Consider the following 144,179-nt stretch of genomic DNA (forward strand, 5'->3'; position numbering starts at 1 on the left):
TTTTTCTATTCTGTTTTCTGCTTCCCTTTCTTTCTTTTAAAATTCCCAGCTAACCTTCTGCCTTTCAAGAGTCGTGCATTGCCTTCCTTTCTTTCCTGAAATATTTTTCCCTTTCTGTCTCTCCCGATTATTTGTCTTTTCAGATTTTTGTGTCCCCTTCTGTGTTTTTCTGATTTCATTGTCCCCCTTCTGTCTTTACTGATTACTGCATCCCCTTATGTCTTTCCTGAATTTTGAGTCCCATTCAGTCTTTCAAGCTTCCTGTGTTCCCTTGTGTTTTTTCTGATTCCTGTGAACTCTTGTACCCCCTTCTGTCCTTCTTTATTTCTGCCTTTTCTTCTGTCCTTCTACATTACTAGGTAGCCTTTCTGTCTTTCCTAATTGCTGTATTCCCTTCCATCCTTCCAGCTTTCTGAACCCTACTTCTTTCCAGAATCCTTCTTCTTTTCCTTCCATCCTTCTTTTCCGATTCCTGCTTCCCCTTCTAATTTTCCCAATGCCTGTATCCCTTTCTGTATTACTCTATTCCTGCAACACCTTCTGTCCTTCCAGATTCCTGCATGACCCTTCAGTCTTTCTTGATTATGTTTTTCAAGATTCCTGAATTCTCTTCCTACTTTTTCTTAGGTCCTGCTTCACCTACTGTCTTTCCAGATACCTGGAACTTCGTCTGTCTTTTCTGATTTATTTGACCCCTCTTTCTTTTTTTATTTCTGCTTCCCTTTCTTTCATTCCCAATTCCTGCCTTAACTTCTGCCTTTCTGTCTTCCATGATTTATTTTTCCCTTTTGTCTTTTTCGATTTCTGTGTCCCCTTGTGTCTTTTCTGATTCCTGCAACCCCTTTTGTTCTTCTAGATTCCTGCATGGCCCATCAGTCTTTCCTGATTCCTGTGTCCCCTTCTTTTCATCCAAATTCCTGCGTCCCCTTCTTTTCTTCCAGATTCCTGAATTCTCTACATTTTCCTTCCCGGTTCCGGCATCCCCTAATGTCAATCTCGATTCCTGCATTCCCTACTGTCTTTCCAGATACCTGGAGCTTAATCTGTCTTTCCTGATTTATTTGACCCCTTTTTCTATTCTGTTTTCTGCTTCCATTTCTTTCTTTTAAAATTCCCAGCTAACCTTCTGCCTTTCAAGAGTCGTACATTGCCTTCCTTTCTTTCCTGATATATTTTTCCCTTTCTGTCTTTCCCGATTATTTGTCTTTTCAGATTTTTGCATCCCCTTCTGTGTTTTTCTGATTTCATTGTCCCCCTTCTGTCTTTCCCGATTACTGCATCCCCCTATGTCTTTCCTGAATTTTGAGTCCCATTCAGTCTTTCAAGTTTCGTGTGTTCCCTTGTGTTTTTTCTGATTCCTGTAAACTCTTGCACCACCTTCTGTCTTTCTTTATTTCTGCCCTTTTCTTCTGTCCTTCTACATTCCTAGGTAGCCTTTCTGTCTTTCCTAATTGCTGTATTCCCTTCCATCCTTCCAGCTTTCTGAACCCTACTTCTTTTCAGAATCCTTCTTCTTTTCCTTCCACCCTTCTTTCCCGATTCCTGCTTCCCCTTCTAATTTTCCCAATGCCTGTATCCCTTTCTGTATTACTCTATTCCTGCAACACCTTCTGTCCTTCCAGATTCCTGTATGACCCTTCAGTCTTTCTTGATTCATGTGTCCCCTTCTGTTCTTCCAGATTCCTGAATTCTCTTCCTACTTTTCCCCAGGTCCTGCTTCACCTACTGTCATTCCAGATACCTGGAACTTCGTCTATCTTTTCTGATTTATTTGACCCCTTTTTCTTTTTTTATTTCTGCTTCCATTTCTTTCATTCCCAATTCCTGCCTTAACTTCTGCCTTTCTGTCTTTCATGATTTATTTTTCCCTTTTGTCTTTTACGATTTCTGTGTCCCCTTGTGTCTTTCCCGATTCCTGCAACCCCTTCTGTTCTTCCAGATTCCTGAATTCTCTTCCTACTTTTCCCCAGGTCCTGCTTCACCTACTGTCATTCCAGATACCTGGAACTTCGTCTATCTTTTCTGATTTATTTGACCCCTTTTTCTTTTTTTATTTCTGCTTCCATTTCTTTCATTCCCAATTCCTGCCTTAACTTCTGCCTTTCTGTCTTTCATGATTTATTTTTCCCTTTTGTCTTTTTCGATTTCTGTGTACCCTTGTGTCTTTCCCGATTCCTGCAACCCTTTTTGTTCTTCTAGATTCCTGCATGGCCCTTCAGTATTTCCTGATTCCTGTGTCCCCTTCTGTTCTTCCAAATTCATGAATTCTCTTCCTACTTTTTCCCGGTTCCTGCTTTCCTTACTGTCATTCTCGATTCCTGCTTCCCCTACTGTCATTCTCGATTCCTGCTTCCTATACTGTCTTTCCAGATTCCTGGAACTTCATCTGTCTATCCTGATTTACTTGATCTTTTTTTTTTAATTCTTATTACTGCTCCCCCTTCTATCTTTCCTGATATCTAGCCATAGCAAATATAAATTTTGAGTATATATATATATATACATGCATATACAGTATACCAGGAAGCTATTACCACACCTCTGCAGGTCTAGAAACAGAGTTTAGCCTGAAAGTTACCAGTAATTAATATTCATATTAATTACCTGCTCCTGTGGTTGATCATCTGCTCCAAGCTTCGCTCCTCTCCTGCTGTCAGAGGCAGATGACCGAACTTGTACCATGGAAATATCTATGAAATGGGATCCAGTTAACATGTGTTTCTGCGGGTGGAGATTGCGGTGCAGGTAAACTCACTCTCTTTTGATTGTATGTGTTATGGTACAGATGTTCTCACAGTTGTCCTGAGTTGACATTTAGGGTGATGGTAACCTCACAATAGTTCAGAGATAAGGTTTAGTTGGCTGTTGATCTCGTTTTTTGCTTCATGAGGATTTCTCACCTGGAAAAAGACAGAGGTGTGATAATAGGTTCCTGATATATGATATAGATGTATATATATCACTTTGGGCCTGATATAGGGATGAACGCAAAATGGGCATAACTGACGTGATAAAAGTTGCATAGAAAATGACAAATATACTCCTACATGGTGAGCTAATTGGATACTTGAGATGAATGCCAATTAACATATAACAGTAAATAAGTATGTATGAGTAAAGCATGATGATAATCTATTAGGTACTGCGTCCCTTTCTTTATTTCAAATTTACTGTGTCCTTTTATCTCTTTCCTGATTCATGTGTACCCTTATGTCTTTCCTGTTTTCTATGTTCTCTTATGTCTTTTCAGATTCCTGCTTACCCTTCTGTCTTTCTCAATGTCTGCATCCCTTTCCACTCCTGCTTCACTTTCTGTCATTCCCAATTCCTGCATTTTCTTCTGTCTTTCCAAAATCCTGTTTTCCATTCCATCTTTCCTGATTTCCGCATCAGCTGATGTATTTCCAGATTTCTGTATAGCCTTCTGTCTTTTACATTTTTTGCATTGTCTTCAGTCTTTTCTAATTTATTTGTCCACGTTTGTGTATTCTGTTTTCTGTGTCCCATCCTGTCTTACCTGACTTCTGTGTCCCCTTAAGTTTTTCCCGAGTCCTGCTTCCTATTCTGTCTTTCCTGATTCCTGCATTGTCTTGTGTCTATCCTGAATTCTGTGTCCCTTTCTGTTTTTCAAATTTACTGTGTCCTTCAGTCTCTTTCCCAACCCCTCTGTCGTCTTATGTCTTTCCTGATTTCTATGTCCTCTTATGTCTTTTCAGATTCCTGCTTCCTCTTCTATCTTTTTCAAAGTCTGCATCCCTTTCTGTTGTGCTCAGTTCGTGCATCCCCTCTTGTGCTTCCCGGTTCCTGCATTCTTTCCTTTCTTTCCTGATCCCTGCTTCCATTCTGTCTTTACCGATTCTCACATTGTCCTCTGTCATTCCTCATTTAATTGTCCCCTTTATTCTATTCTGATTTCTGTGTCTCCTTCTGTCGTTCCTAATTTCTGTGTACCCTTCTGTCTTTCCCGATTCCTGCTTCCCCTTCTGTCTCTCCTGATACCTGTATTGTCTTCTGTCTCTCCTGGTTTATTTGTCCCTTTTGCCTAATAAGATTTCTGTGTCCCCTTCTGTCTTTCTAGATTTCTATGTCCCTTGCTGTTTTTCCCAATTCCTGCATCCCCTTATGTCATTTCTGAATATTGAGTCCCATTCAGTCTTTCAAGTTTTATGTGTCCCCGTGTGTTTTTTCTGATTTCTGTGAACTCTTGCACCCCTTTTGTCTTTTTTTATTTCTGCCTTTTCTTTTGTCCTTCTACATTCCTAGGTGGGCTTTCTGTCTTTCCTAATTGCTGTATCCCATTCCATCATTCCAGCTTTCTGAACCCTTCTTCTTTCCAGAATCCTTCTTCTTTTCCTTCCATCCTTCTTTCCCGATTCCTGCTTCCCCTTCTTATTTTCCCAATTCCTGTATCCCTTTCTGTATTACTCTATTCCTGCAACCCCTTCTGTCCTTCCAGATTCCTGCATGACCCTTCAGTCTTTCTTGATTCTGTTCTTCCAGATTCCTGAATTCTCTTCCTACTTTTTCCTAGGTCCTACTTCACCTACTGTCATTCCAGATACCTGGAACTTCGTCTGTCTTTTCTGATTTATTTGACCCATTTTTCTTTTTTTATTTCTGCTTCCCTTTCTTTCATTCCCAATTCCTCCTTTAACTTCTGCCTTTCTGTCTTTCATGATTTATTTTTCCCTTTTGTCTTTTTTGATTTCTGTGTCCCCTGGTGTCTTTTCTGATTCCTGCAACCCCTTTTGTTCTTCTAGATTCCTGCATGGCCCTTCAGTCTTTCCTGATTCCTGTGTCCCCTTCTTTTCTTCCAAATTCCTGCGTCACCTTCTTTTCTTCCAGATTCCTTAATTCTCTACATTTTCCTTCCCGGTTCCTGCATCCCCTAATGTCAATCTCGATTCCTGCATTCCCTACTGTCTTTCCAGATACCTGGAGCTTAATCTGTCTTTCGTGATTTATTTGACCCCCTTTTTCTATTCTGTTTTCTGCTTCCCTTTCTTTCTTTTAAAATTCCCAGCTAACCTTCTGCCTTTCAAGAGTCGTGCATTGCCTTCCTTTCTTTCCTGAAATATTTTTCCCTTTCTGTCTCTCCCGATTATTTGTCTTTTCAGATTTTTGTGTCCCCTTCTGTGTTTTTCTGATTTCATTGTCCCCCTTCTGTCTTTACTGATTACTGCATCCCCTTATGTCTTTCCTGAATTTTGAGTCCCATTCAGTCTTTCAAGCTTCCTGTGCTCCCTTGTGTTTTTTCTGATTCCTGTGAACTCTTGTACCCCCTTCTGTCCTTCTTTATTTCTGCCTTTTCTTCTGTCCTTCTACATTACTAGGTAGCCTTTCTGTCTTTCCTAATTGCTGTATTCCCTTCCATCCTTCCAGCTTTCTGAACCCTACTTCTTTCCAGAATCCTTCTTCTTTTCCTTCCATCCTTCTTTTCCGATTCCTGCTTCCCCTTCTAATTTTCCCAATGCCTGTATCCCTTTCTGTATTACTCTATTCCTGCAACCCCTTCTGTCCTTCCAGATTCCTGCATGACCCTTCAGTCTTTCTTGATTCCTGTGTCCCCTTCTTTTTCTTCCAGATTCCTGAATTCTCTACATTTTCCTTCCCTGTTCCTGCAACCCCTAATGTCAATCTCTATTCCTGCATTCCCTACTGTCTTTCCAGATACCTGGAGCTTAATCTGTCTTTCCTGATTTATTTGACCCCTTTTTCTATTCTGTTTTCTGCTTCCCTTTCTTTCTTTTAAAATTCCCAGCTAACCTTCTGCCTTTCAAGAGTCGTGCATTGCCTTCCTTTCATTCCTGAAATATTTTTCCCTTTCTGTCTTTCCCGATTATTTGTCTTTTCAGATTCTTGTGTCCCCTTCTGTGTTTTTCTGATTTCATTGTCCCCCTTCTGTCTTTCCCAATTACTGCATCCCCCTATGTCTTTCCTGAATTTTGAGTCCCATTCAGTCTTTCAAGTTTCGTGTGTTCCCTTGTGTTTTTTCTGATTCCTTTGAACTCTTGCACCCCCTTTTGACTGTTTTTATTCCTGCCTTTTCTTCTGTCCGTCTACATTCCTAGGTGGCCTTTCTGTCTTTTCTAATTGCTGTATCCCCTTCCATCATTCCAGCTTTCTGAACCCTACTTCTTTTCAGAATCCTTCTTCTTTTCCTTCCATCCGTCCTTCCCGATTCCTGCTTCCCCTTCTTATTTTCCCAATGCCTGTATCCCTTTCTGTATTACTCTATTCCTGCAATCCCTTCTGTCCTTCCAGATTCCTGCATGACCCTTCAGTCTTTCTTGATTCCTGTGTCTCCTTCTGTTCTTCCAGATTCCTGAATTCTCTTCCTACTTTTCCCCAGGTCCTGCTTCACCTACTGTCATTCCAGATACCTGGAACTTCGTCTATCTTTTCTGATTTATTTGTCCCCTTTTTCTTTTTTTATTTCTGCTTCCATTTCTTTCATTCCCAATTCCTGCCTTAACTTCTGCCTTTCTGTCTTTCATGATTTATTTTTCCCTTTTGTCTTTTTCGATTTCTGTGTACCCTTGTGTCTTTCCCGATTCCTGCAACCCCTTTTGTTCTTCTAGATTCCAGCATGACCCTTCAGTCTTTCCTGATTCCTGTGTCCCCTTCTGTTCTTCCAAATTCATGAATTCTCTTCCTTCTTTTTCCCGGTTCCTGCTTTCCTTACTGTCATTCTCGATTCCTGCTTCCCCTACTGTCATTCTCGATTCCTGCTTCCTATACTGTCTTTCCAGATGCCTGGAACTTCATCTCTCTATCCTGATTTACTTGACCCTTTTTTTTTTAATTCTTATTCCTGCTCCCCTTCTATCTTTCCTGATATCTAGCCATAGCAAATATAAATTTTGAGTATATATATACATCCATATACAGTATACCAGGAAGCTATTACCACACCTCTGCAGGTCTAGAAACAGAGTTTAGCCTGAAAGTTACCAGTAATTAATATTCATATTAATTACCTGCTCCTGTGGTTGATCATCTGCTCCAAGCTTCGCTCCTCTCCTGCTGTCAGAGGCAGATGACCGAACTTGTACCATTGAAATATCTATGACATGGGATCCAGTTAACATGTGTCTCTGCGGGTGGAGATTGCGGTGCAGGTAAACTCACTCTCTTTTGATTGTATGTGTTATGGTACAGATGTTCTAACAGTTGTCCTGAGTTGACATTTATAGTGAAGGTAACCTCACAATGGTTCAGAGATTTATTTTACTTCGCTGTTGATATCACGTTTTGTTTCATGAAGATGTATTACCTGGAAAAAGACAGAGATGTGATAATAGGTTCCTGATAGATGCTATAGATGCATATATAGAACATTGAGTGCCTGATTCATTAAAGAATGCAAAACGAACATATTGTGCGTTTAAAAAAAAAAATGCACATATATTGGGCATATTCACATCTGTATTCAACACGAGCGGATCTGAAGACACTTCAGTTGATGAATACGGGTCTAGGTCTGCTCTGTTCTAACAGACAAAACACTGCAGGATACGTCTGATACATATGTGGAATATAAAGTCACAAAAGATCCCACAGGAAGAAAACCCATTCATTTAATGTCACCAGTTAATTATCTAGCCATTAATAACTTAACATTTAAAAATGAAAAGTTGTTTTTTTACATTTTATTTTCTTTAATATACATGTATGATCATGTTATATATGTCTACTGTACATAAAATGCATTTTTATAGTTGCTCCTGAATGTATACACATGTTCTAGCATGCACACATGGCCGTCATCACTAGTAATCGTCATTTACACCAGACCTGTAGTTGGTGCAAGTGATACAACTGAAAAACACGTACCTTTAAGATCCCAAAAGCTTGAATCGGTTGTTGTTGTGTGCGCTCGAGCTTGACACACACTTACTGTACATTGACTACGTTCATACACCCAGTCCCCTCACTATTCCGTAACTGAAGTTGAATTGGACATTGCTGCATTCTTTGGCATATACTTAGTTTCTGGGTATGTGCAGTGTTATTTTACTGAAAATACAGCCCAATCCAGCATTTATGCTCCTTAATGAATCAGGCCCTGAGAGTCTAGCCTGACAGTAACCAGTAATTCATATTTATATTAATATATATTATTCACCTGTCCAAGGGTCATCTGCTCATGTGGTCCAGCTGCTGCTCTTTACACAGCTCATGTGCTGAACTAGAGGCAAGTGACTGAGCCTATGTCTCCAACTATGACATCGGAGCTAGCCTTGTCATGTTATGATGTCATGGGTGTTGCTAGGAGGAGCCTTGCATGATGTCTCGGGGGCCCAGGGGGAAAGAGGGCCCAAGGCAATGAAAAAAAAAATTTCTGTAGAAAAAAAAATGAAAAAAAAAATTACCTTTTGTAGTCACGATCCGGCTCCCTCCCTGGTCCCCTCTTCCATGAAGGGGGTCAGACTAAAGCGATTGAAAGGTAAGTTAAGGGGGGGCCCTAATATACATATATATATATATATATATATATATATATATATATAATCTTTTTACACACACACACACACACACATATATATATATATATATATATATGTGTATGTATGTGTAAAAAGGGATTATATATATGTACACATATAATCACTTTTTTTTACATAATATATATATATATATATATATATATATATATATATATATATATATATATATATATTATAATATTATGAGGGAGGGAAGGAGAGAGGGAGAGAGGGAGAGAGGGACTTCAGGCCATAACTTCTGCAGTGGAAGTTTGCATTCCAAAAGCCGAACTTCCTGTTGGTGGAATGTAGGTGCTGAGGTACAGTTACGGCTCTGCCCGCTGTCCTCCAGTCCCGTCTTCGCTGCTGTCTTCAACCTGGCTGTCACAGTGACAGCCAGGCTGAAGACAGCGGGCCCCCTGGTATGTGTGTGCTTCTGGGCCCCCTGGTGAGCCTGGGCCCGGTACAAGGGTACCCCCTGTACCCCTCTGATGGCAGCCCTGGAGACAGGTCATAGTTGCTGGTATTATTGTGTGATCCCAAGGGTGGAGATGGCTAGAAACTGATGGGAGAATCATTGTGTGATTCCACAGACCAGGGGCTAATGTAAAATTTCCCATATAATTACAGTTGTGATTAATGCCCTCACACATCTTCCTGCAGCTGAAGTGTGGGGTATAGATGACCTCACACTAGTCTGAAATAAAGTTTGACCTACAATTGTCCCCACACATTCTAAATTGAAGCTTAACATGCAGGTGACACCACAGATGTCCTGAATTAAAGTTTGGTGTGTATGTCTCTGATAGTAGCCTGAAAGAGTTCCCCCAGAATTTGTGGTAGGGAAGGGTGAGTGCAGGTATATATTTTTTGGGTACTTGAGCCTAGGTTTACAACGGTGACACCAGCAAAACAATCTATTTGCTTCTGATTAACTATGTGTGTATTGATAGTCCTACATTAATTAGTGTTGTAGCTATATTATGTTAAATTGCGTCTATCTATTTAGATTTCTTATTTGTCATTTCTATTTGGACTTATGCCAGGAAAGATGAATTCCATTAGATTTATAAAGCAGTAAACGACAGATGGGGGGTGTTTGCATTTAATTATAATTATTATAATTATTATTATTACCATTTATTTATAAAGCACCACAAGGGGTCTGCATCACCATACAGAGATTATACAATAAGCAATTAAAAATAAGAAAAACAGGACAAAACAATAAAAGCAAAAAAAAAAAAATAGCAATGTAGCCAAAGCTCTACAATATAGATAGAACAATGTCTTCCATATAACATAATTAAATTTTATATGGAAAATGTAACTTTCACATAGATCAATAGCGCTGTTAAAAGACTATTCTCTTTTGTGCGTATGACACTTCATTACATTATATTGTGTACAAATAGAGTAATGGAACTTTCTTACTTAGTACCAATCAGTTAAGCCACATGTCCACACTATAGTTGAGCGCAAGTTTACACATTTGTATTACTGTGTTTTGAATGTACCTTGAGATAGGTAGGACTCAAAATACATAAACGAGGCCGCACTTTTGCAACCAAATTTTTATACGTACGGTCAACCTCTAAATCAGGCCGTAGCTATGTAATTCTCCTCATACATCATGAAGACATTGCCACGCTTATCAGGGGAAAATGCACGATTTCTAGAAGCGGTTCCATACCAAAGCCTCTTATATGTGTCTTTTTCACCCTTTGGATGCTGCATGGAATCCCTTACAAGAATCCTGTAATAGGGTCTGAAAATGTCTAGTTACACCCCTGATCTACCCTGCTAGTTATCCAGTAATTAATAATCAGATTAATTACCAGTCCTCGGTCACATGCTCCTGTGGTTTTGTCTTTTACTCCTGATTCTGCTCCTGCACTGACACCAGATGGAGATGGCTGAACTTGGGCCAGTGGAGACATCTATGACATAGATACCAGCTGTGTCTTTTATGATGTCTTAATAAGGACAGGCCATGAACATATGGGAGCTACATTAAATTATTCTGTGTGTGGGGCTGGACAGGATCCGCTTTGACCTGCTATGTATTGTACTGGTGCATGCGGACGGCAGTTAGAGATGGCTGCACTGTAGATCAGCTCTGTGTCCTACCTGCCACATATTCATTTTCTCACAAATATAAAACAGTGAAACATTTGTGTGTGTATATATATATTTTTTTTTTCAAGGGGTACAACACAGTTATCATGATAGTTATAAAACTTCCTTACTGAAAACCTTTAATTCTCCCATTATTACTCAATGAAGCGTATATGTACATATTGTTAATATATACCATTTAAGGAGAATATATATTGGGTTCTCCTCTTAAGTAGAGATGTTCACTGACCCCAGTATTTTGGTTTTGGTTTTGGTTTTGGATCTCAATTAACTTCGCGTTTTGTTTTTTTGGTTTTGGCAAAACCACCCTTGCGTGTTTTGGTTTTGGTTTTGGATGCCGATTTTTTTCTAAAATCCCTATTTTTGCTAAAATCACATAATTTGGCATTTTTTTTTATCCCTACATTATTATTAACCTCAATAACATTAATTTCCAATCATTTCCAGTCAATTTTTTAAAGTGTCAAGAACACTGCTACCCCTCCTGTTTCTGTGTGAGCAATGGCACTGGAGACTGGAGAGTGACAAGAACACTGCTACCCCTGTTTCTGTGTGAGCAATGGCGCTGGATCTCCTGGGGAGGTACTTTTGGAATCCAAAACCTGCGAAGAAAATCGAGCCTGAGCATCTCTACATTTAAAGGACCACCCCCTGAGTTATTAATAAAATATTCCTTTCATTGTGTTAATCACACATATAGACAACAACAACAACAACAACAACCATAAATGGTCTATTAAACCATTCATAATTCCTATTGATAAGTGGTTATAATATTTTATATAAACATTTCATTGTAGCCATACTCTTATAGGTTCTACAAAGCACACATCTTCTACATCTGTGGAATCCTACTGTTTTGATATGATAACTATTTTTAGGAGTGGTAATTAACTTTCACCAATTCATCCTTAAGATCCATAGCTTTTTTTATATACAAATTTGAGTGGAGGGGAATGAATTGTGCTACAACAGGGAACTTTTTTTAATAACGACCAATGCTTTCTTTCTTTTTATCTATTTTTTCCAGTTGTCCTTGTTTGTGGTTGTATCTGGTTATAAATGGTATCAATTTATCAAACCGATTGTTACTTTTATCTTTGGGAAGTATGAGCTGCTCCCTAACACTCTGCTCTGCCACTATTTTAGCCTTTTCTATAATTGCTGAATTGTATCCTTTTCCGGGCAAACGTTTCTCCATATTTTCTGCTTGGATTTGAATAATGTCATCTTTTGGACTATTGCAGTAAATTGTTGACTGTAACTTGTATATCAGCTTTAACATTCACCACCACAGTATGTGGTTAAATAGCTTTCCTAAAGTCAGGTTATAAGAATAATTTTGATATAGATACTTGAACAGGAGCTGGGCACTTAGGGGTTAATATTTTACAGACATCTGAAGCTCCTCCCCTCTATAGTCCCTCACCCATGGAACTACTCCAGCTCCTCATATAATTTTCAGAACTGCTAGAGGAGGAGGAATCCTAATCAGATTAAGTATTTTAATTCCACAGAGATTGCAATAATGTATCCTTTGTCATCTGATTTGCAAAATGGGAATTGCCGCCTAAGGTGTATACAACACTGATCCGTCTATCCAAATCAAATACAATACCCAGTCCAGGTGCTGCTTCTCTTAAGGTTGGCATAGACAGGAAGTGTGAGGGTATTTTAAAGTCCATTTATGTAACAACAGTCTGTGAATTAAGGCCCATTTTATCTTCTACGTGAGTCAACAAGGCCATTGATAAATGGTCAGAACAAGTCATTGATGGGTTGTAACCTGATAGACTGAAGAAAGAGATGTTGCCCTTGAGTGAACATTTCAAAGATGCTGGTCTGATTGAGTCTAGACTTTCGAGTTCCTGGCCCTTGAGGGCTGGGTGCTTCTCAGACCTGAGCTTGACAAGATCATCTGTTATGCCACAGGGGAAAAAAGCTCTTTCCTTCGAGGAAACATACCCAGAAGTTTGTTCCTTTTGTTTCCCGCTTAAGTCTAAAAGCTCCACCCTTGGTGGTAAGTGTTTTACTCCACATGGAGGACAGCAAAAGGGAAAAGAAGGCATGTGCAGCCAAGCGCCCAGGGCCTAAGTCCTCTGATAAACAAAGCGCATGATGGGTTTTTCCCCTCCCAGCCCCATCTGTAGTGAGGTTATTGAAATAGCAATGTTTGTATATGGCCAGATAACTTTATGCATTCAGATGATAATATGAGGTTACAGGTTTTTGTGGATGGAACTACTCCCCATATGAATTACCTCGACACCCTTATTGACAAAACATAGGAATGATTGCATGGACCTTAGTGTATGGGGTATATTTACTAAACTGCAGCTTTGAAAAAGTGGAGATATTGCTTATAGCAACCTATCAGATTCTAGCTGTCATTTTGTAGACTTCACTAAAAATGTCTTGCCGGCTGGATAAAATGACGTCATCAGCAAACGCGACTTGGCTTATATTACATAAATGACAGGGGGGTCCGTCCGTCGCCGCTTTAAGCCAAGTCGCTTTTGCTGATGATGTCATTTTATCCAGCCGGCAAGACAGGCAGCCGTGATGTGAAGTAATCTGCATTCCGTTAAGTAGGCTTTTTGACAGGTCAGTGTACTCAGAATCCTCATGTTGTTGTGTTGTGTGTTGGGGTAGTCAGTATCGTGAAACTGACTACCACCGGGAAAAATCTGAATATAACACATTCATGAAATCTTTCTTACATGTGAGAAACTAATAATTGGACCATTGTAGAATTGAACATTAGAATGTAACAGCCAAATAACAAAGTACAAATATATACAAAAGTAATTGTAATCATTTAATGCAAACAACAAACATTTGGTAGAAAAAGCTTAACACATTTTGCCCAGTTGAGTTTTAAGTATTTCGTTGTACATGGTACTTAGGTTAGAGATTGATTTTCACCATTACTAATAAAGCTTATGACATAAATAGAAGTGGTACTGAGCAGTGTATATATGGATAACATGAAACTGACATAACAAGAAGAATTACTGTGCAGTGTATATGTGTACAGCATGGTCATGACATAAATAGAAGTGGTACTGTGCAGTGTTTATATGTATAGCATGAAAATTACATAAATAGAAGTAGTACTAAGCAGTGTATATATGTATTGCATGAATATTACATAAAGAGAAGTGGTACTGTGCAGTGTCTATATGTACAGCATGGAAATTACATAAAGAGAAGTGGTACTGTGCAGTGTATATATATACAGCATGGAAATTACATAAAGAGAAGTGGTACTGTGCAGTGTCTATATGTACAGCATGGAAATTACATAAAGAGAAGTGGTACTGTGCAGTGTATATATATATACAGCATGGAAATTACATAAAGAGAAGTGGTACACATGTGCAGTGTCCACACATTCAGGTTAGTAAAACAATTCAGAATTGCATACAAAACAGAAATTAGGCAGTAGTGCTGTATTCAGCTATGAAAACTAGAATTAGAAGAGTAAAGTCTACCTAGATATAATAAAATGTTACATAAAAAAGAATGAGGCATAAAGTAAGTTGTGTATTAATGTGAACACTGCTATAAATAAATATGACCATCCAACCAAATTAATAATACTCTACAAAACTAATCTCCTCTCACACTCAATAAAAATAAAAATTATTGAAATGAGTGTTATAGTTGCTTACCCAGTGCTACACATCAGAATGCAGATTATAACAGGTCATTTGCTTTCTGTATTTTCTATGTCAGAAAACACTAGCGTACAAGTGTTTGTAAAAAAAATACATTAGAGACAAAAGTGATGGCAGCCATTTTGTTGAGGCCAATGTTCAAGAAAACATAGTCAGATGCTCGTGGAAATGTTTCCTATGCTGTAGACAATGTGTTATAATACATTTAATATGCCCAGTAAATGGGAGGTTCCAGTATTAGAGAAAAAGGGGGTTCTGGGTAACTGGAACCCCCCCCCCCTAAGTGTGTTTTTGACATTTTGCATTAGTAGATTTAAGTCCAAAGTCTAGTGAGGACTTGTCATTTTTGCTGCTTTGTCCTTCTAAATCGCTGTCAAAAAGACTAATCTCTCTGAGGAATGGTTGGGTCTCACTGCAGCTGCAGGTAGACTGGTATTAATCTTTAATATGTTAGATTATTAACAATTTTGTGAACTGACATGATTGACAGCACAGTCAAGGCAATTGTCACTTATCAAGATTGCATCATCTGCAGGCCTATCTTCCTTGCTTCAAACTTGATCTATATGAGACCAACCTTCAATGACTACCTTTAAAACACGAATAGCAATGTGATTATATATGCAATTCATCTATATATATATATATATATATGTAGATATATACAGTGGTTGAAGTGGACCGGTATGCGGTTGTAAGCCACACAGCCACTTCTACTGCCTGCATTGTGAAACTGTCAAATTCCATTCTCTTATATTTTACACACTGCCACTACTAAATGTCCACTTTGACCAGAATTTATATATAGATAGATAGATAGATAGATAGATAGATAGATAGCTAGACATGCAGGTATAGATATATATACATATTAATATATCTATCTATATATATCTATCTATATAGATATATATATATATATATATATATATATATGTAGCTAGATATATATATACCTACACTGAAGGGGATTTAGCCGCTACCAAGGTCAAGTCGCAGCTGAAATATCAACTCTGGTTGTACTATTGATATCACATCTATGGTCCCTTGTGTGCCCTATTTTCTGAGGCTGACAGTTATGTATCCAGTCGTGTGACCTGTCCGATCAGCTGCAGGATATCTACATAAACAAGCTGAAAAGTGTTGTTATCTGGTACGCATATATCTGCACTAATGTGCCCTGGGTGTTTCACATATATTATATGGAAATACTGCGAGTTCAGCCACTGTGATTTTTGTTTGAGAATAAGCTGCAACTTATATTTTACACCTTTATATTGGGTGTTATATTACAGTATTTGTTTCCTGGTTTCTTCTCCACTGGTGTTTCCGGTCCTATTGTGGATTCTTGTGTGATCCCAATATTATACCAACATACTACACTATTGTGCGCCTCCTCCTCCATTTTTCTTTTATAGGATATTTTCATGCTACACCGCTTGGTAAGGAGGATTGGCAGCCACCTGCACATGGGGAGTGTTTATTGAGAAGAACATAGACTTTATACTGGACTATTGGTGATTTGTTACAAGCGCCATTTGTTGTATCTTGTATTTTGCAATATATATATATATATATATATATATATATATATATATATATATATATATATATATATATATAATTTTATTGCACAGGGGTCGGTTTCAAAATGTCATCGTAGGGATTTGAAAAACAATAATCAAACAGAATTCGAGATTTTACTATAAGTTCAGTAATATATCATGAAATCCTGGTAAAGGTATGGGAAATGGGAGGAAGAGAGGAGAAGGGGGTTGGGGAGGGGGCTTGGTTGAGGTGGTTGCCATCAAAATGCTAAATAATATGTAGATGATGGGAGATATAGAGAAGGGGTGCACGTATCCAAGGCCCGATGTAAATCCAAGTTAAGATAAAGATCGCTAGCTAAGCGTCAGATATAGGATGGGAAAGAGGTAGCCCTTTTTAGATAGACATGCAAGTGAGAGAATTAAGTGTAGCTCTATTAGAGCAGTGCTGGCTCTTCAAAATGCAGAGTGAATGCGGGGTCTAAATCCCTAAATTTACAGATGTGTCAATCTCAATTAATTTTTCACAGTGTAGTCCTTTCATTGGACTTAGTGCTGCTGTCTTGACAAGAAAGGAATCACTTGCAGCTGATATAATTAGTGCTATTCGTCTCGTGAGGTGAGAACCTTGTGTCAGGTGGCACCATCCTAGGGGTGGCAGAAATGAGGTTCTCATGGTATGCATAGAATGGCAAAAATTATATAGTACTTATTGTGCAGCCAAAAGAGATATTTTTGCTTTTCTAGAACTGAAATAAATATATTACTTGATGGACATTATATAGATGCTTTATTTTCTCATTTCTATGTTGGGGACATCTAAGCTCAAGAGAGAAGAGAAAGGTCAACCCAGCAGTTGGCAGGGGAATTTTAATCTTAATATGCCGGACCTATGTTTAAGTCTACAACTAATAAATGCATTTCACTCAGAAATTCATTGCATGACTACAGATTTCTCCAGTTAAAAGTTTAATAGGGTTAGTCGAGCCTTCACGGTTGTACAATTTTTACCCCCCCAATACACTTTGATTGCTATGTATTACCGACATGGTTTAGTGGCTAGGTATGTACTGTTATGTCTGCTTCCCACTAAGTACCCTCCCCCAACACACACACACTGTTCCCTTTTTTGTCTCTCCTCCCCCTATATTTCTAAACTTCTAATAAAAACTATTGATGTTAAAAGTAAAAAATAAAAAAAGTTTTATAAGCTTGTAGATTGCGTAAATGAATTCCAATTCATTTTTATCCATCTTAATGATATCAAGATTTTTGGTCTAAAGTTAATGTTTTGCAAAGGAACCTTTACATCGTTTATTTGCTCACTTATTACATTGTTCGTGATTTGTAGGATAGATATATGATATTGACTTAAATCTGCCACTTGCCTTAGATCAAAACTTTTGTCTATCGATTCTATAAACCTTCATGTAGCATAATTGTGACAGGATGGACCTCCTATGCCACCCTGTCTGTGTGTTGCAGAGGAATGGCTTGGCTTGCCTTGCCACCGTCCCCTTTTCTTTATCCAAAATGCGCCTTCTAACCACAGTAGGCTTTGCTGCTGCCACCACATGGCTCCTTCACCAGCACCTAGAAATGCGCCCTTCTGGGTAACTCTCGCTGCTAGTGTACCCCCTGGCTGGGCACCTGGTTGGTACACCTGACCTTTTGTCTTCAGATCAGGGTTGCTGTGGATGGTTCCCTCTGGCCTATGACACTGGCCAGAGCTGCAGGTAGTGGGCAGAGCGTTGGAACTGGATGCAGGGTTCCAACCTCAGAACAGCTGGATAATGGATTAGATTGGTCTAATCCAGTCTTGGCTAACCTGTGACACTCCAGGTGTTGTGAAACTACAATCCCCAGCATGCTTATTGCTGGAAGGGTATGCTAAAACTTGTAGTTTCACAACACCTGGAGTGTCATAGACTAGCCAACACTGGTCTAATCTGTAGGTCATAGGAATTACACAAGGTAAGTAGGTGTCAAAGCTGGATTTTGAAGCAGTCATGTTTATTAGCTCAAATGTCCTAATAAGAACAGTTACATACACTAGTTTAAAGTACTAGTGATCTCCAGAAGTACAGATGGAATAATGATACATTACATGGTAAGACAGTGCTCCTTTTATACACATACTGAGACACATGTTAACAGGGGGTAACACTGCCCCCTGATCCTAGACGTCTCCGCAAAGACTGAGATTTTACATCAAATATTTAGTCTCAGGATGCAATATATTCTCCAAACTTGGATTTAAATGCAATGCAAAGTTAACAAAATTTACACCAATCTGTTATATCCTAAAACTTGCTGGTTGGATTATTCAGACAGGTTCTAAGATGCAGGATGAAAACTACACAGGAAGGTAACAACAAAACACATACCAATATAACAGTTAAGTACATTTGCAATTATATAGAGAGGTGCACTGCACTCCTAATTAAAATAAATATCTACAATAAGTTATTTCTACATGGTCCGGCCACAAATAAGTATATATTTTTTTTAAATTCTTTATTTTGGTTGGTCATATAGGCAAATACAGGGAATGACATTGTGTTATTGTTGTACAGACGTATAGAAACAGAGTCAGAACAGTCGAATCAACATGTCGTACATAGAAGCTTATAATGAAAGGCAACCATTTTTACAATTTTATATGCAGTATCAAAATGAATATAACTGTAGTGAAAGTGTGAAATATGGAAATGGGGTGGGCGGAAGGGAGTCGGAGGAGAAGGGGGGAGGAGACCACAGAGCAGGGATATGAAAAAGCTCAGGAGGTGGAGAGTGTGTAGATGACTCAAGACGATAAGGGAGCAAAGCATGTGAGGGAGACAAATAAGTATTTTTAAGTAGAGATGCTCACTGACCCCCGTGTTTTGGTTTTGGATCTGGAATCCCTTCGGATTTTGGTTTTGCCAAAACCACCCTTGTGTGTTTTGGTTTTGGTTTGCTTTTTTTGAAAAGAAATTCAACTTTTGGGGCGAAAATGACATAATTTAGCTATTATTTTGTACCTACATTATTATTAACCTCAATAACACTAATTTCCAGCCTAAATTTATTCTCTCTTTTCCTCCCATTCTGTCCTTCAAGTTTTCTGTGTCACCTTGTATTTGTCCACATTTCGGTGACCTCTTGCACCCCTTTCTGTCTTTCATTATTTCTGTTTTTTCTTCTCTTCTTCCACATTCCTTACGTGGTCTATCTGTCTTTTCTGATTGCTGCATTCCTTTCCATCCTTCCAGATTTCTGAATTTATTCTCTCTTTTCCGATTCCTGCTCTCCTTCTATTTTTTACAATGCCTGTATCCTTTTCTATCCTACTCGATTCCTGCAACCTCTTCTGTCCTTCCAGATTCCTGCATGGCCATTCAGTCTTTCTTGATTCCTGTGTCCCCTACTGTTCTTCCAGATTCCTGAATTCACTTCCTACTTTTTCCCGGTTCCTGCTTCCCCTACTGTCATTCTCAATTCCTGCATCCCCTACTATCTTTCCAAATACCTGGAACTTTGTCTGTCTTTTCTGATGTATTTGACCCCTTTTTCTTTTCTTATTTCTGCTTCCCTTTCTTTCTTTCCCAATTACTGCCTTACCTTCTGTCCTTCCAGATTCCTGCATGGCCCTTCAGTCTTTCCTGATTCCTGTGTCCCCTTCTGTTCTTCCAAATTCCTGAATTCTCTTCCTACTTTTGCCCGGTTCCTGCTTTCCCTACTGTCTTTCTCGATTCCTGCTTCCTATACTGTCTTTCCACATGCCTGGAACTTCATTTGTCTATCCTGATTTACTTGACCCTTTTTTTTTTATTCTTATTCCTGCTCCCCCTTCTATCTTCCCTAATATCTAGCCATAGCAAATATAAATTTTGAGTATATATGTATATATCCACATACAGTATACCAGGAAGCTATTACCACACCTCTGCAGGTCTAGAAACAGAGTCTAGCCTGAAAGATACCAGTAATTAATATTCATATTAATTACCTGCTCCTGTGGTTGATCATCTGCTCCAAGCTTCGCTCCTCTCCTGCTGTCAGAGGCAGATGACCGAACTCGTACCATGGAAATATCTATGACATGGGATCCAGTTTACAGGTGTCTCTGCGGGTGGAGATTGTGGCGCAGGTAAACTCACTCTCTTTTGAGTGTATGTGTTATGGTACAGATGTTCTCACAGTTGTTCTGTGTTGACATTTAGGGTGAAGGTAACCTCACAATAGTTCAAAAATGTAGTTTAGTTGGCTGTTGATCTTGTTTTTTGCTTCATGAGGATGTCTCACCTGGAAAAAGACAGAGGTGTGATAATAGGTTCCTGATATATGATATAGATGTATATATAGCACTTTGGGCCTGATATAGGGATGAACGCAAAATGGGCATAATTGACGTGATAAAAGTTGTACACAAAAATCACATATACTAGATGGTGAGCTGATTGGATACTTGAGATGAATGCCAATTAACATAAACCAGTAAATGAGTATGTATGAGTAAAGCATGATGATAATCTATTAGGTACTGCGTCCCTTTCTTTATTTCAAATTTACTGTGTCCTTTTATCCCTTTCCTGATTCATGTGTCCCCTAATGTCTTTCCTGTTTTCTATGTTCTCTTACATCTTTTCAGATTCCTGCTTACCCTTATCTCTTTCTCAATTCCTGCATTTTCTTCTGTCTTTCCAAATTCCTGTTTTCCATTCCATCTTTCCTGATTTCCGCGTCACCTGATGTATTTCCCGATTTCTGTGTAGCCTTCTGTCTTTCACATTTTTTGCATTGTCTTCAGTCTTTTCTAATTTATTTGTCCACGTTTGTGTATTCTGTTTTCTGTGTCCCATCCTGTCTTACCTGATTTCTGTGTCCCCTTAAGTCTTTCCCGAGTCCTGCTTCCTATTCTGTCTTTCCTGATTCCTGGATTGTCTTCTGTCTTTCCTGAATTCTGTGTCCCTTTCTGTCTTTCAAATTAACTGTGTCCTTCAGTCTCTTTCCCGCCCCTTGTGTCCTCTTATGTCTTTCCTGATTTCTATGTCCTCTTATGTCTTTTCAGATTCCTGCTTCCTCTTCTATCTTTTCCAAAGTCTGCATCCCTTTCTTTCATGCTCAATTCGTGCATCCCCTTCTGTCCTTCCCGATCCCTGCTTCCCATTCTGTCTTTACCGATTCTCGCATTGTCTTCTATCATTCCTAGTTTAATTTTCCCTGTTAGTCTATTCAGATTTCTCTGTTTCCTTCTGTCGTTCCTGATTTCTGTGTACCCTTCTGTCTTTCCCGATTCCTGCTTCCCCTTCTGTCTCTCCTGATACCTGTATTGTCTTCTGTGTCTCCTGGTTTATTTGTCCCTTTTGTCTATTACGATTTCTGTGTCCCCTTCTGTATTTCCAGATTTCTATGTCCCTTGCTGTTTTTCCCGATTCCTTCATCATCTTATGTCTTGCCTGAATTCTGTGTCCCATTCAGTCTTTCAAATTTTCTGTGGCCCCTTGTGCTTTTCCTAATTCTAATTTATTCTCTCTTTACCGATTCCTACTTCCCCTTCTATTTTTCCCAATGCCTGTATCCCTTTTTGCTGCAACCCTTTCTGTCTTTCCAGCTTCCTGCATTAACCTTCAGTCTTTCCTCATTCCTGCGTCCCCTTCTGTTCTTCCAGATTCCTGAATTCTCTCCTATTTTGTTCCTGGTTCCTGCTTCCCCTAATGTCAATCTCGATTCCTGCATTCCTTACTGTCTTTCAGATACCTGGAACTTCATCTGTCTTTCCTGATTTATTTGACCCCTTTTTCTATTCTGTTCTCTGCTTCTCTTTCTTTCTTTTAAAATTCCCAGCTAACCTTCTGCCTTTCAAGAGTCCTGCATTGCCTTCCTGTCTTTCTTGAATTATTTTTCCCTTTCTGTCTTTCCCGATTATTTACTCTTTTCAGATATCTGTGTCCCCTTCTGTGTTTCCTGATTTCTGTGTCCCCCGTCTGTCTTTCCCGATTACTGCAGCCTGAGCTGGCATACATTAACGTGAATAGGTTCCGAAAATTAGGCATTTTTGAAATGTAGTAAATTGCATTAGAGAGCAGTCCCCATGCACTGTTATGAGGACTGCACGGCAAAACGAAGATGAATGCAAAGCAGCAGATATCGTAGATATATGCTGCGATGCAATGTTCATAAATTTTAAACCTACTTAGTTTTGTGGTAAATTCCCGAAAACGTCCATTTTCTGGGATTTTAGATGTAAAACTTTATTGGTAAATAGTCCTCACAGTTCTTTACTCGTCCTTTGTATGGTTGTTAACCTGCAATATGTTCTAGCTTTGAAATTCACTTAATTCCATGTGCCTTAATTTACATATACTTCCCATATCATTCCTTGGTGACATGTGTGACAGAGGAAATAAAGGCAACAGAGTGTAAAACCGTTTTGAAATTTAATTGCAAAATAAAAGATTAAAAACACTTACAATTATGTAATAGAAATCGTTCATTGAAAGGTTTCTTTAGGAGAGTATCACTCTCCTCTGGTGTAGTACCCTCCTCTTTTAAACACGCTCTTATCTCTCCTATCCTCAAAAAACCCAATCTTGACCCCGCCTCTCTTGCTATTTATCGCCCTATCTCTCTTCTCCTCTATGCCTCCAAATCACTTGAGCAGATTGTCTGCAGCCGCCTAACCAGGCACCTCGCGGACAATTCCCTCCTTGACCCTCTCCAATTTGGCTACCGCCCCCTCCATTCTACCGAAACTGCCCTGGCCAAGGTTACTAATGATCTCCTATTAGCCAAATCCAAGGGTCACTTCTCCGTACTCATCCTCATTGACCTCTCTGCAGCCTTTGACACCGTGGACCACCCCCTCCTGCTGCAAACTCTTCTCTCTCTCTGCCTTTCTGGTTTTGTCCATGCCTAGTTTGCCTCATACCTCACTATTCGCTCTTTCTCTGTATCCACATCTGGTTCTTCCTCCACCCCTACCCTCTCCCCATAGGAGTCCTGCATGGCTCTGTTCTTGGCCCTCTTCTCTTTTTCGCTCTACACTTCCTCCCTTGGTGCTCTTATCTCCTCCTTTGGTCTTCAGTATCACCTTTATGCTGACGACATTCAACTCTATATCTCCTCTCCTGATCTTTCCTCCACCCTCCTCGCTCGGGTATCCGACTGCCTCTCCGCCATCTCCTCCTGGATGTCCGAGCGCTTTCTCAAAATCAATATCTATAAAACTGAACTCATTGTCTTTCCTCCGCCCAGACTCCCATCCCACGATGACCTCTCTATTGTCGTCAACAACACCACTATCTCCTCTGTCACCCAACTTCGCTGCCTGGGTGTCACCCTCAACTCCTCTCTCTCTTTTGCCCCCCCATTCATTCCCTTGCCCAAGCCTGTCGCTTCCAACTACGCAACATCGTCCGCATCCGTCCTTTTCTCTCTCAGGATGCCACCAAAACTATCATCCACGCACTCATCATCTCCCGCCTTGATTATTGTAACCTCCTCCTCATTGGCCTCCCCCACTCCTGTCTCTCTCCCCTCCACTCTATACTAAAATGCGGCCGCAAGACTCATCTTCCTCTCACGCCGCTCCTCCTCTGCCTCCCCTCTCTGCCTTGCCTTACACTGGCTCCCCTTCCCCTACAGAATCCTTTTCAAACTCACCACCACTTACAAGGCTCTCTCCAACTCTACTGCCCCTTATATTTCTAACCTCCTCTCCATTCACACTCCTGCCCGCTCCCTGCGCTCGGCCATCGACCGCCGCCTCTCCTCCACTCTTATCACCTCTTCCCACTCCAGAATCCAAGACTTTTCCCGTGCAGCCCCCCTTCTCTGGAACGACCTCCCTTGTTCCATCCGTCTCTCTCCTACTCTGTGCTCCTTCAAACGTGCACTCAAAACTCACCTCTTTCTCAAAGCCTACCAACCATCTACTTAACCCCCATCTCCTCCCTTTGCTCGTCCTCCCTTCTCTCCTCTTGCCTCAACTGGCTCCTCTTGTGCCTGGTCTGTTTACCCTCCCTTATGATGTAAGCTCGTATGAGCAGGGCCCCCTCCCCTCCTGTCTCCATACCTGTTCTTCCGCTCCGTCTTTACTGCATATGACTAGCCGGAGTTTCTGAAGTATTGGTACTTTTTGTTCATTGTTCTGTATATTTTCACCATGTATAGTCTACTGTTAGTACTGTGTGCGGCGCTGCGGATACCTTGTGGCGCCTAACAAATAAATGATAATAATAATAATAATAATAATAATAATAATAATAGTATGAACAGCGGGGTCCCATTTGATGTTCACATACGCACAATGCAGGCAGCTTGCACCGAATGGCTGTGAGTTCGAGTTGCTGACAGGGAGTCCCAACTGTTTCTGTTTACCTTTCTTTGAAGTCAAGTGTTATCTGATATGGCTGACTTCACAACCTACGCATTTCATCGTTGGATGACTTCGTCAGGGATTCCTCCTTGTTCACAATGTATATTTAAATTCTCTCAGGAGCCAATCAGAATTCTTAAAGTTCGTTCAAATAAACATATGGATCAGAATCAACAATGATGCATATAGTAAAATAATTAAATGTTGCCTTGCTACTTAATTCCCATTTACATTAGTATGAATGCAAACATTGTATATAGTGACAGCCTTTTCCAAAAATTCCTTTCCTTATTACTCGTGAACCAAATCATTGGACAGTTTTCGTGGACAATGTTCTAAATAAGTGTTCTGCTATTCTTAAATGTTTACATTTTTTAGTGATCATATGTTGTCTACAAGCATTTACATACCAGGTATAATTAAAAATATTAACATAAACCTTCCTTTCTGCTTATAAATTTTTATAACAACAATCATAATTTATACCATTTGTTTTGAGTCTGTTATGAGCCGCTGCGGCTCTGGGCACCGCCGCTACTCACTTCCTGGGTTGTCTCAGCGTCCCGGCCATCGTCAGGACGACCGGGACGTCATTTCCTCCAGGTCCCGGCCGTTGCCTAGTCAACAGTCGGGACGCTCTCCGCTGCTAGCGCCGCGTCCCGGCATCTGATAGCCGGGCGCATGCGCACTATTGGAATGTAGCACCAGCTGGGCAAATCATTCCTCCTTGTAGGCCACTTCTGATTGGCCATTGTTTGCTTAAAAGACAGGAAGGGACAAGCCCTCCCTGCCGGTTATAGTTCCAGCTTGCTGTTGCTTGCCTGCTTCAGTTCTTTGCTCTTGCTACTATTTGGATTTGATTAATTGTTGCCAACCCTTGCCTGTTACCTTACTTTGTTTGATTGCCTGTGTCCCTTGACCCTTTTGCCTGGACTCCTACACTGCTGATTTGCCTGTGACCTCTGACCTCGGTTCTGTATACTGGATATTCTGTTTGCTGCTGGCCCTCGACCCTTGCCCGGATTTCACTCTGCAATTACTCCTTTATGCTATCACTGGGTCCTCCGCAGTCAGCGCACAACTCACGACCCTCAGCTGTCAAGCCTGTCCCCACCACTAGGGGCTCCAGCGAAAACCAGACTACTGAGTAGACTCCGGGTTTTGTGTTGCTGGCTTTTGGGGTTCCTAACATTATAACCGGCCCAAAAAATGTAATCATTAGGAGTGAGTGAATTATATCGCATCCGGTCCCATGGAACCAAGCCCAGCTCAAGTGCTGGCAGGACAAATCCAGACCTTGTCCCAAGTGGTCCAGGAGCTGTCCCAGCGGCAGGCCGCCCAAGAACAAGCATCCAGATCCTCACAAACTGCTAAGTCCGCAGTGGTGGAACCCAAGATGCATTTACCTGACCGCTTTTCGGGAGATCGCAGGCTCTTCCGTAACTTCCGTGAAAGCTGCAAGCTCTAATTCAAATTGAGACCAATCTCGTCTGGTTCTCCACAGCAGAGAGTGGGGATAATCATTTCTCTCCTACAAGGGGATCCGCAATCTTGGGCATTCAGCCTGGATTCCAACAGCCCTTACTTGCAGTCCGTGGACGCCTTCTTTGAAGCACTTGGTTTGATTTACGATGACCCGGACCGAGTGGCTTCTGCCAAAGCACAGCTTCGATCTTTATCGCAAGGGCAACATTCTGCTGAAGAATACTGTTCCAACTTCAGGCGTTGGTCTTCAGACTGTGCATGGAATGACCCAGCTCTTCGTAGTCAATTCCGTCTGGGTCTCTCAGACCTAATTAAGGACTCCCTGGTCCAGTACCCTACTGCGGGGTCCCTCGAAGAGCTTTTGCAGTTAGCAATCCGAATCAACAGGAGATATCGTGAAAGGAAGGCTGAGAAGGAAAGTTCTTCATCTTTTTCTCCTATGTTTCCGCAAACTGCTCCTATTGAACCAGACGAGCCTATGCAACTGGGAGCGTATCGATTGTCATCTGAGGAACGGACCCGGAGGCGTACTTTAGGTCTCTGCTTATACTGTGGAGAGAAGGGCCATCTGCTCCGTTCCTGCCCCATTAAACCGGGAAAAGGCCAGGCCAAGTGAACATGGAGAGTGTTCATTTAGGCCTACAAGTCATCTCTCCAAAAGATTCTTTGCTTGTACCTGCTCAGCTCACCTTTAACGGACGAGATATTTCTGTTCCAGCCTTCCTGGACAGTGGAGCTGCCGGAAACTTTTTAGACTTGGCCCTCGCCCGGTCCTTGGGTTTCGCAGCCGTTCCTCTGGAATCCGTCATCTCTGTTTTTGGTTTGGATGGAAATCGTCTTGATAAGGGTGAGATACATCATCGTTCACCTCCTCTACAGTTAAAGTTGGGTGCTCTTCATTCCGAGACCATCTCTCTGTATCTAATTAATTGCCCTTCGGTTCCTTTAATCCTGGGCCAAGGGTGAGATCATCAAGTGGGGGCCCCGATGTCCTTCTTCATGCCTGTCTCTACCACTCAGAATGGCTCTGACCTTCCCTGAACGATTGCCTTTTCCTTACCGTGAGTTCTCTGACGTTTTCTCCATGAAAGAAGCAGATGTTCTTCCTCTGCACCGGGAATAAGATTGTGCTATTGACCTTGTCCCTGGTTCCAGATTGCCTAAGGGAAGATTATATGCCTTGTCTATCCCGGAGAATCAAGCCATGGAATCGTATATCAAGCAGAAACCTACAAAAAGGCTTTATTCGGCCCTCTAAATCTCCAGCCGGTGCAGTCTTCTTCTTTGTGGCTAAAAAAGATGGTGGGCTTAGGCCTTGTATCGACTACAGAGGGTTAAATAAAATAACCATTAAAAATACTTATCCTTTGCCACTTATCTCAGCCATCTTCGATCAACTAAAAGGAGCCAAGATCTACTCCAAAATTGATCTGCGAGGGGCCTACAATCTGATACGTATCCGATGTGGTGACGAATGGAAGACCGCTTTTAATACTCAAACGGGCCATTATGAATACCTCGTTATGCCCTTCGGTCTCAGCAACGCCCCAGCTGTTTTCCAAGACTTGATTAATGATGACCTACCCGAATTATTGGGTTCCTTTGTAGTGGTCTATTTAGATGACATATTGATTTATTCCCGCTCATTAGAACAACACCGGGAACATGTTCGACAAGTGCTTCTGAAGCTCCGTCACCATCATCTCTATGCGAAACTAGAAAAATGTGACTTTGAAGTCTCCCAGGTCACTTTTCTAGGATATGCCATTTCCCCTGAGGGCTTTGCCATGGATCCCACTAAGGTACAGGCCATTCTCGACTGGGTACAACCCTCCAATTTAAAGGCAATCCAAAGGTTCTTGGGATTCGCTAATTATTACAGGAAATTTAGTGCTTTTTCCGTCCTTGTCGCTCCTATCACAACTCTGACCCGTAAGGGTGCTGATCCTAAAGTCTGGCCGTCTGCTGCAGTTTCTGCCTTTGAAGCCTTGAAATGTGCTTTCGTATCTGCCCCAGTTCTAAAGCATCCTAATCCAGACCTTCCCTTTATTGTCGAAGTTGATGCTTCTGATGTAGGAGTCTGAGCTGTATTGTCTCAAAAAGATCATAAAGACCACCGTCTTCCTCCCTGTGCCTATTTTTCTCGAAAATTCTCTTCCGCAGAAGAACATTATGACGTGGGCAACCGTGAGTTACTGGCCATCAAATGGGCACTAGAGGAATGGCGCCACTGGCTTGAGGGAGCAAAATATACTATTACGATATATACGGATAATAAGAACCTGTCCTATATCGAGTCAGCTAAAAGGTTGAATTCCCGGCAAGCACGGTGGTCCCTCTTCTTCTCTCGCTTTCACTTCGTTATTACTTTTTGACCTGGTTCAAAGAACCGTAGAGCAGATGCTCTGTCCCGCAGTTTTAGCTCAGCTCAAACCCTAGTCTCTGAGCCCTGTTCCATTATTCCCGCTTCTTCCATTCTTATTGCCTTCACGCAGAAGTTGGGTGAAAACCTTCAACAATATCAACCACAGGCACCTTCTGAAACTCCGGTAGGCAAACTTTTCGTACCTGTTCATCTCAGAAAATCTGTTCTCTCAGAATGTCATGACAACAAAGCCTCTGGACATCCCGGTGTTGCCAAAACCATCAAAATTGTCTCTTGTTCTGCCTGGTGGCCGACATTGTCGGCGGACATAAAATAATATGTTTCTTCCTGTGACCTGTGTTCCAAGAACAAGGTGTCTCGAAGTTCCCCTGCTTGGTTATTACTGCCGTTACCTATTCCGGTCAGACCGTGGACCCACGTATCCATGGACTTCATCATCGAATTACCTCCATCTTCCAGGTGCAACACCATCTGGGTAACGGTGGATCGGTTTAGTAAAATGGCCCATTTTATTCCTTTCCCCAAGCTATCTTCGGCTCGTTCTTTGGCCACTTTGTTTGTCAAACATATATTTCGTTACCATGGTCTACCAGAGGATATTGTATCAGACCGGGGTTCACAGTTCATCGCAGTGTTCTGGAAGGCCTTCTGCTCTCTCTTAGGTATCAGTCTCAGTTTGTCATTTGCCTACCACCCACAATCAAACGGACAGACCGAAAGGGTGAATCAATCCTTGGAGCAATACCTTTGATTGTATATATCCAAGCATCATGACGACTGGGCTGATCTCCTCCCATGGGCCGAATTTGCATACAACAAGGCATGCCACACTTCTTCCCAGTACTCTCCCTTTAATTATAACCTAGGGTACCATCCTAGAGTCAATTCATTATCCTCTCTATCCTCTAATAGACCAGCTGAAACCAGAGCCACGGCCACCCGGCTTAAGAAGATCTGGAAATCAGTGCATCAGTCCTTACTCCGAGCCTCCTTTAAGTCTAAGGTCTTTGCCATTCTTCATCGGTCCACTTGTTCATTCAAAGTTGGAGATTCAGTATGGCTCTCGACTCGCAATATAAGACTCCGTCAAACCTTGCAAGAAACTGGGGCCTAAATTTATTGGTCCATTTACCATTTTAAGACAAGTTAACGCAGTAGTCTTCAAACTGAAGCTTCCGGAATCTCTAAAAATTCCCAGCACCTTCCACTGCTCCTTGTTGAAACCTGCCCGGCCTTCCAGACAATTCAAATCTCGACAGCCCTCTAGACCTCAGCCAGTTTCGGTGGATGGACATCAAGAATTCGTAGTTGAGAGGATTCTCGATTCAAAAAAAAGTCCAGGGTCAGGTCCACTACTTGTTCCATTGGAAAGGATACGGCCCGGAAGAAAGACCCTAGGTACCACAAAGAAATCTTCACTCAGACGAATTGCTTGCCAATTTCTTTAAAAAGTTTCCCGGAAAACCTGGGTGTCGGGGTTCCTTGACCCCTCCTCAAGGGGGGGTACTGTTACGAGCCGCGGCGGCTCTGGGCACCGCCACGACTCACTTCCTGGGTTGTCTCAGCGTCCCGGCCGTCGTCAGGACGACCGGGACATCATTTCCTCCAGGTCCCGGCCGTTACCTAGGCAACGGTCGGGACGCTATCCGCTGCTAGCGCCGCGTCCCGGCATCTGATAGCCGGGCACATGCGCACTATTGGAATGTAGCACCAGCTGGGCAAATCATTCCTCCTTGCAGGCCACTTCTGATTGGCCATTGTTTGCTTAAAAGGCAGGAAGGGACAAGCCCTCCCTGCCAGTTATAGTTCCAGCTTGCTGTTGCTTGCCTGCTTCAGTTCTTTGCTCTTGCTACTATTTGGATTCGATTCATTGTTGCCGACCCTTGCCTGTTACCTGACTTCGTTTGATTGCCTGTGCCCCTTGACCCTTTTGCCTGGACTCCTACGCTGCTGATTTGCCTGTGACCTCTGACCTCGGTTCTGTATACTGGATATTCTGTTTGCTGCCGGCCCTCGACCCTTGCCCGGATTTCACTCTGCAATTACTCCTTTACGCTATCGCTGGGTCCTCCCCAGTCAGCGCACAACTCACGACCCTTAGCTGTCTGCGGCCAAGCCTGTCCCCACCACTAGGGGCTCCAGTGAAAACCAGACTACTGAGTAGACTCCGGGTTTTGTGTTGCTGGCTGTTGGGTTTCCTAACAGAGTCAACATAAAACAGTCCTATGTAATTAAGTCATTTTATACCATCCTGTTGTTTCACAGCACTCTTATCTGCGCTGTTTGTTACTAGATACCATATAACTTTAATTAGATAGCTGCCTATGTTGACAGGTGGTTACATTACCACAACTTGAACCTCCCGTATCTATATACGTGAATAAGTTGAATAAGTTGACTCATATAGTTAAATCCCAAAAAATGAAACAGTTTTTACTTCTTTATGCAAATCAATTAATTAATGTTTCAGTTCATTCATTTTGCAGTTCTTAAATTAAATATTCTATCCAGCTTTTTTTCAAGTTCATAGTATATTTGTCAAGTTTGAGATTGTTCTACCTCTGCCTAAAGGTGCGTGTGTTCAGAGCCTAGCGCGATCATTACGGCTCTTTCTATCTCAAATGGGCCCTTTTTATGGATCCTTACCATATTATAATTCTGTCACAGCTAGACATAAAAATTGCTTTATGTAAGATAAATAATACATTTTTTCTTGAGTCATTATAATACAATCTTTCTTTGAAAACTAGATATTTCCATATTTTCCATAGCATCCTATTTCCCTATAAAAAAGAGGCCAACTCAAAATCTAAACTTAGACCAGCAGCGGCAAGGATGCCCAGTGTATATATCCTTTTGGACTCATTTTGATTCAATCTCTTAATAAGATCCCCTCCCTTCCAGTGCTTCTTCACCACCTGAATGGCCATAAATCTTATTTTTGACGCATCTTGTTCATGTTTAAGTTTGTGCATTTCTAAGCCTATTTTGATATTTCTTACATGCTCCACAATCCTAGTTATTAACTTCCTACATGTTCAGCCTACATATTGTAAGCCACATTGGGCATTTTATTAAATATATCACTCCTGTAGAGTCGCATGCAAGTCTGTCTTTTATCTTGAAAATTTGTGAGGTGACTTTTGATGTGAATTCACCTATGGGTTTTATTGTGGATAATCCAGTTGTCCTGCATGCTAAACAATCACTGCAGTGGTAAAATTATTTTCTGTTACTTTCATGTGTTGACCAGTTAGTTGCCTCTTTCTTCTTCCGTGGTAGATGAATGGAAACTAATTTTTATTTCAAATTTGTTTCCCTTCTGAAAATTATTTTAGGATTTCTTGGAAGGATTCCTGATAGTGTATCGTCCTTCCACAGAAGATGACAATTCTTTTTAACGATCTTCCTAATCTCTGTGGCTGATTCAGAAAACTGGGTGAGAAGTGGCACACATAATTGGCTGTTTGATTTCTCTTCTTTCTCGCTTTTGTACTTCAGAATGTCAAATGACTGGTTAAAGACTATGGGTCTGATTCATTAAGGAAAGTTAAGCAAAAAATGGAGTAAGTTTTCTTACTCAAGTTTTCTGGACAAAACCATGTTGCAAAAGCACCCACATCTTATTATTAGGACAACCTACCTGCAATCAGCCCAAAGATTACATTAATAGTATTAAAATTTAACAAATAAACCCATAAATAAATTATCCACTTCAATCAGCTCCGACATTTAAAAAATGGTTCTTCATCTTCCCCAACTCAACCACACATTCAATTATTAGTGCCTCAAACCAACCCCAGCATTAAATAGTCCCATAACTCCACCTTAAATTATTAGGTGCTATCATGACCCCCCTTCTAGTTTATTTTTACGTGGCAGTTGGACATATCAACAACAAATAACTGTAATATCTAGAACCTCTCTACAACACCAGCACAACTTTTAGTTTCTGTACAATATTACATATTCAAAAACTATATTGTACTAACTTCTCTAGACACCAATACCTTCAAATATAAATATATTTGAAACATATTGCTGAAGGGAAATCTAATGCTGCTATAACACACTGATATGACACAAAAATTCATCTAGTTAAGGGATTTGAGAAATAATCATGGCCATTAAGACAGCCCACAACTTCCTCACCACCACTTCCTCGCTCTCTACAAACTATACCCCTTATCACTTCCCCAGCCCTCACTCTCACCCCCCCTTCCCCAGTGCCCTGTTTATCTCTACTACATCTGTTCCAAAAGAGCATGCCAAGACGTAAGGTACCTTGTGTGGGCGCTATGGACAGGTTAGATACTGATTTTCCATCTTCTCAGCAACAATATCAAATGTAGAAGCACATTGTCTCCTTCAATCTCCCTCACTCTCCTCATTACATGGAGCCAATGCCACCACTACAAACACCAAAAAGTTGGATAAAAAATAATAGAAAGATTGTGTATCTATAAAGAAGAAACATCTTCACTGAAGCATAAGTTACTTTTCATTGCTTGATAAATTGTGTGTTTTCTCCAGCCCCATTAAACTCTATTGGGCCCGCAATACACACAGAAAACTGGTTAAATGCCGGCGATAGCAGTGTTATTGTTGTTCTTAGGGCATTAATAGCTTAAGAGAAACAAAAAAAAACCATTATCTCTGGCAAAAACAGGTGTTTTCACCAAATATAGTTTTTTTGCCATTTGATAAATAGTCCCGTAAATCACAGTAACACATTTCCATGCCTTACATTTACCAGGAGCAACAGTTGTTTCCTCACTTTTATTACTCACTAGTGTTTAGTAATATTTTCTTTAATTTAGTTGTTGGATGTAGTTCATGATTAATTCTTATCCTTTATACTATTATATTTAGAATGCATTAAACATACATATTTAAAATACATAACATTGTATTATGATTATGTCTAGTAGTCATGTCAAGCTGAATAATTGTAGTGTCGGGCATAGTAAACTGACACTGAAAAAATTGTCCTCAAAAGTCATCAATAATTGAAAATTATGATGCAAATAACATCCTTCACTTGCTGTACCGGCTCCCAGCAATTTCCATAGTTGAATTTAATAATTCTGATCACGAATAATGAAATAACAGACAAGCTTCAGGTCACAAAGGAAACACTTTTCCACTGAGAAAAAAATTCTTAAAACACATTCCCATTCCCAGTAGAGTAACTGGAATACAATACAGGAAATGAATTAAAAACTATGTGAGATAATTGCAGAAATATTTTAAATATTGAAATAAGCCAGAAGTCATATTGAAGTATTAATGGAAAATAGCCAACAGGATATTCTAGGATAGCAAATTATGCATCATGTTTTATGTAAAATGCTGTCAAAGCGCTAGATTTACAGGTTAAAAACAGACTGTTCTTTTGAACATACAGTAATGAGAATAATATTTGTACTGCACAAGTATATATGGGAATTCTGGAAGACAATTGTTGTATATTGAGACCCGTTTGCTTTTTATGCTAAACCATATTTCAGCTCAGGTAAAGTTAATATTGCATTAAAGTAGGATGTTTAATCCTCCCATGAAAGAACATGTCTAATTGCAAATTTGATGTAGGGCACAGATGCTGCCTCCTGGGGTAGAGGGGGCACTTTTTCACACAGTAGTCATAAGAAGTCACAGCACTCCAATGTCCTGCTACAACTATCCTCTAGCTTTATTAAAATATTTTTTTATTAATTAAAAACAAAATAAAGCATCAAAGTAAACCCTAGCCTGTCAGAGTTTAACTGATACATTAGAGAATCCTTCTTTAATAAGAAGATTCAATTGGCCATGATGTGTTGGATATCATCGAGATGTCTGAGTGGGCACATTGCCAGCCGTACGGTAAGGAATCTCTGCTGATTTTTGCTTACATCTCTATCGGATGCATGGAAAAATGAGCAGAGATTCCATCTTCACCATTCGCACGATGTGTCTCTGTGGACTGTTCTGAAGGCACATCTCGCTGAATTGAATCTCCCTCTAGGTGTGGGAGGACTTAATGTCCAGCTCACAAACAACAGATGTCCAGTTTAGTACACGTACGAACAAACAGCAGTTTGCCCATCCTATGGAGGATTCTAGCTTTTTTCCCCAGGTAATGAGAGAGACTGACTGAGCAAACTGCACCTGCAATGTGTTTTTGCAGGTGCAGTTTGCTCAGTCAGTCTATCTCATTACCTATTAACTATTAATTAGTCTGCTGTCTGAAGACCCGAAATGGACCTAATACATGGAGACTCTTCCTCTCTCTGCATTCATTAAAGGAAGCCCTAAGCTTTTGGAAAATTGACTTTCAAATATTTTATTTTATTTAAATATGACTTTTTCAGAATGAAGTCCTAACTTTTAAAATAATGTCTTCCTGTCTTCAAAATGTGATGGCAGACTTATATTAGGGTAGGGCATGTCCTAGATCAACTTTAAATTTTAGTGTACAAATAAGCTATCAAGTATTCGTGTGCTACATGAAAAAACTGTCAGTGTTTAACTTATGCGCAAAAATAATAAAGTAATATGCACCCCTTGCAATGTAACAAGATTTGTCCCAGAGAAAACTTACTTATTTTTTTGCCTTACTTTCCTTATATATAATCAGGCCAATTATATATGTTATATATTCTATATAATGTTATTTATGTATGTTTGGGTGTGTGTTTGTTGGGGTTTTATAATACTTTTTTGCTTTAACAAATGGAACTGAAAGCCCAAATCTTTGGACATACGTGAGCCTGCAAACCGGCTGACACATACACATAACTACAATGACTAAGTTCAGCTGTCTTGGTGACAATTTTTGATAAATGGAGGTAATTCGATGGCTATGGGGCCAAGAGGTGAGTGGGGGCCTGGCAATGCCCATTCATCCACATCAAGTAGGTCCAAATCTTCTCTTCTGTGAATGCGTTAGAGCCAACACATATGCAGCAAAGCCCCATTTAATCTTCCCAGCACATGTATCGCACCCCTAAAGATGCTCAGAAAAGCAGTGTTGGCCTACTTAGGGGGATGGAACACATCTCTAGGCACACAAATTTTGATATGAGGCCCAGAGATGTTACACACATGGTAACATATGTTTCATTATGGTTATTCACCATAATCTGTGTGGATAAATCCGTTGGTCCAATGGTCTCACTGAGCAACCTGATGATATGGGTCTATTTAGTGTAGTCAGTCAATGACGCCACATACACACAGATGTAGTCATTAGTGTTTTCTTTTGTTTTTATCAAACCTAAGGATAAAAACTCAATCAGACTTTTATCATTATAGCCCATCAATGGTTGTAGATGGAAACCCACACATGATAATGTTGTGCTGATTTAGTCATCCACATTAGATAGAATGGCCATATAGAAAATAGTGTTGCACAATCCTATAGACTTAGGTGTAAATTTTTTAATTGCTGGTTATAACAGTGTGCTGGGGGATTTTTTCTCTGTATTTGTTGCTTACTGGATAAACCCCACCCTTTCAAGCACCTGCTAAGAAACTATAAATTGATTGAGTAACTACTACTGTTTTATTTGTTTGAGAAGCATGCTATGGTATCAGTAGCTGATAGGGAGTGCTAGTGCTGCTATTGGAGGCTTTTTGGGGTACCTCTTGGTAAGTTAGCTCTCAATATAAAAACACATATATGTATATCCCAAAAATAGGGACTCTTTGTTTAGAGTTAGGACCACCCTGTTAGCAGAAGCGCCATGAAGTGGCGGGTGGCTTGCCATGCATTTGCAAATGTGTACAACTGAGATTTCTGCATTTTTATGTACAAATAGAAATAATAACTCTTTTGCTGGTTATAAATAATGTGCTGGGGATGTTTTCTCTGTATTTGTTCCTTGCTTGATCAACCCCACCCTTTGAAGCATCTGCTATGAACCTATAAATTGATTGAGCAAGTTCCATTTCTGTTTTAGGTGTAAATTTTCTAAACCTTCTGTATTTCGTAGTATATATATATATATATATATATATATATATATACAAGTTAACCCGTGCATGATACTCATGCATTCTAGTCAAATCAAGCTACTTAAGGTCTTAAAAAGGTTCTTGTCATGCATTTTGACCTAGCCCAGGCCTCCTCAGGGGAAGAGCGTTAGTTCCCGACACAAGCGGCCTTTTTAATGTGTGTTCATGAGGTAAAATTACCTCATGAAAATGAGTTTGACCCCTCAACTCGTAAATTTAGCCTTTACTACCCCTCCCACGGGGGGAAGGGGGGATGATGGAAGTTAACTGACTTGACTATTCTAATTTTTTTGTCAAATAATGTCAGTATACCAAATTTCAGGTCAATTGGATGAGTCCTTTCTGAGAAAATAGTTTTTTCCACACACACACACACACACACACACACACACACACTAACGCACGCCTCTACACATGTGTGTTCATGAGGTAAAATTACCTCACGAAAATGAGTTTGAGCCCTACCAAATTTCAGCCCTTTTTGAATTTTTTTTCCCACACACACTAAGAATTTAGTAGGTCAGTGTATAACTCTGCCCAGCAGGTGGCGCTGCAACTTTTTTTTTTTTTTTCACAGACGCCACTAAGCATTTATATATTAGATGTAACATGTAACCTATGTTTACCTTGTTATTGATCTATTTGAACTGAGTTTTTTTGTTACTAGTCAGGTACGGAATAGGTGGGGAGACCTTAAGAATATTTTATAATACTCTTTTGCGGGACTGTGATATAATAACATGGGTGAGGTGTATGGAAAGATAGTTAGGGGATAGAGACTGAGTCTAAAACTGAGTAAAATTGCACCAAGCTCTTTGGAATTATTTGATATCTGTGGGATAGGCCTATAACTGTGTGTTGAGGAGCCAGCTTTTACTAAAGTGACTGTAAGAGGAAGAGAGGGAACAGCAGGGGTGTAAATTGTATTGTGCATTTGTGTTGAATTGGAGGAAAGACAGACAAGGGAGCATGTTTTATCTAATCAACTGGAGCAAGTAACTTTATTGGAGGAGAGTAAGATTGCACAGTGCCACTGTGTAGAATTATCGGTGTTAAGACAATATTGAGGAATACAGTGAACTGTGACATTGCTCTGTACTATTTGCAATCATAATGCCTGTTTGATCTGTGAAGGAGAAGAAATGATCTGTATTTGTACTGTCCTTTAACAATGACTGCATTTTTGTATACATTTGTCTAATATTTGAATGCATTTGTATGATATATGTTAGCCAAGTTAAAGCAACTGTGATAAAGCTTAATATATCTTGCTATTGATAGTTATCAATGGTTAGAGAGATATTGCATGACAGTCATTAGAAGGGATAGAGGTACCTCTTAGCGGTACAGAACTAGTGAGGCCTGTATAAATAGGCCCCTACAGAATCCTTTCCAAACTCCTCACTCTCACCTACAAGGCCCTCTCCTACTCCACCGTCTCATACATCTCCAACCTCCTCTCCATTCACACTCCCTCCCATTCCCTGCAATCGGCCAATGATCTCGCCTTCACCCTAATCATCTCATCCCACTTCAGAATCTAAGATTTCTCCCGGGCTGACTCCCTTCACTGGAATGATCTCCAATGCTCCATCTGAGTGTCCCCTAATTTGTGCACCTACAAGTGGCCACTCAAAACTCATCTATTCCTCATAGTCTACCAGCCATCCACCTAACCTTCTCTCCATGCTTGATCTCCTCACCTCTCTCTACCCCTGCCCTGCTACTCATGCACTTGGCCTACTCCTCTGACTCCCTTTGTGCTTCCTGTCTGTTTGTCCTCCCTTTAGAATGTAAGCTCTTACAAGCAGGGTCCTATTCCCTTCTGTCTCTCTACCTATTCTTCTGCTCCAACTTCACTTTACTAGTTGTTTGGACCTTAGAAGTCCTGGTATTATTTGTCTATTGGTCTGTACTGTATTATATGTTTGTTGTTCTGTACTGTTTTCCCTGTATAGTCCACTGCCTGTATTCTGAACGGTACTGCGGAAATCTTGTGGTGCCCCCTATAAATTAAGGATGGTAATAATTTGTTTTACACTAATTTGAAGGTTTTTTATATATAACTTTGCCATGGTTTGCCCCTAATTTGGGGTATAACATATTTTACTAAGTCTTTGCAAGTAACATAGTAACATAGTAACATAGTTGATGAGGTTGAAAGAAGACACCAGTCCATCAAGTTCAACCTATTTTGGATCTCCTGCGATCCTGCACTTATATTTGAAATTAATCCAGACTAAGCAACCGCCAATCTGTTTCAATTTTGAAAATCCCCCCAGACTCAATATTGCAATCCAATTTTTACCCTATATCCACTACTATCCTTTATTTTAAATTAACGGTCGTATCCCTGGATACACCTTTCCGCTAAAAATTTGTCTAACCCTTTCTTAAACATATCTATTGAATCTGCCATCACAACCTTCCCTGGCAATGAATTCCATATATTGACTGCCCTTACTGTAAAGAACCCCTTCCTTTGCTGGTTGTGAAATTTCTTCTCCTCTAACCTTAGGGGATGACCACGTGTCCTGTGTATGGTCCTTGGGGTAAAAAGTTCCCATGAAAGCTCTCCGTATTGACCCCTAATGTATTTGTACATAGTAATCATATCTCCCCTTAGACGCCTCTTTTCTAAAGTAAACATGCCTAAACTGGCTAACCTTTCCTCAAAACTTAATGACTCCATACCCTTTATCAATTTTGTCGCCCTTCTCTGAACCCTTTCTAGTTCCAAATTGTCTTTTTTATAGAGTGGTGCCCAGAACTGTACTGCATATTCAAGATGAGGTCTTACCAATGATTTATACAGTGGCAAAATTACACTGTCTTCTCTTGCATCTATGCCCCTTTTTATGCATGCCAATACTTTGTTTGCCCTTGCAGCTGCTGCTTGACATTGAGCACTATTGCTAAGTCTACTGTCTACGAGCACTCCCAAATCCTTTTCCATTATAGATTCTCCTAAATTAATTCCATTTAATTTATAGATTGCGTTCTTGTTTTTGATCCCTGAATGCATAACCTTACATTTATCTGTGTTAAACCTCATATTCCATTTAGCCACCCAATCCTCCAGTTTATTTAAGTCCCTCTGTAGAGAAGCTACATCTTGCTCTGATTTTATTACCTTACAGAGTTTAGTGTCATCTGCAAAAATAGAAACCATCACCAAGGTCATTAATAAATATATTAAAAAGGAGTGGTCCCAGCACGGAACCTTGAGGTACTCCACTTAAGACTTTTAACCAATTAGAAAATGTTCCATTTATCACAACTCTCTGTTCCCTATTCTCTAACCAGTTTTCGATCCAAGTACAAATTTTGATTCCTAGACCCAGTTCCCTTATTTTGTAAACCAACCTCTTGTGTGGCACTGTATCAAAGGCCTTTGCAAAATCTAAGTAGACCACATCTACGGTCCTGCCCTGGTCTAAGTTCCCACTAACTTCCTCGTAGAAACTAATTAGATTAGTTTGACATGACCTATCCCTCACAAATCCATGTTGATTCCCACTAATAAATTTATTGCGTACCAAGTAATCCTGAATACTGTCCCTTAAAATACCTTCCAGTAGTTTCCCCACTATTGATGTCAGGCTTACAGGTCTATAATTCTCTGGTTGTGATCTCGTCCCCTTTTTAAACAACGGCATCACATCTGCTATTCGCCAATCCCTTGGTACTGAGCCTGAGATTGAATCTCTGAAAATTAAGAATAGCAGTCTAGCTATTTCCGAGTTTAACTCCATAAGGACCCTTGGGTGTATGCCATCTGGACCTGGAGCTTTATTTATCTTAATATTCTTCAGTCGCCTTTGGACTTCTTCCTCTGACGACCAAGTATTAATTAATGGCATGGTTTCATTTCCATTTTTATGTATTACTCCTGCCATTTGTTCCTCTCTGGTAAATACTGAAGAAAAGAACGTGTTTAATACTTCTGCTTTTTCCTTAGTATCATTTATCAATTCACCCATCTCACTTCTTAGGGGTCCTATATTATCTTTTTTAATCCTTTTGCCATTTATATACTTAAAAAACTTTTTGGGGTTTGTCTTACTTTCTTTTGCAACGTGCCTTTCATTTTCTAATTTAGCCAATCTAATTTCCTTTTTGCATGTTTTATTACATTCCTTGTACCTATGGAAGGACTCCTCTGACCCTTCAGACTTAAACAATTTAAATGCACGCTTTTTGCTTTGCATTTCTTCCCTTACCTTTTTATTTAGCCACATTGGTTTAGACTTAATTATTTTACATTTATTTCCCATAGGAATGAACTTATACGTGTATGTTTCCAACAACATTTTAAAGACAGCCCACATTTCTTCCGTATTTTTTCCTTCAAAGGCTTTGTCCCAGTCTATGCTCTTTATAGACTCCTTTAGCATATTAAAATTTGCCTTTTTAAAGTTTAAAGTCCTAGTTGATCCCTTATACTGTTGCTTCTGGAAACTAATTTCAAATGAGACCATATTATGATCACTGTTTCCCAAGTGATCCTTTACTTGAATATTTGATATTACGTCTACATTGTTTGTTATTACTAGGTCCAGTATAGTCCGGTTCCTAGTTGGTTCCTCTACTAATTGGGACATGTAATGGTCTTTTAGCGTGCTCAGAAACCTATTTCCCCTAGCTGTACCGCAGGTCTCAGTACTCCAATCAATGTCCGGATAATTAAAATCCCCCATAATTAAAATTTGACCTAGTTGTGTAGCCTTTTCAATTTGCTGTAGAAGTTGGGCTTCCTCAATCGTACTAATATCTGGCGGTTTATAGCATATCCCTATCAGAAACTTCTCTGAACTTTTTCCTCCGCTGGATATTTCCACCCACAATGCCTCTATATTATCACTAGTATTCTCGTATATAACTTCCTGAATACTTGGTTTTAATTCAGGCTTAATATAAAGACATACTCCTCCTCCCCTTTTATTTACCCTATCCCTCCTGAAGAGAGAATAGCCTTCCAAGTTGACTGCCCAGTCATGTGTATCATCCCACCAGGTCTCAGTAATACCTATAATATCATACTTCTCATTCATTGCTACTAGTTCTAACTCCCCCATTTTACCTGTCAGGCTTCTTGCATTTTCAAGCATACACTTAAGTCTATTGCCTCCCTTAGGTATTTCTTTTTGCTTTAAAAAGGGCCGCTCCTTATCGGCTATGCTTCCCTTTCCCCCCTCTCCACCCCCTTTACTCTTGTTAAATTCCTCCTTACTACTCTCAATGTCTATCCCATAAATACTTGCTTGCCCCTCCCCCCCGGAGCATAGTTTAAAATCTCCTTCAACCTTTTAACCATCCTCTCCCCTAGCACTGCAGCCCCCTCCTCATTCAGGTGCAATCCATCACGACAATAAAGATGGCAACTGACCGAGAAATCAGCCCAGTGCTCTAAGAATCCAAAACCCTCCTTCTTACACCAATCTTTTAGCCACGCATTAACCTCCCTAATCTCCCGCTGCCTCCCTGGACTGGCGCGTGGCACAGGTAGTATTTCCGAAAATACTACCTTGGCTGTCCTTGCCTTAAGTTTGCGACCTATGTCGATGAAATCATTCTTTAGGACACCCCATCTTCCTCTAACTTGGTCATTGGTGCCAACATGCACCAAAACCGCTGGGTCATTCCCAGCCCCTCCCAACAATTTGTCCACCCGATCCGCAATATGCCGAGCCCGAGCACCCGGGAGACAACACGCTGTTCGGCATGCACGGTCCCGGTAACAGATTGCCCTATCTACCTTCCAAATAATTGAATCCCCTACCACCACAATCTGCCTGGGTCCCTGAGTAACTTTGGTCCCCTCTGTGCTGGAGAGACCATTCCCCTGGTTGCTAGAGGAAGCAGTGTCATCTAACTCTACCAATTCTGAACTGCCTTCCACAGTATCTTCATCCAATCTGGCAAATCTGCTGGGATTGCCTAGCTCAGAACTGGCCTGCCTCTTCCTCCCTGCTACCCCTAGTAACTGTTACCCAGCTGCCTACCAGTGCATCCTCCTCTGTCTCTGCTCCACCCTGCTCAGCTAACGCATCAACGGTGAGCTGTAAACTCTGCTCCAGGTTGGCAATGTCTCTCAATGTTGCAATGGTCTGCTTTAGATCAGTTACCTGGGCTTCCAAAGAGACCAATTGCTCACATTTCTCACAGAGGTATAAACCTTGGAACACTTGCTCCAAGTGTGCATACATATGACAAGATATGCATTGAGTGAGATCATCAAGCCTGCTACTACTCATCTTATTATGGCTAACCTAACTTCTTATAGCCTACAGTGAACTTTAGTACTAGCCTTTCCTAGCCACTTACCAGATTAAACCCCTTCCTGGATTCAACTCCTTACTGAAACTAACTCCACACTTTAAACAAAAACACCACTTGAAATCAAAAAAGTAGTGAAATCACAAGCTCAATGAAATCGCTTGCTACCTCCTGTTAAAGAGAGCTTGCACTAACCAGCTGTATCAACTATGCAATTAATCCACACCCACTAGCTCTAACAGAGAGAAGGAAAAAAAAGAGAAAAGAATGAAAAAAGGGACACTTAATAAACACACAGAAAAACTAAACCCTTTCAATAAACACACAGAATAATTCCCCAAACTATATCACTCTCTCAGGAACACTAGAATTTGGAGAGATGATAGGATGGGGTCTGTATGACCTATCTCCCAGGATCCAAAGTAATATTAATCTGCATACAACTGTGTTTTTTCCCAATTACAATAAAGTAATAACCACCAATTATCAGATTTCATTAATAGGGATCCAGTAGCTTTAATTCATGTTCAAAGACACATCTGCAAATTTAATATTATTTTTGAATATAGCGCAATCCAAGCAATAAAGTAAATTCTTTCATTCTATCCATACAATCAAAGAGGAAACTAACGTATTACATTCCATTACAAGTTAATGAGATTAGTTACACAATAGCACCACCTATTGAACGGTTATTGCATTGAACATCTCAAAAGGTAAGCTTGTGAAATAAATTTCAATACACCATTTACTGTTTTTTTTTTAAATTAATATCTTGTTAATGCTAACATATTAGTGATGTTAATTTTTTGTGTTTTTCAAGTATGAGATCAAATGCTTAACACTTGCTGATCAACAAAAAATTAACAAAAAAATAAAACAAAATAATAATAAATATAATATACATAACTAAAAGAAAAAGAAAAACACAACACTGAACTTCTAATTAATGTTTTAATAACACATACATTATAATACAAATTAGGAATGGTGTACTGGTGTACAGGAACATGCATAGAACTGAAAAGGTATTAAGTGTATGACTGAAGATGAATACCAGAGTCACTAGTTATAATTTAGGTTAGGAGGGGACAAAAACATACAAAAAATATTTATTTATTTTTTTCGTTTATGCATGTTACACTGTATATGTTTCCACAAGAAATCAAAAATATGCTCTCTTTGGGTACAAGAGAAATTTTGCTTCCACGACTAGCTTGAAACATTTCTTTTAGCTCTAGTCAGGGTATAGTAATATACATATTTACAGTACAAGTAGAATGTATAAATATACTACATGTTGTACATGATGTAACCACAATAAATATCAAGGAGCTTCAATAAACACAACATTTCCTTTTATTCTCACTGTAACATACCATAACTTGATTGAAGAACACATCATTTGGTAGATAACATTAAGTTCTTTACTCAAAATATACAGCTTTATGTCATACATCCACAGCAAATAAGGGGACAGATTACATCCCACAGCATTTAAGTGCTATACTTTATTACTAATGGCCTAGTCAACTAATACATAAGAAAATAATAAGCACACTGGTTTATTTTAAATCTTTAAGCCCAAGCAACTATCAGGGCTAATAACATAAGTGTACCCTATTGGCTTTATATATTATACAGTACAATCAAGTGCAGGTGTATGTATTAAAATGAATCAACTTTTTTGAAATTAGTAAAAGAATAACTCTCTAGACAGACTAGTAAGTACAGATTGTGTCCGCTTTATTATGTGTTTTTTTATTTAGAATTATGCTAGCAAAAGAAGAAAGTGTGCACAAAATTAAGTACAATACATTTTCATCTATATAAAAGAATATTGAAAATAATCAAATTTTAGTATAAATAAATTATAAAGGCTATAATAATATTGAAGGTCAATGTGAACTGATTAGTTTGAAGGAAATTCTGTTATAGATTTCTCACCACAGGTATTAACAATAGAACTGAATTTAATACCTCTTGTTAAACTTTATGAGTAGTGACCAGACAATTACTCTCTCCAACAACTGCCTGCTAAAGACTCTAATACTGTTTTCCACCCTAACTGTGTTCAGCATTACAGGACCTAAAATATTAAATCCTGCTTCATTGATATTATACAAAATTAGAGAGTGGGTGAAACTGTTCAATCTATGTTTACAGAACTGGTTTAAGCCAGCAAATAGTTCTGTAAACTGCTTTAAAAACCAAATCATAGCCAATTCAAGTATCCCTAATTCGTAATTTGGAGCAATCCCCTGCAACTAATAATCAGCCCAATAAGGCTTGCGTTTGTAGTGACACAATATATACATTTGATTTACATTTTAAGTGCCATATTTAAAAATATGTGCAAGTGTGTTTGTATATATTTATATTGGACAGCTAATGTCCTATTCAAATGTGCATGTCCAGATATCCATGTACCATATGATTTGGCTGGTAGCCTATCTGCAGCCAAAAAAGCTGTAGTGTTTTGATTTGATCAATTTAACATTCAGCTACTTCAGGAAGTTCATATGCTTCTAATAGATGTACATTCTTGTCATTGTGCAAATTGTATTAATATTTCATGGTATTGTTATGTGAGAATTTGAAGGCTGAATAAAAGTATGAAATCACTTGCACTGCATGTAAAAATAGAAACATCTACTTGTTGAATTTGAAGTCTGTATTTGACCACAATGAGGTACTAGAACTGTTTGTGCGTTCTCTGTATTAATCATTAAGCATATTTTAATAATAGGGAAAAATAACTGAACATAATCAGTTTAGAATAGGCTGGTTAGTATGCAAGTACTCATATCCACTTTTACAGAAGTGAGTTTGTTTGGCACAAATTGCATTGTCTTGTTATGCTGTTCTTCCATATAGAAAACATTCGGGACATGCTTCTAACAATCAACATAAACTGCCGACTTTTTTTTCTGGCACCCCAGTGCCATATATTTCTCTGGCAAATCCGGTCATGTGAACACTCAAAGGAGAAAAACATTCTGTTACATTCTGACCACTTAGTGACTCTAACATACCGACATGATAGTTAATAATACTGATGAAAGAGCCAGAAAATCAAGTAAAATAAAATGACACAAAACTAACTTTTCATGGTAAAAGACATTAAAATGGATCAGTTGTTTGATAGCCCTGAGCTTCAACTGAGCAACGCAGAAGAACAGATTCTCTAATATTACCATACTAAACAATATATCCATAATACATGATAATACTGCAGCTTATACACAAACCACTCATATGGCTTAAGGGGAATGTAGGGACCAGCAATCTATTCCCATATACAACAATTTATTTGCTTCCTTCTGGACTTTTAATTTATTTGCCCTTCTTGATGATTGTATTGATACAGTGTTAAGAATGATGGTGTTTACTATGTGTGTAAAGACAAATGTCAGTAATTAATTTGCCACTTGATGTTAGGACAAAATTAGGCACAGAGAGGTAAGACACATACAGTATTTAAGTTCCTAGAAAGTGCTAAGGGCTAAAGCCATATCCAGAACATAGTCTCATGCCTTCTGGTAACAACCCACAATGTCCCTCTCCCTCTCAAACAATGTGTTCTCAGTCCTGAGAACATTACACAGCTATTAACCTATAAATTGATTGAGCAACTTCCATTTCTGTATTGAACATTATACAGCTGTCAGTGCTTCACAAGCATTAAAGCCAACCTCTTCACTTAAGAAGAGCTAGTGTGCAGTGCCAAGAAGAAAATAAAGCATTTTTGTCATCTCAATTACAAGTCTGATTCAGGCATGTCGGGCATATCTGCCATTAAGTACCCAATGCCGTAACGTCCATTGGGAGCGGTATCCACTTTCAAAGTTGGTGATCGACTTTGCTTTCTGTAGATACTATTTCCAATGTTCGGAGATGGCATCTCACTTTGAATCTTCTCATGAATTAGACTGGCATCATCCTCTTCAGCGTTGGACATTTCCTTAATAATGCGCCCTCTTTTATATGAGACAGAAGCCAAGCTCCCAGTGGTATCATCAATGAGATTGAAGAAGCGGACAATAAAGACCAATGGAACTGGCACCAATGCTAATACTATGAGTGATATGCATACAGCAAGTCCCCATGTTGGATAACTTAGACGTTCTTCAGTGGCCTAATGCAACAAAAAGATAAACAAAAAAAATAGTCCAAACACTGTCACAGAGATGGGAATAAATATATATCACATTATCTTTAACAAAATCAGCTACCAAGCTTCAATGACCTATAGCTATCCAGCAGTTTTGAAATTTCAAGTCCTATGATGTAGGATATATTGAGACATATAATAACTACTGAGAAGCCACACATTTCTAGATCTTTATTCTAGGCATTATGCCACTGCTTTGTGGAGGGCTTAGGGACTCATTAAGTGTATATATGGGCGCATGTTGACGTAACTACTAAATAGCAGTATTTCTGCATCAGGCATATGTCAGTCGTACAAATGTGTATACTTACGACTGAGCATAAAGATGTGGCTTCACAGTGTTACTAGTAAATGTGAAAGTTGTAGTACCCTATTTGTACACAATATAATAATTTAATGACATGTTGTAATCACAAGAGAATAATGTCTTGACAGTGTTATTATTAAATGCGAAACTTGTCTTTTCCATATAAAATTGAATGAAATACAAACACCTCAACATCCGTTGTTTACCGCTTTAATAAGACAATGGGAATCTTCTTGTAGGCAGTAGGCCAAATGGAAACAACAAATAAGTATTCTCAATATATGGCGGAGACTTAATATAATCTAGCTGCAATGCTAATGAATTAAGTATCATCAGCTGCATAGGGTGAATACACAAGCAGCCAATCAGAAGTTACTGGTAACTACATAGTGCTGCAGGTTTCATCATCATCATTGCAGATCTGTACACCAGGCCAACAGTACCTGCAAAAGATATGCCTTGAAAGACGCATATCTGGGTATGTGTCCATGTCTAATTATTTTGCACCTCCACAGTGTCTGCTATACTTACCTGAACATGTCCTTATTGTAGTCAACTAATGCCTGTCACCCTTGTTGTGTCTTTCCAGGCATAAGCGGCGACAAGTCTACTACATGCACAAATCCAGATACAGAAATATTTAAATATTTTGGTGCGTATACTCATTAAGAAAATTTGTATATATATATATATATATATTTATATATTTCACAAATATTGACATACATCCAACTAATCAAGTCCTTAGTGTGAAAAAATGATCTTTCCTCTCCATAATCAGGAAATATTTGTACATTTGATATGCATAAGCTGCTAGTCACATCTATGCATTAGGCTAAGCACCAACATTGCAAAAATAGGTGTGTAGCTATTAAAATATGCTAATAGCAGTGGAGAACAGTCATATTTGAAAGCGTTTACTACTTTACATGGTGGCACAAGGTTTTTTATTACACAAAAAGGAAAGATTTTAATATCATTTAGGAGATATAGCTAACTATTCCTTTTAATGGGGTGTCATTTTCCCATATTAGAATCAGAAAATGAGTAGTTAGAGCAAAAGACTAAAACCGCTGATACAGGAAAAGGAAGGCAGGCAAATATTTCAAACAATTAACTCCTATAGTGTCAGGATTAATCATTAAACATAAGGAATGCTAGTGGTATTTTAAATATAATGCCGCCTGTGGCATTATAGTAAGCCACATAACCCCCCCCCCCCCTCACCAGAACGGTGAGTAAGGTGCAGAGGAGCGGTCCTCTCGAAGGGGGTGTAACCAGGGTGCCTTTTAAGACAGCTATGAGTGGAAGAAGGACGGGCTGTCAGCAAGAGGGGAATTGGAGAGAAGAAAGAGAAAGAGAGAAAGACGGGGACCCGGGATGAAAGGGAGGAGCCCTATGTTCTCCCGACATACCCTATGTGCTGCTGCATACAATTTATGTTAAGGAGGAGAGCCCCATGTATGTCCCCAATTAAGAGGGGGGACCACTGCAAGTGGCAGCATGTCTGCATTAAGAGAGTAGAGACTCTCAGAAGTCAGAGTGCTGCTGTGGAGAGACAGCATTGTGTGTAGAGGAGGGGCTGAGAGAACACAGTGAAGAAAGTGTCAGAGCCCAGGGAGATATTACTCCCACAGAGGAGGAGCGAGTAAGGCTGAGAGTACACTATCTGATCTAGTCTCTCTCTCCAACTGCCACTCTATTTCTCTCCTCCCCTTTGCATCCAAACTACTTGAGCGACTAGTGTACAAACGCCTGTCTCACTTTGTCTCCTCTCATTCCATTCTTGGCAATCTGCAATCAGGCTTCCATCCCCTAAATTCCACTGAAACTGCTCTAATAAAAGTGACCAATGATCTACTTACTTCAAAATCTAATGGTAATTTCTCCATACTCATTCTCCTAGACAACTCTGCTGCTTTTAATACTGTTGATCACGCTCTTCTCCTACACACCCTTCACTCCATTGGCCTTCATGACACAGTCCTTTCCTGGTTCACATCCTACCTATCGAACCACTCTTTGAGTGTTTTTACCTCTGGCACGTCCTCCCCTCCACCTCCACTATCTGTTTGGGTCCCACAAGGCTCAGTTCTTGGCCCTTTACTTTTTTCAATGTACACCTCTTCTCTTGGGGCACTAATTCGCTCATTCGGCCTCCAATACCACCTCTATGCTGATGACACCCAAAACTATTTCTCTTCCCCTATACTATCTTGAGTAACCAACTGTCTTTCTGCTATCTCCACATGGATGTCCCAACACTTCCTACAGCTCAACATGTCCAAAACAGAACTTATTATCTTCCCTCGTGCCAGAGTCATCAACTGCCCTCAAATCTACCTTACTGTTAATAACACCACAATTTCCTCAGTCTCAAAAGCCCACTCCACTGCCTTGGTGTCACACTTGCCTCCGCTGTCTGCTTTATTTCTCACATCCAGACTCTCTCCCAGTCCTGTCTACTCCACCTTAAAAACATTGTCAAAATATGCCCTTTTCTTACTCAACATGCTACCAAAACTCTTATCCATTCTCTCATTATCTCCCGTCTTGACCATTGCAATTTCCTGCTATCTGGCATTTCTGACACCCATATATCCACACTTCAATCCATCCTAAATGCTGCTGCAAGACTGATCTTCCTCTCTCACCGTTCCACATCTGCTGCACCACTTTGCAAATCCCTACACTGGCTCCCTGTGTCCTCCAGAATCAAATTCATATTACTTACCCTTACCTACAAAGCCCTCAACAACAACACCCCTGCATACATCTCAAATCTCATATCAAAATACTCTCCCTCCCGTCCTCTTAAATCTACCTCTGACCTGAGCCTTGTCTTGTCTCTGATAACCACCTCTCACTCGCGCCTTCAAGACTTCTCCTGTGCTGCTCCCCACTTATGGAATTCCCTACTACGCTCAATAAGACTTTCCCACAGCCTTCAATTCTTTAGATGCTCTTGGAAAACCCATCTCTTTTTGAGTGGTGACCCTATCCTCGATAACACTATTATTATTATTATCCTTTATTTGTTAGGCGCCACAAGATTTACAATAAACACGGAGCAGAAGAACAGGTAGGGAGACAGGAGGGAAGAGGGCCCTGCTCATGTGAGCTTACATCCTAAGGGAGGGAAAACAGAACAGACACAAGGGAAGCCAGATGAGGCAAGGGAGAGAGCGAGTGGAGGAGATGAAGGGGTTATGCAGATGGTTGCTAGGCTTTAAGGAAGAGGTTGGTTTTCAGTGCACATTTGAAGGAGCACAGAGTAGGAGAGAGGCGGATGGAACGAGGGAGGTCATTCCAGTGAAGGGGGGCTGCACGGGAAAAGTCTTGGATTCTGGAGTGGGAAGAGGTGATAAGAGTGGAGGAGAGGCGGCGATCATTGGCTGAGCACAGGGAGCGAGCAGGAGTGTGAATGGAGAGGAGGTTAGAGATATAGGGGGCAGTAGAGTGTGAGAGATCCTTGTAAGTGGTGGTGAGGAGTTTGAAAAGGATTCTGTAGGGGAAGGGAAGCCAGTGTAAGGCGAGGCAGAGAGGGGAGGCAGAGGAGGTGCGGTGTGAGAGGAAGATGAGTCTAGTGGCCGCATTGAGTACAGAGCAGAGGGGGGAGAGATGGGAGTGGGGGAGGCCGGTGAGGAGGAGGTTGCAGTAATCCAGGCGGGAGATGCTGAGTGCGTGTATGATGGTCTTGGTGGCATCCTGAGAGAGAAAGAGACGGATGCGGGCGTCACACTAATTCACACTAATGCACCCTCACAACTATCCCAATCTCCACTCTGAGCCACACTCCCTCCTCTTGTTTCAGCTGTGCCCTCTTTCCTTTAGAATGTAAGCTCTCTAATGAGCAGGGTCCCCCATACCCTTTGTTTTCATGTCTCCATTCATTTTGTCTGACTTGTCTGTTCTTGTTTTACGTATGTACTGTTTTATGTATGTCCTTGTCGTCCCTACTGTACAGTGCTGCAGAGCCCTGTGGCGCCTTATAAATCTACGATAATATTATTAATAATAATAATAATAATAATAATACACTTCGGAGGAAGTGTCACAGCCCTAAGCAAGTGAGGTATCAGCCCCACAGAGGAACGGTGAGATACAGTTGGAAGTACATATAAATTGTGTCAAGACTGCAGAATGAGAGAAGATGCCATAGATGTGGGAAAGGTTTCAATAACAACTTGCAATACCACTATGAGCTGTGTAGGATACAGGAGATGTGTGCATGAACAGTACATATTTACTGTATTGCTGCAACTATTTTTGCTATTTTTTCATGATTAAATATGAGTAAATAACAGATTTACAGTACATGATATCTTTTCATGATTTGGATTTTTTTTTTTTTGATAATGGCTAATTCTCCCTAATTTTCTTCATGGTTTCAGAAAGGCTGCCTCTACTGTACTTCTCATTCAGAGCAGGAATCGCTATCATACAGTATACTGAAGTACACTAACATGAGTAAAACAGACTGTATATATGAGGGATCTTGTCTTAATAAAAGTCTTGTCATACTTAATTCCTCCTGGGAAAATCATTGACCCAGTGGGCTGTCATGTTCTATAAATAGCGTGACTTCTACTTGTACGCATACTCGTCCCTAAAAAGTTGTTTTAAAGAGGTTGTCTACTTTTGAATAAAGTCCTTCACATATAGCAAACAGTGGTGTCTCTCCTCCCCCTGTTACCTGAAGCTGAGAGATGGCTCGCACTGACTTGTGTTCATTGAAAAAAAAAATGAGCACACTACAAACTGGCCACAGCTCACTCACAAAGACTGCTATTGACGCACTATGGACGGACAGAATATTCCAGCACCAAGATCCATGATGCAAGCTTGCTCTATGCTTCAGGGAGTAAAGGGTTCCTGGTGGGGACCACTATTAGCTATAAATGAGGAGCATGTTTGATTAAGGAGGGCTTATGCAAAGTGAACAACCCCTCTAAATGAATACATTTTCCTTATTTCAGTGAAGCAAACATCCACATGGAACAAATGTTATTTAGATTTTAGCACCCACCTTTTCAGCAATCCATGCATAATAACCTGGTGGAGTGATTCCCATTTGGACAATACTTGCTATAAGCAAAATAGTTAACAGTATAGGAGAGATGTATTTCCACATATAATAATAGTATTTGTAGGGTGTGAATCCAAGCATATCCTTTAAGTCATCCATGAATCTGAAAGGAAATATTAGTCAATTATTACAATATTAATGAAACTCTCATAGAAACCAAATAGATATTGACTGGAGAAAGATAAAGATAAAAAGATTAACCTTTGCACCAACTTGTTCCACACATAGAAATATCTTTTTAAACAAGAGACAGTGTAACTGAAAGTCCAGACCTGGGCTTTCAGTTCCACTTTGCAAGAAAAAATAAAAATAAAAATTAAAAATAGATTTAAAATATTAAAAAAATAAAAAATAGTTAATAAGTGTTCACTATTGAAAACATTTATATCAATAATAAAGCATTTTTTTTCCTTCATTTTCCTATTTTATGTCAAGTTATAAGCTTATTATATAGGTGTCCCCATGAGTTGCATGTGGAAGCTATCTCCAGCAAACCTGCTGAATCTCAGCACCCTTCATATATGGACGTGGGAACCCCCTTGATGTATAAGACACATGCCTATCGCAGGCAAAAACAGGTGTGTCACAGGGCTTTCTACCCTTTAATAAATATACTGCTAAATATCACAGAGGTTTTGAGGGTGCTATAACAGAATAGTGCAAACATGAGAAATGAGAACTCCATGATTCCCAACACAATTCCCATTCCTCCCACACCAAAAGAAGACATGTAAATGTTAATGAAACGGTTGTTAAAAATGTGATAATAAGGCAAATAAAAATGGAATTGTATGGCATTTAGTAACCAGAGAAAGTATAGGTGCATGCCATTCATTTCTTTCCCAGACACATACTGCCAGTTCCGCTAAACCTAGCATTTAAAGACACATCATCATGGTCTTTTTGCGTAGATGCTTTGAACAATAATTTGCAGGTTTTTAGCCCATGGTAGTAAGTGGAGATCTCGATTGTCATGTACCGTATATACTCGTGTATAAGCCGACTTTTTCAGCACATTTTTTATGCTGAAAAAGTTCCCCCTCGGCTTATACACGAGTCAGCAGCTTACCTTCCGCAGTGGAACAGCTTAACTCCCGCAGTGGAACGCATGTGCGTTCCACTGACAGGAAGTTCTGCATTTGTGTTTCAAATGCCGAACTTCCTGTCTGTGGAACGCACATGCGTTCCACTGCGGAGGTGAGTGAAACATCTCTCTCTCTCTCTCTCGATAGTAGCAACATGTTTTCAACGGGACCTGCGACATAAGGCACATACACTTGCCACATGCCTTCTTCATGTCAGCCAGCGTCGTTGGTATGAATTTCATTTTCAGCATCTGCGTTTTGTTCAGTTGTACTGTAGTAGTAAGTCCTTTGTTTATAAGCAGTCTTTGTTTATTCACAAGATTCCTAGAGGGCTGCGTGATCGTGTAGTCAGTGGCTAGTAAACGGTTAATGTGAGGACACTGTGTATATATAAAGGACATGCATGTTATGTATTTTGTGTAATATAGCTCCTGCATGCTGCATACTGTTCTGTTTAAGTACTTCCTGAACAGTTAGTTCCCTTTGAGTGAGGTGTGGGATGATAGAGGAGTGTCTCTTACCGTGCAGATAATGTGGCGCATACACTTGTGAATCTGTGAGTGTTGGCAGTGCATCAATGAGCTCCATTAAATTCTAGAACATTTCTGTACAAGTGCAGATCATGAAGGTTACAGTTTTATTTCCTATAAATTGGTATCTAAATATTTGTTTACTCTGCCTGACTTGTCCTGAAATTTGAGTTGTATGCTCTTCTGAATAGTGTACCACAGTGTCTTAAAAAGTGTTAGTGTTATTTGATGTTAGTGTTAGCAATTGATTTAGCATTATGGTCTATTATAACAGTCTATCCTGCAAACAGAGTGGTGTTGGGTCAGCTGACAAGTTTTTTCTATTAAAGAAATGTACCAGTAGCTGCTGCATTTCCCACCCTAGGCTTATACTCGAGTCAATAAGTTTTCCCAGTTTTTTGTGGTAAAATTAGGTGCCTCGGCTTATATTCGGGTCGACTTATACTCGAGTATATACGGTACATAATGCTTTTGAAAGTAGGGAAGCACCTGTCCTCTGCAGATGATATATCTCTTTCTGTGTCTCTGTAATGGTTAGCTAATTCTTGGCTGCACCTGAAAAGTTTTGACAGGATTAGTATAAGAGTCTCTATCTTGCAATTGCCTCATGATTTCAGCATTGATCCAACTTCAATACCACCTTGCATCCTCCCTTATCTGAGTGGCTTGAGGATATATCATTAATTTCTCTGAACTGTTTAATGGATCTTTATTTCTCTTTTTTTTTCATCAGCATTGCCCTTTTACTTCCTGACATTAGTTCATCCAGATCCGAAACAACTGTTAGATCCTTAAAATTTAAAGTGGGTATTGGATTCCTTAGGGGGGCAACTGGTATCCTGAGATCTTTGATGGCCTGTGTAACCTCCCTAATTTCAATGCTATAGCCAGAGAAGAACTATCTGTTATTATACTTTATATCTGTAAAAATATTTCTTCAGAATAACATTGTGGGCTAATGTATTTACATCTAAAAGTGTTTTGCAGAAATGTAACCTATTATTTAGTACAAAATTCAAACCCTTGTTAAAAACAGATTTGTTGTATGGTTAACATGGTCTTAAATTAAATGGATAAGTTGAGGAAATTGTCCCCTTAAATGTTCCTATGTCCTAGGGGAAATCTCCTCTATGTCTGAACACCCATCTCGGCTTCTGCTGTTGTGGGATGATCTCACATTGGCCCTCTAATCAATGTATCCTGAGTCAAGGCAATGTTTTGCATAGCATGTCCATTTTCTTTTATTACATTTCATTTGTCTCTTGTGCATATTTATATTGGTGTATGGGGAGTCAGACATCATGGAAACAAAGGAGATACCCAGATCAGAGGCGTTGAAATTAGTGTTGGAGAGATAAATGTCCCTCCAAGTCTTCTGGAGGATTCTATCTTTCTAAATTGTTTAACATTTAAGAATAATAGCTTCCTTTGAGTGCTGATATATTTAACATTGTTGTGACATAAATTTGCATGTGTTTAGTCTATATAAAATGCTCCTAGACTGAGCAGAAGGCATTTCTTCATTAGTGGTAGCTGAGGTTCTCCCATCTAAAGGTTTTGTAGAAAACTGACTCTTTGCTAAAAATGTTTTGAGGACTACCTTTACATTGGGAAGAAGTCCAAATATGCACAATTTCCCTGTAATTTATTTCATTAAAGTATTCTGTTATATTAAGCACCTGAAATTTCAAGAACTGGGTCACATGTTTAATTCCTACCATTACCCTATATGTGTAGAGCTTGTATGTTCAACCAGTGTTTCTGGGAGTTTCCCCTGGGTACTCAGGTTTCCTCCCACACACACCAAAATACACTGGTAAGTTAATTGCCTTCTAACAAAAGTAGACCCTAGCCTGTATGTGTGGTAGGAAATTTAGTTTGTAAGCTCTGATAGGGCAGGGACGGATGTTCACAGGATTTGACAGCATACACAAATTAAGGTTTCCCTAGGCTCCCTGACACGTATAACTGATTATAATGTGTTTTTGTTAGGATTTTAACTTGGAGCTTCTGCATCAGGTCACTGTTGGTCTGCTGACTGAGCCATTCAGGCTGCTGGACAGCTCCATACCCTTTTTCTAAGTAAGTTTTACTGTTCTCCTGATGTTCCAGCATGTTCTAGCTCCACCCTCTGACTTCCTATATAAGCCTTGCCTGATCCTGTCTTCCGTGTCAGATTATTGTGCTCCTGCCAGTGATCTAATTCCTGTTCCTGTTGCTGCATTCTGCCTCCAGTTATCTACTATTTGTGTACTGACCTCGGATTGTCCTCAATTTCACCTCTGCCTGAACCCTTTTGCCTTATTTGCTTCACTGGGTACCATACCCAGCTGTTGTTGACGATTCTTTATTATACTATCCTCTAGTGGTCTGCTTTCCTTCTTGCCACTGGACTGCAATTCAGTCTCCGGACCATTACAGTTATGTTTTTATGGCACCTTATAATATATCTCCTCTTAAGATTAAATATTTGAGTTAAGGGGTCTGTATTATTTAAGCCTTGATTGGCATTTGGTTTGGGCCTTTTCCTGGTGAAAGTCAGATATTTTGCAGATTCATTTGTAGGTCTGAATACTCTCTATTGCTCCATAACTTCAGGTACTTCTTCAAATGTACAGAATCTCCATTGCTACCATTTTATCTAAATATTTTTTCTTTTAAATAAAATGCTGTATCTCGAATTTAAACCATGTTTGGAAGGAACTGCTTTCTCTCTGCCTCTTTAACCCAGCAACAGGTCTGAGATCTGCTGCTTCTGGACCAATCTGCAGATGCATGCGCAATCTCATATAGCAATATAAAAGGCCTACTAATGCTGATTCATTATGTGATATTGCCATTGTAGGCCCACTTCATAAATGAGAACATTCTATAAAAGTGGAGGAATCTTCGAAATATGTTTGGTAGAATAGCTATACAATACATCATGTTCTAGGAAAAATGTCTGTATTTAAGATGTAACAATGTCCTTTCTGTGCTTATTCATTCCTTAAAAACATTTTTCAGTGCTTTTTTATAAGAAAGTATATGTTTTAATAGTCATTTCCTGTTCTCTTTAGAATTTTATAGGATATCTGCCATTGTCTGGTAACATGCCCTTAAAGTGTATATGTGCAGTGGCGCACGCAGGGGGGGTTTTTGAGTCTCTAGAAAACCCCCTGCGCTAACTAAGTGGCCACTGTCCTATACAGCAGCCGCAGCGCTGTGAAAGAAGCGTCCGCGGCGGTGCTGTATTGTATACAGCACCGCCACAGACGCTTCTTAGACAGCGCCGCGGCTGCTGTATAGGACAGCGCTGGCGAAACGGAGCTGCTGCGCATGCGCAGCAGCTCTCTCGGTTTTTTTTGGGGTCGGCGGGGAGAAACACCCCCCCCCCCGACAATCCTCTGTGCGCCCCTGATGTGGATAGGTTTGTTTGCATGAAAATTGCTCAAGATCTCTGAACAGAATGGAAAATGGGTGGGGAGGGTGTTGGCGAGAATTTAGCACTGTCTTGATGTCTTTCAGAATGGATGTTCTCTATGAATTAGATTATGTTATTTGAAGACACAAGCCCATAAAGTTAACACAAAATTGTAGGTTTAACCCAACACTGAAACACTGGAGAAGAGAGATACACTAAGATGCTGCTATTATATAATAATACAACAAGATAACGGAATGATAGAGCATAACGCTGAATAATTATCAGCAGCTCTATATTAGTGGTAATTAAGATATACTGTATGCATACACAGCAAACATAACAGTCTTTTAGCTGATAAATACCAGCAACCATGGCATATATGATGCTTTGGCAACAAGTAACAGAATAACGCTGAATACTCATTACAAAATAACAGCTCTGAATTGGAAACAGTTTATGTGAGAGCACTGTAGCCAGCATTTGGGAACATAGCAATGTACAGTATACATTTATATATATATGAATAATTAATTATATACAAGTGCATTAGGAACTGAGGTAATACACCCAAATGCTCTATAATCTGACTGCATTAAATATGAGACAAACATTAGTCACATACTTCCAGTTACTGAAACAAATTTTGATTCAAAATATGCACACAAATGTAACAAAAGTTATATGGCCATAAATGATTTTACTTCTGAGATCTAGGTACACAGGAAACCCCCCCCCCCCCCCCGCAAAAATCGGCGCCCTCCTCCCTCCTCACCACCGCCGCCTCTCTGCTCCGTCTCCTCCCCTCCACTCACTGACACTAGTGAGTGGAGGGGAGGAGACGGAGCAGAGAGGCGGCGGTGGTGAGCAATAGCCTCTTCCCCCCTCCCCCGTGCACCTGAATGCTGTGCAGCGGCCGTGACAGGTATGGTCATCGGTCGCCGCACAGTTTTCAAGTAATTTTCATTCTGGAGGGCGCCCTCCAGGCGCTCTCCAGAGCTCGGCGCCCTAGGCAAGTGCCTAACCTTGCCTAATGGGAGCGCCGGGCCTGGCTAGCTAACATTATGGCATGGGATAAAACCACCATTGAAATCTCTGAATAATTACAATGTATGTGTCATTACCCTGTCATGCATGGGAATCTGTGTTTAAACAAACAATGCTCACATTTTGAGAAGAAATACACAAATGCTATTGATGGAATCCTAGATAAAATGTATAAAATCAGAGATTGTTCTTATAATAAAACCTGAAACAAATGTATTTACATATGAAACTAAAAAAGGAAGTTACTATTAAATAATAAGAATAGGCCCTCTTGTTTTGAAGTGAAGGAAATCAAATACAATGTCATATTTATTATAATCTACCAAGTAGAGAAATGAAGATATAACAAATTGAGAGTTTAGTAAACTGAATATATATGGTAAACCTTTGTTCTGACATTAGATACTCTTGGTCTGGTCCCATAATATCCTTATTACCTGATCACAATTCAACCGATTAATACGAAAATATTCACGGTGGTAGCATTATAACGATGAGGGAAACCCCGACAATAAATACCCCGACATGAATACACCCATGGTGTATTCCCTGACAGAGTGTTAAAATACTGACAGTTTAAAACACAGACCTGAAACAATGTCAAAGAATGAAGATCCTGGCAGAGAGCGATGACATCACTTTGAAGTTCCACACTATGATTCCTGCTTTTAGTTTGGTCATTTAAGGAGGCACCGCCTGTACAATGTTCTTTACAGAGACAAGTACACTGTACATGTGGCGCCTCCTTAAATTACCAGGTTAACAGCAGGAATCATAGTGTGGACCTTCAAAGTGACATCAACGCTGCCTGCCGGGATCTTCATTCGTCTGCAGTGTTTCAGAACTGTGTTTCAAGCTGTCAATATTAGCACTGTGTTGGGGAATACACCTTCGGTTTATTTATGTCTGGGTATCTGTTGTCGGGGTTTCCCTCATCGTTAAAAGGTACCCAAGTACTCTGAGCACCCGGAGGAAACTCACGCAAACACGGGGAGAACATGCAAACTCCACACAGATAAGGCCATGGTCGGGAATATGTATTTTTATGAGTATATAATAAAATTTACATTTTAATTGTATGATTTATTTGTCAGAATTGGTCACTCAATTTAATATGTGATCCTGAACACTGCACCTCAAAAATACTAGTACCCTAGATAGTGCCCCATAAAAAAGTTAGATAATTTAAAACGATATAGTGATATAGCTATAAATGAATAGGCTGGATTTGCAAAATGATAAAACATATATAAAGATGTTTTTTTAAAAGGCAATAATTCTTTCCTTCTAGTGGAGATTTAAGCATTAAAAAGGTTGCTCTATTTTTCTATTTGTTTATTTGTAAAAACAAAAAAAGATAATATGACCACTCTATAATCCAACACTAAAAATAAATATTTCTGCAACTCTTTTGTTTTATATCAATAAGTTGCATTGAGAAATAGGACCAATGTTTCTAGAAGCAAAACTTAAACCATTGCTATTAATTACTAATTCTTATATCTGCACTTCTGTGTGAAGTATTTTGTTGTGCATTTTTCACTGTTTTGGGGGGATTGTTAAACTATATAAATAAAATTACACAACCAAACATAATGATAAGCACTAGAATATAATGTTTACTGTTCTTGATCCATGGTAAAATATCCTTTGGGGCATAAAAATATCTCTGATATTGAAAGTGGACATGAAAAGGTCTTATATTGCTCAAAAGAATATAAAAACAAAAAACAAAATGGCAATCAATACCAATATAATTGCATTCTATCTGCCATATAATGTCAATGACCATCTAGATATAACAATATTTTTTATAACTGGTGCATTCTGATGTCAGAACACAGTGGTTATATACTGAATACTCCAATTATCTTTCTTTGATGCTGTGGAATTAACTTAAGTCCTTCACAGTGATTTGGACATAGTCATGGCAACAATGAAGTCCAAGACTTGACCTCTTTTCCTTAAAAGCATTATTTCAATATCCTGTCGACTGATCCTTCAGCTTGGGTTCATTCAGTGGCCACAACAGGGGTATGGGTAAAAGATTTTAGCTGGTTCATGCAGATATGTCGCCAAGGAAGTAACAGGAGGTAGCAGCAGGGAGGGCTGTTGTCAGTGTGCCTCTCTAGAGATATGTGAATAGATTCAATCAATTCTAAAATTTGGCAAAATTTCAATGATTCACCCACCACATGGGCACTAATTTGCAAATCATTTTAGATTTGTGACAAATCCCATGAATGATTAATACCTACTAGAGTATCAGGCCAAGTACACTGCATGACAGGTAATTAAGACAATCAGCAAGTATCAACAAATCACATGTCTATAGACTTATACAAGGAGTTTAAAGCCCCTCAGACACTGATTCTTTCTGGATCTAACTAGGGAAAATGTCCTTAGTTGCTCTCTGTGACTGTTTGTAGTCCAGGGGCCTGATTCATTAAGGATCTTAAATGAAGAGGTATCTTATTTCAGTCTCCTGGACAAAACCATGTTACAATGCAAGGGGTGCAAACTAGTTAAATACTGACTGTTTTTTCCTGTAGCACACAAATATCAACTTTAAATTTCATTGTACAAATAAGCTATCAAGTATTTGTGTGCTACATGAAAAAACAGTCAGTATTTAACTTATGTGCAAAACAGAAAACTAGTTTGCACCCCTTGAATTGTAACATGGTTTAGTCCAGGAGACTGAAATAAGATACCTCTTCATTTAAGATCCTTAATGAATCAGGCCCCAGACTATCATACTATCTGTATAAACAGTACTGCAGCATTGTGTGCCTGAATTATCTTTTCTTATTCTTTATTTCTTTCTTACACAATTTACACCCTCACTACAGACACTGATGAAATAGGCAGAATGCAGTTGGATTTGGTACTTGTTATTAAAACTGTTAGCTATTAGGATGTAGAAATACAGAAGTGATTCACTGTGATCTCAACTATTGTACTTGTTTAAATGTACTGACTGATATTAAACAGATGTCTTTTGTGCCATTACCTATCTAGGTGTAGAACTACACAGGCAATTCATTGTGTCCCCAACCAATGTATTTTTCCAAATACATTAACAGTGCAAAACATAAATATTTGTCATTACCATTAAGTACTCAGATATCTGGAAATACACAGGCAATTCATTGTTATATCAACTGCTGTATTTGTTTAAATGTACTGATGGTGCAAAAAACAATATTTTTTTGTTACTTGCCATTAGTGCCATTTGTTGTCTAGGTATACAATCAAGTCAATTCATTGTGACTTAAACCAGTGTACTTTTTACAATTCACTGATTGACATAAAACACAGTTGTTATTTGCTATTGCTTCAATTGCATCTTTCTTCAGGGGTGCAATGTGCACTCACTATTGCTGCTACATGTCCTGGGAGTATGCATGCAGAAGGCCATCTAACACCTACAGTATGAGCCATTGAGTCTAGAACTCCTGATATCAGAGAGAGACCGCAAGGGATTCATTCTGGGAGGTTAAGGCAGCTAACTTCATCAGTAGTGATTAGACTCCTTTGTTGAGGAAGTCTAAGAGTGAAATGGAGAGCACCCCAGTTCCTATCCAGCCCCCGGGGATAAAGACTGCCAACCAGGTAGCCGACAGAGAGAGCTCCCTGGTACAAAACATAGATTTTCAGCATTCGTCATTAATGCAATTAACTATCTAGATGTAGGGATAGACAGGGAATTAATTGCAATAACAACCAGTGCAATTTTACAACACTCTGATTGGTTCAAAACATTTATTGATGTTCAGGCATTGGGGCATGAACATATATGTTTGCTTTACACTCTAAAGAAACACACACTAATCATTACTAATCTCTTCTCTAAATTCTAACAAAATTTAATTCTAACTAAAATAAACCCCTAAATAATAGTTTTTAAGCATCCTTCCTCAGTTCTAAATCTTCTCTCCAATTGTCCTCTGTAAGATTCCCTCCAGGAAGTGGAAGGTTTGTGACCTGGTGAATCTGTGATTTGCAAATTTTAAGGCCAAATTCAAGTTATCTGTGGCAAATCAAATCCATGGGAATTGTACACATCTATTCAGAATCTGAGTAATTATAAGTCTGTTAGAGTCAATCTGTGTCAGTGTCAATCTATGTGTAAATCATTGTCAGTAAGAATCTGGGTGTCATGCTTAAGGAATAATGTACTCAACAGAGTTCAAGGACTTGAATAAAAGCACCAATGCTTCAACCTGATGCTTTATTTGGTTACAGGACTCTACTCTAAACAAAGACTTAAAAAAATTGTATTTTTTTTCATAACATGATTAGGACATTTAGGGGAAGAGTCCATTGGCTGCAATGCCGCATTTTTTTTACCAGTAGTAGTACGGTAAAAATTAATGCTTGTTTTTGCTCACACCTCTATGGGCTATGAGCAAAGATTTGTGAGATTTCTGTGAAAAAAAAATTTGGGTAAGGTGTCTACGATGAAACCGCAAGACAATTTTTTCTCAATTGAATCTGCCCCTAAGCATCCAAAAATATATGATTTCAATGAAAAAATATATTTTCTAAGGGTTCCTACCCAGGATTGAACTTATTAAGACATTGGTGAGACCATGTTTTCTAATAAGCAAATCTGTGGTAAGTAATCAATTTTGGCAACAGATATTACTTACTTGTCAATCCCGTATATCCAAGATATAGTGACATTCTCCAGGATGACAACAAAGAGAAGTGGTAATGTAGCAGAATAATCATCAAACATAGTAACAAAGTAGTTTCCTGATCGCTGCACAAAGAGTAGGCCAATGCAGAATGCAAATAGGCAACATCCAACTTAAGGGAAAAAAATAAAATAGTACCTATAGTTAAAACTGTACATATATTGACAGATAATACCAAAAAGCCCATTGCTGTACAATATACAAATAAATATGTGCACCCTGTTAGTAAATATTCCCCATAGGGTTTGTTTTAAGACAAATTACTGAAATATGTTGTAAAAACTATTTTTATTTTTTTTTATACTTTATTTAACTATATATTTAAACATATGCTACTACACTGTGTCAAGCTTTTCTTTAAAGAAAAATGATGTCTGTGTTTGAGCGAGGCAGTGGAAATTGAACCACCAGCAGGAACTGTCCCTTGAACATCGGATCCCTGTCATATATGTTAAATATTAGGGGACAGCTCCTTTAATAACAGTAGTATGCCAAACTAACTTGCGCAATGTGACTTTAATGACAAGCACAGAGTTTCCATGGCTCTCACAACTCACTAAAAGACAACTCCAACTTAATTGGTGTTTTTATTAATTTAAAATGCCTCCCATGCACAGCGAATAAGTGATCTCTTTCTGGGAACCCATCATTACCCTAAGCGGAGACAATTTCCTTGAAATCCTACTCATTTTCGCTGCAGCAAGGCCTCAGGCACAATGAACACACTGTAAAGCTGCACATAGCTCTCAATACATGGAACAGTTTCCACGAAACTCTGTTGTTGAGCAATGGACAGACTTCTACACCAGTGTCAACAGCTGTGGCGAGAGGCACCTCTCACCTTCCCTATTAACTGTATTTGGGGGGTTATTTAATTAACAAAAGCTCAACTAAAAGCAGACTTGTGTTTTATTATAGAGAAATTAAGATATTGGCCCAGGCAGGGCCGGATTAACCCGAGGTCTAACTGGGCTACAGCTCAGGGGTCTCGGGCATCCAGGGGGCCCTTGAAAGTGCTCAGCAGCATTATTGATCGTTGCGGGGGTGCACCCGGTCCAATCAATGCTGCTGAGCCTGTCACTGCAGTCCTTCCCCGGCGCTCAGTAATCTCCTTATTGAGATGATCTCGTGAGAGTGAGACTATGGGGGGTATTCAATTGTCGGCGGGATTGCCGAAAATCGATATCAGCGTAATCGTGCGCGGAAAAAACGTTAATACGGTAATTTACTTGCTGGATTTCAGCTCGCAGCACGGGGAGCTGCGAGCTGAAATCCAGCGAGAGATTACCGTAGTAACGGTAATATTTTTTGAGCGTGGAATTTTCGGCGACAAATATGCCCCCATGAGTCTTACTCTCAGCGGCTCAGCTCACAGGGGGGGCCTCATGGGGGAATGGAGGCCCCCTTAGCCCAGGGGGCTCCATTCTTTTAATCCGGCCTTGGGCCCAGGGAATCACATATTTCAACCTAAAAGTCAATTATTTGGAGACTATCGCACAACAGAGAACATGTTGCTGGTATTGAAGGAAGGGGTCTTTTAAGAGATTATTGTTATATCGGCTTCATTCTGTAATAAGACAATTGAATATCTTCAAGATTTCTTTGTCAAACTTATTTTCCTGTAGGCTAGTACTTGATTTAATTATTACCATGATTCCGTATTTCTTCACTATAGGAAAAAAAGTAATGATTTTATTACACATTTTGAGTTTGTTTGACTTTAGAATAAAATGTTAACTTACCGGTGAGAGGTTCCTTTCTTATTTTAAAAGTATCAACTAATGGAGTTGTAATTCCTTCAATGGTCCCAAACATACTACCAAGACCCAGGTTTACCAACATGAGGAAAAACATCACAGACCAAAAAGGTGAAGCTGGAAAATGTGTCATAGCTTCAGTAAAAGCAATGAAAGCCAAACCAGTTCCCTGGACAGACTGAAAAACAAAAGGAGCAATGAAATATTATTACATGTTACTCTTGTGCCACAAGAATTTGGTATTTATTGATGGTCTAGTGTTGTATTGACTAAAGCCCCCCACGTCCCCCCTGCTGTTCCTGTGCAAAACTTTGTACAGACTGGCGCTATCACAAACAGAACAGAGGAAGACAGTCCTCCCAATATCATCCTAGTAGCTGACATATCTGGCAATGGTGACTACTCAAATAGAGGACCGCATATGAGTGCCCTCCCATTAAAGTGAATGCAGGTAGCATTAGATAAATTCATCAACTATCCCAGAACAAGAACATAGCTGTGATATATACACTATTTCTAACATGGCACCACAAGCCTTTTTATACTTGAATTGTATTCTTATGGGCCTACTATGAGTATTTCAATGAAAAAAGTTCTCATCGTTGCAGTTACTAGATTACCTTTTGTGAAAACTACAATGCACATAAAATTATAAAATTATCATACAATTTTGCAGTTTATTAAATAAAAGCCCATATTTTGAATTAAGTTTTACTTTAAAATAAAGTAGTTCTTTGTTGTTAATCCTTCACGTCTCTTACTCATCTGTGTATTTATTTTAGGTTCCTGTTGAACAGACTTATTCAATTACACAATTTTTATTGACGATTGAAATATAAATACTGTTTCACATCAAAACTTTAAATATTTTTTATAACTAGCATTCCAGCGTTAAAGCTTGAGAAAGCCTTTGTGGGAATGAGATTATAATGTAGAGAGCAATATGCAACTGAAAAGAGAAGTGTGGATGAGGTGACAGGATTAGGCTGGAGTAGTAACAGATTACTTAAAAAAGACTTCATGCATAAATGAAAATTAAGACAACAGACTTCATACTGGACAATGCTGTATAATACATGAGTGTGAGCCAGGTACATAAATGGATAGGAAAAACATGGTGTTTTAAAGGCCAACCTTGTCAAGTTCATCTTCTATCTGACAGGCAGCCAATCCAAGGCTATCAAATTCTTCTTCTTTAATGTTTTTAACAATACTATAAACCAACTGGTAATCCTGTGCTGTGATACTAGAGAAGTTGACATGATGCGGTATAACGTCCCAGCTAAGATTGCCGGCTTCCAAAAGTCTGACAACTTTCCCTGTGTTCCTGCAATAGCAAAGGTATCCCAGAAGAAGTTATAATGATTAGGTAATGTATTTTATAATTAATAGAAGAAAGAAATAGGAATCTTACTTAGCGATGCAGTTCTCATTCATAATGTTTGCTTTGAATCCTAATACAGCAAATACGACCAATGTTGCCAAAACAGAAGTAAAAAAGTTGATAAATGACACCAAAACAGCATCAAAATGACAATTGTTGTCTCGCTTGTTGTAGCTTGAAAAGGCAATAACTCCTCCAAATCCCAATCCCAGAGCAAAGAACACCTGCGTTGCTGCTTCTCTCCAGACCTTGGGCTCTAACATTATTTCAAGCTGAAATGAAAATAATAACTTACTTTAAATAAATTGTTAATGCATTTGCTAAAAAAAAGGTAAAATAGATATTGCCAATACTTGTTTTTCTTAAATATATACATACAAAATAATGTTACACAATAATAAACCAGGCCTAAAGGAGTGTTGCTCATTGCGTCCATGTACTTAATGTGGCCATCAATTTATGATTTTGCTTTTAATTGATAATATTTATAAACTAGCCTGGCCAAAGCATTGCTTTAGACCTTTGTGCATATATAACTGCATTCAAGGTGCATTGCAGTATGAAATTGTAATTCGGACTTGGGAGAAAGGTCTATAGCTAATAAAAATAAGAAATAAGTCAATTAATGTTTTAAGCTTTAAGCCTATTTATTAAATCTATCTACTGTACCTTTTTAATCTAGTGAATACTTTGATGTATGCGACAAGCAATTCTGATTTATAACACTAGGTGGCAGTACATCCAGCTTTCAGAAGTTTCTTAACTGACTGGTTATCTTCACAAGAACAAAAGTTATTGGTATATTAGAATAATTATATTACCATCATTTACTGTACTTTTATTCACACACAATTTAGTTATTTGTACAAAAGTAACCCATTGAAAATACATTAATTTCAAAGAAACATTTTTATAAAGAGAATAGATTAAAATCTTCTTTTAGTGAGCAACAAACTTCCAAATAAAAATAATTTTCATTGATTGTCTTTTCCCAAGTAGAAAAATAAATGAATAACATAAACACTAAATAACAGCTATTATAAACCAGGCATCTAAATTACATTCAAATATGGTGCTCAACAGTTTGTGATAGAGCAGAAATGTAAACATTTTCGTGGTATGTACATACATCTGACAAGCAGGTTCTTTTTGTATCGCCTGTACTGAGGTTGTGGTACTGACATTAGTTAAAATGGTCATCCAATTAGAGATAAACATACTTATGTTCTACACCTGAACAAAAGAATGCACAAGGATGTAGTCACCGTCAGATTAGGATTTGTGAGGATCCCAGGACAAGTTTGTTGTGGCAGACCCTACTACTATAACTTCATTGTCCAAAGTTTTTACTCGACCTATGCATGTTCCAGGCCACACATACAGAAGTATCTGGCAAATACTGCACTGATTGCCTGCAGTGAATCCAGACTTGTCAAAGCTCCAGGCAGTGGGCAGGCACAACTCTCTGTGAGGAGTGAAGAGCAACGGAAGGGGGGATCGATTCATTTTCGAGGCTCTGCTTATAATTTGGCTCTGGAACTAGTAATAAGTCTCTTGTTTATCTCCATAGAAACCTAAAGAAAATCCAACCCAAGACCCAGAGCAAAAAGAACATCCAAGACAGACAACCACCATCTGTCTCTACCTCAAAAAACTACTCAGGAGCAACACCCTGCCCAGCGAAGCAGGTGCACATCCAGGTACGCACACACCAAAACTACTACTTCAACACAGCTCCAGGCACACAAGGCTAACACCTCCGTCAACACTGCACCGTGGAATCTCCAACTAATCCTAACTCACAGGACCTGAACCTTTATACCCTCAGTCAGACAACAACCATAACTATAGACTTCACCAACAAGCGCAGTCGTCTGGGGGATGATGTGTCAATTCTCTCTGCTCTGTGATGTGGGTGGGGAGAATTCCAGGCGGAATAAAAATGATAGGAGGAATTCCATGCAGAACATTTAAGGCCAAATTCTACTGGAGAAATGTGTGATATTCCATAGACAAATGTGGAATTCAGCAGGACAGTTTTGAAAATCTTGCTCATCTGTACACATGCATGTGAACACATCTTATATAGATCTGAGCTGTTGACACAGTAATGTGACTGTGCCCTGCAAGATTCTACTTTATTTATCTATTCAGTGTTTTTAATATAATATGTGTGCTCTTGAATTAACATACGCTTAAATGTCTACTACATCTACACTAAAGTAGTGATTAGATAAAACACCCACATAATAGATTGAGTGTGTTGTTATGTGTATGAAACCCACTGACTATTTTTCTTGTTGCGAGACACTAAAGATGATGTAACCAATATCAATGACTATGTCAATGACACTGGGAATGGTGAATGCTTTAGATACAGAAACATGGATATTGGTGCATCAGCACAGCGATCTACTGAACAGGAAGGAAAAGGTAAAAGAAATGTGCTAATGCACAAATTAACTTTGTATTATTATATCCCCATTGGGACGATCATTTTGTTTTTGCCACTAAAAACATTCCTTATTGTCTCCATTCATTAAAAAAAGCATCATTGAAGCAACTGAGTGTTACTGGCCCAGTGGCATTAGAGTTAATTACTGCTTTGCCAGGCCAGTCTCTGCAGTTTGTTTTAAATATGTTTAAAGTAAATTATACGTATTTAGTGTACTGCTGCATTAATATGCGAGAATAAATCATTTTTGAATGCTTTTGTTCTTGTAACACCATCTTAAGACCCCAAGATGGCGTTAACAGGACAGGAATCAAGGTTTTAAAGTACCAGCAGCTTATTACTGGCAGTGAGCCTTTAGATATCTAGGATGATGCAATATCGTTAGAGATGCTCAGTCTCGGTTCACTGAGAACCAAACACACCCGAACTTAGCAGATCCGAGTACCGAGTCAATCCGGCTCAGTACTTTCGCGTGCTCTCGGAATTGAAAACGAGGCAAACATCATCGTTACATCGCTGGATCTCACGAGTCTTGGGTTCTATAAGTACCGCCCTCCACGGCGATCCAGCGCCATTTCACAGAAGGACACAGAAGGGGTAGCACAGTTCTTTGCAGTCTCTAGAGCAGTTGGGCAGCGTCATAGGTAGAAAAGAAAGAGGATGGGTAGCAGTGTCCTTCACAGTCTCTATTCAGGACATTCAGGAGAACTCCATTGTTCCATTGCTAATTGTCATTACTGAAATAGAATTAATAGGTCAGGCAGGCTTGGTTTTCTGAATCTGCAGTCACATTCTACGGTGATATATAGGTAACACACAAAGAGGAGAGCGCCATTGCTAATTGTCATTGCTAAAACAGAAATAACAGGTCTGGTAGACTTGGTCTTCTAAATCTGCAGTCACATTGTACTGTGTTATATAGGTAAAGCTCAATGAGGAGAGTGCCATTGCTCCATTGCTAATTATCATTGCTGAAATAGAAATAATAGGGCTGGCAATCTTGGTCTAAATCTGCAGTTACATTTTACTGTACCATAGCTCCCTCAGAAACTGGAGAGGTGGCAGGGTTCAGTGCTGAAACAGAAATTGTAATAATAGGGCTGTCAATGTTCTTTAAAGTCTCCAGTGACATTCTACTGTGCCATAGCTCATACAGAAACAGGAGGGGTGGCATTGTTCTTGTCACTCTCCGGTCTCAGTCATAATGATACTAATCCCTCTACCTAATGTGCTAAAGCCTATGTTCAAGTGCATAGTGGTTTTAAGTCAGGAAAACAAAAATGTAAATAAAAGGCTTGTACCTTTTTATAGAAAAAAAACACCTCTCTAATAAAGGTGAAAGTTTACTGTCGAAAAACATAAAATTGCCAACATGCCATTCTACCCAAAATATTACGAAGCATACCAGCATCAGCTAGCTCCCTGTCATCATATTCACCCTCATCAGTGTGTACATCATCCTCAAATAATACTAAGTCATCCCCGTTAGAATCTACTGTCACAGAAGTCTGTGTACTTTGATGTAATTGCTGGTAATGACCTTCCTCATGGAATTTGTAGTTAATTTTACAGAAGAACTGTCATGATTTTTGGGCAATTAGACCAGACTAAATATCAAAATGTTGTGCAGACTTATGTGTATCACCATTGGGTGTCTTGGGAAAGATTAGTTTTTTCATAGCAGCAATTTCCACTTGAGCTGTCAGCTTGCTGACCAGGAGCTCATTGCATCTCTCGAGATCTGGGTCAATTGGAAAGAAAGAGAAGACATAGCTCTTAAACCTAGGATCAAGCTCAGTTGCCAAAATGCAGTGATCCGATTTCAATATGTTAATAACTCTTGGATCCTGGCGAAGTGAATAAAGTACTTAATCTACAATTCTAACATAATTAGCGGAATTGCTTTGTTCCATTTCCTCCTTCAATTTCTCTTGCTGCTTTTCAAAAAGTCTAATTAGGGAAATCACTTAACTGAAGCTAACAGTGTCTGCACTCTTTCACAGGTGACTACTTCAAGTGGTTGCAGCACCTTGTACAACATCGAAAGTATTCTCCACTGCGCTGGACTAAAGTACATTCCCCCTAAATTCTATTCTATTGCTGCATTCTCCTACATACTGTTGCAGAATCCCGAAAATGACCCTATATATTTAGAGACAGAGACAGCATCTCCTGCATGTCATTGTCATTTTTTATAAAGTTCTGTACCACCAAGTTGATTGTGTGAGCAAAACAGGAAATGTGATAGAATTCCTCCTGCTGTAATGCTCTAACAAAATAGGTGCGTGATGTTATCAGAAATCACATATCCTCAGGAGAGTCCAAGCAGGATAAGCCATATTGCAATGACATCCCTTAGTGTTTCAAACAGGTTGATAGCAGTATTACCTGCACTTGTCTCGTCTCTGATAACCACCTCTCACTCCTGCCTTCAAAACTTCTCCTGTGCTGCTTCCACTTATGGAATTCCCTACCACGCTCAATCAGACTTTCCTGCAGCCTTCAAATCTTTAGATGCTCTTTGAAAACCCATCTCTTTTTTACAGGTGACTTTATCCTCGATAACACTATCCCAATCTTCACTCTGAGCCACACTCGCTCCTCTTGTTTCAGCTGTGCCCTCTTCTCTTTAGAATGTAAGCACTCTAATAAGCGGGGTCATCCATACCCTTTGTTTACATGTCTCCATTAATTTTATCTGTTCTTGTTTTACTTATGTCTTGTTTTATGTATGTCCTTGTCTTCCCTACTGTACTGCACTGTGGAGCTTTACAAATCTACGATAATAATAATAATAATAATAATATGCCTCTTAGTGAAGCAGATGATACACAGAGTAGCCTGCCTCTGAAAAATGTGACATTCTTGGGTACATGCTGCTGCTGTCCCTGCTGGTGAAGGTGAATCACCAAGCCAGTGGGGTGTCACAATCATATAATCTTTAGTTTGCCCAGTTTCGCTTGTTCACATATTTGTGGTTAAGTGTACAGTGGTAGAATGGCATTTTGTAGCCCAATAATTACATTTTTACGAACCTTCTGGTAGAGGTGAGGAATAGCTTTTGTAGTAAAATGGTGTTGTGATGGAATTTGGTAACGGGGACCTCAAGGAATTGTCTAACACCAGCTGCATTAATAGTGGATATTGGATGCAGAACTAATACTAGCATAGTCGCTATGGCAGCTGTGATCCGCTTTGCGACTGGATGACAGCTTTTAATCTTGCGAAGGAATGTTTAACAGTCATTTGTTGTAAACTACTAGTAGTCCTCTTCTTGGTCTGCTTCAGCAGCAGTGGGCCTAATGCTCAAGGATTCTTCTGAGGAGTCCTGAATAGGGGAGGAGTCATCTCGCCTTAGAAACTTGGATGCAGGACTAACTCCGATTACTTGTGAGGATATTGATGATGAAGGAGGTGGGGGTGTAGATTGCAGGTGCTGGAATATAGCTGAGAGAAGGGAAGTAGCTGATGCTGGACTGCTTGTTGTTATTTTTTAGCATAACTTTCTGAATTTTCACAAAAGCTTTCCATGAACTCACTACAAATGGTGTAACATGGATGAGGTTCCTAGATGGTTAAGGTCCCTACCTCTACTGACTGTGGCTCTACAATGCTACAAATGGCTAGACAACTGTTGTCAGGATTTGTGTAAAAATAGATCCACACATAAGAGGTGGATTTTTTGGTCTTATGTCCAAGCATGACAATGGCCTTCTTATCACTGGCAAGAACTACTGCAGTCTTTGTTTGAAAGTGTATGAAAATAATATAGTGACCTGTGAGGTGGTCAAAATTGACTGCAAATTAGTGTTATTGAGGTTAATAATAGTGTAGGGGGGAAGCAAAATGATGTGATTTTAGCAAAAAATAGGGATTTTAGAAAAAAAAAAATAGGGATCCAAAACCAAAGCCAAAACCAAAACACGGGGGTCAGTGAACATCTCTAAATATCATTCCCTATTGATAACAAAAACTGTGTCTACCCAGTAACAATGCTTTTCACCCTTTCATAAACAGACCCCTTAGTTTCATATAAAAATACCCAATTATGTTCCTACAGCATTGCTTACTTACTCCCTGTCCCTCTCCTTTTGCTTTTTAGCACAGTACAAGCATTTGCATTGACTCTTGTGCAAAGCAGTTTAATTTGCTGCATACCTCCCAAGGTTGGTCTCTGCGGCAGTGGTACAGGGGAGCGCAAGGCTACCCTGTACTATCCATCCCCCCCCCAAACCCTTTCATTGTCGCGTACACTTTTTAAGCACTATGTTGTCCCATTCTCTCCTCCCCTCCCCTCCAAATCTCTTAATTGCTGTGCGCACCCATTCACCGCTGCTCTTTTATGCAGTAGTGAACAGAAAGCCTCCCAACTCCCCCACCGATCAGGACAAAGCTGTCCTGATCGGGAAAGTGGGACACAGACCTCAAATCGGGACTGTCCCACCTACATTTGGATGGTTGGGAGGTTCACTATGGGCGAGGAGTGTGACACAAATAAGCTACTCTGACTCAGGGCTCTTTGGTACTGTTTCTCAGTTTGCAATCATGTAAGCACAAGCACAAGTTGTACCACTGTTTGTGTTTGTGATTTGCACTCTTTCTCTGCAGCATAAGTATTTGAATGCCTGCAGTGTAAGCAATAAGAAAATCCACTGTATAATGGACTTTTCAATGCAGATCAACTTTATTCCTTCAATGTTTCGGGAATTCTCTGGTTCTCTTTGATAAATATACCCAGGTAGATTTATCCAAACTTCTAAAAAAGGAAAAGTGGAGGTGTTGTCTATAGCAACCAATCAGATTCTAGCTATCATTTTCTAGAATGTGCTAGAGAAATGCTAGCTAGAATCTGATTGGTATGAGAAACTTACCTGATCCATGCTCCGGCTCTTGTGCTGTGCTCCAAGGCTCTCACTTCCGGGTAGGCGGCTCTCTTCTGTGCAATCATGTGATCGCAAGCAGGGAATCTGAACCTCCCCTTTACTATTAGGAACCGCTCTGACACTAGCTTAGTGTCAGAGCTACAGGGTATTGCCCCAGGGTCTGACTCTTGCATACCTCTCTCCTTGCGTGTCTATCTCCCTGTGTTTGACCCTTTTGCCTGCCTGACTACGGTCTTTAGTATCTCTTAGCCCTTTGTGAATCTGACCTCAGCACACACCTTTTGATTACAACACCGGATCTCCCTTGGCACTGCAAGGTCAGACTAGTGTATTAGACCTTGGCATCTACATTCTGACTACGGCTTTGGATCTCCCATGGTACTGACTGACCATGCATATGACCGCAGCTATACCTTTGACCATGGCTCTGGATTCTCCCTTGTGTCGCACACCGATTTGTGTATCAGACCCCAGCTATCCTTCCTGACCATGGCTTGTAGCTACCTCGGTACCAGGGGCAAAAGGGGTTTTCAAATATATATACCCTCATAACTCTTTGGGACTCACCACTGTACAGCAGCAGGGCAGTCAGTAACTTCATTTCCATTTTCATGTTAGAATATACAGCAGCTGCGACGCTGTCGGATAAACGTCCACTGTGCTGTACATCGGGCCCATGTTTAGCATGTTAATGAATGCTTTCAGTGTCATAACTAAACATTTTAGTGCCCAGGACAAGACAGAGCACTGGCACCCCCTCTCCTCGCCACTCACATGCGGGACGCACAGCCAGAGGGGACATTCCTACCTGGTGCTGCTGCCGATGTCTTAAACGCAGTTTCTGCTTGACCGGATCCAGTAGTGTTGGATGCCTGTTTATTATTCACCTCCTGGAAATTCGAGCAATGACTAAACATTCGACCACCCTAACCCCAACCAGTCCAACATTAAATCATTAGTTTTTTTTGTTCAATAAACAGGCCTCCATGTACCCAATCAGCCCCAGAATTTAGTTAATAGCATTCACATTTAATGACTATGCTTATTTTCCCCCATATAGCCCCAACATTAAATTAAATAGCCCCTGCATTTAATAATTAGGTCAACTTTCCCCTAACCAGCCCAAAATTAGTGTTTACATTTAATAAATAAGCCTCCTTACCCCAAACCAGCCACATTAAATTAAAAGCATTCGCATTAAATAAACATACTGATTTCTCCCCCAACCAGTCCTTACATTAACTGAATAGTATTTCCATGTATTTAACAGACTTATTTCAGCACTCATCATCCCCAACAATAAAGTAATAGCATTCCCATTTAACAGACAAACCCCCCCCTCACCTACCTCAACATTAAATTAACAACATTCACATTTAATAAACCAACCAATTTTACCCCTTACCAGCCCCGGCATTAATAGCATTGCCATTCAATACAAAGGCCTATTTCCCCCACCACCCCCACAATGAAATTAATGGCTTACAAATTTCTACCACACTTAATAGATATTATTATTACTAATAATCTTTACAGACCCCTATCTGCTCCCCCAATTTTTTAAGCCCCTCTTTCCCCTGTTCTTTACAGCCTCCTTTATCCCCCCCCACATTTTTTACAGCCCTTTCTCTCACCGCCAATGTTTTACAGCCCTTTCTCTCCCCTACCATCCTTTTTTTTACAGTCTCCTCTCCCCCCTCCTGTTCATAATAAAAGCTCCCTCTCTCCTCTCTCATTTTATGCAGCCTCCTCCTCTCCCCCCCCCCCGTTCTATACAACCCTCTCTCCCTACCCCCGTTTTTTTACAGCCCCCACTTATTTATAGCAGCTCTCACCTACTATCTTTTACAGCCCTCTCTCCTCATACCATTGTATCTATAGCCCCCCACCTCAGCAATATACTTACATTTGGGCACCTCTGCTTCTCTTTTCTCTGCATCCTGTTTCTTCTTGTTCTGTCTTCTCCTTGCTCTGCAATCTTCTTGCTTTGTCTGCTTTTTGCTCTGTTGTCGTCTTCTTCTGTCTATCTGTCTTCCTCCTGCTGCTTTTCTCCATGCAGGCTTCTCTATGCTCTGCATGCTGTTGCCGGTTTGTCATCTGTGAAGAGGGTTTGTAGGCAACCAGAAAACCCCCTGCTTGTGAGTCTGAGTACGGAACGAGTATCATCCAGGACCGCAGTCACTTCCCTGCCACTGCCTCTCTATCCCCAGTCTTTCACGTCAGCGGGCTTTTCCAAGGACCGCAACCTGCAGATTCATATCAGCTAAGTCCATTCCACCTTATGGCAGTTCTTGGTGAAGATTGGGGAATTCATTAGACTGCACGCCTTGGTAGGCCAGCATCAACACTGACAGAAAGAACCATCCTTCTTTTTTAGATTTTTTAAATCTACTCTGTCTTTTGTTTTTAATTTTATTTAATGTCTGATATCTCTCTTTCTAAAACCAGAGGGTGTCTGGTACATTTTTCACTACTGTAAAATAACAGGGCCCTACATGGATCCAACTTATAAATGCAGTATATATAACCCACCCACCCACTTGAGTTTACATACATAAATCATTTTTTTGCATTAACAATTATTTTTCATGGAAGCACTGTATATGTGCACATTTCAGAATGTATATGATAGAGATGGAAACGCAGTTGTGTATCACTGTTCACTACATCCAAATGGATCATGTAATAATGGTGGAGCATTTTTATTACAGATCTAAACTCTTAGCTAAATCAGCACTGACAGAATAAAGTTGAATTTTATATGTTGACAGGGAAGATAACTGAATGTTATGTTTAAATGCAATATATGTTTTGTAGCAAGAGACAGTCCCACTGTACTATCTGTTTTGTAAATGAAGGTCAAAAAGAGCTCACAATCACTCATTTATTATTTTCCTGTTGTTTACCATCATTATGGAACAATTCATTCTACAACACTGTGTTATGTCTTCAGCTTGATCACTGTGGTAATAAATAAACGCAAAATATGAGTTGATTCAATGGTAAAGTCATCTAACAGTAATCACAAGTATGCTGGCATCCTTGTAACATAGCATATATATCTGTAGCTTCACTATAATACATGCTGATCTATAGCACAAATACAATGAAGTAGGGGAACCCAAAGGGTGCAGAAACAAATTAAGATGAGTGGCATTATTTGTAATATTGTTGTCTATATTAATCCAACTTATAATCAGCCATTTTAGGGAAATGAAAGGATCTTTGAACATTCCTTTCATTCAGTAGGCTTACTGAAAGAATTTTGATGTATATAAGAAAAAATCTCCATAAAATAAAAGCCTCATAAGCACCTGTAATGTTTGCATATTTATTTATACATGTTACTGTCATTAAGGAACCCATAATTAACAAAATAATTATGTGAATATTCCATTTTATATGAAACATGACCTCAGTATAGACTATATTCGCTTAGGGCCTGATGTAGAGTCGGACGCAAGTCCAACTGAACAGTGCAAAAAGCACTTTTAGCAAAAGATCCGTCTCAGTTTGCACTCCAGACTGAGACGGATCTCCCCCTTGCAACTCTCTGCACTTAGAGAGGTGGAACGGGGAAGGTAGTGAGCGAGCCAAGCAATGGAAAGGTGTGTTCATGCTCTTTACTTGTTATGCTGAGTTGAAAGCAGCCACAGATAAAGCTCTACTAAACGTAAATTTTGCAGGAGCCTTCTGTTGGTGCAACAGACCTTGCAGAATTTAAAAAATGCTTAAAAAGTGCATAAAAAGGTGTGCACCCTCTCCCAAACGGCACAACCAATCCTAGTGCTGTTTGGAGGGAAGAAGCCCTTTTTTTTTTTTTTACATTAATTTATTTATTCAGTAATCTGGTTTACAGGGCTGCTGTGACTGACACACTTAAGTGTTTCATGCACACCGGCTCATAAGGAAGATAAAGAGGTGTGTTTGTGCAATTTGCATAGTATTCTGAGTTGCACGGATGTAAAGAAAAGATCCACTTTACTTGGAATACTTTGTAAATTGCGGGATGCAATTTAGACTTACCAATTAAGTGTAAATTGAGTCCGACTCAAATTTTAATGTGTGCAATTCCTGCTGCACTATGATTTTATGTACTTTTTTATTACTAATGACAGCACTGAATGCTAAGACTGTCACATTTAATTCACTGTAGTATGGACAGTCATTTTGTGCGATTAGCAGAAAAGTTAAACAACTGCTTTGCATGGCCGTGTTTATTTATCAGCATGAGCGAGCAATAAAACTACATAAAAAAGTAAGGGCTTCATTTAGAGTCGGACGCAATGTGCGTCTAAGACTTACATGAAAAAGTAGGAGTGGGAGTGTGCCGCAGCTTGATGGGTTATTACAAGTGGCAAGCAACCTCAGTTGCGTCACACTCGTAATACCTTACCAAGCTGCGACCAGGTCCTGCAACTAGCTAACTACTTGCGCCACCTAATTCCTGGCTCACTTTTTCAGTCTTGCTTTGACCTGTGTTCCGCCTGCGTCTTGATCAGACTAGGGTAGTTTTTGCTGGTAAACGCCCATAGTATCTGAATTATTCAAGGTCATGCCTACATATCTCCGTGTTCCACCCTTTCCCTCTTACTGAGACGCAAGCTATCGCAGTGGACGCTTGCTTCTGAAAAGCAGACGGAACTGCAGGGAACTGTTGCTTACTGCGCATGCCCCATCAGTGGAAATGTGCAGGATGCGCCTGAAATGGACTTTGCGTCTGACTCTAAATGAGGCCCTATGTGTCATTTACAAAAGTGCAAAAAGTAGGTGCATCCCAATTTTATGGTGCAGTTTCCAAAAGCAGAATTTGTACCTATATAAGCGGGACATATACATAGATTTATACAAAACTATTTCCTGTTAGTAAATAGTCTTCACTGACACTTTGTTAGAGATAATCCTGTATGTGAAACTCTTACCTTTGGAGTAAACATGTGTCGGATGCCATCAACCGAGCCGTTTAAAAGCAAAGCTCGCACAAGAAAACATGTAAGGACCACATAAGGGAACAATGAACTGAAGTACATGATCTGGGGGAGAAGAAAACACACAATACATTAGATCCATATCTTCAAATGAATATATTTTTTGGAACTCACCATTCACTAATGTGAGTATCAATATACTGTACTATAAGTCTCTTTACTTTCAGTCCAATCATTGCAATATCACACTGGTTAAATGGAACGTTCCACTCTCATACAGATTCCATTTCAGACAGCTTGCAAAAGATTAGTTATGCCACTCCAAAAGTGGAGATGTTGCTTATATCAATCAATTAGATTCTAGCTATCATTTTGTAGAATATACTAAATAAATGATAACTAGAATCTGATTGGTTGCTATAGCAACATCTTCACTTTTTTGATAAATTTACCCCAAAGTCTCTCCTGTCTTTATCATGCCTCTCCACAACCACATTCTTTGTTAATGTCATGATTGTGCAAACACCAGTGCTGAACCTTCTGCACTGGAGATACCCCCATTGTCTTTCTCATGTATATAGTATATATACATTGAATCAGGGTTTTTCAAGTCCCAAAACAGGGAATCAAGAAAAGGTTAATATTGCTACATTGTAATATAATATTGTTAGCTTTACTGTAACAACATATAATAGAAGTAAAATACTATTAAAATAACAGGATACTATTATAATTCCTTTTGCATACCTATATTCATGGACTTGTAAACTAAGGTAACACAACTTTTATCAATAAATTCCCTCTGGAATGCCCATATAGACTCACTTTGCCAGAAGACTGGATGCCTTTGATCATGGCGAGACACACCAATATCCAGGCAGAAAGTAAGCATAAAGTCATCTTCCAGTTCAGTCCTCCACCTTCTGAGATCGAGTTGGAAATATTTAAAGCTTCTCTGTACCAGTAATATGTAGTAGCAGAACTTTTCTCACATTCTGGCTCAACATCTGAAATGCCGTAAAAACATCAATCAAATCGTACTATATCTCATCATCAGTATATAACTAGGAATAAATAAGAATGTGATGCTAGCAGATCTAGAAGCTGCAAGAGATATCCAACAATTGTAATCATTGCCATGGTGCGCTGTGCAGATAAACATATTAACACAATGGTTGTGCTGGTTATATGCTCACATTTGAGAGGCACCACCACCTCATTACTGCATTGTAAATGTATAGAGGTGTAAAATATTAATGTGTGAACTGTAAGTGCTCTGTGTTCCACTAGCTTTAAAAAGCCACTTACGTAGGTTGCTTGTTTCTTTTCAAACTGGAATAATGAATAGCACAGAATAGATGACTAATATGCTAAGCTTGGTAAAAAAAAAATCTGTTTTTTGACATTTCCACTAAAAAAAAAGGTATGATAGTAAATATAGAAAATAATAATATCTCACAGGTATTAGAACCATTTTTCACCAGAGGGCATTGATCCCAAGGAAGAGGATGCTGGAAGGATTGCGAGAAATAAAACAAACTCCATCCAATTATGACATTGTAGTAAAGGGCCACAAACAAGCAAACCTGCAAAATAAAAAAGAATATCAGTAACTGTTAAAATGCTGTTACAACACATCAACCATTTTAGTCAGTGCTATGTAGACAGGATGTGAGAGAAAAGCCATGAAATTATACCAAGAATAACTAACTGTGAAAAGAGCGACAATATTTTTTAACCCCAAATGTGTGTACTATATTAATCCAGTCACAGGATAATGTTCAATGGTACCCGATCCTAAATGAATGAAGTCTGAAATACATGATTTCATTGGTTAAATAATTTAGTATTATTATTAGTTGGGAGGCCCTCAATTTATTATTAAAATGTAGGAGTCCTTTTCAACTGGCTTCACATATCAACAGTGGCAGGTAATGTCCTGCAGTGAAAAAGTTAATGTGGAGAGAACACTGAACACCACTGTGTGGGGAGATAAAAGAAGGAAAAAAGCAAACACAGCAATTACTACCAATAATTACATTATTATTATTATTTTATATTGTTTGTATATTTTGGGAATGCAGTAGGAGGTAAAATGTGTGTAAGCAACCCATGATGTATTTGTAGTGCTTCATTGGGATGCTTTGTCCCCTGACTACTACTTAGACAGACATTGCAAATAAATTGTGCAGGCTAAAAAGTTATATTTGGTTAAAATTATGCTACTTTATAAAGACCAGTTGGATTTTATAAAAGTCTCATCACTGTAGGTTGGATTTTCTTTTTCTTTTTCGTTTTGTATTTATGGATGTTTTCTTGGTTCAGCTATTCTTATTCCATATCCTTGGTAACTCCCAGTATGCTATGCTATATGCATGCACACCTGCAAATGTCATTTCAGTTCACAAGATCTGGCCTAATTCTGTAACTTGCTTGGTGTCACTTTTCTTGTTCCAGAAGCTGGAAATATTTCTCAGTGCATGTTATTGTTCTCTATCTATTGACAAGGTCACAATAACACTTCTATATGTTGGCTGTGTTCTTCCACATCTGTGTAGGGAAATATTTAAGTGTTCAGATAGGTACAGTTTCTTTTGTGTCTTTTCAGGAGAGATAAACTGTAATTATGTTTGCATTGGGTGGACCGGCTTTGTATCCAAAACAGAAATGATTGCAATATAGTTCTATATACCATTATAACTAGTGGTCAATTAGGTGGGTCACAAATATGGCCCTATTTATTGAGGAACTATGCCAGCATTCATATGAGGGATGACACTGTCACGAATACATAATTGGAAGAGGGAAAATGTGTGTATACTCCAGGGCCCTCTTAAGAACATCTTGGGCCCCCGGGCACAGCAGTGCACCGGGGCCCCTATATATACAAAAAAAAAAAAAGATTATATATATATGGGCCCTGCAGCCCAGGGGGCCCGTCGGAGGCAGCAAAAAAAACAAAAAACCTGGAAAAAAAAAAGACAATACTTACCTTGCGGTCAGCTGGCGATCCGGCTCCCTCCATGGTCTCCTCCTCCGTCGCGCTCCGCAATGGATGTCGGGCGGGCGTGATGACGTCACGCCCGACATGCTCTGCGAGCGCCGTATGGAGGAGGAGACCATGGAGGGAGCCGGATCGCCAGCTGACCGCAAGGTAAGTATTGTCTTTTTTTTTCCAGGTTTTTTGTTTTTTTTGCCGCCTCCGACGGGCCCCCTGGGCTGCAGGGCCCCCGTGCACCTGCCCCTTGTGCCCAATGGGAAAGACGGCCCTGGTATACTCTTGAGCTACTCTGTTATTTTGTTTATAATAAAACTTCAAACTTTATTGATGTATTCTTTACAAAATAGAACACTTTTTACTGAATCACCAATTGTAGCGAATATTTTTAAATATTTTTGTGCATAATGTGTAAGTGAAATGTAATAAATAGCAGTTTTGCTTCTGTGATTTTAAATTATTTCGTTTATCAGTGAACTTGGTATATTGAAAATTTCCTCTCCTGTTTTTATTTTTATTCCACAACTTTTGGGTTTTTCATTTGTATATAGTATATCACCCCTCACCCCTATTTATAATGATTGCTTGAAAAGATCTTCAAGCAATTACTTACTCTATATAGTCTAGAGATAAAACATTCTCTTTGTATAAAACATAAATCTGCTTATCAATCCTATAATGGCTAGAAGTTTCTTATCCATAAGAGAACAATAAAAGTAAATATTGTGGGTCTGTAAAATAACCCTCCATATAATTAGATAAGATTAGGAGCTATATGTATCCCTTTCAGTCTCTCATTCATTCCTTGGTCAACCAGTCATGTATTATTGGTAACCCTACATAACATATTTTAGCCATTAGCAATTATTCCTTAGTAGTCAATTCTTCTACAACTAAAGAGCTGATATTAGATTATAATTAAACTAGGAGTGGTCACATAGCAGGGCGAACGCCAAGGCCTTGAGAAAGCAAGAGTAGCTAAACGCATGTCAGCGTTTGCCTCGCTAAGTGACCACTCCTAGTTTAACTATAATCTAATATCAGCTCTTTAGTTGTAGAAGAATTGACCACTAAGAAATAATTGTTTCATCTCCATAATGTAATTAATTGCTTGAAGCTGATCTTTTCAAGCAGCTATTATAAATAGTGGTCAGGGGTGATATACAATACACAAATGAAAAACCCAGGAGTTGGGGAATAAAAATTTTCAATAAACCAAGTTGAATGATAAACAAAATAAATAATAAAATTACAAAGAGAGGATTAGCAGTTTGATACTGCTATTTTATTACACTTCATTTGCACCGTATGCACAATTTTTTAAAAAAATATTTTTCTACAACTGGTGATTCAGTAAGAAAAGTTCTATTTTTTAAAGAGTACAATAAAGTTTGAAATTTTATTATAAACAAAATCACAGAGTGCCCCAAGAGTATACACACATTTTCCCTCTTCCTGTGATGTTTCAAGTTCATAGTGTTGTGGGTGCACCACCTGAAATGTATTTAATTGTTATATGTTATAAATTATCATAATAATTAGAAATTATTTAACATTTTTGAGTTAGTGACAACTTAGTGTGGTGGTTCTTTACTATCCGGTTATGAATACAGCAACATACCAACATAGGAAAATATTTAAGCATGCAAATTCTACTATAACCAGATACACAAATCGATAAACATATGTAGTATGTAAAAATAGCTTAGTATTAAGAAAACACTTGCAACTGTTTGATAAAACTTAGCTTGGTGTACCAAGCTTTCTGTGTATAACACCACAAAAACTATTCATTTACCATTCGCTGTAATATGTGCTGCAAGATGAATTTTATATACTATGCAAGGCAGACCCTATTGCCCAACATATACATCCCCTACAAATCCCATACAGCCCCAAATGCTCACCATACATACATTCCCAAGACCCACCATACAGACTAAGCGAACTAAATAGGACACAAATAGCGTTTTAGCGTATATTAAATTTTTTACTTGCCTCCAAAGCAGTTACTGTTGGAGTCATATGTATATATATATATATGAGTCGCATGTTGCCCTTATGGTCGCTTGTTGACCCTTATGAATGAAAAGACAGAACAGGGGGAAGGAGGGTGCGTGTAAGGGCATGTTAGAGCGAATGCGAGTTATGTAGACTGAGGGGTATATTTACTAAACTGCGGGTTTGAAAACCAATCAGATTCTAGCTGTCATTTATTTAGTACATTCTACAAACTGACAGCTAGATTCTGATTGGTTGCTATAGACAACATCTCCACTTTTTCAAACCCGCAGTTTAGTAAATATACCGCTGAGACACAGATACATATGTGCCTGTCAGGAGACAATTAGCTTAGATGTAACTGGTTCAACATATCCCTGCAAAATGTGTCTTGTTTTTGGGATGCAATTTCCATCTGCACATTGGACTAATATTGCATCCAAATCTACATGAGGCAATAATTGTAGTGGTGTCATCTACTGTATAGTCCCAAATGACCAATTTACATAGATCCAGGTCTAGTACAGCAGCCCCATGAAAATGGTGCACTGTAACAGTCCCATGACAACCATACACAACCCTGTGCCAGATATATACTGATTAATGTCCAATGTAACAGCTCCATGATGCTATAGGTGCTCTGATAGGATTTCACCATAGGTAGCTTAGTGAACTAATCAGTAGGTAAATGCTCTGATTGGATTTCCCTAATGATAGACTTACCTTGGTGAGCTAATCAATAACAGTGCAAACATTTTTGAAGGAGCTTACCTTGTGATGACCTGTCTCACAATATAATTGTGTGGCACAGACCCAAACTGTGTGACACACAGTGGGTCCATGTGAGGTAGCACTGGTTATTTCAACCAGATTCTCTAGTTTATGTATTGGCAGAATAACAGGATAACAGTATTTTATTAATATCTAAGAAATATAGGCAACCTTTCAAACTATTGCCATACTACTGTATATCATTTACTTCTATATTGTATGTATGTAGAATATCCTGTTTCCCATTAATGCCAGCAGGTAATTAGGAAAGAGGGGTAATCAGGAGTGTAAATCCAGTCTGCTACCTGGGATAGCGTGTAAAACAGTGCCCTCTTTATCCTATCATCATCATCATCATCTATTTATTTATATAGCTCCACTAATTCTGCAGCGCTGTACAGAGAACTCATTCACATCAGTCCCTGCCCCATTGGAGCTTATAATCTATATCCCATACACACACAGACTGAGAAAGACTAAGGGCAATTTAATAGCAGCCAATTAACCTACTAGTATGTTTTTGGAGTGTGGGAGGAAACCGGAGCACTCGGAGGAAACCAGCTCAAACACGGGGAGAACATACAAACTCCAAACAGATAAGGCCATGGTCAGGAATCGAACTCATGACCTCAGCTGTGAGGCAGAAGTGCTAACCACTAAGCCACCGTGCTGCCCCTTTGCTGTCCTATGCATAAAATAATATATAGAAACAATTGTATTATTGTAGTACATGCTAAAAGACAAATACTGCAAAATGTTTTAATTAATCTTCAACCTGTTGTTGTCTCACAAATCCTGCTGTCAGGGATAGCACCATAACCCCTCTGAGGCAAATATCATGCAATAAGTAAGAAAAGCAAGTAAGAAACCCTCAGTCTATTTTAAAGATATTTATATAATGTCATATATATGCAATCATTTTGCCCCAGGTTGAGAAGGGTGTAGTATGGATTTGATGCATTCTTAAATCTTTAAAACCCAGTTCTGTACGGTACTAAAATTAGGGACACTTGGCAACTATATATTTATTGATATTTTATTATACAAAGTATACATAAATGTGAATACTTACAATACAGCTTGCAAATCCAATCCCACCCATTTTAGGGCTAATGTAATTCCAAACTCCAATACTTCCTCTCCGTATTCTCTGCCCTACAGACAGCTCCAAGAAGAAAAGTGGAATTCCAATAACCAGGAGGAGTATGAAATATGGCACCAGATATGCACCTAAAAGGATTTTAATAGATTTAGTTTGTGTTTGAAATACAGATGGGTTCACAGTTATTTCACCTTCTCATCTCATGGCAAGAGACTTTTCTCTTGGAAGAGCTCATCAAATTTACTTGTCCGTGAAACCTATGTTTTGAAAAGTTTTTGTAAATTTATTGGAGAAAGTTAATGTTACCACATGCTACAAAATCACCAGTTCTATTAGCTAATTAATCTCAGTATGTTAGCCTAAAATAAATACAATGCCAGACAATAATCTGAGTAAGACATTTTTTTATTTTTTTTTGAAAGCTCATAACTTTTACATAGTATAACATGAGCACAGACATAATAGCAGCTAGTTATTAGAGAAGCAGTAGTTTTTTCAGATGCAAAACAAAGTAAAGGAAACATGCAGAATTTTGCAGGTAAATATTTTCAGGGTAACCTGTCTATGCTGTTTACCTCTGGCTCCAATTTTATGAATAGCTCTTAATATGTTCTGTATTCATGTGTTGATCTCACTTACACTACAAGAGGACAAAGAGGTATGTATCCTTTACTGATTGAGGTCACGAAGATATTAACTAAGTGAGAAGGCTATATACAACAGGAGGACTTTAATTAAGAGACATAATAGTAGGATAGGTTGTTACTTAAATGATCATTTAAGTAACAACTTACACACATAAACTGCCTTAGATAAAAAAAAATACCCTAATATCATTCACAAATATATATGACAGTGTTTAGGAGCTTATCAGAACTGAATATATTTCATATAACCTTCTGACCCTCTGAGCGCCCTATACACATAAACCTTCATGGTTTTAAGCATACTTGCCAACTCTCTCGAAATGTCCAGGAGACTCTTGAAATTCGGGTCGGTCTCCTAGACTCCCGGGAGAGCAGGTAATTCTCCCGATTCCCGTCCGGCTCCGCAAATTAAACGGAGGGGGTGGGGCTTAGTTGTGCCGTGTATGCGTCATTGTGGCCCCACCCCCTATTTTTATTGGCCTGGGAAAAGTGATGACTGCTTTGGGGCAAGGCTAACAACACAATTCTTTGAGCCCCGCCCCCACACATCCCCCTGCCTCCCGGAACTCCCGGGACACAAGTTGCCAATGTTGGTAATTATGGTTTTAAGCCTACCAAGAGACACAGACAGTGGTCCTTTCTCGCTATCTGAAATTCAATTACATAGGACATAGTTTGTACAAAACTGCACAGCAAGTTAAAATAAAACAATTCTGTCAAATATGGCAATAGATACCTATATGCCTGAGACATTATTATTAGTTTTTCACATATCAGATAAATCCTTGAAGTTGACCCCTACATAAAATTTGTATGGCCTGTTTAAAAACATCAAATAAGTTTATAAAAGTGAGATACACAAATAATAAAATTTTTATATCGCCTTTTTATATCTGCTACCCAAAGGGTTCATCTTTTTATAATACTAGAGTGTTGATGAATCTGTCTATATACTGTAAATTGCATACTGGAGGAAGTTGTATCAGACAGGAAATGACACTAGGAAATGGAAGAGACAGATTGAAAAAATGAGAATTAACGAAAATAATAGACAATACAGTAATAAATAGCAAACTTAAGACATTACTCAATAACAAAAAGGTGAATTCATAGTAACAGCAGCACTTTACTCCAAGACAGGGTTGTTTTAACCTCATGGTCATTGTCTTGGAGGCATGAAAATTATTATGCAAAACACAAGTGTGTTTTTATTGCACCATGCATGTAGCATTCTGTGGTTTTGTTTCTATAGAATAAATTAATTAGGAATGTAGCACTTACCATCAGACTTATTCTAAAACCTTAAATACAGTGGGCCTGATTCATTAAGGATCTTAACTTAAGAAACTTCTTATTTCAGTCTCCTGGACAAAACCCTGTAACAATGCAAGGGGTGCAAATTAGTATTCTGTTTTGTACATAAGTTAAATACTGACTGTTTTTTCATGTAGCACACAAATATCATCTTTAAATTTCAGTGTACAAATAAGCTATCAAGTATTTGTGTGCTACATGAAAAAACAGTCAGTATTTAACTTATGTGCCAAACAGAAAACTAATTTGCAGGCTAATGTCACCCCTGGGGGGGCACAGGCGGCCGCATCACATGACAGGCGATGCGGCCGCCTGTGCGCTGTCGCGGCCGCATCACTTGTGTTGTGATGCGGCGGCAGGTAAATATTAAAGAAAACGTGCATTCACGGGGGGCAGCCCGAACAGGGGTCAGACGGAGCGGCCTGGGGGACCGATGCTCCCCTGCCCCCGGCCCAGCCCGCCCCTGCTAATTTGCACCCCTTGCAATGTAACATGGTTTTGTCCAGGAGACTGAAATAAGAAGTTTCTTAAGTTAAGATCCTTAATGAATCAGGCCCAGTGTTATTAGTACATGAGCTATATTCAATGTGCAATCAAAATAAAATGAGGTATATTTCTTACCTCCACCATTTTTCTGGCATAAGTATGGAAATCTCCACACATTTCCCAAGCCTACGGAAAATCCAACTTGTGCAAGAATATACTGGAGTTTGCTGTTCCAGGCTGGTCTTTCATCCTCAGTATCTGACCCTTCCTCAATATCTCTATCTTTATCTAGCTCATCGTGGACCATCAGCTCACTCTTCTTAAAGCTTTCATCACACGAATCCTCATTGGAAAGCAGATCTTTAACTGATTCCACAACATCATCGTCCAGTTCTCTTTTAGTTACCTTACTGTTCTTAGGCATCTGAAGTAGCAAGACTGTAATTTCTGTATTTCTTCAAGATATAAAAATGGACAGTCCACAAGTACCACTTTCTAGCACCAAAGTCAGTTCTGGATAAAATGTTTTCACTACTATATTTCACTGACCATACTTCTCAAAGATCCATAGTGCTTGGGTATCTAGAAAAGAAATATATATTTTATTCACTTGAAAGAAAATGAGAATTAATAAAATATTAATGACACATTTGTTCATGGTCATTCTCACACCTCTGCTTTTGTATTTCACTTTCTACAATAACCATAAGACAGGATACAGAATGCATTAGTACAGAATATTTATTAACAACTGGGTAAAAGCCAAGCATGGGATTAAAGTGACTGTAATATTAGCTAGAAGGGATTATTTTACTTTAACTCCTCATTGTGAACAGCATAATGCCTTTATTCACTGCACTGCACCCACCTCTTCTGGAGAACATCTCAAAGCACTGGAGTATGTGGAATTCTTCCACAGCATGAGTACAGTATATTCTAATATTCTGGAATTATACTTTACATAAAGAATTTGTACAAAGCGCTTTTAAATCTCACAAATGTTCTTAAGCTGTGTGCAATATGTTATGAGAAAGACAATCGCCATTTAGTTTATTTTCCTTACTGCCTATTGATTTCATTTCATTCCTTCCTATTTTTACACAAGCTTAGAAATATTGCCCAGGAGATGATTAAAGTAAAGGGATTGTAAATAAATAAATAAAAGATAAACTCCAAGGGGCATATTCAATTGTTGGCGTTTTCCGCCGCGGAAAAAGTATTACCGTTATTACGGTAATGCTAAGCCGGATTTCAGCTCGCAGCTCACTGAGCCGCGAGCTGAAATCCAGCGTGAAATGTACCGTAATAACAGTATTTACGCGCACTATTACCGTCATTACGGTAATACTTAGCCGGATTTCAGCTTGCAGCTCCCTGAGCCGCGAGCTGAAATCCAGCATGAAATGTACCGTAATAACGGTATTTACATGCACTATTACTGTCATTACGGTAATAGTGCGTGCGCCACGTTACTTTAGGCAGTAACGCCAACAATTGAATATGCCCCCAACAATGCTCTCCCATTCGGACATTTACAAATCGATATCTTTATGTTCATGGCAAATCCCTTGTAACATTTTCCATTAAAAACGTTTAAGGAATCCCTCTTAGAATTTGTAAGTGTGTTTATGTTATGAACACCAATTGTCATCATTATGCAAGCCAGGGGATACAAGGATTGCTGAGTTAGCAGAGGTGGATTAAGAAATCAAAGGCCCCCGGACAAGGTACTAAAGCCCTTCCTCTGATCGGCTCTGCTGCCAAAATGCCTTTCCCTTGGCATTCTCCAGCATCTTTTCCACATACTACTTTATTTGTGTACCCTTGTTGAGTTTCATATTCCAAGATAGAACTCCCCTCCCACCATCTCCAGCAGGCTCCGGTTATTGTGGAACTAGAAGCACCAGCATGACATACCACATGAGAGCAACAGGTTGTATAATACCAGTCTGCATCACGTTCTTGTGTACCAAACCAGTATTATGAAACCTGTTGCTCTCCAGCTGTTGTAGAACAACAAGCCCCAGAATGGCAGCAAGTAATCCTTCCCTGGGTCTTCTGATAACTCAACATTGGCTCCAAACTGTGAATGGCCCAGTCATTTTGTCCCTGTACTGTAGTTGGTTCTAAACCTGTTTGTGAATTACCCATTGTGCCATATCAACTTGAATTTGTTCTAGCAGAACAGGACCATATATTGGACATAAATTTATCAAATTGGCACGTGTGGATAGCTTTACTTTACAATGGTATGGTACATATAAAATCACTATAAAACAATATTTTTATTTACACTTGAATATTACATATGTCTTATGGTATATTTATTTTACATATTTTGCTAAACCAATTATATTAACAATTAAAATCAGTGATTAAAGTGGAAGTTTAGAAGTGGCAGTATGGAAAGTGTACGTGAATGGATTTTGATATTTTACAATGAAAGCAATAGGAGAAGTGGCGATACGGCATACAACCGTGTACCAGCCCACTTCGATCACTGGGTAAAATCATATTTAAAATGTACATGTCACCTGTGTGCACTCGAATGAGAGTCTCTGCTATCCTTGGAGAATGAGATGCTGACCAAATTAGAAGAGAAGGAACAAGAGGCTCTAAACAAAGTCTGTCATTCAACAAACCACCAGAATGCCAGAGGAACATGTGCTGAGTCCTGATTGGAGGAACTCAGTACACATAGTAACACAGATGCAGCGCATGTCAGTTTGCTGACTATGCACTGTATTGGAAATTAAAACCGCCTTCTACCTAAAATATAGCAATGGCTGTAGACACAGGAGGCACTGCTCACCCCCTGAATCCAGGCCTGCTAAAATAAATATAGAGGTAGGAATGCATACCAGTTGGAGGGCCCATTGGTTTCTAGATGGGGGTCTAGGACGTCTAACAGGTAATACAGCCCTGGGGGTTAGATTAATATGTAGCCAATCAGCGCATTAGGATTTTAACAGCAACAGAATGTATTTCAATTTAGAAAGCTCCTGTGTGTCTATGAATAAGCATGTGGTCAATCTGAGTATCTAAACATTAAAAGCACAATGTAATGACGTGTCGTGTGGTCCCTGTCAAATCGCAAGAAGATTATGGTGTCAACCGCACCTCTGTATGAAATAAAATGCAGACATCCCATCTGTTTCCATATCACACAGAGGGCCACATATGCAATGAGCTCTTTTTACTCTAAAATTACAGTTCAAAATAGTTACCCAGGATACAAGCTAGTGTTACATGATATGCAGCATAGAGAAATCGGTTCTTATTCTCATCACAGAAGTTGGAGCCCAAATTTCTTCTGTCAAAAGTACAACTTTTCACAAGTTTTTTAAAAGATCTTTGCACAGCATCTGGGCAGTACATACAGGAAAAGTGGTACTTACCCATCCTGCGAAAGATGCTGTCTTCTAACACTCTCGTTGTACGTATAATAAGGGCTGTCTGATCTGTTTCTGTTTGGATTTGACGTCTTGTGTCAAGGCTTGAATAATACAGCCCAAGAGATAGGTGGTAAATCCAGGTTGAATGAAAGCAGACAGCCAGCTTAGCAATGGCAGCCCTGTACTGTTATACACCCACCAGGACAGCGGGAAGACACACATCTCTCTCTGTACTGTGAGAGGCAATCACCAAGTATTACAAATTCATTATATATTGCCCAGAGGCAATAAATAATTATATATTATGCTTACGTTGAGTAACCCTTTAACTTGCCAATTGTCCCTCACTTACCGTCTGGGATTTTAGAAATAGAATTTTCTCAGATTAACACTGATGTTCATGTGAGGTCATACAGTTTACATTCAGGAGCTCAGTTCTTTACAGAAGATTAATCTGATTTTTTTAACACATTTAACACAACTTTTCTCTTGACCTGAGCACAAATCTCATATCTTCTGCTTCAAAAATGATTTAAAAGAAAATGTAATTTGGGAAGACAAAGTATTCTGCATAATCATAAATATCTTATTCACATGACATACCCCAAAGGAACTTCAAAGCTATCAATACAATTATCTGAGAAGTTTGCCAAAAGACCAAATAGTGCTGGCGTTTCCATCATGTGACAGCAAGCCTTGCAGGATTAGAGCAAAAAATGTCTTAATTATTTTATATGACTTTTATAAAAGCCATAGCAATGCACTGAATCAGCAGACATTCAATGATATAGTTCTATCAAATATTTATATATACTCTGACAATGTCCCTATACATTGGTTAACAAGCATGTTTACATTATTTAAAGGAAAACACCACCTAAATGTATTTTTTTTGCCTTTCAACCCTCTTTCTTAAGCTAGCATTTTTGCTGTATTAATATTTTAGAGAATTATGAATGAATACAGCAAATGTATAGCCAATGCTGAGTTAATGGCAAGGCAGCTGTCCAATCAGTATTACCCAAAGTCTTGCACTGAACAGTAGATTCTTTCTAAGTTCTCCTGGAGAACTTCTGACTGCAGATCAGTCCATCTGGAAGCACATGGATAATTGCCAAGCCAGTTTGAATGGGAAGGTGGTTTAAAAAAAAAGTTACATTTGAGTAGAACTCTTCTTTAAATCAATATTGTTGTTTTATTCCAACTAAATGTGTGGATAACTTGCTTCTATTTCAGAAACATAACATTTTATAACATTAGTCCTTCACCTTGCTCACAAGCTTGTCTTCAAACTTAGTTAATTGAAGTATATAACGACACAAAAAAGTCTGTTATAGCATTAGTAATATATGAATTTCTACATTGCTCTCTACATTAATTTCATTAGATATTTAGAAGGGAAACAACTGTATTTCAGGCAGAAACTGGCAGTTTGTTTTTAGTTTTTGGGGGGTTTTTTTCCGCAAATGCACATATCAAAAACTGAATTGTAACAAAATAAGCAAAAAAAAGATAAACATTAAGGTGTGTATCAAAAACAAACAACATGTAGGAAAGATATACATTTTCCACAATAGCTTAGGTAGATGCCTTCAAGTGCAAGCAAAAAAAAGTACTTGAAAGCATTTTACTTGTTTATATATTAACACTATAGTCATGACTACCTTGAGAAATGAGTGAGGAAGACATTATGATACAGAACTATACTTGGGTCCTAAATAAAAGCTGTAGCTGGACATAACTGTTTATCAACAAAATTCGGACTATCGAGCCTGCTATAGTATTATGGGGACATGATTCTTCAAACAGCAGGGAAAGTTTTACCAGCAGTCTCTTTGGGCTTATATTAATTCTTAAAGGGGAGGATGGAAATATCAAGTTTTTTCCCCCATTCAGCAATGGTAGGAGGTATTTCATAGAAGAATCATGTTATAACAGCTTTGAGAGCCACAAATAACAGTAATAATAAACAATAATACATTTATAATTTGAAATGTTCAGTACAAGAATAATTAATTAACAGGGACCTGATTCATTAAGGATCTTAAATGAAGAGGTATCTTATTTCAGTCTCCTGGACAAAACCATGTTACAAAGCAAGGGGTGCAAACTAGTTTTCTGTTTTGCACATAAGTTAAATACTGACTGTTTTTTCATGTAGCACACAGATATCAACTTTAAATTTCAGTGTACAAATAAACTATCAAGTATTTGTGTGCAACATGAAAAAACAGTCAGTATTTAACTTATGTGCAAAACAGAAAACTAGTTTGCACCCCTTGCATTGTAACATGGTTTTGTCCAGGAGACTGAAATAAGATACCTCTTCATCCATGCAACACGTCTGTTAAAAAATACATTTGCATGAAATATAAATTTGAGAGTAAGTACCTCCCAATGAGAGCCCTGCAAATGTGAGGGTGCCGGGCTTTTTAGACCAATGAGATTTCAATCATTCAGTTTTCAGTAATCAATACTCAGTACAGATTATGCACCATCTTTTGGTGTGACATTAATGTACTATTGAAATATCAGCAAATTTAAAAATACTGGGGGCTAGGGTATTCCAGCAGTATTTTCCACATGCTGTAACTGAATATACCAAAGGAAATAGCATGAAGAGAGAGAAAACTATTTTTGCAACTGATTTCAGATCGCCATCTGCATTTAGCAGGCCCAGATTCCAGATGCCCATGTTTTTCCAGACTCTAGAGTCCTGCAGCAGAAATAATTCAGGAACAGGTTGTTGCAAAGGTTTTAAATCATATTAAGTTAGTGACATCAGTGTCCACAGTGTTATAATATTTATCTATAATACACTATAATGACAATTTTTAAATTGTAAAACGTGCCCTCTTCCACTGCACATATGCCATTTGCGCCTGTATCACAAATAAGCATTGATTTTGCTTATGAAAAGGACAGTCTGCAGCTTGCAACATTTTGTATTTTATAATGGCAGGAGCTAGATGGATTGGGGCATTCCTTGCTGAGTGCAGGCTAGGCTTAGTGAAGTTTACATGTTCTGGAGGTCATGGAAACCCGATGTTGGCCTATGTTTTCAAGGGAACGCCTTTTGGCACACTTTAAATGGGAAAGTTTAGCACTTTGACCAAAATTTCCAAAATAAAGTGACACATATAATAAGGACAGATGACCCTTCATTCTCATGGTTAAATTACAACATACATATGGCTAAACTTAGAATTATTTAAGGAGAAAAACTTAAATGAATATAATGGACTTTAAAGTAACACTTACACCCTTTTGGTGGTAACCCCAAGCAGCAATTCATTGGGTTGTGGCGGTGATAGTTTCCAGGAAGCCTATTTGACAAGCATTGCAGATATACTTGTACTGAAGCAATGCTGTTCGGCATCTCGGGATGGTGATAACTAAGAAAATTAATGAACAAAAAATGCCTTATTCTTTGAATAAAGCATTTTTTCAATTTACAATGTTTTTAACTCCTCTTTTTACGTCAAAATGTATAACAATAAGGGGCATATTCAATTCTTCCGTTCCCGCGCCGTGTAAAAACTATTACCGATATTACGGTAATAATTAGCTGGATTTCAGCTCGCGACTCAGGGAGCTGCGAGCTGAAATCCAGCGAGAAAATTACCGTATTTATGGTTTTTCCGCGCACTATTACCGTAATAACGGTAATAGTGCACGGACCGCGGGATTTTCGGCGTTTCCGCCGAGTATTGAATATGCCCCTAAGTCTTTAACATGACTTAGTGGAAAAAATGCTCAGCTTTACTAACACTTTCCACAATTACTGTTGCAATTACAAGCAGAAAAAAACATTTAATTTGTTAAAACTAGAAGAGAAGGAAAGAAGGAATGTAGTGAAATATGTATAATAATAATTTAATTTCCATGAACTGTCCCGTGGTTTAATGATTTGTCCCTGGAATTTTTTGTTCCTGCAAATGTCTCTTTCAGTAATGTACAAGCTGTACAGCCTCATTAATACATGTATTAGAAGGGTTAAATTATAAAGATATTGTAGAAAAAACTATTATTGTTTATTTTACTGTGCCTTATAAATCAATTAATAACAAAGCTTTATCTAATGAACATTTTCTACCAAGGGTCATACCAAGGTCAAGTTGCATATGAATGAAAGGCATAGCATAGAAACTGCTTCTATTATCCCACACTGCTGAGCACCAATGCAGGAAATCTCGCTTTCTTCACTATAAAATCATACTTTCATCTTACAATACTACCCTCGTTTGCTAGGCAAACATACTTCACTTGTATAATATCCATCCAGTCTTCTAACCCCCATTGCTTTCAACTCACTCCTCTGACCTTCCTTCTTCACAGCCCATGATTTTTCTACCTGCTTCAATGATAAAATTGACATTCAACAAGGTATTTCATTATGCCAGATCCCACACATCCCACCCACCTTCACCTACACTTCCCTATTCACCCTCAGTTCTTTCTCTCCAGTAGCCAAGGACAATGTATCTACACTCATCTCATCCTCTCACCTTACAATACCCCTCTACCTCACATCTTCAGCTATTCTATATACAATGGCACAATTCAATCCTCAATTAAAAACATGCTTATCTCACCAATTCTAAAGAAACAATCTCTTGACCCAGCCTCTCTCTCCAACTACCGCCTAAGCTGGGTACACACTACAGAAATTTCGACCAACTTTTAATGCCGAGCGATTTTACATGTGATCGATGTTCTGATCGCTCGGTCCATGGACTGCATACACACTAGCCTTGTTTAGGACGATAAAGGGAAGAGCGGACGTCCCTTTAGCGACTTTTTACAGCCATGTTGTCGTGAGCAATGACTGTAATTTCGTACTCACTGTTGTGGATCGGTCGGAAGTTTATACACACTACACAGCGGAAACGAGATTGGAACAAAAATATTAAACTGTACGACCAACCAAATAAGGCGATAATCGTCCATTTGGGCAGACTTTCGACCATCGTGTCACTGCACACACTGACCCGACTTTTGAACGAGCGGTCATATGTCGGCTGTTTGAGACGATTATTGGACGAAAACAGTGTAGTGTGTACCTAGCTTTAGATTGCACTCACAAAGTTACCAATGTTTTACTTAAAAAAAAGTCTAAGGGGTATATTTACTAAACTGCGGGTTTCAAAATGTGGAGATTTTGCCTACATCAACCAATCAGATTCTAGCTGTCATTTATTTAGTAAATTCTACAAAATAACATGTGGGGGGTATTCAATTGTTTCTTTTAACGCGCTAAAACAAAAAAAAACGAGCACTCGAAAAAAACTTCATATTATACAGTAATTTTGCGCGCGTAAACAGTTAATACGGTACTTACTCGCTGCCAGAGGGCTGAATTTCAGCTCGCTGCTCAGGGAGCTGCGAGATGAAATTTAGTGAGTAATTACCGTATTAACGGTAATATTTTTAGAGCGCTCGGTTTTTTTTGTTTTAGCGCGTTAAAAGAAACAATTGAATACCCCCCCTAGAATGTGATTGGTAGCTATAGGCAACATCTCCACTTTTTCAAACCCGCAGTTTAGCAAATATACCCCTAAGGGTTACTTCGCCCACATTTTTGGGATCAGAAAGAAATGTATTCCCTCCAATGAGGTTAACAATTGCCCATCTAGGATTTTGTTTTGCCATCCTCCGCATCAGTACAATTCAAATCTACGGAAATGTGAACTGGATGAAGTTGTGTCTTTTTCCATCCTATGTAATTATGCAGCTATGTGAAAGTTTCCTCAGACTTCCATGCTAGCATTACCTTAGCTACTGTACATTAAACTTCAGTCATTCTCTATAGAGCTTGTCAAACTAACCCCCATCACTTAAATCACCTCTCTCACAAAGTTGCTGTGTCTTTTCTTTATGACCATGGTAGCCATAAATACGGCTGTAGAAAAGATTTTACCTGCAATAACATTTGTTACATATGCCTTCCCCACTATTTTCATACATCTATTGGCTCTGCAATAGTTCATTTGGATTTTACAACTAAAGCTGATATTGATATGACTACAAAAACACCAAACAGATATTGGAGGTTAAGAAAAAAATATTTAATAAGCACGTTACCCTCACTGGCAAGGGATTAAAAAAGCAAAGATGATGCAGCAGTAACCCAGGAGTAGCAGGAATTATTATTAGGCAATTATATTTAGGGACTTTTCACAGCTATGTAAAGAAAACACGCTATGCTATCACATTTCTATACATCACGCCATAGACACTAACATATGCACCTTCAACAAACCTAGCAATAATGTGAATGGATAAAAGAGGCAATTTTAACAAGATATAAGGAAGGAAGAAAGAAGGCTTGCATGTTATTTCTATCTGCATCTCTCTGATCTACTTCTCCTCTGTTTCTGTGAAAATGTATTTTTAGATACTTGTTATAAACAGAGTCTATGACAGAGAATCAATAAAGGAATTAAAACAGGTGAAGGGAAGGTTGACCATTTATTTTATCACACTTCAAAAATCTTCTTGCAGACTTGGTACAAAGCAGGTATGGAAGCACCCACTAGGAATGAGCGGTGTGTCATGACCGTAACAAGGAACCTGTCACATGTCCTATTGCTGCTCTGTGTGCATCGGAATTCTAACAGGTTCAGAAAGAGGGACAGTGAGATTTAACCTGAATGGGATAAAGGGAAATACTCTCGGGAATTTAATAAAGTTCCAACATTATTAGGAAAGGGGAAAGGAAGGAATGGGTTGAGCAGTGTCATGTCCGGGACAGCAGAAGGTGCACTCACCTCCGTCTTTCCAGCAGAACACGTGTAGGTAACCCTATGTATCATCATCATCATCATCACCATTTATTTATATACCGCCACTAATTCCGCAGCGCTGTACAGAGAACTCATTCCCATCAGTCCCTGCCCCATTGGAGCTTACAGTCTAAATTCCCTAACATACACACACAGACAGACAGACATAGAGAGACAGACTAGGGTCAATTTTTGATAGCAGCCAATTAACCTACCAGTAAGTTTTTGGAGTGTGGGAGGAAACCGGAGCACCTGGAGGAAACCCACGGAGAACCTACAAACTTCACACAGATAAGGTCATGATGGGAATCGAACTCATGACCCCAGCGCTGTGAGGCAGAAGTGCTAACCACTTAGCCACCGTGTTGCCCTGCCGTGTTTCCCACACAGTTATGGGTAAGGAGGGAGATAGAGATTAGGATGTTTAAGGCTGCACAAATATGTTTGTATTGTACAATGGTCTATGGAATGCTATATTTTTTTTTAGTTATAAAAAAGAGAAATGAGAAATATCTAGGATATTTCAGAGATTTAGTTTACAAAAAAAGAAAAGAAAAATAAATGAAAGGAGAAAAGAAATTATACAAAAATGAAAAGAAGGGAGATATCATATTTGGAATGTGTTGGAAGTTGGCACTGTCTATGTTTCAGTTAAGGGAAGGGGGCTTATTTTTTGTCCCTGGAAAAAGGTGAGACAATAGTTATATTTGGGGGATGCTGCAGAACCTTGCCTGGACAGTGGTCATGTTCCTGTCCCATGGAATGGGTTATTACAACCTGCATATGGTTGTTACTGGGACAGAGCTACAGGCGGCCTGTTGGATGGGCACAGCAGACGGGACCCTTTGAATTTGGTCGACAGGCACAATATCCATGGCCCTTGGAGGCACTTTGTTGACCGGTAAACCCATCCGCTTAAGATTAAGACAGGAAAAATGACATAAAAGTTTGTGGCCATATTTTATCCATTGCTTGGTGATGTGTGATTTATTCGGTTTGCACTGTTATGAGCATTTTCGAGAGAGAAGGGCAGATACCTTTCCTGAAGGTCATGAAATAGGAATATGCCGTGCAGAACACTCACAGCATTTTCATTTATTTTTTTTAAATGCGGAGTATACTTTAAACCCCATTTTATCCTTATGGATTTCATTATAACTTTTACTAGTACAGGACCTTCTGGGCTATTGAGAACAAAAGTGAAGAGCATTTACTTTACAGGTGCTTACCTCTTGGTTTGAAAATCGTCAACTTGCCCCTGGTTTATAGCATGTACATTTTACTTATTATTTATAATAATTATTGTTAATAGGCTTCTCTAACAAAGTGCAAATGGAATTCCCAAAATGTGTCCAATTAGAAGTATGATGATGCAACCCAATCAAAAATCTAATTTTTTTTGTGGAGTGCAAGTGACCTTGGCCCCTCCGCACACCATAAATATGCACACTTTCCTCCCTTTTATCTTATTTTCAATAATCTTACACAACAAAAAATGAAATCTAGCTTTTACAGAACTCTAACTAAGAGCACCGGTGTGCCTACTCTGTACTTTGCAAGGAACATTCTCACTCTGGCCATTGGTTAGTCCAAACTCTCTGCTCCTGTGTATACACAGCCACCTTGCTCTGTGATTCCATGGGCTTTGGCAGAAATCTAGGCGCATTTGTGAATTTGGAGGCACATAGTACTACTATAGAAGATTTTGTGCTTCGCTTTTTCCATTATAGGCTTTCCTGAACCCTATAGTGATCTATAGTGACATTTTTTCTAAAGTTTGATGTACCATAAAAGTCCTATTTTTTTCCTATTAAGTGTTAGGTAAAAAAGTGACCGTTTCTTCAATGATCCGCATTCTAACAGCCATGCAGTGAACTCAGCATACAGCAGCAGAGGGTAAATACTTCGTTAAACACTAGTATATACATACCCAAAACAGTTTCAATGATTAAATATTGAAGATAGGTTAATAAAGGATTTCATCATTTCAACTAGTACAGCTCAGACATCTATATTAATTTGTACAGTAATGACTGAGCTAATAGTGGAGTGCACAGGACGCATGGTTTATACTATGCACACGTGTTCCATGTGTACTATGCATGATGGTATTTATTTGTGCACATCAACTAGTTCCACTTCCTTAATCTGCGTCAGACAAGTTTTGTAAATGCAAATGTTTCAACAAACATCCCAATCAGCAATTGTCTAATCTTTCTAGTGCAAGTTTGAAAATGAAGGCAAATGTCTGATTGGTTGCTATAGTGATAAATTTGCACCCTTATGAAATGTTAGTAAATAACCCAAGTTTCATGTTGATACTCTAGTAGACAGCACAGGAGAAAGATTTATTTTGCATGTTGACTGCTATGAAAAAAATACATTCAATACTCTTTCTTTTAAAGTCAATAATTATTGTAAAGTTGGCAAATATATTTACTACCTATAACATAAAACCTTAATAATATAATGAAATGACCAAATGACTTTACCATACCTGCAATAAAAGATGCATCTTGCATCCTGAGTGAGTCTATAAAAGCCTGACTCCTTTATAGAAACATGCAGGATTATTTTAATTTACTTAGATAAAACACTTTATATTTACAAATATGTGAAATGACCAGTGAAACAATTGAAAAATTATGAGTTAGAAAAGCATAGTAGTTTCAGTACCTTGATATTCCAATTTGCAAGCAAGTTCAGTTCAGCTGCTGGAAAACTGAGGGTTAATGTTTAAAGATGACAAGAATACAAAGATCTGGGAGTGTCACTGTGCAGAAAGGGGCCTGCCTACCCTTGTCATTGAGGAGAATGGAGACAGAGGAGTGGGAGGAAGGGGGGCCGAGTACTTTTCTATGAGCAATGAAAACCACACAGCTCCAGTGCATCAGCAGCCGGCCAGGGTTTACTCTACCGTAGTTTACATGGAGGAAGGGGGGCAATGGAGGCTGCCCTTGAAAGGCATCGCACTACCTAGGAGTATGGTCAGCGTGCCAGGCATGCCTACTGCCAGCTTTTCAAACACTCTCCAAAGCCTCCACACATAAATAACATTTACAAATGAGTGTTGTAGCTGGATGGCTTAGGTGTATCCCAGGGATGTTGCAACAGCAGCACCTTCATCCCTTCATCCGCCCTGTCAGCTTATATGATTAGGACCTGCATCGTCCTAATGAGATTTAATGCCATCTAAAAGGGTAATGACATCAAGATTTAACCACATTTCTATATTTCGACCTTCACACGCACCTTTGGCGGATATCATTAGAAAATGATTCATTTATACTGCGCAGAGGGAAATAGCTAGTGCATCCCGTCAATGCAATACATCTACGGTCAAATCATTTGACTCAAATGTGATTGTACGTATCAATCCAAAATACCGGCATAATTCAAATAACATTTTAACAATCATGCAGTCTGCTCATTATATAAAATCTCCATGCATATATTTATGGTCCAGTACTATATGTGACAGCTTCCTTTATCACTGTATTTATATTAATGCAATGTAATTAAGTTGTGCCATTTAAAGTGAGTGATCTGCGTCTTGCTTTATTATCGCATGATACAAAATATCTCTGATTCGTGCCAATAAAAAGGCAGCACACTCTGTAATTTCCCATCAGATGACAAGCAGACCGGCCACATAACAGCGGCCAGACAGATATATGGTGTAGCATGAAACCACAAGCTATACACGTGTGTCCTCCATCCTCAGCTATAATTCATATCCAATAAAAAAAAAAATAGAATCCCATCAGCATCAGAAAGGCCTGCATTGCTGTATAATGAACAACAAGCACTCCCATCCGCTTAAATAAAATGTCTTTAGTCCCCATCCACAATTTGTATCAGATAACTAATAGAATAATAAGGTATAATCGATAGTCCTTACCTTCTGAGAGAAAGATGAGGATGGTGGGTGATGTGATCAGAGCACGCCTGCTGTGTGTACAGTGTGTGATGATGACGGATCTGCACATGTTCTCTGGGAGCTGGGTTAAGAGGAGGAATGAGTGGGAGGAGACTGTGGTCTGAGTGTCTGATACAAATCCACCTCAGTACAAGCTGTAGCAAGCTGTATGCATCATCCTGGTCCCAGGGAGTGGTCCATACATAGTGCATGAGAGTCATCATAGCTCACCCTCCATTATCTCTTGAATACAAAAAGAGGACAACTGTGTGAAAATACTGATGATTTATTTATTTTTCAGTACAGCAATATTTTTGTTTCATTATCCAGTTCACTTACTAGAGTACCCCTCAAGTAAAAGAAAACTTCAACCAAAATGTATTAAGGGAGGATATGTCTACCCATGGGTGTCCAGCATGAAAAATCCTTTTAATGAAATGAAAAAGCACAGGCTGGTGTTGGTGTAAATAGCGGTCACAGTTTTATTTAAAAATTAACAAATGCAGGGAAAGCAACACACAAGGTTTTTTGCTTTCACCAATTCCTCAAAATTTTTGGGGCGTGTTCTGCCTAACATGTGAGTGCCCCAAGCACGTCACCCGGAGCATGCATTTGGCGTTCACACTCCCTCATTTTTCCTTGGCACGTTGTCCATGGAGACCCAACTGTTGAAGCTGGAGCTGGGCAGACGGCCACCTTTCCAGGGTGATTATGCAGCGCTGCATAAGATATACCTTGCGCGCCGCTTACCCCTACCATACCACTGTGACAAAATAAATGAAGATTCATATTAACGTGAGTAAAGATAACACCTGCAAACGGTATGGCCGCATGTTCTTCGTCCTCTATTTAAAACCAAAAGAATCACAGACTGACCATAAACTGAAAGGCAAACGTAGCATATGTATCATTACAAAATGTATATATATATATATATATATATATATATATATATATATATATAAATACACACACACACACACACACACACACACACACACACACACACAGCACCACTAGTTCCACAGCACTGTACGGAGAACTCACATCAGTCCCTGCCCCATTGGAGCTTACAGTCTAAATTCCCTACCAGACACACACACACACACAGACAAAAGTCAATTTAATAGCATCCAATTAACCTATTAGTATGTTTGTGGAGTGTGGGTGGAAACCGGAGCAACCAGAGGAAACCCACGCATACAACATACATATAAATATATATAAATAAATATATATATATTATATTTTTTCTATTTTTCCTTTTATATCTATCAGGGGATGGGTGGGTGGGAATCTCCACTTGCTGTTTTCCTGTCCATGCCCCTACTAGATCTTAACCCTCCCCCCCCCCTCCCGACCTACTCTCGCCTAGTTGGTCTCTTAGTGCCCCTGCTTTTCTCCCCAGGTGTGAATGCTGATGCCGCCACAGGCAGAAATTAGTTTATTAATGGCTGAATTCATCCTCTTATGAGCTCTGTCAATGCCCGCTCCCTTTTTTTGTGCCTCTCCAGGACAGCCTTGGGAAATTTTTGACCAGACCAAGGTAACGGCACCCCAACGGTCTTTCATCCACACAAAATCCTCTCTGATGTTTCTTACCAAATCTAAGGATTTTTGATTCCATATGTGATTGCCCCCAAGATGTTAAACTACCACATCGGGCTGGCCTCCCTTCTCTTTTGCCTCCAGCAACTCCTTCCTGAGGTCCCTCCATACCATTCCTCTTTTGTCCAGCCAACTAACAATGACTACTTCCTGTGGCAGGCCTAGTCGCTGCCCAAATGGCCAATCCAAAGCTCACTTCGCCACCCAATAGATGTAGGAATGCCCGATGATCCATAGTCGCCTCCTACCCTGGTTGGCTGTGAAGAGATTAAGACTGCATGAGTGAGGAGGCAGGAAAAAACCCAGCTAATAGGGTGTGTTTATGTGTGTGTGTGAGGGGGGAGCTGATCACGAGGGTTGACATTTCTCATTCAAGCACATCAGGGGCTAATCCACTGTTCCGCTGTGCAAGCCTGACATAAGATTTGTAACTGTCTTACCTTCAACCCCCCAGCCTCTTGATATTGTCGACAGAATGACCCTTGCCAGCCACTGATATTGCTGTACCTATGTAAATCTAGCTACATCCCAGCCTATGGCTTGCCCGTATTTCTTAGAAACCGCTGTGAACTGGAAGCTTGTTAAAGGAGATGCGTCCCTGTGCAAGAGGAAGACTTCCCCACAGTCTGTCCTTGAGCTGAAATATTGCTCCACTGTGTTCGCAGGACAAACCGCTGCCTCTGCCTGGTGCCATACTGCACCCACCTTCCTTTTCCTATCTGGTCCGTCTTGGACTTGTGAGTCTTACAAAGCACCACGTTATAGGACACTACCAAGTTGTTCTGCAAGCGACCTACCCGAGTGACTTGGTGGATTACGCTATCTACTCACTGATTCTGAAAGCCCCACTGTATGACAAAATGAATGCAATGGTAAACAGTCTCGCTCGTCCCTGCAGATTGTGGTTGCTCTCCTTACTAACTCTCTCTGCTGTCACTGGCTCCTGGGGTCTGGGTTTCCGAGTCTCATTCCTGTCACAGCCCCTTATTATTGTACATACTAACAATGCCTTAGTTATATTTGCCTCTCCCCGCAGCCTTAAAAAAAAGACGATGCCAGTAAGTATGCTGTTAACACTGGTCTTCAAAGCCCTGGCAGTGTGTAGCTTGCCCAGGAATGCAAATAGTATCTGTAAGGTTTCCTTACCCGCTGATAATTGTCAGACATTGGCTACGCGAGTACCTCCTGGTCACCTACAGCATTCCTGTACATCACATCTTTGTTTCTAAACAAACACATTCTGTTTGTCCTGCTGCATGGGCGTGACCATCTTGGATGTAGTCAGGTGATCATTCCAGACCAACCAGATTCAGCAGCTGTGATCACATGAACTGTGCAGTCAATAGTTGTTTGGAACACCCTATTTAAACCTGCTGCTGAGATCAGTTCATTGTCAGAACAACACACTTCTCTCCTGAGGGTAGTTCTTGGCTCCAGGTTCCAGTTGTTCCTGCACTGTTCCTGATTACCCTGCATTTATAAACTAATCATTTTCTGTGAACATTTTGCTTTACCGACTAAACATCATTTTGCAAGTATCCTGCATTATATAGTGCATATTTCTTTACAATTACCTGTAATTCCACAGTGCATATCTTTTTTCAAGTATCCTGCATTACTCGGGGTTCATTTTTTTGCAAATACTTTGTACTATCCAGTGTCTACTCTGGAGTTCCAGTTGCTTTACTGGTACCACCAAATATGTTGCTGAAGCTGGTACTGAGTCTCTAGGGCTTATTTCCAGTTCCATGTATCTGTCTGTGGGTTCCAGGACTGTGGCTGCTGCACAGTCTTGAGTTCGCCATTCCATGTCATGGTTCCGTGTATTTTGTGAGTTTTTATTAGTGGGTTCCAGTCCTGTGTGCCTGGCTACAGGTGCCAGGATTGAGTTCTCACAAACAGTTCCAGTCTGTTATTATGCCGGATTACAGTTTAGTATTTAGGCACAGACTCCAGTCCTAAGACTCCTATACTGCAATAACTGTCTGCACTGCTCTGTCTGTGTAGGACCGCCTAACAAAAAAACGGGCAAGTAATGCTATACGGATTTGGACCCAGTCCGGGTTTCAAAGCACCACTGCAGGAAGAATGAAATAATTATTTTTTTTCAAAATGAGAACCCATCAGCCTAAAACTGTCTAGGGGTAATGGCAAGAGACGAAAGGCTGATAAATGTCAGCTTTGCCATAAGGGCTCCCTTGCCATGCACTTTAATGCTTTTGATTTCACTGTCAAACGAATGATTTTGGACCGAACACCGCTCACGTGTCGATAAATAACGCTCCGTCCAGGAATGACAAATGTTCTCAATTTCCCTGTTGCTTTCTTAGGCACCAAGCCCAGGGGGGTAAAACCAAATCCTTTATGGAAGGCTCAACATATGGGCCAGCAATTCTGTCCAACATCATTTCCTTGACAATTTTATCCCTAACCACTTTTGGTTGCGCATTGATAGACTTTAGGCTTTTACTCGCCACCCTTTGAGAAACTGACCTCCTAACTGGAATTTTAAACCCTTCCCTAAATCCCGCACAAAGTATCTTGGCTTCCTACCGGTTAGGATACATGGCCCACAATTTAGTAAATATACCTCTTAGTTGGATATATGCTGAAATCTAAATCATGCTGTTGTTCTTCTGTTTAAACGTCCACGTTTTTTTTTCACTTCAAATTTAAATGTAAAGCAATCTAAAACTATATTTTTTTTTATCTCATACTGAAATTGTCCATTGTAAATTAAGTAAGAAACTAATTATATTATAATATATTCATGTTATAGAGCTTTATTTAGCTTCTGTAAGGATCATAATAACACTGGTGCAGAGCATACTATTCGAAATTGCTAATGGTTTTTTAGCTATCCCATAATTCCATGCCAAACCTAAGGTATAATCTTGGGACATCTGATGTAAGTACATTACAAGTATAATGTATCTAGCTCTGGAAGTTGTCTCAACTAAGTCAATACATTTTTCAGCCTGATTGGCAAATGACTACTACTTGATAACACAGTGGTGAGGCTAAGACAGATTTTGTGTTCCATCTAACACAGAAATGTAAAAGAGTAGCACTCACATGAACTTTTCTGATGTTTTTGACAAAACAGAGTTTCTTTTGTTTAAAAGACCCTGTGAGTGTGTCCCTCCTCTGCTCTACAGAGGAGGGATGCAATGGGGCTCATTTAAAGGTGGACACATTTGGGCTGTGAACAAATGTAAGGACAAGACGTATGTAAAATAGCGCATATTCATTCATATTCATATCATATTACATTCATATGTTGAGGCGAACACATCTTAAGATGCGACCAGCTAAAACATTGTAAAATTTGCGCCAATTGGATACTTAGACCCCATCATAGTATAAAGAAGTGGCTTAACAGTGTTCATAGTAAATGCTAAATTTGCAGTATTATTATTATTATTATTATTATTATTATTATTAACCTTAGGGCACCACAAATGGTCCACACCGCCGTACAAATGACAAAACAGTACATGGTAATACTGGACAATACAGTAAGCAAATAACACTTCAACTCTTAACACAGCTAATAATAGCCTAGATTGTCAATGGAGTTCAAGGGGTATATTTAGCGCAAACTGAAACCTTTTCCCACCCAGCGTGGGTGCGACTAACAGGATTAGAGCCATTGATAAAGATTTGAAGAAAATGGAGGAGTAGAGTCAAGGGTTAAATAGCTTGAGGAGGAGGTGCAGAGTGTAGCTGGTGAGCAGAAGACATAGGTAATGAAAACAGGAGGTAAGATGGCTCTGCTCACTAGATCATACAATAAGGTGTCAGACAAACGGTTGACACATGGAGGTAAGTCAGTGTAAGGGGATCAGAAAGGAGAACTAGAGGCATGCTTTATAGTGGAATGGTAGTCTTTAATGAACAGACGGGTTTTCAAGGATCATTTGAAGCTTTTCAAGCAAGGGGATAGTCTGAACAAGAGAGATTGTTCCAGTGGCGGGAGGCAGCACAGAGAAATTTTGGATTTGGGAGTGACATGTGGATACCAGAGGGGAAGTGATGTTACAGTCAGTGGCCAACCAGAGAGGGTGGGAGGGAGTATATATGTAGATAATTTTGGAAATGTAGGGAGAAGTGGAATTGGAGAAGGCTTTGTACATGTGGGTGAGGAGTTTGAAGGGGATTCTGTAGGAGAAGGGGATCCAGTGTAAGGTTGGCATAAAGGGGAGGCAGAAGTGGCGAGAGAGGAAGATGAATTTTGCTGCAGCATAAAGTATAGATTGAAGAGCAGCAAGATGAGAGCAGGGTAGACCAGTAAGGAGAAGGTTGCAGTAGTCGAGGCGAGAAATGATCATTGAGTGGATAAGAGTTTTGGTTACATCATTGGAGAAGAAGGATCTGATTCAAGCGGTGTTACGGAGTCGGAATCAACAGAATTGGGCAAGGGAATAGATTAGGGTGGCAAAGGAGAGGGAGGAGTCAAAAATGACACCCAGGCAACGAACTTGGGGAACAGAGGAGATAGTGCCGTTGTTGTGAACAGTGATGGAGAGGTTGGGAGAGGAGGAGACTCTAGAAGGAGGGAAGACAATGAGTTCAGTTTTGGCCATGTTTGAGAAAATGTAAGGACATCTCAGAGGAGAGGCAAGAGAGGCAACTGGACACCTGAGAAAGGAGGAGATCAGGATATGAAAGGCAGAGTTGAATTTTGTCAGGATAGAGGTGATAATGGAGACCAAAGGAACTGATGAGTCCACGCAGGGAGGAGGTGTACAGAGAAAGGTAGGAGGTAAACCCCAAGAGGACGGTGTCATAAAGGTCAATGAGATGAAGGGTGTGCAGTAGGACAGCATGATCCATGGTGTCAAAGGCTGTACAGAGGTCCAGAAGAGAGATGGCAGTGTGAGATTTTGTGTCTGATGGACTTCATTTTGGAAGTGAAAAAGGAGGCAAAATCAGCAGCAGAAAGGGAGGACAGAAGGGGAAGATGGAGGTGGGGGGAGGTGCAAAGGAGTTTGTTGAATGTGGCAGAAAAGCAGTGGAGATTGGAAGATTGTGAGAAGATGAAATATTTGAAGAATGATTGTTTGGCAAGGGGGAGGGCAGAGCTTAAGGATAAAGGGATCTTGAAACGTAGGAAGTCTGCAAAGGAATGAGATTTTCTCCATCGGCATTTGGTTAAATGTATGCATTTTTAAAGGAACCAGGTAAATTTCAAGTGTCAAGGTTGGGAAATTTAGAATGGCAAAGGTGGACAGAAGAGCCAAAGGTAGCTGTGTCAAGAGTAGTGGTGAGGGTGTGCTAGTAGAGGGAGGTCGCCTGGCGTGGGCAGGTCATGGTGGATAGAGAGGAAAGGAGAGTTTCAAGTGAGAAGGAGAAAATAGTAGGATCAAGGTTATCAAGATTACATCTAGTTAGGGCTGATTTGGGCAAGGGAAGGGGTGCAGGAGTCGAGGAAAGAGTGAAGGAGAAACGATGGCTGCCAGAGACTAGGAAGGTAGAGTTGGAGAAGTCAGAAAGAACACAATGATGGAAGAAGATGAGGTGAAGGGAGTGACCAAGATAGTGGGTGGGGGAAGAGGTCCGTTGTGAGAGGTTAAAGAATGACAAAAGGGCAAATAGTTTGATAAATGCCGGGTCAGTGGGGTTGTCAATGGGAATGTTAAAGTCAGGATGACAGAGGGGAGGTCTTGGGAGAGTTAGTGGGGAGCCAGGCAGCAAAACCATCAAGAAAGTGGGAAATTGGACTGGGGGGACAGTAGATGACTGAGACATAGAAATTGATAGGGTAGAAGAGACTAATAGAGTAGACCTCAATGGAGGAGAATAAAGTGGAGGGCTCAAAGGGAGGGCAGTACACAGTATAATAATGTAATGGAGTGTTATATACACAAGTCAGAATATTGTCTATTAATAATAGTCACATTTGGAGTATAAAATGTAGTTAAAAATGTACCTTGTAAAGGCAAGTTTGCCTTTACAAGCCAGCGCCGCCTTAAATTTCCTCTGTAAAGTCACCGATTTCCATTAAGAAATGCAGAAATCAGAGTTTCATACATTTACCCCTAGATCTCAATTCACTTGTACATTTTTTGGATGAGATGGAATGAGTTTTTCAGAGTGGAGATCAACCACCAATTGCAAAATCTTTGGGACTGGGCTCCACAAGAGCCAGAATCCCTGTGCCACACTTTTGACGCCTTGTTGAATCCATGCCCCAACATATTTAGGCTGATCCAAGGACAAATGCGGTAACACCTCTCTATTATGTGGATGCACCTAACAATGTGGTCACTAGGTATATTTTGCACATAATCTCACACTTATTGACCAGAATAGCCTCATCATGGGATTTGCTTATAAAATCTTAACTCTTACACTCATGACCTGTTGCTGATAACCACCCAGACTGTGCCCTTAGGATATATAATACTGTGCCTGGAATAATGTCAACCAATGTAAATGTTCATAAAACATATATTGGTCTTTGTTCATAACATAGGGCCTGATTCATTAAGGATCTTAACTTAAGAAACTTCTTATTTAAGTCTCCTGGACAAAACCATGTTACAATGCAAGGGGTGCAAATTAGTATTCTGTTTTGCACATAAGTTAAATACTGACTGTTTTTTCATGTAGCACACAAATACTTGATAGCTTATTTGTACACTGAAATTTATAGTTGATATTTGTGTGCTACATGAAAAAACAGCTAAGATCCTTAATGAATCAGACCCATAGTTATTGCAATAATTGTTGGACCTTGGACAGCATTCTGCAGAATATTATAGACCAGGGGGTAAATGTATCAAGCTGAGAGTTTTCCGGCAGGTTTGAAAAACCAATCAGATTCTAGCTATCATTTATTTAGTACATTCTACAAAATGAAAGCTAGAATCTGATTGGTTGCTATAGGCAACACAGTGCCGTAACTAGACATTTTAGTGCCCTGGGCGAGACAGGGCACCGGCGCCCCCATCTAAGTGGGCGTGACATTTACCGAGTGGGTGTGGCCAGCCTAATGTGGGGGTGTGGTTAGCACTTTACTGAAAAAATTCTGTTACACATATTTGCAAATGCATGAAAACTAAATGCTTGTATATATATTTATATCTATATAGATATATGGCACTGGTTCTATATTAAAGTACAAACCAAATTATTGATATTAGAAGACAGCCGGAAAATCAAAGGGACATTGTCTCATGAGAGATCTTAATCATAAAGGCACTGACAGAAGCAAAAACAGGATATTTTATAGGGGAGAATACATGATTTTTATAGAGGTGGAAATCAACTTTCCCTTTCACCAAAACAATCTGAATCATATTGGATGTATATAATCTGCTAAATTCTACATTTACTATCAGTAGCAAGCATTAGAGATAAATTCTCTATAAGAAAGTCAGTGCAACTTCATATTATTCTCACTAAATCCTGTCTGGAGGGGAGATCCCAGGCACATACAGCCCCCTCCACTACCCTCCGTTTCCTATCACTGATCTGTAACAAAGATCTACAAAAGTCACAACCTTACCGTGCAGGATATACAGGGGACACTTTGGTAAGTTGTGTATCTGGGAATTGTCAGTAAGTTGTGTATCCGGGAGGTTACAATTCATTCAGGGCATCAGAAGCAGTGGAACGCATGTGCGTTCCACCGAAAACAGGAAGTTCGGCATTTGGAACGCAAATGCGTTCCAAATGCCGAACTTCCTGCTTTCGGTGGAACGCACATGCGTTCCACTGAACTGCTTCTGATGCCCTGAATGAATTGTTGCTTGGATTAGAGCGTGGTTTCTTCTGGGCACATAGGCAGGTAACGGGCGGCTGCGCCACCCTTGGGCTCGCGCCCTGGGCGGTCGCACCGCCCGCACCGCCGTCGTTACGGCTCTGAGGCAACATCTCCACTTTTCCAACCCACCGGAAAACTCTCAGCTTGATACATTTACCCCCAGGAGTGCTGAATTCTTGCAAAAGCTCAGTGTGGAGTGCAGTCTGCAAAAAGCAGAGGTATTTTAGAGGATACTCACCTCTGAACAAGTTTTTTTTTACAGCAAAGCGCATAAGCATTAATTGACTGGCTACAACGTTTGAAGGATCTTACATGTTTAGATTATATGTGGGACTTTGTTTAATGTTCCTGGTTAGCTTGAATTCACCATAAAAATTGCTCATACATAAAGGAGAGTTAAGCTTCCTAAGAAGAAAGGAAGGTTGGATAAACGCGTCTCAATTATATTGCTAAAAACAACACTTTTTCTATAGTCTCTCTATAGGATTTACAATTACTAATTCTATGTCACCCATGAAATATTTTTATTGACATATGTGTTTCTGGTCTCCTGCTTGTTGTTCTTATTCTAAAATGACAAAGTTTTGCAACTATTACTGTATTGCCACTTGTGGTGTATTGTGACAAGTTGATTGATTTTATCTAATAGTATGAAACCAAAGCGATAAAACATTTCTCCCAAAGGCGCAGGGTAATGGCGTCCTTTTGTACTTTGGATAAAACACTTCACACAGCTGTAAAGGAAGTTTGCGACCCTCTTAAAATAATAATAAATAAGAAAATATACAGCATAGAGAAACAGTTCACCCAGAGTAAGTAAGTGAAAGTATTGTGGAAAACTTATAGAGATAAAACAATATTTATTTTAAAAATACCCATTCAACTAAAATACTCACACATATCCCACAAATGGTCTAGATTATTGATAAAAATTCCTTATCTGCCTTAAAGATCATTCATATTCCAATCTATTTTTTTCTGGCTGATATAAAACAATAGATAATCCACACATCAGATTATGTGTTAACGAGTGTTGATAAACCAAACGGAATTTAACTCAAAGTACATTTAAAGGCTCAGACCTCAATTCTGGAAATTAGCCGCTTGGTAATAGTGCAGAAAATGATGGATCATGTCACTCAAAGTAATCACTAATTATGGTGATTCCGTAATCATTCCAGCACGCAGACAAACATGTCAACTAGTCCTTCTAGGTCTGACATCAGCCTGAAATGATATTGTTAATGGGTGAAATAAATATTCCTGGGGGTAAATGTATTAAGGAGTGATTTTTTTCAAATCACTGAAATTCTGCGACTTTTACAGCTAAATTTAAAACGGCAATGTGTTTAAAGGAATTTGCAAAAATCGCTCCTTAATACATTTACCCCCTGAATTTAAAAGTTACTCAACCACAGTAAACAGAAAGTCTTGTTCCTTTGTAATGGTAGTTATACTTCAATACAGCAGCACAGTAGATTCCTCGTTCTCAAATAATCAGCATCAGTCAGGACATAACTTCCTGATGCATTTCGTTTCCCAAGTAATTTCATCAGATGATAATGTAACTACACTGATCCAGCCTACCACCCAAACCAGGGCAATAATGGGAGGGGAAGCAAAATTCACTGAGGGGGCTGCAAAGAAAAAGAGGCTGATGTCTAGGTAAGAGGAGGAGAAACAAATAGATGGGAATGGAATATTGAGCAAGCTATGTATGGACAGAGCCAGGGAGAAAATCTAGTCCCACATATAATCAGAAGAAATGGAGATGTCATGTAGTGCGCATCCCATGTGATTACTTGCATCGGCCGCACATCACTGAAACTCTGGCCGCTGAGCAGCGTGCAGGGAGGTAACAAGGTAAGTGTGTGGCCGGCCATGTTCATATTGAGTGAGTGAGTGGCCGTGTTCATATATTGTGTGTGTGTTTGGCCATGTTCTTATATAGTGTGTGTGTGTGTGTGTTTGGCCATGTTCATCTAGTGTGTGTTTGGCCATGTTCATCTAGTGTGTGTGTGTGTTTAGGCATGTTCATATAGTGTGTGTGTGTGTGTGTGTGTGTGTGTTTGTTTGGCCATTTTCATATAGTGTGTGTGTGTGTGTGTTTGGGCATGTTCATATAGTGTGTGTGTGTGTGTGTGTGTGTGTGTGCGTGTGTGTTTGGCCATGTTCATATAGTGTGTGTGTGTGTGTGTGTGTGTTTGGCTAAGTTCATATAGTGTGTGTGTGTGTGTTTGGCCATGTTCATATAGTGTGTGTGTGTGTGTGTGTGTGTGTGTGAGCGTGTTTGGGCATGTTCATATAGTGTGTGTGTGTGTGTGTGTTTGGCCATGTTCATATAGTGTGTGTGTGTGTGTGTGTGTGTGTGTGTGTGTGTGTGTTTGGCCATGTTCATATAGTGTGTGTGTGTTTGGCTAAGTTCATATAGTGTGTGTGTGTTTGGCCATGTTCATATAGTGTGTGTGTGTGTTTGGCCATGTTCATATAGTGTGTGTGTGTGTGCGCACAGTATTTTAATATAGTGTGCGTGTGTGTGCGGGCAGTATTGTAATATAGTGTGCATGTGTGTGTGCGCGCAGTATTTTAATAAAGTGTGCGTGTGTGTGTGTGTGTGTGTGCGCAGTATTTTAATGTAATATGTGAGGGAATATAGTGTGGGAGGTAGGCTATTTAATGGTGGAGTGTAGGTGGGGGCTAATTATTTAAGGTGAGTTGAAGGAACCTTTAATTTAATGCTGGGGTGGTTTAGGGCTATTGATTGATTATGGGGCTGATTTTGGGGAGGAGGGCTATTTATTAAATGTGAATATGAATTATTTATTGCCGGGGATGGTTGTGGAAAATGGCTATATTTATTAAACTTTAATGCTGTTTAATATATTGCTGGGACTATTTGGAGGGAGGGAAATATGTTTTGAGTAAATGGGTATACTGTTAATTTAATGTTGGGGCTGGTTGGAAGGAAATAGCTCTACTTATTAAATGTGAATATTATTATTGTGGGGACTGGAGGGAAGCCTAATTATAAAACGTGAGTGCTATTGTTTTAACACTGGGGCTGGTTGGCGTTTTCTTAATCTCATGTACCCATTTTTTTTTCAAAATAGGGCATCCAATATTCCAGGATCAAGACAATAAGGAACTGAGCTAAAGAAACCAGCTGCTACAAAGGGTGAAAGTGACCAAGACAGGTAGGAGAGAGCAAAACAGTCTGCCATTTGTCCTGAATGGTGGGGCAGTCTTGAATTTGGGTGACTGTCTCAGTCTAGATTTGGTCCGAATGCAAGGACAGTTGGGAGGTACATACTGCTTGTGAAGACAGAGCTGTGTGCTTCTAACAGTAGTGCACACAGTATTGCCTGTGTATTTGTCTAAAATGATAACCATGCTACATAATAGGGGCCCTGTTGTCTTAAATACACTGGGCCCCCTGAGCCTTAATCCACCTATGGTTAATGGAAGGGAACTGATTGCTGCTCCCAGTTCCCGGACAGGACACAGACTGCAGAGTAAGCCGAGGAGCTCTAAGCATCACAAGAGTTGGTAATCTTGTGAGACAAGGAGCTTCCCTGCTCACTTTACAGGAAGTTCCCACCCTTATGGATGTCAGCAGCACCAGAAGCATAGTTAAGTACAGTGGGCTGGGGGTGTCATAATGTGCCTTGGGGGATGGCGTGATGTGGCTGGGAGGGCGTGATAAATGTAATGTTTTATTATAATGTATGTATCAATGCCCCATGTTTGCCACACCCACAGCACAATGTGGTCACGCCCTTTTCGGCACCGCCACTGCACGGCAGCACACAGTTTCTTTTCTGCTGGAACTGAGGTGGGCCTGTGAACTTTAAATGTCAGGGCTGATTTTTAGTCCCAGTCCAGCCCTGGTTGTGCCCCATTAAATGCACTGTTGAAAACTGCCGTAAACACATCTCGGAAATAAAACGCATATTGAAAAAGGAGATGGCAGCGGAGATAAGAACAACTACAGGGACTGGTGGTGGGCCCGCTTTAGTGATGACATACACGTCATATGAGGAGGTCCTCAAAGGAATTAATGTACAGGACACAGACAGACCTCTGTCCCAAACTAATGCTGGTGAGTTATATATAATGGTTCACATATTCATCCTTTATGATCAAACAGTAATCCTGTAGCATGTAAATGGTTGATTTTTCTGCACATTGAAAGCAGAAAACTGAACATTTTTAAATAAGGTTTTTATTTTTATTGTGATATTTTTTTGCACAGGAAAAATTTATTTATATCAAATCTTTCCAAATTTTCTACACACAGGCTCTGCACAAAAGCAGACAGCACCAGCAGTCGCAAGCGAGGTGGATGATGACTCCTTAGAAGGTAAAGTCACCTATGTTGTAGTGTCGGTAATAAAAAATGCGATTAAACTTTTGATTTTAAAGAAAAACACCTGTAACTGCTTAATAGTCCTGATAATGGTTATTATTGGGGTTCTTTTCCCATTTTGTAAGGAACATCACAAGGTGCAAGTGAGGTGTATGTGGGCACACCACAACCAGGTGCATCACAAGTTGCAACTGAGAAGTACATTAGTAGTTTGTTTGTTTTAAGAAAATATGAGCAGATTCAGAGGAAATCATGATACAGTAGTGTATCTTGTTAGGCAGAAGGAGGGTAAGATAAATCAGATGTGCAAAGGCTTGGGCTCAAAAGGAAAGGCACATTCACCAAAGGACATAACAACTTTTTTTTAGTTATAAAAAGAAGAGGAGAAAAATAGAAGGAATAGCAAAACTAAAGAAATCTAAAGATTTATAAAGACTGTCTTACAGAGGGAGATATGAGTATAGCAATAATCCAAATATATCTCTGTTCAGTTTTAACAGTACCAGAGACGGAACTAGCGAGCTGTGGGCCAGTACAAAGAGAAGGAAAGTTAAGTATCAAAAATATTGATGCAAAGAAGGTAGAAATGAGTCCATTTACAGGGGAGAGGATCTTGACAGAATTATCAATAGAGAACATAGACATTTTAGAATGCCTACATCAAAGAATACTAAAAGTGCTTAAAGAGGTGTTGGTCATAAACTTAACTATTCAACCAGTCACTATTAAAAGGAGTAGTCCCAGAGGACTGGATAAGAGCAACTGTAGTCCCACTTCACAAAAGTGGAAATAGAGAAGAGGTTACAGATGACAGGGACGCACAGAGGATTTTTCAGAGGGGGTTTCCTCCACCCCCGAAAAAAAAAAAATCCTAGAGACCTGCCACGCAGCTCTGTTTCGGCTGCACTGTAGTATACAGCAGCCGCTGCGCTGTCAAAGAAGCGTCCGTGGTGGTGCTGTATACAATACATCACCGGCGCGGACGCTTCTTAGACAGCACCGCGGCTGCTGTATACTACAGTGCCAATATCTAGGGCACTTTTTAGCGGAGGGGGGGTTTCTGGAGACCCAGAAAACCCCCCCTGCGTGCGCCACTGGATGAGTGAGTCTGACAGTATGAGCTTTACTGGGGAAAGCTTTTGTTAAACAAATCTGATAACTGAATGATTAAGAAAATAGATCAAGGTGGATCCATAAATTTGGTCCCACCTTGAAGGCAAGTAATTGAAGGCAGAGTAAGCAAAGTCTGATGATGATCTCCTACTTGGCTAGATTTGGTCACCATCCAGCCATCTCAGTTGACAACTGAATGAAGCAGTTCATATATTGATCAGGATTAGAGGTCTTTTTGGGTTCATACATACTGCAATTTGTGGCCATGTAGGTCTAAACTATCTAATTTCTCTGAAAATTTGTGGCATGTATGCTAAACGTTATTAAAATAGAAAATAAGGGTGATAATAAAAGGTGGGAAAATCAGGAGTTTGATATTAAACAAACTTAAATTTAGGTTTAGGAAAACTAAGATGCAGTGTCAATTGCAGAGATGGCCGCTAACTGGTTTTGGCTCAACTGAACAGGGAGGTGCGGAGTCTAACATACCCTCGGTATTCACCAGGGACCCCCGCAAGGGAGTTTGGGCTTAGCTGCAGAGGGTACATAGGTCGCAGTTCTCCAAGACAGTCACCGGTATAGCGAAAGTGGTAGACAGACGTCCAGGTCAAAGCCAACAGAGCAGTGCAGTACACAGGGAGGATCCAGAGAAAAGTCAGGTCAAGCCAAATAGTTAAACCAGCCGGGCAGCGAGGTACCAAAACTAAACACAGGAGAATAGTAACAGGAAGCCGAGTCAGAACCGAAGAACACTGGATCAGACGTTCAGGAAGCACTGGAGCAGGAGTGAACCAATACTCTGGCACTAGACATGTCTCAGAGGGTGCTTTATATACCATAAGGTGCATCCCGATTGGGTTAGGGAGATTTTAGCGGTCAGACATGCTGACTGCCAACAGGTGAGCAGAGATAGCGTCCCGCTGCTAGGCAACGGGACGTGGCTGCCAAGAAGGAGCAGGCGTCTGTCTCCTGCACCAAGTGTCAGTGCGGAGATGGCGCCTGACAGACAGTTAATTGTGCTTGTCATTAGAGACGTAGAGAGTTCACGCAAAGAGGTGTAGAGTTGGGTAAATGTAGAGATGGTAAAAATGCCTGCTGCTACTCCAAAAGGCAAATTGTAGAGATATAGAAACAGGGTCAGCACTGATCTATGAGGAACTATAACTGATGAAGTAAATGGGGATGAGCTACAGTCTGCAAAGTAAAAGCTAAAGGAGCAGTTGGATGCAATTAGAATGAGAATCAGTAGGACAGTAAAGATCATGTAGATCAGGGGTGGGCAAACCTGTCCTCAAGGGCCATATCCAGTTCATGTTTTTAGGATTTCTGTCTGTAGAAACAGGTGGGATAATTACTGACCCAGCCAAATAGATTAACTCAGCTGTACATGATTAAAGAAATCCTAAAAACATGAACTGGATATGGCCCTTGAGGACAGGTTTGCCCACCCCTGATGTAGATCATGTAGGAAGATGACAACTTATCTGGCTCAGTGCATCTATATATGCACAAATGCATATATAGATGAGTCTTGTGAGTCATTATAATATGTTCAAACATCTGTGCACCAACTTGCATAGTACATCTGTGCACCAACTTGCATAGTACATCTGTGCACCAACTTGCATAGTACATCTGTGCACCAACTTGCATGATTGTGGGACTCAACTTACAAAAGTAAAAATGTCATCACTATAATTTTTATGTTTTTCTCTTTTATTTGATCCTCATTCATGTTTCATATTACTACTTAAAGGGTACATTAGGGCTCCCTTCATTTCATTTACAAATATTGTATCTAAATGTTTTTAAACATATTGTCATGATCTGCCTGTGTTTGCAGTACATCATCTCCTCTTTGGATGCTGATTTGTCTCTATCAGATCCTGCCTGCAAGGGGTTAAACCCCTTATAATTTGTCTTGGTTCCTCAACACCTGTGTCTGACCTTCAAATGTCTGCCTTTTCCAGCAGACTATTACAAGCATTACCAAGTGCTCTCTTGCTATTTGCAGTATCTCCTACTAGCATAATCAAGTGCCCTTTTCCTCAAAGGATTACCTCCTACCACGAGGGCTCTGTTCACAAGAACACTGCTACTCCTGTTTCTGTGCGAGCAATGGTGCTGGATCCTGGTGAGGGAGGCACTTATGGAATCCAAAACCATGCGAGATCACGCAAGGCAACAATGACATTTTGCCTCAATTCAGATCCGAGGACGAACGAAAGTACCGAGCTGGTTCGCGAGCCTACTCGGATCCCCTAATTTCGGGTGGGTTCGGTTTTCAGAAAACCAAGCCCAAGCATCTCTACTGTAAACCCTGAATATATATGTTTGTGTATATATGTATGTGTATATATATATATATATATATATATATTTATTTATAAATTAGTGGTAATGCACAGCATTCTTCACTGTTTATTGGCAGTTGTGAGGATGGCTTAGACAGTTTCAGCAGTGGCCACAGCAGGTATTTCCAGTAAAGCATCACAATTCTCCCACAACGCTATGTCTGGCTAAAGAGTAATTCCCTCACTACAAGCCGGCCACTAACTGGCCTCGCCCACAAATTCAAAAACTGTTTTCATCCTCCACCCTAGCTTTACAAACGAATCACAACACAACAAACCAATTACTACACCCATGTTGTACACCTGTGTGTGTGTGTGTGTGTGTGTGTGTATACCCAGAGGGAATTTTACCCTGTCAGCAGCCTGCTCCTGCAGATTGCTTGGTTTCCCTATAGGAGTGGTGTGGAAAATAAGCCTCTTTGCCACAATATGTATATATTATGATTGTAGATTTGTAAGGTGCCACAGTGCTCTGCAGCATGATATATATATTTATTTATATATATGACATATTTTCATTCCCATGGTGAATGAGGCTTAGATACATTTTTATAAAAAGCACTGCTTTCCAGCATCTTTAAGGTGGTGAGTTTCCATTAATTTGCATTGCTTGAAAGCCTTCAAATATGCCAGTGCAATGTTTCTAACCGACATAAAACTCCCCTGAGCTACCCAGGTCTGACAATCATCAGTTGAAAGAAGTATTCTTTCCAAATTTGGTTACACACATCTATCCTTAGAAGCATGCACAAAGATTTGGTGGTGTCATAAAACAATTACATCAGATTACTACCAACTCTCTTATTTGAAGCATCTTTAGTTTATTTGAATTTTCTTTTTATTCTCCTAAAATACTGCTCATTTAAACCCCATTTATACCTTGAATCACCCATAATATACCATAGTCTATGTACCACGGACTCGGCAGTGTTATCTTCCACCCAGGATCTCCTGGAGGACAAATCAAAGAAGTTGGCAAGTATGTAATAGACATGGGGCTACCTTTAATTCTGGCTTCCAATTTAACATTTTTCATTTTAGATTTGTAGTTTATTTACTTTGGTTTATATGCATTTATTACTGCTAGTCACTTGCACTGAAAAAATATTGTCCAAATGAAAGTAATGGGGCTGTCATCTAATTACCTCCATCTGAATTGAGAACACCTCCAAATATGTACAATCTTCACCTTCATTACAATATACCATCCTGCAAATTAAAAATCTTGTTTCTGCCTTCATGCTCACCTAGTCAGGTACAGTTACAGATAGTCCACAGTCTGGATGCTTTGATTTTGCCCCATTATTCTTTGTTCAGTTACTAACAAAGCAAAAAAAAAGGAGTAAATCTTGCACCCGGACAAACGATGTTACAATGCAAGGGGTGCAAATGAATACTTTTTTTGTATGCAAGGAAAAAAACTGGCTGCATTTACATGTAGCACTTGATAGCATTATTTTTACACTGAAATGTAAAGTTGATCTAGGACATGTCCTATCTCAATATAAATCTGCCCCATATTTGAAATTTACCCGTCCTCAAATGCAGCATAGTTTTGCTATGGTGCAAATTTGCTCCTTTTTTGGATTTGCTCCTAATTCAGCATTGGGATCCTCGAGTGCAACCATGTAAGGGGCCTATTTATGTGTAAACTAAAATGTTCATAAAGGAACAGCCTAACACAGGAGATATTCGAGATATCTCCTGCATTAGGCAAAATATCACAGTTCCCATAATACATAATGGGTCTGGGCAATTTTATCAAGCTCAGAAAAGCTTAGCTTTTTGGAGCTTGAACCCGATGGCTAAAGCTGGGTATACACTACACGGTTTTCGTCCAATAATCGTCTCAATCAGCCGACATACGATCGCTCGTTCAAAAGTCTGGTCAGTGTGTGCAGTGACACGATGGTCGAAAGTCTGCCCAAATGGACGATTGTCGCCTCATTTGGTTGGTCGTAACGTTTAATATTTTCATTCCAATTTCGTTTCCGTTGTGCAGTGTGTATAAACTTCCGATCGATCCACGACAATCCTCCGATACTTCCTCAACCTAGGGGGAGTGTGTATGTAAATTTTTTGAGGTCTGTCTTAGTCCCACGTGGTGCGGAATCCGCACATCACTGACTTGTGTTTTGTATAGACGTATATTGCACCTGTCTGGCTGCAGACCATTACACTTGTATAAAGCACGTCTGTTATTACCCTTTGCGTCTATGTTGGCAATGTATTTATAGTTACTCTTTATAAACTTTAACCTTTATAACCTATTAAGGTTATATTAACCTTTATTAACTTTTAATTGTGAAGTACCAAGAATAAACCACACAGTGTTCATGCAACATTTTTATTGCAGGAAAAAGGTACAAAAATTGTAACACACACACAGCTGTCTGAAAGATCCGTATGAGAAGTGAGCACGCCCAAACCAATCAGAGCGCAGAGTACTGCAGAGTATTATTTTTAGTATTTAGTATTTTTAAAGGTGCTACTGGTTTGTGGCAGAACAGGTCTTGATGTCGCTTGGGTTTCTATTCCCTTTGATTTCTTTATCTACGATACAAGGAAATAAAAAAATGTTTACCATTTAACTTCTATATCTGTAATTTATATTCAACGACATAAATACTCTCATTTTCTCACCTTGCACACTGCTCGAGATCAGTTTATATTTTGGTCCCTGTGGCGAAATCGCAATAATAGCGGGCTTAACCTCCATACATTCTGGAAAACAGGCGCCATTTTGGTAATTATAACGGTACAGGTGTGTGCCCAAACCATTTAGTTGTCTACACATGTTCACTGGAATATCTTCGTGTAGAACTTCTTTAGTATATTTTTCTTTTTCAATTTTTTCTTTTTTGATAACAGTTGTAACATTAGTGGTATCAGTGGTATCTAAACAGGCCTTCTCACCGTTAATTCTTCGTTCTGACATAAAAAAATTAGGTTGCTAAAATTAGGTTTCTATTATAACATTTATTTGAATGTGTTATTATGACATTTTGGGGCGTATTCAATTGTTACCAGTAACGCTGATAAACGAGCGCTCAAAAAATATTACCGTTTATACGGTAATATTGCGTGCGAAAAGCGTTAATACGGTAGTTTACTCGTGAAATTTCAAGCGGCAAGCTGAAATTCCACGAGTAATTACCGTATTAACGCTAAGATTTTTTGAGCGCTCGTTTGTTAGCGTTAACGCTAACAATTGAATACACCCCTTTGTATTAATGAGGTGGTTTTGTTACCCACTTATCTGTTCTTGTGAATCTCTGTTGAAACTGCCTTAAAAACTTCAATAACATAAATATTATAAAAAATTAGGTTGCAAATTAATTTACATTGCTTTATGTGACACTAGAATGAAATAAAGTCCTTCTAACAGGTATACTACATGTGCTACTGACCTTTTTTAATGTCGTTGTCATCCTGGTCCAGTACTTTGACCATCATCTTCACCTCTCTTGAGCTCATTGAATTTGCTCTTTGCTCTTCTTGAGTATCTCCATCCCCCACCTTAACTTTTACAACATTTTTTTGCCCTTCCAGCACCATCTCTGACTCTGCCTCCGTCTCCATAGCTGCAACTCCCACTGACACCTTCTCCTCAACCTTAACACCCACTGACACTTGCTCACTCGCCATCTTCTGACGCTCCTCTGCGCCAAACAGGTTCCTCTGTCATTTTATACACTCAGACATGGGCGTTCGTTTCTGCTATGGACCAATCAGCGATGACGCCCGCCGAGAATGGAGCATCCCATTACATACGAAGGGAATTTATTATTAGGGAATATTCATTGCATTGCACTTTAGCAGTTTAATGTTTTTCTAAATTTTATGTATGTTACTAAACTTCTATTTTATATGAATGAATGAAGAGACAGTGTTGCCTTCTCTTTTTATTTAGCTTTGGGTGTTAACTATAGCAAAAGCTCTGCCCCTTTATGCTAATGTATTTGGTATATCGTTACCTTTCCCGCAAATGTCGCTGCAGTGTGTACGAAATTAAAATCATTGCTCACGACAACATGGCTGTAAAAAGTCTCTAAAGGGACATCCGCTCTTCCCTTTATCGTCCTAAACAAGGCTAGTGTGTATGCAGTCCATGGACCGAGCGATCGGACCATTGATCGCATGTAAAATCGCTCTGCATAAAAGTTGGTTGAAATTTCTGTAGTGTGTACCCAGCTTAATGCCATGTTAACCATTTAATCCAACGGTGAGAGGGATTTTCGGATCTCTTGCTTACGCTCTTTACCGCAAATGGGTCAGAACCTGAGTCTTCGTTAAAAAATAAAATCACGAGACTGCCTCCTATTGAATGCTCTGTCCTGTTTTGAGTTGTATATTAAATTGCTATGAAATCTTACCTGTCATCGTTATGATGACAGATGATAAGTAACGGATTGAAAACCCCTTATACCACTTTCATACTGCCGCCCCGGCAATATCCCGGGTTGTTAACCCGGGATATTGCCGGGGCACAGGGCAGTATAGATAAGAAGATTCCCGGGTCGGGCGGGTTCATACTGCACCTGCCCGACCCGGGTTTTAGAAAAAAAAAAGTGTAAAAAAATGTTTTAATTAAAAAAAAATACATAACAAATGTTTACTTAACTTATTTTCAGCCAGCGGTGTCTCCGGTGCGTTGCCGGCTGTCAGGGGGACCTCTGGGTACTAAAATGACGTAATTTCTAGTCCATTTGAAATGACGTCATTTAAGTACCCAGAGGTCCCCCTGACAGCCGGCAACGCACCGGAGACACCGCTGGCTGAAAATGAGTTAAGTAAACAATTGTTATGTATTTTTTATTTATCAAAATCTTTTTTTTTTACTTCACCATTTTTTTTTTTTACAGTATGAATGGTGAGACCCGGGAATTACACAGGTTGCACCATTCATACTGCAGGCGAGCGGGGTCCAACCCGGCAATTACCCCTCGCAAAATCCCGGGTCTAAGTCCCGGGATTTTAGACCCGGGTTTTTGTGGTTGGACTATTCATTCTGCACCAAGACCCGGGTTTTTCAGCGTGCCTCTGCAAAAACCCGGGTTTTTGGTGCAGTATGAATGGGGTATTATTTATTAATTAGGCCCCTAAGATTGAAATGGGCACAATTCTGCAAAAATAGGTGCTTGACTTAACAATTTATGAAGAAGACGCTGTTGCCCAGTGTATTTTGTGCATTTCATAAATGACCCCCAGTGAATTACAAAAATAATTAAAAAATAATATTCGGACAAGAAAGCAAAATAAGATGATATAATAAATAGTACTAACATTTACACACTTTGTTATTTGTGTTTACTCACTTTAGAATGTACAGACATGTCTTTAATACTGTTCCCTGATTTCTTTGTACACGTAATGGGCCTTGATACACCTGTGATGAAATTTAGAATAGCGGATTTGTAAAAAAAAAATTGTAACTACTCCATAATAAGATGCACTTATTTTAAGTTGAAAAACTTTTAGTATGTCAATATATGAACTTCTTTTAAAAGCAGATTATTCATGTTGTAACACTACAGCCTATGATATAAATAATCTTTTAAGTATTTAAAAGTTTTCGGTTATGAACCTTTTTTTCTGCAGAAAGGTCTGAAACAGGCCCCTCTGGCATTGTCTACTAATGTATTGAATGCATGTGAGTTCACATATTTAATACTCTTATCTAAATCCCTAAGCAGCGTCAGTCTGGTTTAATTGGTGCCTGGCTTAAAATTCCTTTGGGATTTTCATATTGCTAGACTCTACATAACTGTCTATATACTTCAAAAAGGCATTTGTCAAGCTCTTGCGTTCCTATGTTTGTGGATGTTATAGTGTCTGTGTCCTTCACAGACTATCAACAACATTGTGACATCGGTGTCACAAAGTGTGACCTTAAACAGATTTATTTATTATTATTTTCATTGGCTGAAAAGTAATGGAGATTGTGTTCTGAAAACTGCTTCCTGTCATGTGTAAGTGATTTCATTGATTCTTAGGGAAGCAAATTATCAATGGAAAGCTATTTTCAAATAAGGGGCTAATGTACTGAGAAATTAAAACTGCTATGTATTTTTTGAGTTAGTGGATAAGCAAAGAACAAACATGTCTGTAAATTGAATGGTGGGAAACTCCCAAAAAGCTTGTCGTATGCCACTTAATAATGAGCATAAAGATAAAACAGACCCTGAGACAGAATAACCTGGAAGTAACTAATGGGAGCATATGCAGAGTAGATGTTTGGTTGTCCAGGTGTAGGTTACTGGCACGGAGTCATGATGAACTGCTTTTTATGATCCTATGTGCTTATAATGTAGTAATTCATTTGCAAACTAAAAGGTGTAAAACAAAAAATCAGCAAAATCTATAAGATACATAAAAAAAAGATTTTCATGGTGATGGACCACATCTTCAGGAATGTTTTCATTCCTCTGGAAAGCATACACAAAGGGGTATATTTACTAAACTGCGGGTTTGAAAAAGTGGAGATGTTGCCTATAGCAACCAATCAGATTCTAGCTTTAATTTTGTAGAATGCACTAAATAAATGAAAGCTAGAATCTGATTGGTTGCTATAGGCAACATACCCACTTTACAAACCCCCAGTTTAGTAAATCTAGCCCAAAGTGTATTTTATGTATCTTAATGTTTTTTTAAATTATTTCCAACATCAAAATGACTGTCTCTCAGATTTCAAAGATGCTCATATATTTATGACTTTCTATTCTGAACTGAATCTTAGAACCATAGTCCCATGACACTGAAATGAGTTTGTTCATTCTTAAAAAAATTATAATTTTCTAGATATGCAATTTCCTAGCTAATAACTTATCTAAAAATTGAGGTAATTTTTGCTTTCCTTTATTTAATTTTTTCGAGTGTTGCCATCTCAGCTGTTAATAAACTCCTTCAGGTACATACTTGATCAAAAGTGAAGTTTTTCCATGAAATAAGCACATTAAGTTGCATAATAAAATATGTAATATTAACGTATTGACAAGCTTTAAAATACAATGAAAACGTCATTTAAATCTTTAATGATCAATAATTCTATAATTCACGCAGAGTTCTGTGATGTCATTTTATATAGCCTTAAGGAATGAGTTTAGTAATGGAGTAAATCTTTGACGACATTAGCTTTTTATCTATTGTTCACTTTTCCCAAGACATGTTAATACACTTGATAAAACATAAAACAACTATTCACAATTTTCCTCATTACCTCATGTTTCAACCTGCTGTTGCCTCTTTAACATATAAAAGGCAAGATATGCAGCCTTAAAGGCACTATAATTAAAGGTGTCTGAAATGTATATAGCATAGCTTTTGTCTATTTTGTGTGTATACACATTTTGACAAAAAAGTCTAATTTTTTTTTATTAGTGAAATATTTATTTTTTAAAAACTACATTGTGGAACTTATTTCCTCAGTCATAATGACTTGTCCCTTCTGCTAATACTACAGATTGGCCAGAGCACTGAATAACAAGATCTGTTTCCAATTTCATCAAAAGAGTGGCCAAATTGGACAGACATAGCTTTTCGGTGGATGGGCTGAGCCAACTGGATCACATGGGAACCTGTCAGTACGGTGGGCACATGATGGCACAGACATGCCTGCAGTGCTAATGTAATATCCAGGTTTTTAATTTATTTTCATTTTTTGAGCATTATGCTCATTTTGGGGCCATACATTCTGTGATATTGTACAATTTGACAATATGATATGTCTGTGTGACCAACATTTTTCATTTTGCTGCAACCAATAGGTAGTTATATAATTATTACATAATAACAAGCTAATTAGTGTTGCCTTTAACTTTGATAGTCTGAGTCAGGCTAAGCGAATAAATATAGATGAGACTGACTCAAGTTTTACAGATTTGCCCCTGGAAGTGTTTGTCAATATTGACCAACTGCATCAATAATATTTTTAATTTTCTGCATATCAGATTCAGTTCTTAGCATGATCTTAATCCTTATATATTAAAGTGTATTTATAGTGCAAAAAATGTAGGTGATGAGGACTGTAGTGCTCCAAAGTCTGCCAAGACAGTATCGGGCATCATGGGGTATATGTACTGAATTGTGAGTTTTAAATGTTGTTGTCTATAGCAACCAATCAGATTCTAGCTACCATTTATTTAGTGCATTCTACAAAATTACAGCTAGAATCTGATTGATTGCTATAGGCAATATCTTCACTTTTTCAAACCTGAAATATACCCCAAGTGTTTAGATGCATCAGTGTCTCTGGAATATATTTTAAAATGCTTGCAACAATTCTGACTGCTATGAAAGGCTCTTGTATACATAGAGAGTGATTTACTAACGATCTAACTTTATGTCACCTTGTTGGATCCATGTTCAATCCTGTCTCTATAAATAAAAAGCAGCACTGTCAGGCGCTGTCTCCACACTTGGGGCAGGAGGCGGACGCCTGCACCTTCTCGGCAGCCGCTTCCCGTTACCTAGCAGCGGGACGTTCCTTGCACTCAATGTGTGCGGTTGCTCTGTTCAGTCGCGTCCTGTTGCTAGGCAGCGGGATGCTATCTCTGATCACCTGTTGGTGGTCAGCGTGTTTGACCGCCAAATCTCCATCACCCAATAAGGATGCACCTTATGGTTTATAGAGCACCCTCTGACACCTGTTGAGTGCCAGATTATTAGTTCATTCCTGCTCCAGCGCTCTCTGAACTTCGATCCAGTGTTCTTTGGTTCTGACTCAGCTTCCTGTTACTATTCTCCTGTGTTTCGTTTTGGTACCTCGCTGTCTGGCTGGTTTGGCTATTTGGCTTGAGCTGACTTCTCTCTGGAATTTCCCTGTGTACCGCACTGCTCATTTGGCTTTGACCTGGACTGCCTGACTATGCCTGTCTATTACTGTCGCTACACCGGTGACTCTCTTGGAGAACCGCGAACTGCATACCCTCTGCAGCTAAGCCCAAACTCCCTTTCAGGGGTCCCTGATGAATACCGCGTCTCCCTGTTCATTTGCGCTAATATCGGTTAGCGGCCATCTCTGAAATTCGGCGACAAGCATTCAATGAACAAATAGATAAAAATGTGATCATTCCATAGAAGTTAATTTGCAAATTTTCAATATCCAAGAAAGAAATAACTATCTGGACTTCTGTTTGTACCTCTTCTTGGTAATTTTGCTCAGTCCCAAACTGTCAGAAGTAACAAGGTTTTGTTCTGCCACCGGTGTTTTATATATATGCACCTATCAGTACTAAGCTTGCAATTCTCTCAATATATTATTAAAGTTGTAAAAGTCTATGGTTATAGATATAAGTCCATTTAGCTGTCTCAGATGTTTCGGATATAAATGGATTAGTATCTCACCATTCCTGTGTTTATGTCCTGTGATGGTTAGAAATTTTACACTATTTTGGTTTAGAGACTGCAGTATACCTCTATTGCATTCCGTTAAAAAAAATGTAATCATACAGTAGTGATTTCATCAGAGGCAAACTGCAGGCCCTTTCACTTATGAGTCCACTGGGCACCTAGAGTTTTACAGCCACAATCACAGCCTTGCCTGGTCCTGGATGGGCTTGGAGGAAAGCAGGAGTACCCATTATGTTTACCACAATTACATTACTTGGCTGACCCTTCTTTTGCCTACATTGACTCACTACACTTACCGAGTGCAGCGCCTCACCTCCTACCTCCTACCTCCTGCATTGATACGGCGGCACCCAAGCAGATGGATCTTGTGACTTGGAATGTGTCATTTCACCTATGTCAGGCCGCAGGCCTTCTGAGGAGTATAATGGAGAAAACACTAACCGGTATTAGCGCTACTGAACTAGCAGGTGTGAAGTCTAACGTACCCCTGGTGTTCGCCAGGGACCCCCGCAAGGAGGTTTGGACTTCGGGTACGCAGGTCGCGGTCCTACTAGCCAGTTGCAGGTGTAGCGTAGAAGGGTCAGACGGTCCGGGTCGAGCCAATCAGGAATATACGGTACCAAGGAGAATCCAAAGGACTAGTCAATCAAGCCGAGGTCGCAGTACAATATGGATGGGTCACACAGATAATGGGATAGTCGCCAAGCCGGGTCACAACGGAGAGCAGGAACAGTAGAAGCACACTAGGAAGAACCAGAGCAGGGAAACCAGGAACACTAGACAGGAAAACCTGTTACTCTGGCACCCTAATGGCGCCAGAGCCAGGTTTAAATAGAGGCAGCTGATTGGAAGGCTCAGGGGGCAGCATGATGCAGAGAAGTAGCGTCCCGTTGCCTAGCAATGGGACGGAGGCAGGGCACCTGCGCCCGACAACACAGCCCAGCCGGAAGCCGCAGCGGCAGTCAGACGTCCATCCCCATCTGACAGGGAATCAGCGGGGACGGCGCCTGAAAACCTACCTGCGAGCTTTGCCTAAGACCCGCTGCCTGCCAGATTTAAATTAACCTTTTAGCTTATGATTTTCAAAGGTGAATAGAAAAACTTAATTTATGATGATTCATTTATGATTATTAAGATGATTCTAAATTTAGTAATATAAATTCCACAGTATGTCAAATTTATTGGTATTGTTTCAGACCTCTCAGTGTTCATTGTACTTCAGTAATCCAAAGATAAGACATGGAGTTACTGGAAGTGAAGGCTGGCAATCAGCTATTTGTGTTATTGTTTTGGTACTGAAGTGGTTCCAGTCTTTGCAAACTGGGATTCAGTCATAATAAAGTTTTCATCAAAGTCCATGTGATTGAGTACTCTCTAGTCTTAACAAAATTATGTTTTATAAAAGGAATCTATGGAGTCTGTTCTTCAGACGGTAAAGAGCCCTACTGCCAGCTTAAAATGTGTGTTATTGCTGTTAACAGGGATTGTTGGAACATTGCTATATATGTCAGAGGAGTTACCAACAGCAATAACATAGTTATTGCCGGTGATAACCCTGCTGGTGGTAAGTTTGTATGTAGATGTCTATTTAGCATCAGGAGGGCTATTTATTGTCAGGATCTGCCTGCAGCACTCTGCATTTGCATGCTGCTTTGAATTTGCTACTCCTGCCTACATTATGTATTATCTTGCAGTACCTCTATTCACCAGAGGTGCTGCTATTGTGCTTTTTCCTTTGTCATTACTAGGGGTTAACCTGTGTCACTAATTATCTTCTGCACTTGGTGATTCCCTATTTATACTTGCCTCTCTGTTACTTGTGCTGGTTCTTTGACTCCTCTCCTGGTTTGTGCCCATTGCCTCAGTTGTGACCCCAGCTTGCTGACTATTCTCCTGGATTTCTCGTGATCTTTGACCACGGCCTATTTGACTTCTCTGTGGATTTCCCTTCTGTACCGCCTGTCTCCGTTTGGTTTGACTCGGACCGTCCTGACCATTCCCTATCACTACTCTGGTAACTGTCTAGGTGGACCGCGACCTCTTGCAGCCAAGCCCAAACCTCCTTGTAGGGGTCCTTGGTGAACACCACGGGTACGTTAGAATCCGCTCCTCCTAGTTCATTGGCGCTAATACCAGTTGGTGAGCATTCTGAGTCCAGCGGCTCTTCGAGCCTGGCAATAGGCAACCGGATGCACCTCAGGGGCCGCATGGTACGGCCATCTAATCTTTAAAAGGGCCACACATTACCCTTAATTCAGTAATTACTTAAAACAATACATTTAATTAAAGAGACACCTATCTGTAATAACATTAGCCATTGCAAACAAGTGTAACAATTTTTACAATAAAGTATTTTAGCTGGGGCTGCAAAGAGGTCCGTATGTGACCCTAGGGCTGCCTTTTGCCCATCACTGGTCTATAAAGTAAACAGAAGTGGTTGGGAGTGTTTTTTTGTAAACACATAAATAAATATCATTGAAAGAATGCTCATATGAAGATCTGATACCTGTCGTATGCTATATGGATGGATAAACTATCACTCAACACTCATTTTGCAAAACTGCCTATATTTTTGCAGTTTCATATAGTTATTTGTAATTTCTCTGCAAACAAATCTTATGATCATTCTAAAATGTAAAATTACTTTTTTTTTTGCTTCTTTTTTTTGGGTGTGATTACGGCCAAAGCACTACTGTACACTTTTTACACTTGTACACAGGCCCACTAAAGTCATAAAACACCCCTAGATTGTCCAAAGCAGCAATCCCTGCATACACGCATGGGTAATTTTACTTACACTTGTCAAACATATTGATCTACTTAGCATAAGTGCACTTCTTGTAACCTACTGCTAGGTTTAGGGATGGTTCTAATAAGATAGACCAAGGCAGCTGTCAGCATTTTCTTAGTGGAAGTAAATTTTAGGGAATTAATATAAAACAATACACATTTTTTTGCAGTGGTAGTTTAAATTGTTAGTTGATATGATAATCATTAAAGTGGCGATATTCGTACTTTAAAGTATAAACCACACTAATGCAACTATGTTAATTTTAATTACTCTTCATAGTTAGGACCAGCTTGTCTACTGGGGGCGGCCTTGTTCATAGCTGGAAATATTGCAATTACACGGTTACTGGCTCGTATATTTAATATCAGGTGTTTACATTTTTGGACTATTCTCAATTAGTTGATGTAGATGATGTAGTCTAGTACCGTTTGGCTGTTGGTGCTTTAATCTCCACGACTCATAACTTAAATTGCTTTATAGATTATACATATTTACCATATTTACATAGTAAAGGAAGGATGAAAATAATACAGGTCCATGGCGTTAAAGCTGTCCAATTGTGTAAGCTACAGGGAGGCAAATCAAAACACCAAATGAGGCAGTTGCCAATCTAAGAAGATCTATATGGAAGATTAGCCTCTTTAGCTATTTCAACATATGTCATATATTGTGTGATATTCGTTTTTTATTTATTTATTATTATTTTTTATTTACTTTTAAAGCAATATATATATATATATATATATATATATATATATATATATATATATATATATATATATAGCAACCAATCAGATTCTAGCTTTCATTTATTTAGTACCTTCTACAAAATGACTGCTAGAATCTGATTGGTTGCTATAGGCAACATCCCCACTTTTTCAAACCCACAGCTTAGTAAATCTAGCCCCTTATCTCTTTTTTTTATCTGTATGGAGGTTTAACACTGCCTCCTTTTTGAGTTTGATGCATCTGATACCGAGGATTTATAGATACTATGGGATATATAGGTATATATTAGCGCCAGAGATTGAGTTTTTTTTGATTTTTAGTTGCCAATCTAAGCTCACATGGAAATAACTCCTTTCTCAACCCTTAAATGGTAGGCAATCAGTTTATTCCCTTGGATAAATCACTTACATAATACCCTCTACTAATTAGAGCTACATACATTTGTATACTTATATTTCCTGTAAGAAAGGCACGTGGGGCCTTTGTTAGAATCATTATGCCACTTATTGCAAGTTATTGCACCTTTATTTATATGATTAGCATCTAGTTTAAATGACTTATATAGTATCATTGAAACACTGAAATAATTTTTTCCATTCACGATACTTATTTACTAAATATGGATATTGAGGCACTATATATGAATATTCCCCAAGATACAATATAGCAAGTGATGTAAAAATTATGGTCAGACACATGTAGCTTATCATGATCTTTTACATAGAGCAAGGACTCACCTATATGTCTATTATTTCAGATCCAAATACTTTTTCCAGTGCAAAAGAGTGTTGATGGGGGTGGCTATAAAATGGAAATATACTGTATGTAGGCTTTTTGTAGTCATGCTCAACCTTTTTACTGATCACTGTCCATTTATGCAACATATTGCAGCATATTATTGCTACATTAATTACTCATAAATGTAGCAAAAGTGGCTTTGGATTCAGATACAGAAGTGATTTTGGGTTCATGTCATTGGTGTATGAATTCCTCTTTTGGAGGTCTACATTTACCATAAATTATGATACCTGTGCGACCTAATTTTTGGATGCGACAATATAATTGGAAGCAGATCAGTTGAAAATGGCATTACTTCATACTGAGGAAAATGTCTGAATAAAAAATATTACAGGCTATTTAACACAAATGTATCAATAACAGCACTATAGAACAGCTAAGCAATCGGACTGTAAAACACTGCAAAATAATATAAAAGGGAACGCAGATAACATCACAAATACCCAAAAAACAGTGATGAGTTTACATATATCAAGCGCTCCCTTAAAGCACAGAGGAATTACGATCAACATACATTGCATAACATAGTGTAGTATGTACAAATTAATCAACAACACAACGCATGTTGGACATTACAACTTCCACCGTGAATGGTAAAGATGAACTCTTATGTTTTTACCCGTGTTCTATACATACTTGAGACTTTAATGGGTATATGCATACAAAATTCCAGATCTTGACAATCCTTTAACACATCCCCACTCCAGAAGAATGTCCACAAGTTCTTAATGGAGAAATCCACAAGACCTAAAAGAAAGGGATAAATGGAAACTAGTGCATTCTCTTTAATCATAAAAACAATAAAAACATCTGATAAAAAGTGAAGGTGGACTCCTACCAAATGATCGTGTACATACGGCATGTAGAGGTGAACAGGCTTATCTTGTGTACCTGTCTGTTGTATTCTCCTCTAGCTCCGCGATGTTCCGACCAGGTTGAAAATACCAACGCGTTTCGACTTATAATAAGTCTTTTTCAAGGCTGAATTTAATAAATGTATGAGTGTTTTCTCAAATTCAGCCTCGAAAAAGATTAATTAATTTGATTAATTTGTACATACTACACCGTTATGCAATGTATGTTGTGAGTCCGTTTTGTAGATAAGGTCTAGTGACCCAGTCTATAGACAAGAAAATCCATCCAGATTGACTTCCAACAATATAGAGAAGATCAAAATTCATCTGTGCTTTAAGGGAGTGCTTGATGTATGTATACACATTACTGTTTTTTTACTATTGTGTCATAAAGGGGAAGTGACCCCTCAGTATATATACTCGGCTGTATATTGAGAGAAGAGCCATATATATAATTCCAATTTTCTACATATATCTCTAATACCAGTCTTGTCAGGGCCACTGAGAGGAATTTCTAGCCCCGGTAAAGCATCTTCTTGGGGCTCCTTCATAGCTGCTGAAGGGGATGTTTGCACACAATGGTGGTAACTACTTCCTATACAAGGGTGGACTAGGGCCTCCAGGCAGGCATAGGCCCTGGTACTTTGTACCTGCTCCCCCCCCCTCTCACTTCCGCTGCTCCACTGTCACCTGCTGTTAGTGGGCAAATACTTTCACAAAAGTTACAGGGATCGGGTAGGAAGGAAGAGAATGTCCAGTTCTCACCAGCTTTCTTTGTGGCTTTTGATCCATGGCAGTCCAGCAGGACCCATAATCCCTAGCCAGTCCTGTCTTCAGTTGTCTACGATATTCAGTCCTCTGGTTCCTTGACTCTCCGTCTCATACTTCAGTGGCACTTCAAAAGGTGCTGGGCCACCACCAACCCCCTTCTCTTCCCCTATGAACACCCTTTTGTACCCTGTCCCTTCTGTGTATGGCTCCTGGTAGCAGGACACATTTCTCTAATAATCATTTGGGAAGTATGTATTGAGAATAAAAATATGTCAACATAAAAGTGCCATGAGGAGACATTTCAATATGCAGTACATTGAAAAAGAGAAGTACAGTCCCATGACAATACATTACATTGAGGCTTGACACCATTAACCCAGTGAAGTAACATTTACTATTACTACTATTAATCAGCCATTAAGAGGAGGTAATTTTTAAAAATTATTACTTCAACATGAAATTTACTGGATGTATAAATAGTGTTTTAGGGCCTGATTCATTAAGGATCTTAAATGAAGAGGTATCTTATTTCAGTCTCCTGTACAAAACCATCTTACAATGCAAGGGGTGCAAACTAGTTTTCTGTTTTGCACATAAGTTAAATACTGACTATTTTTTCATGTAGCACACAAATACTTGATAGCTTTTTTGAACACTGAAATTTAAAGTTGATATTTGTGTAATTAAGTAAGGATTATAACCAGGTGTCAGGAATGCCATATAGCAGGAGGTTGCAATAGTCAAGACGGGAGATAAGAGAATGGTTAAGAGTTTTGGTAGCATGATGTTTTTAAAGTGGAGATGACAGGACTGGGAGAGAGTCTGGATGTGAGGAGTAAAGCAGAGGGTGGAGTCAAGTGTGACACCAAGGCAGCAGGCTTGGGAGACTGAGAAAATTGTGGTGTTATTGACAGTCAGGGAAATTTGAGGGCAGGTGTTGACTCTGGCAGGAGAGAAGATAATAAGCTCTGATTTGGACATGTTGAGCTAAAGGTGGTGTTGAGGCAGCCATGCGTAGATAGCAGAAAGACAGTTGGTTACACAAGATATTACAGTATTAGAGATGTCAGGGAAAGAGATATAGATTTGGGTGTCATCAGCATAGAGGTGGTATTGGAGACCGAATGAGCAAATTGATGCTCCAAGAGAAAAGGTCTATAATGAAAAAAGTAAAGGGCCAAGAACACAGTCTTGTGGAACCTCTACAGATAGTGGGAGGGGAGGATGTGCCAGAGGTATAAGCACTAAAGGAGCAGCTCGATAGGTAGGAAGTGAACCACATAAGAACTGTGTTGCGAAGGCCAGTGGAGTGAAGGGTATATAGGAGAAGAAGGTAATCAACAGTGTCAAAAGCAGCAGAGAGGTCCAGGAGAATGAGAATGTAGAAATGACTCTTAGACTTTGCAGTAAGTAGATCATCGAGCACTTTTGTGAGAGCAGTTTCAGTGGAATACAAATGAATATACAAATTCAGAGAATTTTCACATTAGGTGGGTATGGGAATAGGGTACAATATAGGGTAGTGTAATTATAAACAGAACCTAATTCACCAGGTTATATATTTCTAGCCCTCGTTCAACATACATATGTTCAAATATAAGTATTAATCCTCGTAATGTGGTTGAGGGTAGTCATTTTATGTTTATTATGGCTTCTTCATTACACACAATATCAAATGGACATGAGTCAACAGGACTAGCAAACCTCAAGCCGATGACCCTATAAATGACCTATAAACAGCCTCTTGTATGCAATTGTGGCAATAAGAGGGCAAGACAATGAAGTCCTAAAATAAAGCAATATGCCAAATTCATACAATACACAAGACTAGGCAAAATGCCAAAAGTATTTCACAAGCAATGCAGTTAAATATCCATGCATATTAGTAGCTTCGCCAGCAGCCATAAATCAATAAAGTGTTCCCATGTCTAATGGTCACAATATCCAGCATGAATGAGTGTTATCCTTAGCGCCTCTTCTCCTTCAAACAGTGTTTAAGCATGCACATGCAAAGAAGAAGGAGGAAGAAGGGAGGCGCTATAGTGATGTTCCGATGGATAATTTTATTAAAACACAAGTATAATAACACTCACTCATGGTCCTGAACGCTATTGGTTCATGTTGCAATAAATACCTCATTTGACCAATCAGAAATGTCCTTTGTTTTATCCTTCAATCAATATATCCATATATAAAAAAGCAGAGCAGTTCTTGAGAACAAACATATCCCAGCCAATACAGACAATACACACAATGTAATTTCTCCCCCAGATTTAAATCACTTAGGTCTGAGGGTTAGTAGTCTGTTTCTCAAATGGAATAAAAATGTACCTATCCATAGGCATTGGGACAGATTATGATGTAAACTTGTAGCTATTACTTGGCGTTGCATTGATATGAATAAGGTTGATATGTATCATAGAGTTCTAATTGAAAATTCCTCCATATGTGATTTACTTAATGTATAGTATGGTATAATGTTGGACTGTCAATAATTAAGTGGAAACTAAATACAGGAAAACTATTATGTAGTCTTAATATATACTTATAGTAGTAACCAATATTATTATTTATATTTATTTTTTTATTATATTTTCCATAAATGGTATTTGTTGGTCTTGGTGGAAAACAATTTGATAGGAGAATTGACAATAAACCCCATCTTCATTTCTAGATTCTTTTCATAGCGTGTTATAAGAATGATGCCTGTTCAAAATCCACATTCAATTCCTTTGGTACCAGCATTTGGAGTACATAAATCCATTTGGATTCTTCTTGATTTAGTTTCCTGTTAAAATAATCTCCTCTCTTTATTCTTTGGTGTATTCAATTGTAATATTTCCTCTTCAGTGGAATGTTGGGGGCAGAAGCCTGATTGCAGAGAGTCGAGAATGGAATGAGAGGACAGATAGTGAGACAGTCGTTTCTACACTAAACGCTCAAGTAGTTTGAAAGCAAAGGATTGTTATTTACCATAAATGTTAAACCTGTTGGATTTTGATTGTGATATATCCTAAAATGATTCAAAAGATTGTGTTTCTAAAACTAGTTTGATGTTTCCAATATGTTCATTAACCCCAGTCCTCAATTTCCTTAGGGTGCGACCTACATATTGTAGGCCACACGGGCGAGTTATCAAATAAATCACTCCCATGGATTCATGTGTGAGTCTTTCTTTTACATCAAACACTTCTTTTGTCTCTCTAGATGTAAATTGTATCACAGGTTTCGTACCCGAGGAGCCAATGTTTCTGCACACTTTGCAGTTGGTGCAAAGGTAAAAGCCCTAACTTTTCTGTTTTGCTGGTAGCCAGTTCTCATTTATGTTCATTTTTGTGAGAGATGACTCATTACCAGTTTTTTGCTTAAGATTGGGAGCTTTTGTAAATGAATTTTTCAGACTATTTGGAAGATTTTTTGAGAAGACGCCATCTTTCCTCAAGAGATGCCCTTTTTTTTTCAATTATTTTCTTGATCTCCTTTGCCGATCCAGAGTATTGTGTAACAAATGGGATGCATGTTTGACTACTGCCCTCCTTGGCATGTCCCTTGTCTCTGTATTACAGAATTTCTTCCCTATTCATACATTCAGTCTTGTGGAATGCATCTTCCATTTTTTATTTTTTTTCATTTTTGTAGCCTTTCTCTTGAAAAAGTGTTTTCAGGATTTCCTTAGGTGAGTAAATTGTCATAGGGTGATATTGTCCAGCCAATTTGGGTAATGATTACTGTTGATAGAGATGTAACTATTACAATCAACCGGTTTATAATGTCTGTGTCTTTATCTCATTTTTAGCAATGAAAATTTCCAAATACAGGAAGATGGTCCGTCACTGCTTGTGGAGGTGGTGAATTGCAGATTATCATTCTTGTCCATGCTGATGATAAATTTGGTTAATGATTCCCTATTTCCTTTTCAAATGAATATGATATCATCAATGAAGTGCTTCCAGAGGACCAAATTTGCAACCAAGGTGGGATTGGACCAGATGGAATTGTCATCCCATTTTCTCATAGAGAGATTTGCATAACTTGGTGCAACTTGGTCCCCATCCACTGTTCCTTGTATCTGCAAATAGTGTTCCTACTCTAACCAAAACTTAATGTGGGTCAGAAGGAATCCAATGCTGTTGATGATAAAAATCCATCTGTTCCTTTGGTAGATTGTTCTCCTTTTCCATAAAATATTTGACACTGTCCAGACCCTGTTTACAGTGAATACAAGTGTAAAGTGCTCTCAGATCACTTGTTATCAGCATATAGTGTTCTTCCCCTTTTCACTTGATTCAGTACGTTTAGTATCTGCTTAGTATCCCATATAAATGATTGATGCTTCACAATTTCCTGAAGGTAATATATATATATATATATATATATATATATATATATATATATATATATATATATATTGTGATAGAGGTGAAGTTAGCAAATTGATCCCTGATATAATTGCACGACCAGATGGGTTGAGAGGATCTTTATGCACTTTTGGAAGATAATAAACAACTAGCAGCTTTTGATGGTCAACTTTCAGAAGTTTGTATTTATTCAGTTTTCCTTGGTCTAGGCCCATTTTCATATGTATATATAGTGCCCTTTGATACTCCCACAGTGGGTTACCTAGTTATTTCTTGTAGGTCGTGATGTCACTCAAAAGATTATTTGATTCCAAAATATAGTCACTTCTGTTCAGTATAACCAACCCCCCACCCCCTCCCTCCTTGTCAGGTGGTTTTATAATGATAGACCTGTCCTTGGACAGTTCCTCCAGAGCTACTTGTTCTTTACGTATCGGGTTATTTGATCTTCTCTTTGGTGTATTCAATTGTAATATTTCCTCTTCAATGGAATGTTGGGAGCAGAAGCCTGATTGCAGAGAGTCGAGAATGGAATGAGAGGACAAATAGTGAGACAGGTGTTTGTACACTAATCGCTCAAGTATTTTGAAAGCAAAGGATAATAGAGAAATAGGGTGGTAGTTGGAGAGAGAGGCTGGATTGAAAGATGGTTTCTTTAGAATTGGTGAGATAAGCACATGTTTAAAGGAGGATGGAAATGTGTCAGTGGAGAGAGACAGGTTGAAGAGGTGAGCTAGAGGAGGGCATGCAGTGGAGGAGAGGGATCAGAGAAGTTGGGAGGGAATAGGGTCATGGGGACAGGTTATAGGGTGAGATGATGAGTTGATTGCGGAGACTTCATCTTGAGTTACTGGAGAGAATGAATTAAGGGTGGATTGGGGAGTGTAGGTAATTGTGGGTAGAGTGGATGGATTAAGTGGAATTTGGCACTGAATTTGACATGAAAAGAAGGCTAAAGAAAAATTATACATTCTTTTCAACTATGTTTTAATTTTTTTTTTACAAACAAATGCACAGTTTACAAAACAGAAAGAAAGTTGTCAGCGCTTATCCTTTAAACTGCATATCTGTGTGTGTCTAGCAAAATGAAAACATGAAGTATTAGTTCATATTTTGATCAAAAGACTTAAGCCTGCATCCCACGTCAAGGGTATCTCATTATATGCATGTCCTACACTGACCTATATGCTTTAAACACTATTAAAATGCTGTTAAAATCAGATGCACTCACCTTCCAGGTATAGGGGTTTACATCTAGCAAAGGCTGGCTTGTGAGCCACACCCAAATGTGCCTTAAATAGGCTTGATGGACAGCTGCTATGACAAAAAGTTTGTTTCAAAATATTGCCTTTTTTTCATAGCAGCTGTCCATCAAGCCTATTTAAGGCACATTTGGGTGTGGCTCACAAGCCAGCCTTTGCTAGATGTAAACCCTTATACCTGGGAGGTGAGTGCATTTGATTTTAACTGCATTTTAATAGTGTTTAAAGCATATAGGTCAGTGTAGGACCTGCATATAATGAGGTACCCTTGACGTGGGATGCAGGTTTAAGTCTTTTGATCAAAATATGAACTAATACCTCATGTTTTCATTTTGCTAGACACACACAGATATGCAGTTTAAAGGATAAGCGCCGACAACTTTCTTTCTGTTTTGTATACATATATGGGCATTTATACTGCCACGCAGCTGGTACCACATACAATATGGGATATACCGAGCGTGGGCTTGTTGCCAAGCAGCTGGTACCATATATAATGTGGGATATACCAAGTGCACAGTTTGGTAAGCTTTTAATAAATATAATTACACATGATCTTAAACCAATTATTGTGGACCGAGAAGAGTGCCTCTATATTAGAGCCTTGTTTCTTGTTCTTTCATTTAGATATCTATTGAGTTCTTGGAGAACACCACCCTCAAAATAAAATGCTATTGTCACAGAGCCTGAGTTTGAATTAGACCTCGAAGCCACGCTCTAGATAGACTTATCCCTGAGAGGTGCGGAGTCTAACGGTAGAGTGGTATTCACCATGGATCCTCTCAAGTGAATATGGACTTAGCTGCTCGCTAGTTGCAGGTCGCGGTCATCTAAGGGGGATTAGAGCTGGGTGAGATGGAACTATGGAGTGCTGGACGATAAATGCAGAGGTTCAGGTGAACGGCAGTGAACCGAAGCGCTGAGGTTTTTAAAAAAGCGAATAGCTAAAAGCAGGACTGATTATGAGGTACGAGGTTCCTGCAACAATACCGCAGGTCTTGATCGTGGAACAAATAAAACAGGATGCTAACTGAGAAGTGGTGAACTGCAGAGAACTGATGCACTGAGATCCCAGTGAAGTGAATAATTTGAGAACGAGAGCCATGATGAGGCACGAGGTTCTTGCAATAATACCACAGGTCTTGATTGTGGAACGGGTACACAGGATACCAACTGAGAGGTGGTGAACTGCAGAGAACTGATGCACTGAGATCCCTGGAAAGCAAATAGCTTGAGGATGGGACCGATGATGAGGCACGAGATTCTTGCAATAATACCAAAGGTCTTGATTGTGCAACAGGTAACACAGTATACCAATGAGCAGATGGGAGCCAGAGAGAACAGAGAACGTAAGCAGACCTGCAGATCTGGCAACTTAGTAGAGAAGCAGGTGCTTTAAATAGACAGAGCTAACAGGCAATTAGCCAATCAAGAGAATGCAGAATTTTGAGAATTTTGAAAAGACCAGGGGGTAAATGTATCATACCCCGGTTTTACAACTCGACGGGAATCGGCGAGTTGACAGCTAAAATTTAAAGCGGCGCTGGCTTGTAAAGGCAAGCAAGTGAATGCAGGGAGTGAGAACCAAGGGAAACAGGTAAGAACAGTGACCTAAATCCAGCTTAACTGATGCAATGTGTGACAGTACCCCCCGCCCCCTTTTTTTAAAGGTGGGCACCGCACACCTAAGTTCTAGCTTTGTTGAGATACTTGGCATGAAAATTCTTGACCAAAGATGAAGCGTGAACATCAGAAGCACCCACCCAGGACCATTCCTCAGGTCCATATGCCTTCCAATCCACTAAATACTTGAGAACTTGGGAAGATTAGAATGAAGGCCATAAACAATGGAGAATGGAGTGGAAGAGGTGGATTCGTGATACAGGTTGTGTGACAGACCCAGGCCTTATATTGAGAATATCGTGCCAACCCGGTCTGTCCTCAGTGGGCCAATTGAACAACCATGGCCCACTCTGTTACTAAATGCCGCCCGGTGGCCAGATCTGTTATTGTTGTGGTGTCCAGAGAGGGAGGGGGCAGGCAGCTCACAGGAAGTGTGAATCAGCTGTGGACCCTGTGACATCAAAAAGTAGTGGAAGGGGTTAAAAAGAGGAGGATCAGGACCTTATCTAAAATCAGGAGGGGGTCTCTCCCTGTTTGCTAACTATTGTTCTAGCAACTCTGCAACACAGTCCGAATGGCACCATCACCGCAGGGGGGAGACCACTGATGTCATGTACTATTTCCACCCCTGTTACCACCCAAACTCTTCACACCACCAATCACCTCAGGAGCGTTACTAAACCCAAAGGGCATGACCAGATATTCATAATGCCCACTCATCTAATTTTCTAATTCTGATTAAATTGTATGCACCCCTCCGGTCTAACTTGCTTAAGATTCATGCCCCTTTCATCCGGTCAAACAGTTCAGTTATCAGAGCAATTAGATAACGATTTTTCTGAGTGATGACATTAAGACACCGAAAGTCGATGCAAGGGCGTAATGAGCCATCCTTTTTTTTTACAAAAAAGAAACCGGCACCAGCTGGGGTGGAGGAAGGACGAATGAAGGTTTTCTTTGACATAATCTGCCATGACCTCCGTCTCGGAGGATAGACACAGCTCCTGTGTTGTATCTTGCTAGGAAGGAGATCAATGGGGCAGTCCCAGAAGCGTTGTGAAGGTAAGACTTCAGAATTCTGTTTATCAAAAACATCAGCAAGCAAGGAGTAGTGGGAATGAAGAACCGCTTTGGTAGATTCCTCAATAGTAGCAACAGAGCATAAGGGTTTAAAATGTACCAAGCACTTGGAATGACATGATGTATCCCAAGACAGAACTTGAGCGGACGGCAAATCAATATGAGGAAAATGCAGACAGAGCCAATGTAAACCAAGGATAACCGAACTGGAGGTGTACAACAACACATAGAAAGATACTTTTCGAAATGCAGAGTCCCGACTTGGAGACACAATGGTTCCGTTCATTTTAGAATTCTCCCATTAGGAATCTGACTCCTATCAATGGCTGTGAGCACCACTGGGGTAGGTAGTAACGTGGTAGGGAGTGATAAGGATTCCAGTAGATCAGAAGAGATAAAATTCTCGGCTGCCCCAGAGTCCAGAAGAACAGGAAATGTTTAGATTCCCTGGGACCATGAAGGCTAATGGGAATTAAACAAACAGACAAATTATTAAATTCTGGAGAGGACTTGAAACTCCCCAATCTGACCTCCCGATCACAGATTAGGCTTTGGCATTTCCCTGGTATTTAGAGCACGAGACCAAGCGATGCCCGGGTTAAGCACAATAGAGTCAAAGTCCACTAATAATTCTCCTCCTTCTCTCTTCAGCCTAGAACGTCCTAACTGCATAGGCTCCTCTGTGGCACTAGGGTAGCTCTGGGTGAGCGTTAGCATAGGATTCCGCAGAGAAGGTACTTTCTCTGAAGCCCTCTCTTGACATTGGATGTCAACTCGGTGGCACAATGAGATCAGAGCGTCTAGGGTAGTAGGCACTTCCTGCAAAGCTAAAACATCTTTAATTCAGTCAGCCAGCCCTTGCCAGAATGTTGCCATGAGAGCTACATTACTCCATTACAGCTCAGATGAAAATATACGGAACTGGATAACGTATTGAGTAAGGGTACCTTGTCGAAGTCTGAGTAAACTTGAAAAGGCTGAGGAAACACGCCCTGGCTCATCAAAAAAAATTCGGAAGTGTGACAGACCTATCAAAATGGCCACTGAACTCCATCTTGTTGTATTCATACTTTTCTGTGTGTATTTTAAACTGCTTAACTGATCAAAGGCTGGGCCGAGACATCTCCCTCCACATATTATGCCAGGGCGTTGTCTCAGATGCTTCTGCACATGTGCAAAGAATGTATCTTTTTTTATAAGTAATGTCCCAATAGAGAGTCTGAAAATATATTCATACCCTTGCGTTGATTCCAAGACCCTTTGTTCTCTGAGTATAAATCTGGAATACAGCCAGAGAGACCCTTGCCTCATGACTGGATCTTGACGAAGAGGGTGCCTATTGTTTTTCCAGCTTTCATATGAAAGAGGGGTCCTGGAAATTGACTGTTACTTGAACATATTGAATGCTGAGTATTTGATTTACTTTTTCTTTTATGATATTTTTATTGCAAAAATAAAGCTAAACTTCACAATAAATCTTGCATTCATGAGTCATTAACTCTTTGAAACCAAGAGAACCTCATTCAATCTGGACCAGGAAGGTTGCAGTAAACGCAGCACAATCCTGCAATAAAGAATTGTTCCTCTTCCACAGAGGGGAAGCCCACACCAGAGCTTGTTCAGAGAAAAGCGATATGATGTAGGCTACTTTAGTGCTATCAGTGGGGAAATTTTGTGGGAGCAGCTCAAACTGAATTGAACATTTGTTCAAAAGCCCTCAACAAAGTTTAGGATCACCATCAAACTTTTGAGGAGTAAGTAAATGTAGAGATGAGGAGGATGATGGTCCCAGAGATGAGGTCTGGGTAACTTGACTGGGCTC

At 39.5% G+C, this 144,179-nt stretch overlaps 1 protein-coding gene across 1 annotated transcript; it reads right to left on the bottom strand.

Annotated features, from left to right (window-relative positions):
* Window positions 1–43,305: 43,305 nt before the first annotated feature.
* Window positions 43,306–101,647, bottom strand: SLC6A15 (solute carrier family 6 member 15). The gene is made up of 12 exons (XM_075209367.1): window positions 101,511–101,647; window positions 87,565–88,011; window positions 84,953–85,110; window positions 79,570–79,696; window positions 78,936–79,117; window positions 78,105–78,215; window positions 65,875–66,116; window positions 65,595–65,787; window positions 64,446–64,638; window positions 62,656–62,815; window positions 51,876–52,038; window positions 43,306–46,503 (listed from the first exon to the last, which is right to left on the bottom strand). Exons 2-12 carry the CDS (start codon window positions 87,851–87,853, stop codon window positions 46,126–46,128), a joined length of 2,196 nt encoding a protein of 731 aa, XP_075065468.1. The 5' UTR covers window positions 87,854–88,011; window positions 101,511–101,647; the 3' UTR covers window positions 43,306–46,125.
* Between the last annotated feature and the right edge of the window lie 42,532 nt (window positions 101,648–144,179).

The sequence above is a fragment of the Mixophyes fleayi genome, chromosome 4 (genome assembly GCF_038048845.1).
Source record: "Mixophyes fleayi isolate aMixFle1 chromosome 4, aMixFle1.hap1, whole genome shotgun sequence".
Taxonomy (NCBI): domain Eukaryota; kingdom Metazoa; phylum Chordata; class Amphibia; order Anura; family Limnodynastidae; genus Mixophyes; species Mixophyes fleayi.

What these genes read in the sequence shown, in the direction of transcription:
- SLC6A15 (XM_075209367.1), bottom strand. Translation starts at nt 87,853, where the DNA reads ATGCCTAAGAACAGTAAGGTAACTAAAAGAGAACTGGACGATGATGTT. An exon ending in GACACATGTTTACTCCAAAG is followed by an intron (nt 66,117 to 78,104) that starts GTAAGAGTTTCA and finishes TTTTCATTTCAG; the next exon opens with CTTGAAATAATGTTAGAGCC. An exon ending in AATGAGAACTGCATCGCTAA is followed by an intron (nt 65,788 to 65,874) that starts GTAAGATTCCTA and finishes TTGCTATTGCAG; the next exon opens with GAACACAGGGAAAGTTGTCA.